The 121,896-nt window shown below is 47.3% G+C and overlaps 1 protein-coding gene across 1 annotated transcript; it reads left to right on the top strand.

Annotated features, from left to right (window-relative positions):
* Positions 1-27,776: 27,776 nt before the first annotated feature.
* Positions 27,777-120,182, top strand: MTM1 (myotubularin 1). Its single transcript, XM_080794704.1, has 15 exons — positions 27,777-27,830; positions 51,329-51,401; positions 53,653-53,725; positions 55,462-55,556; positions 67,214-67,324; positions 71,258-71,359; positions 91,433-91,516; positions 93,675-93,824; positions 97,583-97,771; positions 101,603-101,788; positions 106,532-106,738; positions 107,841-107,933; positions 108,448-108,561; positions 112,127-112,303; positions 118,471-120,182. The coding sequence occupies exons 2-15, from the start codon at positions 51,339-51,341 to the stop codon at positions 118,636-118,638; spliced, it is 1,812 nt and encodes a 603-aa protein (XP_080650830.1). The 5' UTR covers positions 27,777-27,830; positions 51,329-51,338; the 3' UTR covers positions 118,639-120,182.
* The last annotated feature ends 1,714 nt before the right edge of the window (positions 120,183-121,896 follow it).

Genomic DNA, 121,896 nt, shown 5'->3' on the forward strand with positions numbered 1-121,896 from the left:
CAAGGGCAGGGGCAGTGAATCAGCACTCGTTATACAAGCTAGAGCCCTCCCGGGCCCTCAAGCCCCTGTCCCCTCTCCTCCCCAAAGCCCCAAAGGCCCCTGTCTTCTCTTGTAGTTAGCGGGAAGATGGCAGAAATTGTGGGGCTCGGTCTCCCAGCCCAGCAGCGCCTGACCGAGCAGGCCCAACACAGGCTCGGGGGAAGGGGTCTGAGCAGGGTCTGCTTCCCCACCTTAGTCTCCGGTCCTCATGCCAGTCTCTAAGGCAGGTATCATCATCCCCAAGTATCAGAAGTGCCTGCCCAAGGTCCCAGCGATCTTATCAACAGGGAGGTCAAGCTATGGAGGGAAGTGGGATGGGAATTCACGTCCATGTAATGCCTAAGGTCACCGCTTTCCCCACCCTCAACATGCTGGGTTTCTTGAGTTTTCCCACTGGGTCTTCCTGACAACCGAAGAGGATGAGATGCAGGCCCCGAGGGTGCTCTGGGGACACCGCTCAAAGTCGCCCTTTTGGTACCTTATGTTATAGCTATCAAAAATCCATAGGAATCTTGCATTCAAGGGCATACTACATCCATGTTTGTTCGAATATGACAAGATGATATTTACATTACTTACCAGTTCAAAGAACTATTTGCCCCAGTTTGAGAGTAAAACGGACCCTCCAGGAAAAGGTCACGGGCTGGAGGGATCCCAGCTTGCCTTTCGAACCCACTATGCCGTTCACACTCTCCCCTTCCCCAGGGAGCAGGAGCTGTCTCCTCGCACACAGCACTCGGGATACAGGTCAGGAGGGTCACAGCTCCCCCCAAACCTCCCCGCCTTGCTCACCCCCTATCCCAGAGCTGGTACCTATTCCTCCAGCCAGCCTCCTGCTGCCCCTGGCCGGCCCTGTGTATGCTCTCGGCCCCTGGAAGGGCTCAAGACCTTGCATACCTCAGCCACCAAGAGCCCAGCCTCCTCCGTGTCCCCAGTGCCCGGTGACGAGCTCTATCTGCCAGCACTGGACATGCTGGGGTTGAGCCGAGGGGATCAGAGGCATTTGGTGGAATTTACATGGTTCGTCTCTCCTGCCCTTGAAGATATTCTTGATAGAAGATGGCTGGTTCATTCATCCTCTGGAGCTGGGGTGTAAGTGACAACAGGTTACGGTCACAGGGCCATGAGGGGAAAGGGCGTGTGGGTACACGATGGTAAGGACCTTGGCTAAGGGAAGCTCAGGGGAGAGGGAAACCACAAGGGAGGAGGCCAAGCCTGGCCGGGGCAGGGTGCAGTGGGAGGCATCACTCCTGGAGGAAGCGAGGCCTATGACGAGGCATGAGAGGCCCTCCCAGGAGTCTGGGGAAGGAGGAGCGTCCCAGGCGAAGCCAACAGCAGGTACCCCTGCCAGGGTGCGGACCTTCTGACAATCAGAGAACCCACTATCCCTTTGAGCTCAGGATCTCCAGGCACCTCCAGGAGTACCTGGTGCCCCCAAGGCTGCCTGGCCTGGCGTCCCGGGACTAGCACCTGTGAGCCCAGCAGCCCGGCTCCTGCACCCGTCCGGCTGCCCAGCTCATCACAGCAGGGCCCCGCAGGGCCCGGCGGAGGGCTCTGTGTGGAGAAGAGAGGGTGTGCGGTTGTCCCACCGGAAGGGCATTCCCCCCAACTCCCCACACCCGTGCTCACGGGCAGGGGCAGGTGGCTGCTCTCGGCTGAATGGTCCGTCCTCCCAAATGGTAGGAGGAATCGAGGCCTTTGGGAAGTGATTAGGATCAGGGGAGGTCCGGAGGGTGGAGGCTCGGAATGGGATGCGAGCCCTGATGAGAGTCCTAGAGAGCCTGCCTCCCCCTACCTGCCCTCCTCCGCATAAGGATGCAGCGTCCGGGCTGGAACTCGGCCGCGCTGGCGCCCTGATCCCGGGCCTCCAGCTTCCAGAGCTGCAAGAAGCAAGCTTCTGGGGCTTATAAGCCGCCCACTCTGTGGAACTTGTTACAGGAGCCCGAACGGACTGAGCCAGGGACAAACCTGGACGGCGCAGAAAGTCCCTCGAGGCCGCAGGATGTGGGGTTTTCGTAGATCACGTGCTCTCTTCCCCTCAGCCGTCATGACTGATTATAAGGGATTTTAGGTTCGCACTGGAGGGAGGGCTTCTGCGGTGCCTGAACTGAGCCCTGAAGGGTTTACCCAGAGTGGCCCCAAGAGGGCCTCCCCGGCTTGGGACTGTCAAGCACAAGCGTCCACTCCGTGGCCACATTGGCCACATTGCTGAGGGCACCGGCCTGGCAGAGGGGGGCAGGAGACGGGCCCCGTTTGCCCTTTTGCAGCAGTATCAGGAGGCTCCCCTGCAGAAAGCCCGGGGACTGTAGGGCTGGGCCCCGTCCTCTGTCGCACAGGAGTCCGGGGAGATGGGAATGCACGTGTCCCGTGGCACTCGGGCACGGAGCGTCCCTAACCCAGCTCTCCTGACTCTGATCGCAACCACTCCGTGAGGGCGGCCTTCAGTGCCCAGCTTAGTGCCCGGTACACAATAGACGCCAGCAGATACCTGTCACGGGAATACACGGCGGCATGGGTGGTGGAGGCTGGAGCCCCCCAGGCAGAGGACGAAGCCCTCACTGGCTGCCAGCCGGGTGCTAATCTCTTCGGGCGTCTGGGGTCATTCACCTCGCAGCAGACCGCACAGTGCTCCCAACCATCCTTGGAGGTGAGGACTCTCCGTGCTCTCCCCCTCCTCGCTACAGGAAAGACACTGGAGGCTTGGAGAGGCCACTCGCTCAGGGCACCAGGCTTGTGAGGGGCAGAGCTGAGATTTGAACCCAAGCTGTCTTGGAGTCCACGGAGCACGAGACAGGGAGCCACAGAGGCCGGGCTCCCGTCCCCACTGCCCAGCGGTTCCATCATGACCCATCTTTCTGCAGGGGCGCACCCCCCCAGGGGGTTCCCTGGAGAGAGGCAGCTACGGCTTTGGCCCCACACTGCACACTGACGCTGGCTCAACCGAGGTTCTTTGTCTCCCGGCAAGCCTTCAGCCACATCCCAAACCCGCAGCCCCCCGGGGATCGGGGTGAGGATTCCTAGGTCACCGCGTGGCTCGCTGGAGATCCAGTGCCTGGTGCAGCCCCTTGTGCAGGGCACGGGCACGGTGAGCATGCCCCTGGAGTAGTGGTAGCAAGCAGACAGAGGGCACCAGTATGTGTGGCGTCAGATCCAGAGGGTGAGACAAGGACAGGCAGGAGAAAGAGGGATGAAGTCAGTGGCCAGGAAAGGCCAGGGTGGGGGAGGAAGGATGCGCCAGACCTGGTGTTGGCCCAGCTGCTTAAAGGAGCCACAGCCGGCCAGGCTCTGCTCAGCCGGGGCTCGCTGCGGCGGGAGGAGGGCCTCACCCATGGGCACAGCCTGCTTTGACTCTGGCGGGCGGCCTTCCCGCTCCCCGCTCCAAGCCTCCCTGTCCCACCCCCCACCCCCCCACTCAGACACCACCCCCACTCACTCGCTCTCCCTCGCCTTCCCTCAACAGATGAGGCAACGCAGGCCCTGGGGCCACCCGTCCTCTCGGAGTTGACAGTAAAGGCACATCAGTGACCACACAGTGGCAGCAGTGCTGTCTGTGACAACGGAGGCACAGGGGCTGGGGTAGCCCTGGGGCCCTGGGATTGGGCCGGGGGGCGGGGGGGAGCTGGTGACACACGCTGCTCCACAGTTCCTGGTGACAACAGAGAACCTAGGTTTAAGCCAAAACGCACAGGACGTTTCCTGCTGGGACAGTCACGGATCCAGGGGCCGGCCTGTGAACTAAGTGGGCCCGTCCAGACCTCTCCTGGCTCTCTCACCCGGTGGATGCAAACGAGGAATCCCACAGGCCAGAGCTGCTACTGGCAGCCGTGTTAGGGACCCAAGGGGAACCGACCTCTGGAGGAGTGCTGTGGGTGACAGTGGAGAGAGGCAGAAAAAAATCTGAGGGCTTGACTGTATCATGGGGCCTGTCTCACCTTTGGACTTCCTGTTATGAGTTAATAACTTTCCTTATTGTTTCAAATTTTTAAAGTGGGCGTAAGGACGTTGCAAGCTGAGGTGATGGACGAAGGCCAGGAAGCTGAGGTCCGGAAGGTTCCGCGGGGCTGAGTTGCTAGCAGTGTGACAGGACCTTGGGTGGCAAGTTTAAGATGCTACAAAATAGAAGCCAGGAGGCCTCTTCCCAGGCCACCGAGGGCAGCTCAAGGCAGAGCTGGAGCACACCGGCTCTGGCTTCAGGGACCCAGCCCGTTGTCCTGAGCTCCAGACTATGTTTCCGGGTGACTGGCAGCCTCTTCCAGAAGCCTCGTGCCTGCCCGGCCCCTCTGGACTCCAGCACCTGGCTCACTGAAGCCCCCTCCCTGCACCTTCCGCCCCAGATGTGTAAGCTGTGGCTGGAACGTCATCAAGCTCGAGTCTGGAAAAGAGGAGCGGGGGAAGAGTGTCCGGCAAGTGACAGGGAAAGAGGCTGGAGCCCAGATGAACCTAGGATCTACAGACGTTCTGAAATGCAGGCTACGGATCTTCCATTTGATCTAGAAGGCAATGGGAAGGCCTAGGAGAGTTTGAAGCGAGAGCCAGACTGTGCAGATCTGTACTTTACAAAGATCTCTCCGGCATCAGGAGGTACGGTTGAAGGCTGTTAGTCAGCGTGCAGACCAGTCCCTATGTGCTTCCAAACTGGATCTGTAGCAGTGTTCCAGATTCAGAGCAGACCTGGGCTGAGAGGGGCTGAGCAGGTGGACAGCAGCAGGCCAGCCTTGGGACCTCCCAGCTCGAGGCCGATCGGAGGTCTGCAGCGACCTGTACACCCTGGGACCTGCCCTGGGAAGGGAAGGTGGCCCCTGAAAGCCTAATTGTTCTTTCTGAGGCTTTTCACAGACTCCCTGAGCTTCAGAGAGCATTAGGGAGAAGCAGGACCCAGCACAGCACCAGTGCTCATCTGAATATTTGCCCGCTAGTCAAGACCTTACTTCTGGATGATTCCACATGCTGCGGGCCCGGAGCAGAGATTGTTCTCGAAGTGACTATGTTCATCCCGCAGCAAAGGCTGCCTTTTGCTATTCTCGTCTGCCAAACTGAGCATGAGCCTTCCTACACTTTGTGTGCCAGCCCCAGAAATCCCTGGGGCGGGGGGTTACCCAGGTGTGAAAAGCCATAGAGGTCCCTAACCTCATATTTTCTGGATCCTGGCCCACAAGGGGTACAAATAGTACACGTTGATTTGGTGACCCCTCTCAAGAGTGAGAACAGCAAGGGGAAGTTGCAGGAGGACAACCGTGGGCTCACGTGGGAACCAAGTGAGCCTTCACCTGAAACGGAACCTGAGGAGGACTTGCAGTCCTGGGACCTAAAGGGACATTAGGCAGAGAAGGCAGCTTTTTGTTTTGAAAAGAGAGGCGGAGTTTGCATGACGTCAAATTAACCATTTGAAGTGAACGACTCAGTGACATGGGACACATACACAGTGCTGTAAGACTACCGTCTCTACCTATTTCCAGAACATTTCCGCCACTCCAAGAGGAAAACCTCTGCCCGTCAAGCCATTAGTGCCCCAGCCCCTGGCAGCCTGTACTCTGCTTTCTGTCTCTGGGGATTTGCCTACACTTCGTATTTCATATAAATGGAGTTGTACAATCCATGGCTTTTGGATCTCATTCCTTTCACTTAGCATAATGCTTTCAAGGTCCATCGGCACCGTAGTACGTATTCGTACTTCATTCTTTTTTCTTATTTAGATACAACCGACATAGAGCTTCCTATTAGTTTCAGTGTACAACACAATGATTTGATATTTCCTTCCTTTTTACAGTCGAATAATAGCCCATTGTACGACAATGCCACATTCTAAGCATCTAACCACTGATGGACATTTGGGTTGTTTCCCACTTTGGGCTCCCATGAGAAATGGTGCTGTGAGCATTCGAACATCTCTTTTTCCTTCTCTGGGGTATAGAGCCAGGAGCAGAATTGCTGGGTCATGTGGTAACTCTACGCACTCAGCTTCTGGAGAAACTGCCGGTGTTTCGCAGGGACTGCCTTTGGAAAAGCCCATTGCGTGTCTAGGCCTGTTGCTGTGCCTTGGGGGCAGAGACACTACACCTGTGGGTGGTGTGGGGCCAAGCGCCCCAGGATGGACAGGCTCCATCCGTGCCCCATCCTGGAGCGTGGGAGAGCCAGGCCCCAGCCCCGCCAGCTCCTTCTAAGCCATTGCCCTCCCCCGCCAGGTAGTACGAGGAATGCCCCCCCACCGCGGTGGCAACTGAAGGACAGTTACCAGGAGCTGCATCTGAAGAGGTTCTGTTCCCCTGGCAATAAGCCCAGAGCCTGGTCTCCAAAGGGGCAGCATGAAGTGGGGAGGCCAGACTGGAAGGAACTTCCCAAGAGTCTGTGGCAGGAGGAATTACGAAGGGGGAGCGCAGCCGAGCTGCTGGTCGGTGATTCCGTGCACTTGGCACGCGCCTTGGCCTTGCTTGCTTACCTCCCTCTAAATTCTCACCCGAAGCAGGTGTCCTTGTCGTGAGCTGAACCCCTATTGTGTTACTCCAGATCCTATGAAGGCAGGACTGCTGCTCTGAGCCCCAACCCAGGTAGCGAGGGGCCTTCCCTTTGCATGGTCCTGAGGGTCTCTTGCCCTAGGGGCCAGGCCACAGCCCAGGGCCACTGGGTCAGGACATATAACCCGCAGGCACTGCAGGTCTTCTCCATGCCAGGCCCTGGGCAAGGATACAGCAAGGACAAATTCACTCAGGCACTGACTCGACCTTCACAACTTGAGAACCTACCATGTGCTAAGAATGGGCCAGACATGGTCTCCTGGCCTCCTGGAGCCTCCTAGAACCCACATTCAGGAAGAAGGACAAGAAGAAATAAAAGCAAATACCACAAAGAGATGCCACTTCACACCCTCGAGGATGGCTACGATCAAGATGTGGAAAATAACCGTACGCATTGCTGGTGGGAGCGTGGAAGGGCATGGCCGCTGTAGAAAATGGTCTGCCGTTTTTCAAAAAGGTTACCATACAGTCACTGTTTGATCCAGCAATTGCCCTCTAAGGTATATAACCAAGAGAAATGAAAACATAAGTTCACACAAAAACTTGAACACATGTTTACAGCAGCACTCTTCACAATAGCCGAAAAGTGAGAACCCAACCGGCCATCACCTGACGAATGAACATATAAAATGTGGTCTAGCCACACAATGGAATATCATTCAGCCACAGAAAAGGATGAAACACTGACACCGTGTCACAGCATCAGTGAACCTTGACAACAACGGCAAATCCAGAGAGACAGAAAGCGGACTAGTGGGTGCCAAGGGCCCAGGGGGGTGATTGCTGATGGCCATGGGGTTTCTTCTTGGAGTGATGACCATATTTTGGAACCAGAGAGAGATGAAGGTTGTACCACATTGTGAATGTACTAAGTGCCACTGCATTGTACACTTTAAAATGGTTATGTCATGTTAGGTGAATTTCATCTCAGTGAAAAAGACATGATTTGATTTCTGCGGTCATTAGTGCCATGTAGACATCGAAAGAGAATAACCCGGTGCAGGTGGGTGTTAGCCAGGGAGGTCAATAAAGGCCTCTCTGAGGAGGTAACGTTTAAGCTGAGACTTGAAAGTAATGAGTCTGTCACCCAACAGCTGGGAGAAGACCACTCCACGGGGACTAGATGAAAAGGACTCGGACTCCATCTTCACAGCCCAGTGGGGGAGACAGAGGCCGAGAGAGTGTCAAGCCCCGGGTGTCGTGGGACTCACGGGAGGGCACTGACCCTCTGTGTGAGCCGCCAATGACAGGGGAAGAGAAGGGGGAAGTTATAAACACGGAAACGATGATACCATCCCCAGTCGGAAAGAGCAGCACCTCCGGGTCCTCAGCCCTGGTCCCAGCCAGCTCTGGTCAGGACACAGCTGAGTTGCTGCTGAGCAGGTTCTCGGCGGCATCTATGGGGAGTCTTGGCCACTTGCTGGGTCTCTGTAGGTCTGGGAGGGGAAAGCAGAGCTAGCCTTTCCCTCTGTTCTCCTGCGGTCTGTGGGAGTGTCGGGTCCGGATGCAGAGGCTGGGCCTGCATTTCATAATTCACAAGTATGTCCCATGTATTTTTGGCATGTAGCTAATCCTAACGCCCCGTTCCTACCCAGGCCTGGAGACCAGGACCTCCATGCAGTAGCCCTTGGCCTGCACAGAAAGTGCTGTAAGCCACCAGGCCAATGCCATGGGGAACAGGCAGCCCACGTGTTTTGCTGGCCAAGCTTTGCGATTTGAATTTTGGTCAGCCTTTTGCTTTGAGCCAAAGAATATCCTGAGAATTCTCTTTGCTGGTGACAAGAGCATGCGTGAAAATGGTGAGTGAATTCACCCTTTCGGCAAGCTCTATCAAAAGAGAATCATTGAGGGGTACCTGGCTGGCTGAACATGAGTTTGAGCCCGATATTGGGAGTAGAATTTACTTAACTTCAAAAAAGAGAATCACTGGGAGAGATCTCCAGGATCACCTTGTCTATCTCCTTCCCCCCCCCCCCATTTAATGAATGGGGAAACTGAGGCCTGGAGCAGGGATTGAGCAAGCTGGTGGACACAAGGGTCACGTGCCAGGATAAAAAGGAAGAGTTAAGGCACTGGATTCAGAGAGAACAGTCTGAACCCCAGTGTCAGCACGCACCTGCTGTATGACCCCACACGTACCGTTTTGTCTGTCTGGGCCTCAGGTTAGCCATCTGTAAAGGGGGAATAACACGGCCTCTCAGAGTTGTGAGGATTCAAGATTGTGCCACGTAAAGGGCCCAAGGCTTCAGAGGTGTTTGGGAAATTGACCAACCCTTCCTTTTTTATATGTGTTCCTTCGTCTATGGCTCAGGCCACTCAATTAAGTGGCCTTTGTGCTTGGAGCATCAAAAAAGCCTAGCCAAACAGGGACCTCTGGAGAGGCAAATGGCCACTGCACACCCCATCCCGGGTATATGCCAAACGGGCCACAGGGAAGTGGGCACCAACCCCTGGAAGGAGCGTTGCAGAAACAAATGAAAGGGCCACTTGTCTACCAGTCAATATCCCTTTCAGAGTCCAGGCATGTTCCGGGTCAACATCAATAGAGCAAGGCAGAGAGCTGAAATTCACCGTTCTGTTTTCTTTTGAGTGACATGGAATGCTCTTTTTCTATGCAAAGAAAAACAGAACAACCCATGCCATTGTTCTGACATCAATTCAAAGTGCCTTCGGTGGGAGCTGTCCCCTCCCACTCTACCCCGCAAGGCCGAGGCCCTTCCAATCCCCAGCGGCTGGATAAGCTCCAGCTAGGTTTGCCAGGGAAAATGCAGGAGTCCAGTTACATGGGATGTTCAGATAAACAAGAAATAATTTCGTAGTGTAAGTATGTCCTAAAGATTGTGCGGAACATACTTATACTACTACAAAACTCTTCGTTGTTTATCTGACATTTAAATTTAATGGGGCATCCTGTATTTTTATTTGCTAAAACTGGAAACCCTAGCGCCAGCCAAACCAGGCAGGAGTTTAGACCGGCGCCTGGCCACAAATCTAGGTCACTAGGCAAACTGCAGCAGGGGATAAAGCCTGCCCGAGCTCCAGCCCCAGCTGCCCAGACCTCCAGAAGCAACCATCTTGTGGGACGGCACTGAACTAGGGACACAGCCAAACATGTTTGCTCCCGTCTGTGCTGCCCTACTGACGCAGCTGAAGGGTGTTCAGCTCCCAGGAAGTGAGGTCTCCACACCCAGTTCAAAAAGCACTCAGTCTCAGTGGTGGGTCCTTTTGGAGCCACTATGCCAGACTGGTCAGCCTCCCTCTCCCAGCCCCAGCAGTAGCCTGCAAACTTGGCCCTGCCCAGTTTGGGAACCAGTCCTGGTCAGGGAAGGCAGTGTGACAACAGATTTTCCTGGAGTGCCTACTCGCACCAAGCTTTCTGGGAGGCTTCAGAGCTAGAGAGAGTGGGGAGCAAGGAGGATACAGTCCATACCCTCCAGGAGCCTGAGGACTACCATATTCAGAGGACCACTTCTGTGCTAGACACTTTCATAGGAGACATTGCGTTCGGGCCTCGGAATAATCCTGGTGCCATTATGGTCATCCATCTTATAGATACAGACAAAGAGGCTCAAAGACAAGCTAGGAAGTGGGGGTGCCAGGATTTCAGCCCAGGGTTTTCAGATTCCAGGATACAGGACTGTGCCCAGAGGGTGGAACCACTGCACCAGTGTTCAGGGGACATCCTGGGGAGGGAGGGGTCTGTGGCCCTCCGTAGAAGGAGGCAAGGGGTTTCTAAATAAGGAGGCCTTTGATGCTGGCCTGTAGAACTGAGGACCTTTGCCCATGTGGTAGTCCATGGAAGTAGGGGTCCAAGCTACACTCCCAGAGCAGAGAGTGCCAGTGGGAGGACAGTGATGCCGGAAACAGTGGACGCTGAGATTTGTTTTATCAAATCGCTCAGGCTTACAGTGTCCTCTTAAAGTGGACACTGTAGTTATTTGGCCCAAGCTCACCCCTCCTTAGCAGGAGAGAACTTGCAGCTTCCCCTGCCACCGCCCTGTTTTAAAAGCCGCACTGCAATGCACTGCAATCGTAATGGAGAGCTCACAGACCCCACGGTGGGGAGGCAGCCAGAGCCGCCAATCCTCAGCCTCAGCTACAACTGCCAGGCTTCCTTGCTTCCTCCATTCCTCCTTTGTTTCTTCAGCAACAAACCCCGCCGAAGCACCTAGTAGAAGTGACGTGTTAGGTGTGCGGTGAGAGATCCAGCCTTGACCATGAACCACGGCGGCGCTCCCTCTCTAAACTCATCTAGGGTTCCGGCCCCTCTCCCTCCGTCGGGCGCTCTCTCGGGGCCGGGCTAGGTGAGGCAGTTGCCCCCTGGCGCTCCCCCGACGGGGAGGCAGGCGTAGGGGGGTGGGGGGTGGGGTCCCTGGCGGGCGGCAGCGTGAGGGTAGCAGGCCTGCCCCGCTGAGTCCCCAGGCAGGCAGGCGTCTGAGGGGCCGCCTCCCGCTGCGACAGCCCAGGGAGTCAGGGAGCTTCCCGTTCCCTCCGGCCTTGGCTCGAGGGGGGAGTCCTCGCCGGCTTCCCGGCAGTGGCCACGGTGCCCGACCCACCCGCGCAGCGGCCCTCCGGGGCTGGGGCTCGTGCCAGCCGGGCAGCCCCCCGGGCGCGCGGCCGGGGCCCCCCACGCCCCTTCCCCGCCCCGCCCCGCCCCGAAGGCCCCCCGGCTCCGCGGCCGCGCGCCTCGGCACCACCCCGGGCCCTTGACCGCGGCCCCCGCGGCCTCGCTATTGGCCGGGCGGGTCACGTGTTCGGCCGCCGGCCTGCGGGCCGCCGAGCGCCCGGAGCACCACCCCGACCCCGCTCCCCCTTCACGCCCTGGCCCGCTCGGGGACGGGATGGGACGGGGACCGGGAACGGGGAAGCTTCCCCAGCGCCCGGCCTTTCCCCCGGCACACGGCCCGGATCGCTCCCCTGAGCTCAGCCACCGCTCGCTTCCCTCCCGAGGGGCCGCTCCTTCCCCGCGCCCGGCGCCCACAGCCCCCCGCGCTCCCTGCCCTGCGGACTCCTCTCCCTCCAGCCCGTGGTGGCGGTCGCCGGCACCCCAGCTCACTCATCCCGTGGGAGCCGGGGCCGGGCATCTGGGAGACGTGGGCCTCGGTCACCGGGAACACAACTGCGGAGTCGGCAACACGGGTTTAGGGTGTCAAGCCCCCGCGCCAGGCCCTGAGCACAGAGTAGGGAGGGAAGCAGGTAGGCTCTTGCCCATTCTAGTGGATAAAGCCAGACACGCCAGGCCTCTCCTGTCACAAGTTACCCCCGATGTGAGCAGAGGCGTTTGTCCTGGCAGATGTTCCACTCTTAGGGCGTCCCTGAGCTCACCCTGCCCTGAGCCCCGAATGCGGCGGGGCACCCTACCGAAAGGGAGAGGGTGGAGGAGCCGGAGCAGGATGAACCAGTCCACAAGAAGCTCCAAGCCCAGGCGAGAACACCGCGTGAAAACCCGTAATTACCCTGGAAGCCAGTCAATGCTGCTGGGGGAGGCGTGACTGTGCGCTCCAAGGAGGCCGCGGGAGCAGAACCAGCCTTGCGCGGAGAGCGGGAGCAGAGCCGTTGGCTGAAAAGGGTGGCAAAGCTCCTACTTGCTCGCCAACACCCGGGTCATCTCTTCCCCGGAGCCGGCCAGAGCCTGATTCGCTGCCCTGGGGGTGTGGGTCAGGGGGTTGCGGAATGGGGTGGGGGGATGGGAGTTTCAATAGGAAGTCTGGTCACAGTGGAATTATGAATAAGCAAACAAAAGGGTAAAATAATAATGATTCAACTGTGAGCAGACTACGGCCAGTCGATTAGAGTCCCCAGGATGGTGCTCCCCTCAGTCCAGCGTCTCCCCAGCGTCTTGGGGCGGCAGAGCAAGTGCTGACCACGGGTGTCCAGCCTGTGGTTTGCTCCACTCAGCATGATAAAGGAGGGGCAGCCTCCAGCAGGGGAAGGAAGGAACGGAGGAAGTAAGATGAGTCCCACCCAAGGAATAGCGGCCTGAGGGCTAGATGCTTTCAGGAGGATTTCTAGAACGGGCTCCAGAGCCCCACAGCAGGCACAGTGCCCTGAGAACTCCAGGTATGGAATCGGTTATTCTCACTGGCCACCTGTCGGCTTCCCCCCATCAGGGTGCCGGATGAAAAAGGGAGGGAGCCCAAGGCTGGCACTAGAGGGGACAGGCTCTGGGTCCAGGAGGGGAGAGGAGTGTGAACTGGTTCTGCCCCAACAAGGACTCAGGGCTTCTGGGGTGCCAGTGTGGCCCCAGGAACCACAGCAGCGCCCAAGGCAGCTGTCCCTCTTGACACCCTAAGCCCCTGCCCTTGAGCCATACTCTTGATTCTTGTGCCTCCTCTAGTCCCCTCTCCAAGGTTACCTTCGGCAGACCTGGCATGCTTGTCCTGCGAGCTCTCCCCTTGCCGGTTGCAGTGCAAATGGAACCTCTAAGACAGTTGCCAGGACTTTTTCCCATACTGGGCCTCCTTGACTGAGGCTCTACGAACTATACTTGATGACCCTAACCCAGCCCAGCAGCTATCTAAACGCGGAGAATCGTGGGAAGCGGAGAAAGGGGATCCGGGGTCTGTGGACACCAATGTTCTCTGGACGCGGGTTATACAAGGCCCTACACACAAATGTACATAGTCCACATAATCTGGCCTAAAATAAAAATGCTAGCCACCGTGTGCAGGAAGAAATGACAAACTAGCAGGGATTTTGTTTGCTTTTTCACAAATTCAAAGCATTCAGGTGGGAAATTATTCCAGATCTCTCTGGAAGCAGGCACACCCCCAAAGATGACTGAGGCAATCAGTGCCTTCTTTTTAGGTCCCATAAATTCACTACAGAAGTTGGAGGCCTTGAGAAGCAGCCCATCAGTCTTAAAGGTGAACGTTGAAAAGACCAAGACCAGGGGCGTTCTGACTCCTGATTTCGCATCAGGTCATGATTTCAGGGCTTTGGGAAGGAGCCCTGGGTAGGTCTCCCTGCTCAGCAGAGAGTCTGCCTGTCAAATTGCATGTGACGTTAGGAAGGTTCCCCCCCCCCCAAGCCTCTGTGAACTTCCGTTTCCTCATCTCTAAAATGGGTTAATAGTCATCCTAAACTTGCAGGGCAGTGATGAAAATTTAGTAAGATGATAAATGGGAAGATAGGTTCAGGGCTCAATAAATGGACACCCTTGTCAGAAACAGAGCTAATAAATGACCCTCAGCCTGGAAGCAGTGGGAGTTAGGCTAGAGGCGTTTTGCTCACATACTGACCGCTCTTCACCCTTCACATGTCACTGAGGCAGAGTTCTCATACGGGGTTTCCCAACAGTGGCTCCCCAGTTAGAACTGCCCGGACCCACCTGGCATGGGCTTGACCATGCCCCACTTCCCATTGCCCTCTTGGCCGCCTGGAGGTAGAGAGTGCAGCATGGACGGTGTGTTGAGGGAAGATGGGAAAGGGGCTGCTTTGGCTCATGTTCATCCACCAAGGTCATGCTGGCCAGCCTAGGGTGGTTAGGCTGGGGTACACAGAAGGGCCGGAGCTGCTGCTGAAACCACTGTGTGTGATACCTTTTTGCCTTAAGAAAGGAGGGGGGGAGGCGCCTGGGTAGCTCAGTGGGTTAAAGCCTCTGCCTTCGGCTCAGGTCATGGTCTCAAGGTCCTGGGATCGAGCCCTGCATCGGGCTCTCTGCTCAGCGGGGAGCCTGCTTTTTCCCCTCTCTCTGCCTGCCTCTCTGCCTACTTGTGATCTCTGTCTGTCAAATAAATAAATAAAATCTTAAAAAAAAAAAAGAAAGAAAAGAAAGGAGGGGAGGGAAGCGGAAACATCCCGACTTGTTGCCCTGCTCTTGTCGAGACTTCTCCCGGTGGCGTTCTAGAGCTGCGGGACTCCAGCACTCGTGGCCAGCCCTTGCTGAGAAGCCAAGAAAAGGCACGAGGGACAAGGACGTGAGAAAGCAGCCAGTTTCTCTGGGGCGGCAGGTCCGGTGCTAGAGTTCGTCCTGAGGTGTGGGGGAAGTACTGTGTGGTCTATACCTCCTCTCCTGAGAGAAGGTTAAATAGAGGGTCTGGAAAGCCTTGATGGAAAGCCTTTCTAGAGCTGCCAGAACAAGGTACACAAACCGGGCGGCTCAAAACAACAGAAACGTCATGTCTTGGTTCTAGAGGCTCTAGAGGCTCTAGAGGTTCTAGAAGTCCAAAATCAAAGTGACGGCAGGGTCATGGTGTCTCTGAAGGTTCCAGAGGTGGATCCTTCCTCACCTCTTCTAGCTTCTGGTGGCCTCGGGCACTCCCGGGTTTGTGACCCCATCACTCCGATCTCTACCTCAATCTTCACATGGTCTTCTCTGTGTGTCTCTGGGTCCTCTCAGCTTCTTCTAAGAACACTAGTCATTGCAGGTAGGGCGCACCCTAAATCCAGGTGGATTTCATCTCAAGATCCTTAACTAATTACATCTGCCCAAACTCCATTTCCAAATAAGGTCACATTCTGAGGTTCTGGGTGAACATGAATTTTGGGGAGACGTTATTCAACCCACTACACATTCCTAATGGAATTTTGCACCAATGTAGACATTTTGGAAATGAACTTTATTAGGTATTATTTAGGAGGATGTTGTTGATTGAGCAAAATGTGCTTCAAGGTAGCTTCCAAGGGACGCTTGGGTGGCTCAGTCATTAAGCATCTGCCTTCAGCTCAGGTCATGATCTCCAGGCCCTGGAATCAAGCCCCGCATCAGGCTCCCTACAAAGTGGGGAGTCTGCTTCTCCCTCTGCCTCTCCCCCTGCTAATTCTCTCTCTCTCAAATGAATAAATAAAATCTTTTTTTTTAAAGTAGCTTTTGTTCTCACCAAACTTCTCTCTGAAGGGATAACCACAAAAACAGCCTGCTCACTGTTCTATGCCAGTCCCCAGAAAAGTACCAGGTACGAAGTAGGCACTGAATAAATGTTTGTTGGACGAATGAATATAATGAAATTCATTTAGTGCCCAAATGGACTTGCCCTTTGGCTGAGAGAAGCTGGCAGTGGGCACAAAGTCCTAGGTTTTCCCAGCTTCTTACAGAAAGTATTTTTTAGACACATCCAACAAATAGAAAAACAGTCCGAGTTAAGCCTCTCTGGTCTGCCCCACCCATCCTCCTCCAGTCCCCAGGGTACATCTGAGGGCACCAGGAGCCATGTGGAAACCAGTATTGTAGGTCGGAATCAGAGGCAAATGAAATTTTTAAGCGCTGGTGATACCTTGCACATAGCACCATTGACAACCACCCCTAAAGTTCACTCTGGAAAATTAAACAGCTTTTTATTCCACCCCACAAGCATTTACTGAGAGTCAGCCCCCACTGCGTGTTCTAATAGAGAGTGCAATTGTTGTCTTGCAAGCCGGGTGGTGAAAATGGTTTGAGAGTGAGGAAATACCCATTCTATTAAAGGGACCCCATTGTTTTGGGGATGCATATTTTGTTTTCTTTGATTTCCAGAGGGGAAGTGTAATACTAAAAAGGTATTTTTGAAACTGCAAGGAGAGGGGGAGAAAAGCCAAAAAAGCATTGTCCATGTCTAATTGGACTAAATTGAGGGTCTGGGCTGCTAGGGTTACTGTTTTGAAAGAGATCGTGCTGTGCGCCAGCTTGCCAAGTGGTAGTAATTCCCCATGACCTTCAGGATAGTCTGGGCCTCTAGCATGGCATTCTTTGGCAGCTGTCACCATTTTCTGCCTTGCTCTTAAAGGCTGAATTGTGTCCTTCCAAAAGATGCTGAGGTCCTAAACCCCAGTACCTGTGAATGGAACCTTATTTGGAAATAGGATCTTTTCAGATGATAGAGTTAAGATGAGGTCATTAGGGTGGACCCTAACCCCATATGACTGGGTGTCCTTATTAACAAAGGGACATTTGAACACAGAGACAGGCACACAGGGAGAACAGCATGTGAAGATCCCAGTTCTGCTGTCATGAGCAAAGCAACTACCAGAAGCTTGCCGGGAGGCCCAGAGCAGCTCCTTCCCTAGGACCTTGCGCAGGAGCAGGGCTCTGCCAACGACCTTCCATCCCGATCCCTTCCTCCATCCCCCATTCCACCCTCCCACTGCTCTGTTCCCTAAATACTCTCTGCACACTGGGCATCATGTGCTTTGGCTGGGGGCGGGGGTGGGAATCCTGCCTCTGGGGTTACCAGGGACAGTCCCAACCTCTACTTGCTGTCCCAGCATAATAGTGAATAGTGCCCCTTTTCACAAGTATCCTGGTGTGGACCGTGTGTTCCATGTTTGGTCAAAGCCCAAACATCCGTGCCTCTGGGAAGCATACCCTACCTCCACCAAGATGTCATCCATTCACCCTCTGGGTTCCCAAGGGAGTTACTACGTCACGGCAGCTCAGACGTGATCTTCTCAGTGATGCCTCCCCAACACCCTAACTGACCCAGTGCCCTGGTCACTGCTTTTGGTGTCCTGGACCCTCCTTCCTGCATGGCTTGTAGTCCAGACTGTGATGAGCTATCTGGGGGAGTTCATGTCCATTACAGTAACCTATTACTCGCCCCTAACCTGTGGTGCTGGGGACCATGTCTGTGTCCTGGTGCACAATGTGAATGAAAAAGCACGTTCCTTTAAGTGTTTGTCGTCCCCTGTGAGGCTGTCAGTTCTTGCCTGTCTCGGCTGTATCCTCATCTTCTCTGTGCCGCCCCTTAGCGCCTCATACTGTGTTTAGAACATCAGAGGTTCTCAATGCCTGCTTATTGAGAGAGTGTTTAATTTAATTTAGGAATGTAACTCAGTGGCTGTACAATACTTGAAAACTATTTTCTTCCCTCCTTAAAGGGAAACCACATGATATTGGGGTCTTTCTGGACAACAAACACGACTGGGACGACGATCCCTCCCAGAGTTACTGTTCCACTGAGAAGGAGAGATGATGTTGCTATAGTAGTCTCCTGCCCAGTATAGCTGCAATGTGAGAGAAGATGTGGGAAATGGCCCATTTCAACCTCTGATCCGGATGATTTCAGGGAAGAGCTGTTGTAGAAACGCATGACGAGTAACTACTCACGTGTATTCAGTCACTGAGAATTTATGAAAGGTTTTTTAATTTATCTGAGCTACATTAACACCTTTATGAACTAGCTAGGGCAGGAAAAGAAGGGTTGGAAGCTGCCTTTATTTATAAAGGTCAAATAGCATGTCTTCCAAGTCATGCTGGTGGCTGTCCAGGAGGGAGCTTTGTAGCTAGAAACTGAGGTTGTGTGCTCCGCTCTGCCGTCTACCAACGCAGTGACCTTGAGCTCCCTGCAGCCTCTCTGAACCTTGGTGTCCTCATCTGTAAATGAGGGAGGATCACTTTATTCTTTGTCTTCAAAAGTTGTTAGGTAGACCAGGTAACAAGAGGGGTTGAGAGTGGTTGGGGGACTTGAAAGCACCGGATATACTAGGGGCCTTCCGAGATGGTCTTCCCGACAAACCCAGACAGTTTAAAAAAGAAAGAAGGAAGCATGGTACTGGCATTAAGATAGACGTGTGAATCAGTGGACTAGAATCGAGAGCCCAGAAATAAATACACACACGTATTGTCACCGACTTTCAGCAAGGGTGCCAAGACTACTCGGTGGGAAAAGAACAGTCCCTTCAACAAATAATACCGCAACAACTGGTATGCAGCCGGACCCCTATCTCACACCGTGCATGAAAGGTACCTCAAAGTAGACCACAGACCTCCATGTGAGAGCTGAAACTATAAAACTCTTAGAAGAAAACAGTGGTAAACCTTCATGGTCTTGGATTTGACAACAGTTTCTTCAATATGGCACCAAGAGCACAAGTAACAAAAGAAAAAAATAGATAAATTAGACTTCATTGAAGTGAAAAGCATTTGTGTTTCAAAAGAAACCATCCACAAAGTGGAAATACAATCCAAAGGATGGGAGAAAACTTTTACAAATCATGTCTCTATAGTGGGGTCGAATCCAAAATATGTATTCTTACAACTCCTCAACACAAAGACACATAACTCAGTTTTCAACAAGGAGCAAAAGATCCAAATAGACACTGCTCCAAAGATAATAGGCAAATGGCCAGCGAGCTAATGAAAATATGGTCACCATCATTAGTCATCAGGAAGTACAGATCCAAGCCGTCACAATGAGGTACCACTTCACACCCACTAGGATGGGGAGAATCAAAAGGACGGTTAACAGTTGTTGGTGAGGATGTGGAGCCATTGGAAACCTCACACACTGCAGGTGGGAATGAAAAATGGTGCAGCCACTTTGGGAAACGGTCTGGCAGTTCTTCCAAAAGCCAAGCGTAAGGTTACCGTATGGGTCAGCAATTCAACCAGTGTGTCGCCAAGACAAATGAAAACATGGGTCCACACAAAAACTTGCACATGAGTGTTCTTGAGGTATTATTCACCAAAAGGTAGAAACAACCCAAATGAGCACTGAAGGATGAATGGATAAACAAAGCACGGTGTGTGTATATATAAACAATGACATACTGATTCATGTTATAACATGGGTGAACCTTGAAAACGTGACGCTAGGTGGAAGAAACCAGACCCAGAATGCCCCATATTGTAGGATTACACTTTGATGAAATGTCCAGAACAGGCAAATCTATAGAGAAAGAAAGTAGATTGGTAGTCGCCCCGGGATAGTCAGGAGGTAGAAATGGGGAATGGCTGCTCATGGGTATGGGGTTTCTCTGGGGATTGGTGAAATGTTCTGGATTTAGATAGTAGGGGTGGTTGTACAGCTCTGTGAATACGCTAAAAAAAATTGACTTGTACACTTCACATGGGTGAATTTTATTGTGTACGCACTATCTCAATAAAGCTGTTAAAAGGGCACCTGGATGGCTCAGTGGGTTGGGACTCTGCCTTTGGCTCAGGTCGTGATCTCAGGGTCCTGGGATCGAGGCCCGCATCAGGCTCTCTGCTCAGCAGGGAGCCTGCTTCCTCCTCTCTCTCTCTCTCTTCTTGCCTCTCTGCCTACTTATGATCTCTGTCTCTCAAAGAAATAAATTAAATCTTTAAAAAAATAAAATAAAGCTGTTAAAAGAGAGAGAGAGCACAGGCAATGTTCTGTATTGGGGGGCAGGGGTGAAGGGGATGAAGGTCCAGGACTGGGGAGGGAGAGCTTAGCCTAAGCGGGCTTCCATATACAGCACAGAGACCAGGGCTTTCCTGGAGCTCCATTCGCTGCCTGAAAAGTTGCCAACTTTTTTTTTTCCCCCCCAGGCACTTCAGCTTTGTTTGCATGAGCCCCATGGCTGAGGAAAGGCACATAAGTGGTCTGCAGGTGTCCCTAGAAACACTGCCACTAGGAACATTAAGTATTTTACTCCCTCAGGGCCCCGACTGAGGCGGGGGTTAGGAGTTGGAGAAGTGGCTGAGGCTCCATCTGGAAGGTTTTTTCCAAAAGCTTATTTATTTATTTATTTATTTGAGAGAGAAAGCATGAATAGAGGGGAGGAGCAGAGGGGGAGGGAGAAGCAGACTCCCTGCTGAGCAGGGATCCTGATGTTGGGCTCACTCCCAGGACCCCAAGATCATGACCTGAGCCCAAGGCAGATGTCTAACCGACTGAGCCACCCAGGAGCCCCTAGGAGGCAGTTTCAAGGGCAATTCCATTGCATGCTGCTCCCCTCCATACCCCAGCCTTTTCCCTGATGTTTTCTTCTGAGTGGAGAGGAATGGTTTAGGAAGTCACTCTGGGAAAGGACCCACCCCAACAACGCCCATGAGTTTTTGGCAGTGACACAAAGAAGAGGTGGTAGTGTTTATCTTGGAAAGGACCCATGTTCTTCCTTCCCTCATCTTTCTGGGACTTGGACAATTGCTTACCTCTAGCTCCCTGGGGGAAGCTTTGTTTCTAAAGTGGGACACAAGACCTTCTGTCCTAGGTGGAAGCTGACCCCTTGCAGGGTACAATCACATCTGAGATGAGCTACGGCGTCTAGGTTCTTGGTCCTCTTAGTTCAGACTATTGTGGAGGCTTAATTAATCTTTTTAAACAACTGTGATAAAACACATATAACCAAATTTACCATCTTAGCCAGTTTCAAGTCTATAGGTCACTAGTGTTAAGTACACTCACATTGTTGTATGACCGATCTCCAGAATTCTTTTCATCTTGAAAAACTGAAGCTCTAGCCCCCATTAAACAAGTTCCCATCCCATTCCCTTCGGCCCCTGGCAACCGGCATTCTTCTGTCTCCATGAATTTGACTACTTAGGGGCCTCATATAAGTGGAATCATGTAATAGTTGTCCTTTCGTGGCTGGTTTCTTTCACTGAGCATCATGTCCTCCAGATTCATCCATGTTGTAGCGTGTCTCAAAATTTCCTTCCTTTCTAAGGCTGAATAACTTTCCATTGTATGGATAGACCACACTTTGTGAGGCATTCATCCATTGTTGGACACTTGGGTGGCTTCCATCTTCTGGCTATTGTGAACAATGCTGCTGTGAACATGGAAATACAAATACCTCTTTGCAACTCTGCTTTCAATTCCTTTGGGTATATACCCAGAAGTGGATTTGCTGGACCATATAGTCATTCTATGTTTAATTTTTTGAGGAGCCACCATACTGTTTTCTACAGTGGCTGCACACTTCACATTCCCACCAAGGGTGCACAAGGGTTCCCATTCTTCCACAGCCTCACCAACACTTGTGATTTTCTGTTTTTTGGGTTTGTTTGTTTGATAGTAGCCATCCTAATGGGTGTGAGGTGGTATCACATTGTAGTTTTGATTTGCATTTCCCTAATGATGAGTGGCGGTGATCCCCTTTTCATGTGATTATCGGTCCTTTGTATATCTTCTTTGGAGAAATGTCAATTTCTGTTCTTTGCTGAGTTTTTAAAAAAGATTTATTTATTTATTTTTGAAAGAGAGAGAGAATGACTGGGAGGGGCAGAGGAAGAGGGAGAGAATCTCCACCCGACTCCACGCTGAGCCCAGAGCCTTACGCAGGGCTCAATGTGGGGCTCAATATGGTACTTGATGTGGGGCTCGATCTCACAACCCTGAGATCACAACCTGAGTGGAAACCAGGAGTCCAGCACTTAATGGACTGTGCCACCCAGGCACTCTCTTTGGTGTTTTTTCAAATTGGGTTATTTGATTTTGTTGTTGTTGTTGTTATTGAGTTGTAGGAGTTCTTTATACATTCTGTATATTCATCCTTCACCTGATATGTGATTTTCAAATATTCTCTCCCATTCCATAGGTTGCCTTTTCACTCTGTTGGTTGTGTCCTTTGATGCACAGAAGTTTTTTTAATTTTGATGTAGTCTAATCTCTTTTTACATTTGTTATGTAAGCTTTTGGTGTCATAGTCCATAAATCATTGCTAAATCTGATATCAAGAAGCTCTTCCCCAGTGTTTTCCTAAGAGTTTTACAGTTTTACCTCTTACATTTGGGTCTTTACTCCATTTTGAGTTAACTGTTTGTATATGGTGTCAGGTAAGCACCCAACTTTATCCTTTTGTACGTGGATATCCAGTTTTCCCAACACAATTTATTGAAAAGATTATCTTTTCTCTCTTGAATTGTTTTAGTGCCCTTATCAAAAATCATTTGACCATATATGTAAGGGTTTATTCCTGGCTTCTCTATTTTGTAGCATTGGTCTATATGTTCTCTTTATACTAGTGCCACACTGTTTTTGTTTACTATAGCTATGTAATATATTTTTAAATCAGAAAGTGTGACACCTGCAACATTTTTCTTTTTTTCAAGATTGTTTTAGCTGTTTGGGGTCCCTAGACATGCCACATACATTTTAGGATGCATTTTTCTATTTCTGCAAAACAAACACCATTGGGATTTTGATAGAGATTGTATCAAATCTTTGGATCACTTTGGTTGGTATTGGTATTTTAACAATATTAAATCTTTGAATCAATGAACATGGGATGTCTTTCGATTTCTTTGTGTCTTCAACTGTTTTCAGCAATGTTTTATAGTTTTCAGTGTACAAATCTTTCACCTCCTTGGTTACGTTTATTCCTAAGTATTTTATTCTTTTTGATAGATTAATCTAAATAACAAAATGTCATTCATGCTCAACAATTATTTGCTGACATTTGGGTTTTTTCCTCTTTCATTTCTCCCTTTCTCATATATTCTGTTTCAGGCTTAATGTTGGGTCTCCAACTCTTCCAGAGTTTGCGAAGTAGCATACTATTCACTTCAATGTGAATCAGGCAGCCCCCTCAAAGTCAAAGATAAAGCTCTTTTTAAAAATCTGTTTTGAGTAAAATACACTTGAATGTATCGTGAAACAGTTCCTCATAGGGCTTCCTTCCTCTAAGAATTTTTTAGTGTAAGACTGAGATTTAAAAAAAAACAAACTCGTAATTGGCGAGAGAGGGTGGGCATCTTGTGAGCTGGTCTTTCTTCTGAGTTGCTTTGATTTGATTTGTGATATGACTCGAACCTGGGGCAATTTTTTCACCAGGCTGCTTGTAGACTAGACCTCAAAATCATCCCTAAACACCCTACGTTTATCTAGTGATGAGGGATACAAACAAGGCTGGCCCTTGGAAACCCTGTGATGTCATAACAATAATCTCTGCATGTCTGGCCTCTGTGTCCAAGAGGCCCTGGGACCAAAAAAGAAAAAAAAAATCTGTGTTTCTCTTTTATGTGTTTTCATGTTCCACTACTTGGCTAGAACTTCTACCCAGCACCTGGGAAAATAGACCCTGCTGACCAGCAGGACCTCTCCAAGGAGGCCCCAAACTCAACACTGAGCTTTATGAGAAAGTAGAAGGCAAACACCAGCAAGAAGCAAGAGCGCTCTCATCTGCTGTGAACAGAGTCCAGCTTGACTGTTCGGTGTTCTGGAGCCCCTCCTTGTGTGTGCTCATAGGTCACTGGAAGTTTCCAGAAGGAAGATGGGGGAAACTTCTGGTTTCTAGAGTCTACAAGTGTCATGCTCCCTCTGTCCAGACTCACCTCCCAGGTAAGTACTTCCCTTTTCACACCCATGGGGCTTGGCCACCATCTTCTTCCGGTGGGGCTTTTCCCTGGCCCCAACCAATCTCTTGCCTTGTAGCACACCCTCGGTATGTGTAGGGCAAGCCTCACCACCTTCTCCCTTTCAAAAACAAGGGCCTCTTAAAAACAACCAAGCAACCAACCAAACACAAACAGACTGACAATTCTGGGCCGTCTCCGGAAACTTACCAGAGGCTACTCACCCTCCTGCCCACACCCCTCTAAACTTCAGCTTTATAGAAGTATAGCCTATCCACAATGAAATGTACTCATTTCATGTTTAGAGTTTAATGAGTTTGGGCAGCTGTATACCATCATGTAATCACCATCACAAAGTATATAACATCCCCCCTCACCCCTAGAACTTCGCTCTTGCTCCTTTGCAGTCAATTCCCTTCCCACATCTCTGGTTCCAGACAACCACAAATCTGCTTTCTATCGCTATAGTTTTGCCTTTTTCCAAATGTAATATAAATGGAAGCATACGGTGTGTAATATTTTGTGTATTATTTATGCCATTCAACATCAGGTTATGGGGCTCATTCATGTGGGATGTATCAATGGTCCTTCCTTTGTATTGCTCAGTAGTATTCCATTATCTGTGCATATCACTGTTTCGCCATTCATCAGCTGATGGGAATTTGAATTGTTTATCTTTTTGACTACTATTTTAAAAGGCTGCTCTGCATATTTGTATAAACATCTTTTCGTGAGCATACACTGCCATGTCTCTTGGATAAATAGCTAAGAGTGGTATTTCTGGGTCCTGTGTACTTTTAACTTTATAAATCACTGTCAAACTGTTTTCCAAAGTGGTTGTATTGTTCTGCTCAGGCTACTTTTTAAATAAAGAGTGGGGAGGAAAGAAAGAAAGGAAGGAAGAAAGAAAGAAAGAGAGGGAGGGAGGGTGGGCATGAGGAGGAGGGGGGTGGAACCACTTACAATAAGCTTATAAAATTAGGTACTAATATCCCCATTTCCCGGAGGAGGAAACTGGGGTTTAGAGAGACGTACTTCCCCAAAGCCACACACCTAACAAACATGGAAGAGCTGGGATGCTCAGGGGCTTTCTCCCACCTTCTCCCACCTCTCTTCCCACTGGCCAGCCTGGCAGCTTAGGAACACTGCGGCCTTGACGTTCTAGACCACCTTCACCTAGATCCTTACTATGCTAGGACACAGCGACCATGAGAAGTGGCATTTGACTCCTTGTTTCAGAGACAGTAGCTAATGATTAGAAGTGACTTTCCCAAGGCCAACAGTTTGCTCCTCCTGACAAGGATGGCCCTTCCCTTCCTCCACCCTGGGCGCAGTGTAATGAACCCGGTAGAACCAGCGGTGGCAGTCCCCAGCCTGCAACAGGGGTGGGGACTGGTAGGGGAGAGCGTCAGCACTGGGCCGCATGTGAGGATGCTGAAGGAGAGAAGCAGGAAACAAAACTTTGCCTTTCTCGGGCCTGTTTCTCACCCAGGAGGCTGGGAGTGGGGGGCGCGGGTATGCCTGGCCGGGCCATGGATGTAGATTCCTCCTGGTCCTGCCTGCTGCACTTGCCCAGACTTGGGAGAACAGGCTGAAGCCCCAGGGACAGGAGGCATCTTTAGCCTGGGTCTTAGCCAAAGCTGGGGGATCTTGGGGAAGGGGGAAATGGGTGCAGGCTGTCCCACCCAGGAAGGTTACTGAAGAAGCAGCATTATGTCCGGTCTCGTGTCTTATGTCCCCTTCCTATTGTCCTGGAACCAGCCACCCCCCCCACAGACCCCCATGCTTTTGGTGTATGCGCATGTGCCCGTGTGTGTGTGTGTGTGTGTGTGTGTGTGTGTAAAATGCAGGGAAGCCTGGAGAACCCACAAACAGATACTCACACTCATACTTTGAACTCAGGCACTGGAGTGGTGGAGTCCGTTAAGTGACTGACTCTTGATTTCAGCTCAGGTCCTGATGATCTCAGGGTCCTAGGATCCATCTTCGTGTCGGGCTGTGCCCTTGGTGTAGAGTCTGCTGGAGATTCCCTCTCCCTCTGCCCTCCTGCTTGTGCGCGCTCTCTCTCTCTCTCAAATACATAACTCAATATTTTTTCAAAAGGTTGGGGGCTTGGGGCACCTGGGTGGCTCAGCGGGTTAGGGCCTGTGCCTTCGGCTCAGGTCATGATCCCAGGGTCCTGGGATCGAGCCCCGCATCGGGCTCTCTGCTCAGCGGGGGGCCTGCTTCCTCCTCTCTCTCTGCCTGCCTCTCTGCCTACTTGTGATTTCTGTCTGTCAAATAAATAAATAAAATCTTTTAAAAAATGTTTAAAAAAAAAAAAAGGTTGGGGGCTAAGCGCCTAGGTGGCTCAGTTGGTGAAGCGTCCAAATCTTGATTTTAGCCCAGGTCCTGGCTCTGACGTGTGCTCCCTCTCTCTCAATAAATAAATAAATAAATAAAATCTTAAAAAAAAACAAACCACAATACCGCAACCTCCTCCGTGGCAAGGTGGTCAAAGAGCTTTCCCCTCTTCCTTCAGCTGATCGTTACACCCACACCGCAAGGCAGGGGTCACTGTCTGCGTTCCACAGGCCAGATACTGGCCTTCGTACTGGACTTTTCTGCCTGAGCTGTGTCCTTCAGAGCTGGAGCTGGGGTAACCTCCTTAGGATGAGGAATGTCTCTGCTCTGAGGTCCCCATTCCCTGGTTGAGCAGAGGGCTTCAGCCTCATCTTTGAGTACAGTGCCTACCGTACGCAAGCTCTACCTGCTCCAGCGGCTGCCCCCTGTCCCTGTCCCTCAGTTCCAGGACTCACAGATCAGTCAGGAGCCCAGCAGGGAGCTGCTCTCGCATGCAATTCATACAATCAAGGAGCAAGTACTGAGTACTTTTTGTAATCCCGTACAGAAGTGAATGTGATTCAAAGGAGTTCACAGTCTGGGGAGGGGAGTTCGCAAGGCCACATGTAAGCAAATGATCACATCAGTGCGATGAGAAGGGCTCTGGGAGGACTAATTCTTCCTGGCCCAGGAACAAGTGCTCTTCTGCCGCCCTTCCAGGAGCCTGGCCAACCCAGGAGAAAGAAACGGCAAAAGTGAAGGGGGCTGGAAGGAGGAAAGAACATGGTGCATCCAGAGAACAGAAAGAAGGTTTCTGTGATTAGACCAGAATTTGGAGCAAGGAGAGAGAAGAGGCACATTGGGAGAGTAGGAGGGTTGGACTCTGAAGGGCCTTGTTACTCACCTAAGTCTGGACTTTGCAGTAAGTTTAGTGTGTGTGTGTGTGTGTGTGTGTGTACACATATAGTGATATATGATTGTATATAAATATGAATACACACACTGGTATCAGGTAAAACACTTGTTTTTAGATGCTGGGGTACTAACTAATGTAAGAGCAAAAAGATGTTAAAGTGCTCTTATTAACCATCGTTTACTTGAACTGTTTGTGTGTGTGTGTGTGTGTATAAAATTATTGTGCGGCACAAGGAATATCACACCTATTCTTCTCTGTGTCACGTTAAGTTTGTTTTATTTGATTACACATGGAATTCTCTTCCTGAAGTTGTCTTCCTTCTGGGTTTTTTTTTTTTTTCCCCTTTTCCTTTCTTTTTACCGTGTTAATGGTCGCCTGCTCCCAAACCTCAAAAAAGCAGAAGGGACTTCGTCCTGAAATGTTTCCTTTCACTAAGTCTCAAGAGAGTCCTTGGAAAGATGCTGGCGCAGCATGAAATACACCTCAGTGGCTCGTTGGGTTCGTGAGCTGTAGATTCCGCGCCGAGTCAGTGACATCTCTTCTTTTTTCCCCTTATAGTATCTCAGCTTCACGCAGCCCACCATTCGCACCCGGTAACAGCTCCACTTAGTGACATCTGCTGAAGTTTCATCTAGAGAGGTTTTCCCCCTGGATTTCCCCTTTACTGAAGGAAAACAAGGGGACACCGAGGAGTCCTGGGACTACGCTTCTAGCGGCCTCCGTCGGGCTCCTACTCCAACTTCCCTCACAGGGGCGGCTCCTTAGCGTCTGGGCCCTGCCCACTGGCATCGCATTTAGAACTACAACTTCCAGATGCCTCCACGCGCCGGACCTTTCAAAGAGGGCTTCCCAGCAGCCTCCCGGGTGAAGAGCCCCGCCCCTCGGGGCGCCCGCAGAGGCTTTCCCGGCGCCTTCCGCCCGTCTCACCCATGTCACGTGGCGCACCCCCGCCAACCGGCGCGCGGAGGAGGGCGGCGGGCGGCGGCCAGAGGCGGGGAGGCCGCAGGGGGCGGGCCCTGAAGGGGGCGGAGCGGGGCCCGGGAGCCGAGCAGCCTGGCAACGGCGGTGGCGCCGGGAGCCCTAGGTGGGTGCGCGCTCGCGGCGGCCCTGGCTCAGAGCCGGGCGCTGCGGGGACCTGCGGTGGGGGGCCGGGAGGAGGAAGTTGGGACTCCCTGGGCCGACGGGGGCGGCGGGTCCTCGCCGCACCCGCGGGTGTAGATGGCGGGGGGGGTTCGCCCGAGCGCCTCGCTGTCCCTGCCGGCCAGGGCTGAGTGAGGCCGGGGAGCCGCAGGCAGGTGTCTCCGGCTTCCTCCTGTTCCCCCCGCTCAGGGTCCCGGGCCGGCGACGGGCGAAGGTCGGGGCGGGGATCGGGCCCGAGGGGGGAACTCTGGGGGCGTCGCGGCCGCTCCCCGGACTTTGCTTCCCCGTCCTGGGGCGGGAGCGGGCTGGGCGGCCGTCCTGCCTCCCCGGCGACGCGCCGGGGCTGGTCAGTGCCTTGGCCCTCCGCCTGGGGTGGGTGCCCGTCGCATCCCCGTGGGTCCTGCGGAGCGGCCGCAGCCTGCCGCTGGCCGGGAAGCCCTATGGGGTCTCTCTAACAGAGTTTCGGTGTCACGCACGGGAGGTTTATCTGTTTTTGCAACAGTTGAGAGGCGATCTGAGAGGGAACGGTTAGTTCCCTGATACGCAGTCGGAAGTGTGCACAGGCACGAGCAAGCGCCCTTTGCCGGGTTGCCTCCCTTAACTGTCTTTTGCCGTGCTCAGGAAGTGAAAACTAATTTTAGTTTTTGCCTAAGCAAATATGAAATGAATCTGCTGTAAAGATTATATTATGGGCTTTATAGACGCATACTAAGTATGAGGTGGAGTGAATTGTGACTGGTTTTTAAATAGACATAATAGACCTTCACAAGAATGAAATCATGGCATATTAGAATTGACTTGGACCTTGAAGTTCATAGTAGTTCGTTTCCAGGATGGGGAAACTGAGGCCCAGAGAGTGTAACCCTGTATGATATTATAATAATAGGACCCAGGATTTGGGCAACCTAATGGCAAAGCTTATATCACAAGTCAGGTCTCTGGGGAGTATCTTGGCTTCTGTGGAACCCAGGCACTTTTTAATTTTTTTAATTTATTTTATCACAGCTTAGTTCTGTTCCTTGTGAAGTCTCCACCTTAGAGCCTTGAGATTGAGCCAGTGATTTTGCTGTAGTTCAAACCATTTTGCATTTCCTTCAAAACCAGTTTACCAGCCAAGTAAGACAATCAGGCTTGTTAATTTATAGACACATTTTGCTTTCATCTGACATGTATTTTGGGCACAATCACTTATTACCAGATTTGACTCAATGACTTTTGGCTGTTTCACAAAATCAAATGTATCCTTGAGAGATTCCACACCATGGAGTAGATTCCAACCCCTGAAAGTAGAGAAGATTCGTTGGGTCTTTTAGATTCTAGTTATTAAATGCTATTAAACAATTAAATGCTATTAAACAATTGGGTCTCCTTACCTTAAAGTTCTAACTTATATTGACCAAGTTGTCAGCGTCTTCATTTACCCTTTAAACCCAGGATGCCCATAGCGTGCCTGTGGCATCCCAAGTACCGTGAAGACAGCAGATAGCACCACTGAGTCCCTGCCTTACAGAACTTATGTGTGGGGAAGCAGACAACAATTACAACAATAAAAAAGCGATGATATGTTTTCCAGCAGACATGAGCACTATGCAGAAAAATAGAGCACTGAAATGTCAATAAAACAGGCTGGCGTGTTTGAGATTGACTTAGGAATTACACTGAATTGTTAGTTTTGGAGTGTCAGCTGCTGCTCCATTAAAGCAAATAATGAAATCCAAAAGTAAATCTGTCTAAATCAAAGAGGTTCTATGGAGTCATCGCTTCTCCAGCGATTGCCTCTTGGATCATAAATTCACCCCAGCCTCATTTTTGCATTTTTTCTTTTACATGCAAACAGTAAGTGCTTTCAAACACCTAGGGAGGTGACCTACTGGTCACTCCCTGTCTCAGTAGTCCCTTACTCTTGCTACAGAAGGTTCTGCTGAGGTTTGTATTCCTTGTTGATTTCATGCCAATGTCTGCCTGCCTCAGGCTACCTTACGCAGGGATTTTTCTTCCTGCACTCTGGTGTGTACTGAGAACCTACCACCTGAAACCGTGGTCATTCTTTGGGTTGTGCGCTTTGTAAAGAGACAAGTTTATTTGATGTTAGCTGTAGCGTAAAGAAGCATTCAACTTCTGGGGCGCCTGGGTGGCTCAGTGGGTTAAAGCCTCTGCCTTCGGCTCAGGTCATGATCCCGAGGTCCTGGGATCGAGCCCCACATCGGGCTTTCTGCTCCGTGGAGAGCCTGCTTCCTCCTCTCTCTCTCCCTGCCTGCCTCTCTTGCCTACTTGTAATCTGTCTGTCAAATAAATAAATAAAAAATCTAAAAAAAAAAAGAAGAAGCATTCAACTTCTTAAAAACTAAAGCGCTAGTCAAATGGCATGCATGATGTCTTACTGTGGAAGTTCGTCTGTTCGGTTCTCTTATATGCTGTATGTTCCATGACTTCAAAGCAAATTTTTTACATTTTTACAGGTTCTGAAAAATGACTAACGTTATTAAAAAATACTCAAATATTCTTTGTTCCAAAATGAAAGGAGGACGAACAAAATGTAGTTACTTTAAAAACCACTGAAAGAACAAGTGGTTCTTGCTCTTATTGAGCGCTCCAAAATCAAGAGAAAAGGAGAGACTCTTCAAGGCTTAGTAGGCGACATTCTGAACTGGTGGCCAAAGGATTTCAAAGGCCAGAGTTTTCTTGTTATTTCTACACTTTTTTTTCATTTTATAGAAGAATAAGAGGTTACTTTCATTATTCTTTAGTAATTTCCCTTCCCTGCATCTGACCTCTTTGAAGTTCTGCTTTCTTTATTTTCTAGTTTCTCAGTTCATTATTCTTTTTTGGCAGATGGGGGAGGGAGAGGGGCTGCCATTTGCATGTAAGGTATTGAGTCAGGATTTGAGTCCTGGCTCTAATATTACCTGTGTGACTTTGGGTGAGTTACTTACCCCTGTGCCTCAGTGTCCTTACCTGTAACATGAGAATAATAACACAAACAGCACCTGCCTCAAAGCGTTGTTGGCCAGACTGAATGATAATCTATGCTGAGTGCTTAGAATAGTGTCTTGCACATAGTAGGCACTCAAGAAAAGTTAACTGTTACTGACTAGAACTGCATGGAACTCCCTTGTTTGCTTTTAAAGATTGATTGATTGATTGATTTGAGAGAGAGAAAGAGAAAGGAAATGGGGGGGAGGGGCAGAGGGACGGAGAGAGAGAGAATCCTGGGCAGACTCCCTGCTGAGCGTGGAGCCTGGCATCGGGCTCCATCCCAGGACTCTGAGATCACCTGAGCCAAAATCAGGAGTCCAATGCTTCACCGACTGAGTCACCCAGGGACCCCCTCCCCTTGTTTGCTTTTAAAGAAAAAGAAATGATTCTATACATGTCCTAATGCACTTTTGGATGTCCAGTAAGTGTGATTTTTTTTTTTTTCTAGCCATTTCTCTGCATTTCATGGTTGACTCGAGCTTTTAGTTTCAGGTGACATTGGCAGCAGTGCCCACAGTTCCCGCAGTGTTAAATTCCCTTTGCTGTTTGGACTCAGAAATTACTTGAGGCCATATTTTGTTTGTTTCTACAAACATGACTAGAGCAAGAAAGGCCTTCTTCTAGTTCCTCTGCTTTGAAAGCAGGAGGGTACCAGGAGACCCAGCCGAGAGTTGGTCAGGTGAGACCCAGTTGCCCCCCTGTAGTTGGAGGACAGTTTTCTATGTTAAATGTTTACAGTGTATTCTTCCACTTGAGCGCCTGGACAATCTCATTCTTTTCTTTTTAAGAATGCACCCGGCACCTCTTTAGAATATTGGCACCATGGACTAGCACTTTCTTTCTGTTTCTGTCTGAGGAGCAAGGAATCGTCAAGGAGCCCTTGGTTGGTGTGAGGTGGCCAAAAGCTTCCCGAGTTTCGATTCCGGATGCCAGGTTCGAGTCCCATTTCTGCCCCTTCTTAACTCTGTGACATTGGATACGTCATTTCACTTCACTCCCGCTGCCTCTCCCAGTTGTAAGACAGAGCAGTGAGCCCTGCCAAGCTCCCAGAACTTTCCAGAGAATCGAATATGCATCAGTGCCCCTTCGTAGGCTGTGCAGCGTTATTATTATTGCATTCGTGTATTAGGTAGGCCATCGCTGTTGGGAGAACTGGTGTAAGAGAGCAGAGTCCTTCCTGTTCGGGGTCCTCCTCCCCCACAGTTGTAGGTGCGGCCTCTCTGCCTCGCTTTCCCTCTTCTGCCGGCGTTTGGTCGCCCCTCCCAGATGGGCCTGGAGCCGTTGGTTCGTACGAGCTTCCGTTTTATTGATTCTTAAAGCATAGTACTGCATAACCAGCAGTCACAGGGCGGTAGCAAGGCAATCTCTGTACCAGGGAATATTGCCTGCCTTTTTCTGAACTGTTTCAGAATGAAAATCTTTCCTTTTTCGAATCAGCACCTTACATTAGCTCCTTAATGCAGCCTGAGGCCCTGCCAATCTCTTCCATCCATATTAGACCGGATACTCTCCCTCCGGGGCTTAGGATGGGAAGACACGCAAGGCCTTGATTGCTCTCCAGGTCCCTGCTGCCTTTCACATTCCAACAGAACCGAGGCAGAGTGCTCTTTTCTTGTTATTTGGAGTTGTTTATTCATCCAGTATTGCCCTGCGTCCCCTCTTTGTCTTGATACGTTATACCTGCAGATTTCAGTCTTGCTTGTTTCATCTTCCAAGCTTGTGCAGAAGGGGGCCGAGGTTGGAGACGTTTTTTCCTGGGCAGGTAAAGCCTAACATGGCCCTCCCTCCACAGCAGACATTGAGTAAATGCTCTTTGACTTGAGCTGGACAGGAGGGGATATAGTTCAGAGTTGGTTGGACGTGTTCATTTCAACGAATTGGGTTGTACGTACAGAGACCATATCCCCTGACTGCAAGATGAAACGTAGCTCACACTCAGCATTGTTGTGGTCAGTTAGCAAATGAGTAAGAAAGTTCTTGGAGTCCAGTGATGGGAGAGGTCTCACACGTTGCCTTCCCAACCTCTGGGTTTTTGGACTATTGTCATGAGCACTTTTAGAATAGGTTCATTTTTGCTTTGCTTGTTGGTGTGTTTGGGGGGTGGGAAGGAGTGAGGGAAGTTGAAGGGTAATAATTGGAAGTAAATAAAAGTAAAAGTAAATTTAAAAAAGTAAAGAAAAAGTAAATTAAAAAAGTAAATAATAAAAAATAAAAATAAAAAATAAAAAATAAAAAAGTAAATAATAATAATTAAAAAAGTAAATAAAAGTAACTTGTTTGTAACTCATTCTGTCCTTATTCCCTTGCCTACAGACCTTGACAATGCAGTGATGTTCTTTCTTTAGCTTGTGATAATTGTTACATATTGATATCATGTCCTTGGGCTTTCCGTGAGAAGGAAGCATTGTTGCCAGAGCCTCTTAAAACAGAACAAGCTGCTACGTCCTAGGAAGGAATGGGCTGCTACGTCCTGGCGCTATGCTTTCCCCTTCAGGGGAGCTCTTGAGGCAGAGGTGGCCATGAAGGGGATTCGTGGCATTAGATGGTGGCACCCAAAATGCCCTCATCTAACCCTTAAGTTCCTCCATAGCCCTGAGATGACTTCGGTGGGGAATCAGGAGAACAGGGACTGTGCTGTCAGAGTTCATCCCAGCAGTCTGGGAACCAGCCCAAGCTGTTTTGCAAAAAGAAGAAATGCACCTGCAGGGGAGCGACCCCCAGCCTTGGCTTGTCAGTAGTGCTGGTGGGTCACAGTGACAGGCAAGATCCACACTTAGTTTCAGGGAGACCCAAGGAGGACGCTACCATTGACACTAGTTGGGTGGCGGGCAGGATATGTGAAACTTCAGTGGACACTCCGTTTTGAGCTTTCTGGTCCTGACGTGTTCCATGCCCACACGGATGCTTCCGTATCTGAGAGAGAAAGAGAGTCCCTCGATGGAGGGCAAGTGGAGCTGGCCCTCACCTCTTTGGAGTTTGTGCTGGGAGCAGAACAGCTGAGTTTTTAAAGTTGAGGCCAAGTAAACCCTGCTGGCCATTTCCTTTCTTTGCTGTTATCAGCTCTGACATGGTATGGTCATGTCTCCAGAGGTCCCCATCACTTGTACGCCACAAAACAGTTTTTCATTGGTGCTGATTTTCCTGATGCTCCTGGCTTTCCGCGGCTCCTGGGACCTTAGGGAGAAGTGCAGAATCTGAGGCCGCTCAGATCTGCCCAGCCAAGAATCGGCGTTTTAATGACATCCTTAAGTGATCTGTACGTAAATTAAAGTTTGAGAAGGCTGGCTTAAGTAGTAGTTTACATCCTGGCTTCCCCATGATCCTTTGAGACCTTGTGGTCCCTTCGAAAGATAATTCGAGCCACATGTGTAATCCATGTTCCTAGTAGTCTCAGAGAAACAGATGAAGTCAATTTTTATAATACATTTAACCTAGTATATCCAAAATATTGTCATCTCAACATGCGTATCAGTGTAATGATTAATGAGAGGTCTCCCCCCGCCTTTTTGTGCAAAGTTGTCAACATCTGTCACGAACTTTACATTGACAGCACCCCTCAGGTTGGACTAGCTGTAGTTCAAGTGTTCAGGGGCCATGTGGACTAGCGGCCCCCGTGTTGGACAGTGCAGCTTTGAAAGATACATCCTGGTCTCGATTTGCTGATGATGTCATCAGATTTGCTGTCAGTGCTTGGAGAGCAGTGAGAGCCGGGGTTGCCTCAGTAGAACTTGCGTTAACCACCCACGTAGCCTGTGGCAGACCCTTTGCCCGTTGGGATTATGTGCAACATTTATTTGAATTCAATAATTCAATAATTATTTGAATCCGCACAACATCCACACCTCATTGAAGACCGTGGCTTCCCCTGTTCCAGTTTGAAGAATGAAGAACTCGCCAGCAGCATGTGTGTGCAAGGCAGGCTTTTTTTTCTTGGTGTATCTTCAGAGAACTCGAGGATTGCAGCCTTCTTCTCTGGCTCACCCCAGGAGGTTGCGGAGTCCCTAAATAGAAGTTTCCATGTGCTGGAATACTGCAGGTCAGCGGCTGGCCACACCGGCCGCTGGTCAGAATCACCGGGGAGCCTTAAAGACCTGCTGCCCGGGCCCCACCCACTGACGCTCAGATGCACTTGATCTTGGGGGAGAGCAAACGTGTGCATTTCGCTTAAGTCGGAGAGCAGCTGCTGTAGGAGCGAGTCTCCAACCTGGGTGGGCCGAGAACCACCCACACTCTGGGTCCAAACGCGGATTCTGACTCAGTGGGTCTCCCGGGCGCTCCAGCCGGCATCAGCTGCCGAGAGCTGCCAGGTGACGCCCGGTGCCGCACCTCCCAGGCTCCGTAGCTGGCGCTTTGACTTCGGTAACCAGCTGCCCCGGGAGCACCTGTGGGCGTTTCCCACATGGCAGGTTCCCTGGCGGCAAGCCTGGAGTTTCTGATTCAGGGGGTGTGGGGTGGGGCGCAGGGGCCGCACTTGAGAACGCACCGTGTTTTCCGTATTACGCCACAAGGTAATTAGGTTTACTTCAGGTTTTGTGTAGGTACACCTCTAGTGCATATTTGTTTGGGCCTGCGTGGGTGTTGAATGATATCAAACCCCTTTTCTGCCTTTACGGAGCTCTGTTTTGTTCCCTCTTGGCACCTGTTAAGCTGATAGGGTATTTTAAGGGATTTTCTAATACTACATTGTAGCATTAACCCAGTTTGCCGGCCGGGCTGGCGTGACACCAGGGTGTTTCCTACTGCCGGGCTTGATCGGTAGTATTTTCTTCCTGATTTTTACATCTGTGTGTTTGAGAGTGAGATTTGGCTTTCCTGTACTGTCCTTGCCTAGTATTGGTTTGCTAGCCTTGCAAAGCGAGTGAGAGCATTCCCTTTTTCTGGTCTCTGGAAGTTCCTGTAAGATTGAAACGACCTGATTTTTTGAATTATCGGTAGGACTTGCCCCTAGAGCCACCTGGACCTGGTGGATTCAGTGTGGGAAGATGTTAAATACCTGTTAATATCTGCCATTTCTGCGGCTATGTCTGTCTTTTCATTCTTTTTATTTTTTAAAGATTTGTTTATTTATTTGAGAGAGAGAGAGACAGAAGGAGTGGGAGGGCGGAGAGAGAGAGATTCCCAGGCAGCCTCTGCCCTGAGCCAGACACAGGGCTCAATTCCACGACTCCGAGGTCAGGACCCCAAGGTCAGGACCTGAGCCGAAACCAACAGTTAGACGCTTAACTGACTGTGCCACCCAGGCACCCCCTCTTTTCATTCTTAAATCTTAATATTGTTTATGCCTTCTTTCTGTTGTTTTCTTAGTCTTACCAGAGGTTTGTCAGTTGTGGTTATGCAGCATGGTGTTTGTCAGTATGTGGAAACGAATGAACATAATTATATTCTCTAGTTTCTTCTTAATTTTTAATGAGTAAAAACTTTATATCATTTTAAAGTCAAGTTTACATCAGCGTGTATTCCGAAAAGCCTTACTTCTATCCCTGCCTCTTGCCAGGCATTCTGTTTCCCCCATGCCATCCCAGGTAATCGACATTATTAGGTTTTAGTTTATTCTTCTGTTTCTTCTTTTTTTATATGGAACGCTTCACAAATTCATGTGTCATCCTTGTGCAGGGGCCATGCTAATCTTCTCTGTACCATTCCAATTTTAGTATATGTGTTGCCAAAGCGAGCAGTCTTCTGTTTCTTCTGTATGCTTGCTGTTGTGCGTGCGCACACACACACATTTGCATTTCCCCCCCTTACGCCAAAAAAGCATATTACATACACTATTCAGCCTCTTTTCTTTTCTATTTTTCACTTAAAATATGTCCTGGAAATCACTCATTTTCTCCTCTCTTTGGACTTATTTTGTGGTTTGGATGTTTCAAAACATTAGAATTATTATTCTTTAGTTTTAGTATAGTCTCATTTCTGCTGTGATTATTTCATTCACCTTTGGGTTCAGGAATAGATTTTTAAATTTGCAAATATATTTTCTAGGTATTTTTAGAACTGATTTCTAATTTCACTGCGTTATGGTTAGAGGCTGTGGTCTGAAGACCAGTAGTTTTTTTGAGACGTGTTGAGGGTAGGTTTATATAGTGTTTTGTGGTTGGCTTCTTTCACTCAGCAAAATGCTTTGCAGATTCATCCATGTTGTCGCACAGACCCACAGCTGGTGACTTTCTGTTGTTGAGTAGTGTTCCACAGCGGTTTGTTTATTCACTAGTTGATGAACATTGGAGTTGGCTGAGTTTTGGGCCATGGTGAATAAAGCTGCGATGAACATTTGCTTACAAGTCTTTGTGTGGACTTGTGTTTTCATTTGTGTAAATACTTAGGCGTGGTATTGGTGGGCAGTGTGCTTAGTGTATGTTTACCTTTACAAGAAACCTTCAAACTCTTTCCCAAAGTGCTTGTGCCAATTTGTGTTCCCACTGGCAAAGTAAAGTATGAGAGTTCTGCTTGGGTCCTAGCCTCATCAACTCTTGTTATTGTCTGTCTGGTTAAATTATAGCCATTCTAGTGTGTGTGTGATGGCAGCTCACCGTGAACTTAATTTGCATGTTCCTAATGACTAAAGACGGTCAATGAGTATGTCTTCATGGGCTTATTGGCCATTTGTATATCTTCTTTGGTGACGTGTCTACTCAAATCTTTTGCCTGTTTCTTATTGGGTTGCCTGTCTTACTAAATTATAAAGTTATTTATATGTTTTGATTATAAGACCTTTATGAGATCTGTGATTGGCAAGTACTTTCTCTCAGACTTCAGCTTACCCTTTCATTTTCTTAATTGTGCCTTTGAAAGATCAAAGTTGTTCATTTTGATGAAGTCAGGTTTATCATTGTCTTTCCTCTGAAGGTTTATGCTTTCTGTGTTCTAAGAAATCTTTGCCTGATCTAAGTTTCACAGATTTTCCCATGTCTCCCTCTAGGACTTTCATAGTTTTAGCACTTCTGTTTAGATGTCTTGTGTCCTCCCCACTCCCCCAGGTTCATTCCCTGTATAATCCCCTTCCCTTGAGTTTACAGCCTTGTGAGACCTTGAGGAGAGAATCCAGCTACACTGCCAGCTCCTGACCCACGACCCATGGAAACTGTACGATAATTAATGTGTGTTGTTTACAGCCACTAAGTTTGTTATGCAGCAATATAAAACTAATACTTTTTTTTAAAGACTGATTTATTTATTTGAGAGAGAGCCAGCAAGCGCATGCAAGCAGGGGAGGGGGAGGAGCAGAGGGAGATGGAGGGAGAGAATCCCAAGTAGACTGCACGCTGAGTGCGGAGTCCGACATGGGGCTCGATGATCTCACAACCCTGAGATCACGACCTGAGCCGAAATCAAGAGTCAGATGCTTAACCGACTGAGCCACCCAGGTGCCCCTAAAACTGGTGCTTCGAGGCTTCATTTTAACTTGATTTTGTATGTTTTGTGAAGTAAGGGTCAGTATTCACTTATTTTTCTGTATGGTTATCAAAATGTTCCACCATCATTGGTGGAAAAGACTATCCTTTTCCCACTGAATTACCTTGGTACATTTGTTGGAAATCAATCGACTGTTGCTAGGACCTCCAAAAGATGGGTCTAATCCTGCAGCCGGTCTTTGGCAATTCCTTGGGACATTTTTCTAACTATTATGGCAAACTGCCTGTTGGGGCAGGCTAACTATTCCTGCCAGTATCACACTGTCTTGATTACTGAGGCATTTTTAGTTAGCCTGGAAATTGGATAATGGAGGTAACTCCAACTTTTTTTGCCCCCTTCAAGGTTGTTTTGGCCATTCTTGGTCCTTCGCCTTTCCATATAAATTTTGGAATCGTCCTGTCAGTTTCTGCAACAAAGCCCATTGGGATTTGATAGATCTGGCATTGGATCTCTAGATCAGTACTACCATCATAACAATATTGAGTCTTCTGATCCTTGAGCAGGATGTATATTTTCATGTATTTAGGTTTTCTTTAATTTCTCTCAGCAGTGTTTTATAGTTTTCCATGCATGATTCTTGTACACATTTTGTTAAATGTATCCCTAAAGATTTCATTTTTTTATATTATGCAAATGATTTTTTAAAAAGATTTTATTTATTTATTTGACAGACAGAAATCACAAGTAGGCAGAGAGGCAGGCAGAGACAGAGAGGAGGAAGCAGGCTCCCCACCGAGCAGAGAGCCCGATGCGGGGCTCGATCCCAGGACCCTGGGATTGTGACCTGAGCCGAAGGCAGAGGCTTTAACCCACTGAGCCACCCAGGCGCCCCTATGCAAATGATTTTTTAACACTTTCATGTCCATTTGTTCGTTGCTGGCAGTACAAATATCATTTATTTTAATGTTGACCTGCATATCCTATAACCTTCCTAAATTTACTTACCAGTTCTAATAATTCTTCTGTAGTATTCTTGGGATTTTTTGCATACGTGCCCATGTTGTCTGCAAATACGACTTTACTTCTTCCAATATGTTATGACTTTTATTTCTTATCTTATTAGACTTGCTAGAATTAGACTTGTTACCTTATTAAAAACTTGCTAGGATCTCTAAGAGCAATAAAAGCATCCGCCCTTGCCTTGTTCCCACACTTGGGATGGAAAGCATTCCATCTTTCATCATTAAGTGTGATGTTAGCTGTAGGTTTTTGTTTATTTTTTTAAGGTTTTTTTTTTTTTTTTTTTTTTTTTTTTTTTGGTCAGAGAGAGAGAGCGAGCGAGCAGAGGCAGAGGGAGAAGCAGGCTCCCTGTCGAGCAAGGGGCCCAATGTGGGACTCGATCCCAGGACACTGGGATCATGACCTGAGCCGCTTAACCATCTGAGCGACCCAGGTGTCCCAGCTGTAGGTTTTTCATAGGTGCTCTTGACTATTCTTAGTTTGCTGAGGGTTTTTTTTTTTTTTTTTTGAAATCATGATTAGATGTTGCTTTATGTTTGTGGAAACCATGTCTCGGATATAATCTTTAGGAAGGTAGTGTACATCATGAATAGCCTTGTCGACTCGACATCATCACCAGATTACTCTCCATTACCAACCACCACTATCTAGCTTTTCCTCCTGGTGTTGATAACAGAATTTCCTTCTGGAGCACGGGAACTTTTTTAAATTCGTCTACGGAGCAGCATATATTACTCCTTCAGAAGCCATGGAAATTCTCCGTCAGATGCATATATGTCATTGTTCTAGTACTGGTGTTTCTTCATCCTCTCTTTGCTACCCTTCTCACACGCATTTTGGCTTCTCTTTATCTCCTTGCCTTTTTTATTTCTGCCTTTTTCCTTAGATTATTTTCTCGCATCTGTGAAAACCTGCCCCCTGCTAATAGTGCCCCGTTTCAGAAGTGTATGTGTGTTCTTGCCTTCGGGCCTTCACCTCCTTGTGCAGCGTGGGTGAATGACCACCGTATTTATGACTGATTGCCCTACTCGGGGTCACTGCTTGTCATTCTCTTTCTGAGTCTCTGAGGCATCTAATGAAGCCAGTCTTTGGAGATCCCTTTGGACACTCCTCTTAACTATTATGGCAAATTGCGTATTTGGCAGGCTAGCTAGTCCTGCTGCTGATCTCTGCTAACCTTCAAGGTCAACCTGCTCTTATAAATTAGGACTAATAAAGATGCATCATGCATAGCATTTGCAACAGTTGGCCACATTGAAAAACCTCACTTGTGCTTTTTCCTTCTGGCCCATGTAGAGAAGGGACAGGAAACTCCAAACTATCCAGCCCATTTCTGGAACTCTTTGGAATTGCCTTCTGGCACCTTTTAAAAGATATCCTCAGTGGTGTCAAATCTTTGAGTGAGGACTGGGCACTTGGCTTCAGGCCAAAATAAAATTGAGGCTCATCTGTTCAATAGAGCAGGCACCCATGCTGTGGGTGCCTGCTCTATTCAGTTTTCATTGAAGAACCGAGACATGGTAAAATTCATGAGACGATGTCTTATGTCGCTCTAAACTCTAAAAGCAGCTTCAAGAGAAGAACTGGAAGGAGACCGTGAATGGTGCTGGGGCGCCTGCGCGGCTCAGTCGGTGAAGCGTCTCTGCCTTCGTTTCAGGTTACGATCTCGGGACCCCGGGATCAAATCCTGCGTCGAGTTCTGCACCAGGCTCCCTGCTCAGCAGGCAGTCTGCTTCTCCCTCTGCCCCCCAGCCCACTCATGCTCTCTCGCATGTGCTCTCTCAAATAAATAAATAAAATCTTGTAAAAAAAAAAAAAAACTTTGAATAGTGGCAGTGTTACTGGAATAAGGGCATACCAGCGAAAGGGACTGCTTTGAAGAACTCCAGCTACATGTGCCCTCATAGGCATTTTTAACGAAGGCGTCCTTACATCACAGTTGTACTTCATGGGGTCTTTATTTGATTTTTGTCTGCTAATAATGAAGTTTTTCCGTCTTTCTGATATACTCCGAAAACACTGTTCCATGATACAAAGTGCTATCGAAGTGGGCAGACAAGAAGGAAGGTATTGGTTCAGGGCCTCCCAAACATGTGCGTGGGGGAGGAGGCACTGTTTCTTTGCTCTTCTGTAAAATGGAGGCTAGAGTTCCTATTTGTGACCATCCGATTTTCTCACATAGAGATGGAATTCCAAGAAAACCCTTGTATCCAGCTGTGAAAGCATGAGGCATTCCTCACTTGACCGTCCACTAGAGAACCAGAGCCACCAATATCTGTTAGTGGGCAAGAGGGCCACACTGACTGGGTTTGAATTCTAACTTTGACAGTTCTTAGTGGACACGTTCTTTAACCTTCCTGTTCCCTGGGGTCGGGGGTTTTGATATGAAAATAGTAATAGTAGGGTTGTAAGGTTGTTGGAGGGGATTGAATGAGGTCATCTGTGCTTAGAACAGTGCCTGGCACAGAGTAGGAGGTCAGTAAATGGAAGCCATGATCATTATCCACGAGCGGATGTTCTACCTTGCTTTTTAACTGTGGAGTGCCACCTGTATGATTGGCTTTATTACTCTTTAGTTTCTATATATTCATTGTCTTTATTGCTATTTTACTTATATTTAATCATCTCCCCAACTCATTTGCTAGCTCCTTGCAGATCTATCTTTGTTTCTTCTCAGAACTTCCTGCTGTGCCCCTGAGTAGTTGCCCAGTATGTAATTATCAACCGATTTTGGACCTCTTTGGAAGTAATGACATACACAGAGCAAGGAGTATCTCAGAAATAGTGGGCTTGGTGTCATTTCATTATTTCTTCTCAGAAGCTGTATTAATATTTTAGTGCTGGTTAATTTAATGGGTATTTAGTGAGTCCTTATAGATGGCCTGACAGACTAACTTGTTCTGAATGTAACCATATGTTTATGTGACTGTATTGTAGATTGTTAATTTCTCTAGTTAATTTCTTGCCTGTTAGAGGTTGGATTGCATCCCCCCAAAAGATATGTTGCTAGACCTAGCCCCCAGTACCTTGTAATGGGATTTATTTTGAAATAAGGTCTTTGTAGGTATAACTAGTTGAGATCATACTGGAGTTGGGTGGGCCCTTCATCCAATATGACTGAGGTCCTTATAAGAAAGAAGGAGACCATGTGAAGACCCAGACATATGGGGACAGCTCTGTGTGACAGAGATCGGAGTGATGTAGCTACAGGCCAAGGAATGCCAAGGACTGCCCACCACCAGCAGAAGCTAGGAAGAAGCGAGGAAGGGTTCAGAACCTCCCCTAGTGCCTTCAGAGGAGCGTAGCCCTGCACATACCTTCATTTCAGACTCAGCCTCCAAAACTCGAGAAAAGAAATTTCTCTTATAAGCCGTCTGGTTTGTGGTTCTTTGTTAGAGTAGCCCCAGGAAACTCAGACACTTTCCCCCCCCTTGCTGCTTGAATCAGAGCATTGATAACCCTAAGATTTCATCTCAAATGGTCGGTTTGCCTATATTTTCATCCATTATTCATCTTCTCTGTATAATTAAAAAATAGATTTACAGCAAATCAGACAAAGGTATTGGGAAATCTGATATAAAAATACCATTGCAGTTCTCCTACAACTGTGCCGGAAGTGGGAGACATAAAATTTATAAGATGTTTGTAGCAGAACGGTTTGTAATAGGGAAACCTGGAACCGGTTCGGAAGACACAGTGTGGAGCAACGGACGTGTATGCAGCGGTGAAAATATGGGGCGCACAGCTCCATACGGCTGCGTGATGTGGCTCTCCCGACCGTGCCGTGCAAGCAAAGCAACGGGCAGAAGAATGTGGAATGATTCCATTTATGCGTAAAAGGCCAAAAACAACATCATTTAGGGATATTTACATTGATGAGAAGGGACACAGATATGCAAAGGAGTTATAAACACACACATTGGCCCTAGGGAGGGAGGTCGGCGTACCTTTAATAGCTGAAGACTCACGTCTCCAAAGTCACGAAAGTTTGTGGAGGTGATTGATACTGCCTTCATGGATTCATAGACTGAGTGCCCAGGCTGCCGCATGCTGGCGCCACAAGGGGAAACAGCCCTCGCTCTGGGGAAGCGCAGATCGAACAGTACAAGTCGTCAGTGGATAAGTACAGTATAGCGTGAGAAGTGAAATATTAGAAATCTGGACGGTGTACAGAGAAGCAAGGTGTGTGTGTGTACGTGCCCGCGGGGAAGTCCGGGAAATCTTCCTGTGTCTTGAAGCTGGTAGGTACATAAGGACCTAGTACCAGCAAAGCCGCTGCTCCTCCTCCGGTCAAAAGTGCCTGGAGGCATTGTTCTGAGTGGTAGGTTGGCATCTCCGGCCTTTCATCCTCTCCTGTTTTTTCTAGAAGCTGCACATCTCCTCTTTAGTTCCTTTCTCCTCCTCCCCCTTCACCACTGATCCCAGCTGGAGGAATCTTTGTCAGGAGTGCCAGTCCGAGAAGGTCCTTGGAGAGTAGGGAGATGTGCTGGACCGGCACCTTCGCGACTACTGTGGTTGGGACTGTTTCCATACGTTTACTCTTGACTTTCAACTACGGTCTTAATGTTTGCTTGAGAAGGGACTTTTCACTCACTAATTGAAAGTGGACCTTTCTGCAGTAGTTTCTCACAGGGAAGAATAGTTCAGCACAATGAAGTTGTATCGTGCAGCACATTAGCTGGGCTCATGAGTTCTGAAATTGGCAGGTGGACGGGGAACTTGATCTTGTTCCTATTTTAAAACTTTGTTTACTGGTGGGTATTTGACAGTTACAAAATCCATTGGTGGATTTAATGATTTGTTTAGATGTATGTGATATCACTAGGCAGCCTTTTTACATTAAAAAACTTAACCTGCTGGTAGTCGACTTTTCTAAGAGTTTATGTAGCGTACCGATTTCAATTCAGGAAGCGTTTTGAAAGTTACCTTGTTCCATGGCCACAGCTCATGCTGCTGAAGCCAGCCAGCTGTCTTGAAGATGTGCCATCTGTCATGAGGGGAACCAAGGAACAGGCGAGTGGATCAGTTCAAATCCATCACTAACCACTGGAAAAAATGATTCAGAAAGCATTCTACACTGGATCTGAATTGTATTGCTTTTAGCCAGAGGTCTTTGCAACATTTAAAGAAGTGATCTTTAAAGTGAATAGCAGGAGTGCCTGGGTGGCTCAGTCGGTTAAGAGTCTGACTCTTGATTGCGGCTCAGGTCGAGATCACAGGGTGGTGAGATCGAGCCCTGAGGTGAGTCCCCTTTCGGGCTCAGTGCAGAGTCTGTCTATCCTTCTTCCTGCCTCTCTGCCCCTCTCCCTGCTCATGCTCTATTGCTCTGTCTGTCTCTCAAATTTTTTTTAAATAAAATGAATAGTAAATATCAAACTGGTACAAAGGGTGAGTTTCTAAATGAAAAACTATTTAACATTTTATAATTTCCAAAGAAGAATCCTCAAAATGAAGGCTCTTTAGCCCTGAGATTTGCTGTGGCTGAGACTGAGGAGCTGTGATGTAAGCGGGTAGCATGTGTCTGTTTGAACAATAACCCACCTGGCGTGGCGGGCGGGTACTGTTCTGGGATAAACAGAGATTTACTCTGAGAAACCTCTAGCATGTTTCTAGATCCTTGAGCCAAAATAGAATGTAATGAGGTGAGGTCCTCGTGTTAGGGATCCTGTGGAAAGTTTCCCTGAGCTAGGAGTCGAGTGTTCTGCTTTTCTATATTTTTAATGGAAATCAGCATGCTTTGAGGATGAACTGATTAAAAGCTATTCAGAGTCTTGCCAAGATCAGGTGGATCATTTTAGAAAGTTGTATGGAGAATGGTTAGGCAGTGTTAGACATCATATATTTTATGGAAAATGCAGCCAAGTATATTAGCACCAGTTTGAGGAATCACTTCGAGTTCATCAGACATCTCTTGGAGGATGAGGACACTTGGTATCTGAGTGCCTCCGTGTCGCTGTCTGCTGTGGTGGTATCATGCCCATTTCACAGACCAGGAACTGTCGTTTGTCCAACGGTGCATAACTGTTATTGATCAAGGGACAGTGTTGGGATTTGAAACACAAACTGGTCTGAATACAGAATCCTTTTCTTTTTTCTACCATATTACACAGTTTGGTAGCTGGTCATAGTCACTTTTATAACGTATAAGCTACGGGTGGGGGGGTGGCTAACAGCTTATATTTTAGTTTAAAAAGACACGATTGTTACTTACTTTGGGCAGAGAAAGCTCATTTGGAAATCATGTATTTTAATAGTTTAAGGCAGAGGGTGACAGCCTGTGTTTGTAAATAAAATCTTACTGGAATACAAGCACACCCCTTCATTTCTGTTTTGCCTTTTACTGTTTGATTTATTTACTTTCTTAGTAAGCTCAACGCCCAACATGGGGCTTCAATTCATGCCCCTGAGATCAAGAGCCGCATGCACTACTGACTGAGCCAGCGAGGTGACCCTGCCGTTTGCTGTTTTAATGCTATGACACAGAGTTTAGGAGCCGTAACAGAGTCCATATGGCCCACAAAGCCTAAAATGGTTATTATCTGTCCCTTCACAGAAAAAGTTTGCCAACCCCTGTGCAAAGGAAGATGTATAAAAGTGAAATAAACTCCTCATTTTACAGGGCATTGTTTGTTTTCATGTGGGTTGAGCATATACGGAACTTGAATTGATCATGTACGGGGTCTCAAAATTGCTGGGATATGAACGTTCCCCTTTCATGCAGAGTGGTTTCTCAAGGCATCCTTTTCATTTTCTTGCCTCCTACGTGGTGTGTAGTCAAAGCAACTGTAGTGCAAAAATCAGAATAAGTCAATTTAGTAAATTCTGTATGTATGGGCACTCTGAGTACCTAACGAACTCTCGAGTACTTCTCATTGGGGGTGACACTCCCCCTAGAGGCCAAATTGGAAATGGGGGTGCTTTTATTTTTAATGTAATGTATTGAAAAAACACATTATTTAAAAAAAATTTTAGGGGTGCCTGGGTGGCTCAGTTGGTTGAGCTTCCGACTCTTGGTTTCAGCTCAGGTCATGATCTCAGGGTCTTGGGATCGAGCCCCGAGTCTGCTTGTCTCCCTCTCTCTGCCCTTCCCCTGCTCACACACACACCCACTCTCTCTCTCTCCCTCTCAAAGAGATAAATCGATCTTTAAAAAATAAATACATTTTTGAAAAGGAAAATGCATTATTTTATTATAAATCACTGTCTTTTTGTTTCTCCTTCATACTGGAATTTAGGCACTATATTGATGATTTTTTGAAATTGTGCTTAGGTTGATAATATCTATGACTTTTGTTTCAGGCTAGCAAAGGGGGTTTACGGGACTTTGCTTTAATAATGAAGGGGGCATTGGGTCTCGTGGTATTGAGCGGCACTGTCCTAAGTTTGTGGCTTTTTTTTCCCCCCAAAAGCAGACTTCCAAGTAAAGAGGGTGCCTTCAGAGAGATTTGTAACTCTGGACTCAGAGGCTGCTGAGCACCGCCTGTGCTCACTGGCAGGTTTCAGAAGTGGGTTTTCAGACTGGGTAGCTTTCCACAGCTTTCAAGGGAGCCTCTAGAGAAAGACTATCTTTAAACTTCATTTACATGTCAACACAGAGTAAGAAAGCACGCTGAGTCAAATCCAAACAGAAGTGCTGCTTTTGTCACTGTTTATACCTGGAAAGTTGGCAAAGACCACTAATTGAGGGCCCTTGGTCTCCAGTGAGGTGACCACGCGAACTCGAGCTTCCCCTGGACTTTAGATTTTGTTTACAAAGGCCCTAGGAGGTGGAGGTCAAAACTTTGTTTGTTTGTAGAAAACTGTTTTCTAATTCTACTCTTTCTGGATTTCGGTAATAAGAGTAAATGTGGCCCACATTTGTTTGAAAGTGTCTGTAGTTATGTTTGCTGCGGGTGTTTTCTAGAATTCCATTTCTTATATGCAACAGAGAGGGGACTAGGTTCTTAGTCTGGAAGCCGGGTGTGGTGGAAGAGGTTTCTGTACTTGAGTTTGGAAGGTCTGTTTCCCGGGAAAAGTCTGTAATGGGGGCCAGTAGCACTCCAGTAGTTTGTGGTGCAAATTGCTGCAAAGCAACTCAGTTAACGGGGCCGCCCTGCTGCCCAGAGCCACCCTGCCCCGAGCGTCTTGATTAGCTAAGGATTAGTTCTCCCATTTTCTTAGGCTTGCATGAATTTCTGGCTCACGTGAAATATTGGGTGAACAATGGTTTGGTTCTTTGGCCAACTCTTTATTGCCCAGTCCATTTATTCATTGAGCCCCTCCTTACTGAGTACCTGCTGGGTGCCAGGCTCTGCCCCGGGCGCTGTAACTGCAGCCGCACGGACAACCAACCGGAATCCCCACCTGCTGGGGGCGGGCAGGCAGTAGGAGCGCATTATCTGCAAGGTGGTCAGCACTAGGGAGAAGAGACGGACAGCGGACTGCGAGAGGCAGAGAAAGAAGGGTGGGGGTTGGGAGACAGATGGAGTGGGGAAGAGAGCTGAGGACAGCGTAGGAGGGGCAAAGAGAGTGACACCAGGAGACCTTTGAGTTCAGCTGTATCCAATGTGAAGAGAGATCCAATTAAGGCTCTGTCATGACTTTCACATTTGATTTATTCAATCGTGCCACCTTTATGTAGCTTTATTTGAAGGAGTTTGGGGCCCCCAATGATTGTTTGCCTAGATGAGTTGAGTTTTCTTAACTACTCCTTAGTCTAAAACTCCTTTTCTGCTGGGATTGGCACCAGTCACATCCAGCGTGCTTTCTTCAAAGTAGAGACACTTGGAAGCACTTTTCCCTAGGTGGAAAGGACACTCCACTGTTAGTACAGAGGCCTCGGCTAGAGCTGACCCTGCCGTTGACTGGCACCGGGCCTTTTCATACATCCTCTGGGCTCATCTGGTCATCTTCTCTGTCACAGAGAGAGGATTGGGCTGTAAGCATGACAGAAGTTTTATTCAGGATCAAAAATGAGAGATGTCTACCTTCGGTTAGATTCCTGCAACGTGTGTGTGTGTGTGTGTGTGTGTGTGTGTGTAGATAGAGATAATAGGAATTAAGTTTCAATTTCATTTTAAAGCCAGGGTAGCCTCAATTCAATGTTTTTTAAATAAGAAGGATGAAAACTCGATCTTTAGGGATGCTGAGCAAAATATAATCAAAAAGGATATTTTCATGTACTTTTTAAAGAGAAGCTTTATAACTAGGTCACCACCGGCCACGTACTATCCCTGTGCTAGTTAACTTTCTACCTAGTATTTATAGGGTCAGGACTAATTTGTAGAATAATTTGTTACGATGTCAGCATTCCATAAATATCCTTCCATAATTGAGAAAATGTGAAGTTTTTTAATGTATGTACCATAGCAACCCTGTTGTGAGCCCATCCTCTGTATTAGTTTATACATTTCGCCCATCTGTGCTGCGAAAACACGGAGACAGTAGTAGCCAAAGGCCTGAACAGTGGGAGAGTGGGTCATCCCCCTAAGGCCGAGTAGTGAGTCGCAGAGCGAGGATTTGAACGGAGTTGACCCTGACATCCGCGCTCTCCATCATCACACCGTCCCAGCTTCTGTGCCTCTCAGGGATCAGTTGGAATGATTTGACAGAGAGGTTCACCTATAACATTTTAAAGGGAGCCTCATGGAACCGACCCATGTTTCTTGGACCCTTGGATTTCTCAGATTTGTGTTGATTCATCTTTTAATAGTAGCAGTTTCTGGTGTAACTCTAAAAAATCAGGACTTTAGACCTATTACAGTTGAGCCTTGAACAACACGAGGGTTGGGGCATCAGCCCCCATGTAGCTGAAAATGCACATGTAAGCGTGTTAACATTTGACTAGCACATATCTTGTCTGTTGTCTATGTTCTGTACTCTTACAATAAAAGTGAGCTAGAGAAAATGCTACTAAGGGGGTCATAAGAGAAAAATACACTTGCAGTACTCTACTATAAAAAAAATCTATTTGTAAGTGGGCCCACGCAGTTCAAGCCGGTGTTGTTTAAGGGTGAACTGTATATGATTCCTTATATAAATGTCCGGAATGGGCAAATCTATAGAGATAGAAGGCAGATTTGTGGTCACTTAGGGGCGGGGAGAACGGGGAGGGCTCCGTGACTAATGGGTACGGAGTTTGTCTCTGGGATGCTGAGAATTTTCTACAGCTGAGAGTGGTGATGGCCACACAACGCTGGGTATACTGAACACCATTAAAGTGTCCCTTGAAAAGGGTGACTTGTGTAGCCAGTTGTTGTATCTTGTTCGGTAGTTAGAAATAAGGGGGATGTGAGGACTTTCCTCTGTTGTATTTAGTTCATTTTAAATTGAAGTCTTTATTTTCTTTTAAAGATTTTATTTATTTATGTGAGAATGAGAGACTTCTAAACATGAACAGGAAAGTGAAGACTGGATTGACTGTATAACCCAGCATTTTAAATTTCTTATATTGACTCGACAGTAGTAATTTAATGTTATTTGAAGGCATTGACTTATTATTATTAAAACGTTTTAAATACTATGGTGTCTGATTATTAAAAAGTAATTTCATATCTGTTACTGAAGAAAATCCCCCAAGTGTATAATCTTGTTTAGTGCATAGGCTAATTTCAGGGCAGAAACATCTGACTTGCTCTCACTAGTCTGTCTCATCCATTCTGCTGTCTCTGAGAATAATGAGTTATTTCGCTTGGATGTGAACTTGAAGGTCTTTCAAAGGTTTTTTTTTTCTGAGCTTTGATCTGAATTTCACTAATTCTCAAATTATTCATTAATCTTTCTAAGAGGTTATTTCTAATTTTAGGTTGTGCTATCTCTTAATAGTTGCAGGTTTGAGTTTATAAAGAAACATTTTATTTTGCCATAATTTTAAATTTTAAGCCTCAGGGTAGCACCCTAGGTCCATTGTTTTAGGATTTGGTGAACCAGTGTACAAGCTTACCCCATTATGATGTTTCACAATATCGTGTGTCTTGTGTATAATCATTCGTTGACCAAATAGTTACGAGTGCCAGCTGTGTGCCAGGATGCAGCCATGACCCAGATGGAGGCCCAGCCTTGTCCTTGGTGAGCTGAACTCTGCTGGGGGATGCCTGGCGGTCTTAATCTTGTAAGATTGTCCTTACATTGCCATTCTTGCCTCATTATCCTGCTGGTCACCCTTACCTGCATCTTTGTCACCTCTCTTAGGCCTTACTTCTGGACAGTGACCGGCACTGTGCAGCTTTCAGATCACTAGGTTTTGTGCAAACGTGTGTTAATATTCATCATGCCAGATTTTGCGTGGTTGCTTTTTTAATGAGCCTGGCGAAAAGATCCAATAAATGTCCATAGTCACCTAGTTGCTGCGGTTCACCTCCCAGTGACTTCATATGGGTCTCTTTGTGTCATTAACTTTGAAAAATAAAATAACTAAAGCATCAGTTAGTTTTCTGTTGTTGCAATAGTCTTCACACGTCTAAATCCCTGTATTAAAATATCGTGTATGTTCTGAATACGATGCTTTCATTTATGCCTGAATTGTGATGAATATGCATTATTTAAATGAAGGATAAACTTTCCCTGGAAAATACTGATCAAATCAAATCTTGCTAATTTGATTTCCATCAAGTCCATGCCGCTTTAAATTGCCTCAATTTGGAGAAGACTGAATTCTTAGAGGCGAAAAGAGTGTGAGTTCAATTGTCTACCCTTTTTACCAATCTGCTTGGCTGCTTCTAAATTATCTTTAAAAATTAAGAAGTGGGGAAATTTGAGGCCTGGTGCACAATTACTAAGCAGTACATTTTTGGAGGTGACAGTTTGAACTCTACAGATAACCATTCTGGGAGTGTGCATAGTGTCTCCCACTGAGCTCCCCCAAGTACACTTAGCTGCCATTTCCTGTTCTCGCCTGGTTCCCAGTACCTTTGCTGGAACTCTTTCATGTGACCTGTGCTGTGTGCTGTGGTTAGGCCCTTGTGTGTCTCGTTCCCACTGGAGACTCCTGTGGAAATGGGGCCTGTCGAGCGGAGTACTGTTTGTTCTGAGTTGCAATATTTAAACCTCAGATGCCGCTTTGTTGGAAATTGCATACAAATTCCACTGATATTGAATGTTGTCTTTTTTTGCTAGAGTTTCCAATATGGCTTCTGCACCAACTTCTAAATATAATTCACACTCCTTGGAGAATGAGTCTATTAAGAGGGTAAGTTTTTGGATTTAATTTGCACCCCTTCCTCTGCATTTCTCTTCTCATAGTTGCCTATTAGGTGGTCGTTTCGGGCTTATTGAATTATTAATTTCATTATTTACATAATGTACATTCTTCAGTATATGTGGTTTCCTTTATTATCCTACCTTGTTCCAGAAAAGACAAAATGCCGTGTATGTGTTACGTAAGTTTTACATTTGTAAATCCTTTCATGTAACTTCATTTTTGAGAACCTCTGTTTTGTGGACTGCTGCCAGACGTTATATTTAAGATGCCAGGCAATCTCTGGGCCTTGAAAGCTTTCTGAAGGAGATATTGGAAGGCCAAGGCCCACTGAGCAGGTCTCACACCTTCCCAAATATTGGCCTTATGTTCTAATTATGGTGATAAAATAGTTGTGTGAGGGAAATGAGTACAGCGTTAAGAAAAAATTGCTCAAGGTATGGAGGAGAGAATTGTGTAATTAGAGGACGATTTTGAAACATATATTGAAAGGAAGGGGTGAATTTAAAATAAGCTTTATTCATGGCCCTTTGAAGCCTTGCATACATTTACCAATTATCTACCAGGAAGGTTCATTTACACTCCCACCAGCAGTGTACAGGGATGCCTAAACAATCAGAAGGGAGCCAGCTAGTGTCTTTTAATTTGTAGCTCCCTGAGTACTAATGAGGGTGGCCTTTTTTTTAAAATAGTGTTTATTGTCCATTTGTATTTCTTTTTTGAAGTGGCTGTTCATGTCCTTTGCCTGTTTGCTTTTTGGGGTGTTTGAGAGGATACTTTTCTATTGATTCATAAGTGTTCCTTACATATTATGATAATCAACTCTTTATAGTAGGCATTACAGGTCTTTTTCCTAGCTTATCATTGGCCTTTTAATTATATTTGTGGCATTTTGATTTTGAAACACAGAGGTTTAACTTTTTTATGTGATCACATCTATCAGTGTTTCATATTTCATGTTTTCGGCTTTGGGTGTTATGTTTACAACAACCTTTTTCATCCCCAAGATTTTCTAAGTTTTTATTGTAATAGTATTGTTATGGTCAAGGATCAGTTCTAAACACAAGAGTTACTTCGTGAAGCTAATTGAAAGTCCTTGTGGAATGTGACTCTAATATAAAGTATATCCTGTGTTAATCCCATGTTATCCTGTGTTAATCAAACACCTGTTTCCCCAATTTTGTGGTTGAATTGTACCTAATTCTCCGGACCCTGAACTGTGGTCCTTAAAAGGTATAGTGAGTATTACATTTGCTCGTTATACTTTTTAGTTAGTGAGAGGCAGTGTTAAAGGATGCTGATGATTTCTGTCCAGTCTTCTCATGCATGTAAGTTGTGTGGTTTCAGTGCCCATCAGGGAAGGCATTCCTGGCTGGCAACAATCGGTCTTGCCCTCCTAGTTAAAATGCTTAGCTTGCAAGCCCCAAAACATTGAAAATTGGCTAGGAATTTTGATTTTGCACCTGAATAAACATGATAAAACAATTAAAAATCCAGTAGAGCACCCAACTTTGACAGCTTATATCTTAGTTAAATACATAGTCACAGTTCTCTTATTGCATAGTACTTTACGTTTGTGTAGCCCATGATAATTCCCAAAAGTGTACTTGTGCATTTTGTTTCACTTAATATTCACAAAAACCCTCAGAGGGGAGTATCTACTAATTTTGCACATGAAGTGATTGCCCTCCTAGTAAAAATGCTCGGCTGCTCTTTCCTCTTATATAGTGACCTATGTGAGGAAGGAGCTCAGTAAAATAAGAAACCTGATGTGTAAGAAATAATTTTCTGACATTATAGGAAGACTCTGTAATTACTGTTATTCAGTTAAGGTCCCCTTGAAATGAAGTTTTCATTTCTGCTTTTAACATAAGATGACTAAATATTTAATATGAAAAACAGCTGCCGAAGTATGCGTGTTTCTCTAGAATATGCTTAATATTGACTTTTTATCATTTTCCTGAACACTGTTCACTGTAAAGCGCCTGGAAGGGGTATTTAAAAATTAATACTGAAAAGTGTGCTCATGTTATTTACAGACTAAAATGTAACACAGCTAATGAATATTGATGCTAAGTTGTATTTTTTGGTGGTTTTTTTCTGTGCCACTTTTCTGTAATGATAAATACCACTCTAATTTTTTTATTTACAAAGGATATTTCTAATTGCTTGTGTTCCACATTGCTTAAAAATCTGGGCAAATGTAATGTCATTCCTTCTGATGTCCCTGTTTCGTTTCCAGACTTCTAGGGATGGAGTTAATCGGGACCTCAGTGAGGCTGTTCCTCGACTTCCAGGAGAAACTCGCATCACTGGTAAGGGTCCTGTGAAGTTAGGATTTGCATAACTCGATGAGAGTCCCAGCAGGAACAGGTGGCTTCAATCCCTCTTTCTCTTTAGAACTCAAATTTAGGCACACAGGCGAGCTTTGTTTGAAAGTGGTAACAGAAGGAGAACTCTCTGCATTAGTTTCTTGAGCAGAGTTCTTTGAAGAGTTTCACGCTGTCCAGGGTACTGATACTTTTCCCTCTGTACCCAAGACTGAGAATTACTTGCAGGGGGAATGGATTCTGTCTCGAATGTCCATCATTGGAGGTCTAAGCTCTCATGGTTTGAGGTTATAAGAACAAAATAACATTAAGGTTTTCCAGCCTAGGATGTGTGCCTTAAAATGATCAACATGAAGACTTAACATCTAAGTAGTCTTTTCTTTGTAATGTAGGAGACCACATTGGCTTAAATAGCTTTCATTTGTCCGATAACTGGAGTTAGTAATATTGATGCAGTATTTCAATTTTTGGCTAATTTTTTCATGATAAATTCACCGTAAGTGGAAGGGATCTACTTTGGAAGGACCAGATCATTCTGACTTCAGGATGCTGAAGGATCTGGCAACTTCTAAGCCAAATGCTGATGTTGTGGGCATTCACATTTTATATTAGGGTCAACACCCTTGCCTCAGATTACCACGTATTGGGTGGTGATACAGTTACCATCGTTTCAGGGGGCCTTTTGGTTTGTTCACTGAAGTCTGGATCGTTTAGCTTCAGTGGCTAAAACATGGGGTAAGACATGGTGCCTTTGTGAGTTAATTAGCCACGCACCATGAGACACTCTTCCATGTTCACAGACTTGCACACGATGCTAGTCTTGAAAACCAGTGGCATGCATCCATCCTGATTTCTGGATAAGAGCAAAGAGGATGGCTTTGGGTGGCCTTCATATATGAAATTTTGGTGCTCTGCCTCAGTGTCAGAAGCTTAACTGAGGTGGTCCTGTATTGAATTTGAATTTGCATGAAGTCGCCTTACTGGGTATTTTTCATTTCACACCCAAGGAGAATGGGATTTCAAAATTGTTAAGAAGAATTAAAAGCTGTTAACACATTCAAGGACATCCTTGAAAGATAACAGAAAGATCTTTTTATGATAATAAATTAAGTCTCCTGATTTAGTCTCTCCTTATGTTTGAGTCTACTAAAGATGTACTATGCTCTTGGCCATCTGTTTTCTATCCCTTAAATGATCGAAATGAATCCAGCTAAAAACTCTTCTCTGGACTATTAGAAAGAATAGACTGTAGGAATATTTCTACCACTGACATTCGTTTATTTAAAACATCGTGATGTTTGTGCGATTAGAGGTTGGCCATCCTCAAACCCTATCTGGCGGTTAGTCCACAATACTGTCCTGCCCGAACAGCTGTCCTCTGGTTGAATAGCTCCTTAGTTACCTGTACAAGCGCCAGGGGTAGCGTCAGCAGCCCCCGCCTTCAGTTCTGCTCTCCAGCTGCTACCACCTTGCCCCCAGTGGTGCCAGTGTTTTGGTCAAGCTCAGGGAAGCAGTGCCGGTACCTGGAGGTGACCTGTGGCCCCACCTGACCTGGCACAGTAACGTAGAAACATGGCCAGTGCCCGCTTTCTGACCTTTCCAGGGATCTTTTTTTTATTGTAGTTATTCTTAGCCACATAGTTGATATTAAATGAGTGCCATTTGTTGTGTATCTTGGTATATATTTCCATTATTTTAGGGTACTTTTTTTATCTTAATAGACAAAGAAGTTATTTACATATGTCCTTTCAATGGCCCCATTAAGGGAAGAGTTTACATCACAAATTATCGTCTTTATTTAAGAAGTTTGGAAACGGTAAGTAGAATCTAAGACCATAAAGATGACCCTAACTGTTAAAGATAATGCTAAACTGTGTCTCTTCTCCCTGGCAGCATTGCCTGTGGATCAGATTAACATGGGGGATGTATTCGCTTCTTGGCTCTTAATTTTTGGCTTATGCAGAGCTCATTCATCACTAACACCTGCATACATAGGAATAGTGTGAATTTAAAAAGTAACAAGTTTTCGTCCTCAGAACACTGGGGAGGGGTTGGTAACTGGACCTATTCACTAGTTGGGAGGAGTTAGTAGAGAATAGTGGTTCTTTATCAGAAGCTTAACAGATACTACAGCTGCCCTAGGTGTTCCATGTCACAGCGTCCAGGCCCGTAGTCCAGGTACAGTTGTAAGTTTTAAGACTTCACAGAGGAGGATGCTGATGCGAATCCCTCGTTAAGGCCCATTGCTCCAGAACTTTCCAAGAGGTCACATAGTACTAGATAGAGGGTTAGCACGCGGATGCCTATGGGATGACTTAGTGCCATTTCTACCTCTTCATTCCATGGCCATGAAGTGTGTGCCTTGGCATTTCAAGGAACGTGCCCCTGGTGGAACAATGAGAGATGGAGACAAGGTGCTCCAGAAGGGAAGGGACGAGGGAAAAGCTGCCGTGGCTGTTGCTGAAGGACCTATGGTAGATACAGTGGGTCGCCATTGTCCGGGCCAGCCTGAGGCGGTAGCTCTACTTGGGGGATGGGCCAAGGAGGAATGGATAGGTCTAGGGTCTGTGGAAGAGTAGCCCAACAGCAGTTTATACACAGGCGATATAGAGACTGTTGGGGGACTCCAGCTTGTGTGTCTTTGCTTTTACCCCGTAATTTCTTTATGACTATGTTATTAACACCTTGTCTTGATTAAATCAAGGCATATGACTAAGAAACATGGGCCGAACGGTGGTGGTACATCTAGATGGAGTTATGGACTGTGCTAGACTGCAGGGTTGGGATTTGAAACTGTCTTAATGGACTAGGGTATCGGAGTGAACCTAATTGATACAACATCTCGTGTAGCTAACATTTACTTTATACAAACCTGAGCCCTATTTGATCCAGGAATTGGGCATGATCGATGACAAAGCTAATATCCCTATAGACTCAGCTAACAAAAGTGTAATGTAATGGCCAGCAGAATGAGACTGTAGTCCTGTCTCAAGTGTTGTGTGCAAATCCAGGTGCCATGTTTTAAGAGGGACGTTGGCAAATCAGCGAGGGTTCAGACAGAGCGAACCAGGCTTGCGAAGGGGCTGCAGTATGAGCACTGATCAAAATAAGTGTTGATGTTTCATCTGAAGAAAAGAAGACGGAAGGGAGGCACGGCAGAGCTGCCTTGGAATGTATGGCTCCCAAGAGTCAAATTGGGACAGATTGAGAGATTTTATGCTAATATATGCAAGAGTCATCCAAAATGAGAATTAAAGCAAGTGTTAGAGTGCCTTTCCCCTATGAGACTCTTGTTTTGTTGGCCGGCCACGCGTGCCCAGTACCATTTGATGCTGTCACTGATGATGAGCTGGGGAAATTTTTAAAACCATGGTGCCATGACAAGATTGTACGATCTCAACTATGTAACCCAGGCAAAACCGGTCTGTAGAAAAGAGGCCGGAAGGAAAGAGCAGCATGTGTGTCAGTACTTGGGACATCTGGAGAGTGGACTCAGGCATGCTCTGTTCTCTCCCCTCCACTTGGAATGAGCACGTGGGACTTCGGTAATTAATTGGGGAAGCACATAGCAAGCTTTAGCTGGTTTTCATACGGCACTGTAGAAGGTGGGGATTAGCACCGAATGGGTACGTAAAAGGCCCATTAGACACCGACTACTAATTTGTTTCTTCTTCTACTGTTTCACATAAACATTTTGACCAATCGGCTATAACATTTAGTCCAAGTATAAGAGCAAGAAGCTAATGGCAGAAAACATCCTATAAAGAAAGCCACGTAAGTGGTCATGCAAAAACCTTAAAACGTAGTCAACATAGTGTTTGTTAAAGTCCTAAATAAGAACATCAGTTGTGGATTCTGCTGCAAACTGTGTGTTTGACAAAGAGCTGTCCTCTCACTGGCATTTTGAAGCAGACACCTGTTCGTTTCAGGTAGGTAAACACTGCAGTGGGAGCGCGGTCTGACTGGGGAGTCCGCTGTCCCATTTGTCGGGGTGTCAAGGGCAAGGTTTCCTGCCTGCCCCGTTCCCCAGGACAGTAGAAGCACAGTGGTTGTTTCCTTGGATTGTCAGTGTGGCCCTCCTTCATGGCCATCTCCCCCTCCACTCTGCCCTGCATGCTGCCTCCAACTTCTCCAGTCTAAAACTCCATTGGCTCCCCATGGCCCAGAGAATGAAATCCACTGTCCCTCACGTGGCGTAAAAAGCCTCGTGACTTCTCTTGCTTCGATTCCCGCTGCTGCCGGTGCTGTTGTAAGACCACGACCTTCCCTTCTCCCAACACGCGAGGCCCCTCCTTGCCTCTGTATTGGTGCATCGCCCCTGCTGTTCTCACCGTACCTGGAAGCCGCTGTTTGTCCTTCGGAACCCACCTGAAGGGCCACACCCTCTTCGGAGCCTCCTCCAGCTTCCCGGGAAGGAGCCCTTCCCTCTCCGGGTCCGCATAGCCTCTCCCCACACGTCTCTGGTAGTGCTCAGTGCCCGAGAGCTGCCCCCTGCCCCGCTTTCCTTTCCATGCTCGTTTGTTTCTCCTGAGCACTTGTCTCCACCTCCAATTTTACATCTTGCACTGCTTCCTCTTGTTCCGTGGCTGTCTGGGGCCAGGGATGCTTGTCTGTCTGTGTTTGGTCTTTACTAATGCTGAGTCCTTTTGGTCCTCTGTGCCCGGCTGGCACAGAGCCCAGCAGACAGTAGGCGCTCAGTAAAAACGTATTCTGTGAGCGAACTCGGGAGGGACCAGGCTTTCATCGCTGCAGCTCGATTGCCATGCGGACCTCACTAAATCGTGGCATCTCAGATACCGCCATTGCTTCTGGAATTTGGAAGTCTCATCACCCCCCTTTGACCTTGAGGGGGCTCAGGAATTTGGCTTGGGGTCGATCTCCTGACCACAGTGGGGGCACTTTAGGCATGTAATACTCTGTAATCTGTAGACTACCAGGGGGAAGACGGCTTCAGCTTCCTTTCTAGGAAACACCTTGGGCTCAGCTGCTATAGTGGGTGAGAAAGGCAAAGTAACCTTCTGTGCGTTCAGATGCTTATAACTTTATTCCAGAACCTATAGCACGCGGCGCGGTGAACGAACGCCGAGCTCGGTGAACGAACGACACAGAGGCGAGTAATTGGGGTGTGATATGACAAAGCCTTTAGTGGTTGCATAACACTGTGAGGCTGTGAGGGAGACTGTGACTCACCGAGTGATGAGTCATAGCATGCTTTGTAGAGCAGGTGATATTTGAAGCAAGTCTTGAAGAATGGGAACAGGTTCCTGGATAGGAGGGGAGAGAGGGAGGAGCGTGTCAGGTAGGGCGTTTCCCTCTCACTTGTGTGACAATGCGGAGACGACCACGTACGGTGGCAATGGTTGCGTGGTCTGTTGGAGCTGGGGCACAGGGTGGAGGGGGCGTGGGATGGCAGGAGCTGAAGCCTGAACAAGAGTCGGCCCCAAGAGTCTCACAAGTCACAGGTCAGCAGCACCGAGCTTACGGGCAGAACCACGTGATGGGTGTGTGGCTTTCTGGAAGTGACACCAGTTGCAGTGTGTCTGATGGATTAGGGAGGGAGACTGGAGGCCGGGAGAGCAACGGAAAAGCTAGTTGCCCAGGTGGGCAGCCAGGGCCTCGCACAGTTGTCATCGCACCAGGAGGAGAGAAGAGCGCAGATGGTTCGGGAGCATGGGGTGGCCATTTGGAGGCGGGACTTGGAGGATGGACTCGAGTCTAGAATGATGCCTGTGATCCTTTGCCTTTGAAATGGACCTCACGGGAGAAGGAACACATCGGAGATGAGCCCCCGAAGATTCTTGGAAAATGTGGCCTTAATAGCTGTACAGCCACTGAGAAGAGATGTCTCCGAAGCATTTGGAAACGTGACTCCGAAGCTGGTGAAGTTGTTAGCACGTCCGTGTTGGTGAAAGCTGCATACATCCACACAATTACCTGAGAAGATGATGTGACAACGAGATGCGCACTGAGGGGCACGAACATTCTCCCGGGGCGGGGCCGGGGTGGGGGAGCAGGAGAAAATCTGAGCAAAGGCTTTGGTGGGTGTCGGTAGAAGAGAAGAGACTCGGAAAAGAAGGGGGCGGACCACGGACGGATAAAGAATGAGCAGAGGCCACAGAGGGTGGTCAGGAGGTCGCTGGGAGCCCGGGTGGGAACCTGTTCTGTGGATGCGTCAGTCTGATCCGTCTCTCTCTCTCTCCTTCCACCTTCCAGGCGGCTGCGCGCTTCTCTCTAGTCCTGCTCCTCCCCAAGGCTTCCTCGGCCCCCGGGGCGGTATCTTCTGTCAGGACAATGCTGCCTGCTGGCCGCCCTCCTTCCCACGTGCCCTCCCCCATCTGGCCACACTGACAGGCAGAGCCCTCCCCTTGTCGCTCCTGGGCTTTCTTGGGTTTCGAGGGCTGCCTTCCTTCTGGCCCCTTTCTGATCTTTTTTTTTTTTTTTTTTTAAAGATTTACTTATTTTTGAGAGAGCAAGAGTGAGAGCCAGGGGTGGGGGTAGGAGGGAGAGAGGGCACAGAGGGAGAGAATCCCCAAACAGACGCTGCACAGAGCAGGAGCCCAAGCAGACGCAGGACTCGATCCCACGACCCACGAGATGAGGACCTGAGCTGAAACCGAGAGTCTGACGCTCAACCCACTGAGCTACCCAGGCGCCTCCCCGCTTTCTCATTTCTTACTGCCTGCTCAAGAGCCCTGGGCTTTTCGCCTCCCACCCCAGATGCATGGGCCAAGACGGGAGTCTGGCTCTTTCTCCCTCCCCAGTCCATTCTTCTGGTGTTCTAGCTTCTTGGGCTGGTGCTGCTTGTCCCCCAGTGGCCCTGGGATCCCTGCCCCTGTCCTCCTTTCTCCACAGTCTTCACATGTGCCCCACCCCCAGTCCAAGATCTTGTCCGGGCCATCACAGGGGCCACACATTGGCCTCCCTGCCCGCTGCTTCTCCCCACTCCCTTCTTTCTGGCTCCTGAACTCGTCTTTATAGTTGTGCCATCCCCGTGCTCAGAAGCCGTCCGTGGCTCCTTTCCTCCCTCGGCTCCTAGGCCTTAGCTGGGGAGTAGGAGGCCCGGCACTTTCCCACCTCTCTCCTGTGTGCCCACCCCACGCTCTGGCTCAGGTGCTCTACTCAGTGACTGCTACTGAAGCCCGATGCTTTCTCCTCCGGACTTTCCTTCAGGCCATTTTTTTTTCCACCTAGAGCACACAGCCATCCCCACCCCATTTGAAAGATTATTTTGAAATATTTAAGATAGGAATTTTATAAAGAAACCCTATTGCCCCTTTGCCCCAGAGACGATCCCATCTGAAAGTGGGTATTTCTTGCGGTCACTCCACACAGCCTGAAACTAGAACGGGCTGTGGCAGACGTGTGGTAGCTAGCAGAGTGGAGGCTTTTAGGCCTCCCGACTGAGTAATGCTGATGAGATGACAAACGTCAAATGATTTACCGTCATTTTCTGACAGTAAGTCTGAAACAGTGTGTTCTTCCTGGATTCAATTCAAGGAGAGATGTCTCTAAAAGCTAGGAACATAATGACTGCATTTTTCAGGCAAAGTATCACCCAAAGATTCTTTAGTACCATTTAAGACCCTCTGTCAAGATGGCACACACATTCCTCTGTAGTTGGTAAGGTATTTCTTCGAGGGACTAGAAAAATGAGGTCTGTTTACTTAGCCTTCCGACGGCTTAGCAGTGTGCAGACAGGGCTTGGACAGGTGAGATGGATGGGTGGCTGTGTGTCAGTCAGACTCTGTCTCTCACATACTCGGTTCTGAAACGAGCTGGGAGCAGGTGCTAGGTGTCCGCCGCCTCTAGCTGGGCGTCTCACAGGTGGGGCGGCGCTTAGCTTCCGTGGTCGCTCTCACTGCCTGCGGCTCTGGGCCTTGAACGCCGCCCTCTCCTGTGCGGACCTCAGACGCAGATCTGTATTCTTTCCCAGGGGGAAGGCGCATCCAGTTCATAACAGGGATGACCGACAGGGTTCCTGGAGGGTTTTTCTTTTCATGAAAACACCATGGAGATTTGTGAGATTTTGTCCTTCTTTAAGTTCTTCAGACTGGTAGATTTTGCACCTCTTTTCCTTTCAGGGGGGCTGAAATAACGCTAAAAAGACTGTAATAAAACATCCTCGTGTGTGTGTAAGTAGGACTTCAGTGGGAACATAGGGTTGGACTGTAGGTATTGTGTTAAGCTTCAGTCTCGAGCCCTCTCCTTGCACTGCTGCTGTAGAATGCGCGCTGTTTGCAGGGGGAAGCAGTGCCCGCGGGCCCCTTGGGTTCCCTTGCCCCTTGTTGCCGTGTGTCCTTCCCAATCCGCTGCCCCTAAACTTGAGAGGCTGTGGGTGACTGGGCCCTGCTGTGCAAGTCACGTGGACTTAATGCGTTAGTTCCCTCACAAGTGCAGGCTTTCAGGCCTCAGCGCCTCCCCCTCCTTGGGCAGTTCTTTTTCATCTCAGGTTGACTTCTCCTTCCTTCCCCGACTGCCTCGCTGACCAGCCCTCCGTGTGCTGCAGCCGACCTCCTGTCTTGTTCTGCGGAGCAGTTCAAAGCCCTCGTCCCTGAGCTCCCGGAAAACCGCCCGCCTCGCTACCTGCCTCTGTTTTCACCCGTGTCCTCCTCCTCCTCTCATGTGAGAGGAGGGGACTAGTTGCCTTTTTTCCAAAACCAAATTCCCCTCCTTGAGCCTTTTCTCCTCTCGTCTTTTACTCTTGGAGCCTTCGGTCATTCCACATCTTCCATTTGTGGTTTCAGCTAGTGGTGTGCACGGCAGACGCAGGCTGTCCCCCGTGAAGCTTTCGTGCTGATGGGACCGACAGTGACCGGATGATCACACCGGGTATAACAACAAGTTGTGCCGAGCGCGAGGAGCCCAGGACCGAGTAGTACAGGAATGCAGCTGTTCGAGGAGCCTGGGAAATGGTCCTGAGAAAATGGTGTTTGACCTCTGGTCTGAAGAATGAATAGGAATTACCTAAATGGTTGCCAGGGGGTGGGTGGGGAGGACCAGCTGAGGGAATGGCTAGAGGCGCTGAGACCAAGGGGAACATGAACAGGTGAGCCTCGGGCTGGGTTGGGGGCAGGGGGCGCAGCAAGGAATGGGCAGGAGGGGCGGGTGGGGCCAGATGACCAAGGGCCTGTAGACCCTGTTAAGGATGGAAGTGTTTGGAGTTGAGCAGCAAGAAACTTTGGACATGATTTAAGCAAAGGCATGATAGCATCGGGTTGACTTCTGTCATCGATCACCTGTGCCGCCGTGTGGAGGGCAGACTCCAAGGGGAGGACCAGTCCGTGCAAAGAGACCACTGTGCCTGGTCCAGTGGTCCGGGGAAGTCGGAGAGGGGGTGATAGGTTCAAGATGGATTTAAGAGGTAAATGGGGGAGACTGGATGAGGGATCGCAGAGAAGGAGATGTCAAGGATGACTCTGAGGTTTCCAGCCTTTGTAATGGGACGGATGGAGCAGCGGCCACTGAGACGGGAAGACGTAATTTGGGGAGAGAAACATCGTGTGGTTAGTTCTGGACATTTTGAGTTTGAGGGGCCTTTGGAATCTTTCCCAGTTCTGTAATTCCAGCTGCCTCCTGGTTATCTGTACTTGACTAATTTCTCCTAACCTTCAAGCCAGTGTGTCTCGAAGTGACAGTGTTCATCTTTCTCCAAAACCCCTTTCTGTGTTTTTCCCATCTCTTGCTGGGATCACATCTCCTGCCTAGGCCTAAATCTGAGTCCTTGCCGATGCTTCCCCAGTGGCTCATGTCTCCTTGTTTTGCTTCCCTCTTAGGTCACTCCACAGTCAGGTTCTCCTGTCTTCTCAACTTGCCTTAAATCAGTAGCTTCCAGGGTTCCCAGGACTGCTACTGCACAGCGCTCGGTACTGCTGAAGGGATCTGCAGAAAGCACCGGTCTGTCCTTGTGCTCCTCTTCTCGAAACACGTTCCAGGCATCCCAGTCACCCTGATCCAAGCCCTGGGGTGCTCCCGAGGAATTCCCCTGCCACCCTGTCATAAGCCTGACCAGCTGTTTTGTTGTATTGTGTTTTATTTTTTATAAACTTCCCATACTTTCCCACATGTGCGGCTGATGTCACTGTCACTTGCTATTATTCCATCCTGTAAGGCTCGTCTGTAACATTGCCGTTGCCACAGAACCTTCAGGAGAGCCAATCGATAGGAAGTTGTTCTGCCCTCCTCTGACATCTCATCCTGTTAGTCTGGATGTGCGCTGTGTTTTGTTTTGTTCTGATGGCTCTTGGTACTTGCAACCTGGCATCGCGGCTCTTCAAGTACCCGTGTTCCATCTCCCATCCGCATGGCGCTTGTATATTATTTATCTCTGTGTTTCCTAGTATCCACGATGGTTTCTGCTACTCAGTAGACACTTGAGAGAGATGGTAAATGAAGTCATCTTTTTTAGATTGTTCTGTTTACTTCTCAACTATTTCAGATCCTTAGAGGTGCAGAATTTTGAGTTCAAGGGACCTTTGAGAGTTCTTCAATATTTGATGATACTTAGATAGTAACAACTCAGGTTTCTACAGAGGTTAAAATTAGCTAATTTTCCTCTTTCTGGATCTTCCAGTTTGGCCTGCTGCGTTGTCTGATCTCGAACCTGTCATTCGGGGAGAACATGGCAAGGAGCCTCATTAAACTGTGGGCGCCTGTGGTCAGGAACTGGCCAGCTGTCCTCAGTTGTCCCATTTTCTGGGTTGTGTTGGGTCAGGGTTATCAGAGCTATAGAATTTCCTCTATTCAAGGACAAAGAGCGGTAAGGTCTCATCTTTTTTGTTTACATTCTTGCTTCCATGTTGATCTTAGGGTATCGGACTTTTATTTAGTGTCTAATCTGTGTGTTCTAGGTCTAAGTTTTACATGTAGGAATACACTTGGGCACTTGTAAATCTCAACCCAAACAGAACAGATTTCCTGGTGGTATGTTTTTAATAACTAGATTGTATTGAGAAGTAAACATGTTAAAACACACAGCTGTATGTGTACACAGTTACTGAGCTGTGTCTTTTTTTTTTCTCTAGGCATTTGGATTTTAGTCACACAGTGAGGTGTCTCACCCCCAGCCACAACTAAAAAATGCCTCCTTGGGGGTACAAAGGGAAAGACCCGTAGCTGCTTGCGAGAATGCACGGATCTGCTGCATTTGCAGAGCACAGTTATGTCTTCCAAACACGAAGATATTCTTTGTGATAATAATAATGAATTCCATTGTTTTCTAGCTACCATGTGGCAGGTTTAACTCCATGATCTATAATCATCCCACTTTACAGACAAAAGTGGCTTGCAAAGGTTATCCAGCTAATAAATGTCAAAACTCTGCTTGAACCAATTTTGTTCAGTGTAAGAGCTTGCGCTCTTTTCCCTATACCACGGTGACTGCGCTCTTGCGCTTTCTTTAACTTTCTATTTTGAAATAGTTATGAATGCTCGAGAACTTGGAAAACTAGTGCATTACCTAGCTTCTCCAGTCACTATATTGCTTGATCAAAACCAGGAAATTAATGGTACCATACGGTTAACTGAGACTCTGACCGCACTTGAACTTTACCACTGTTTCATGCACTCATTTTTCCGTGGGTTTCTGCATTTAATTCTGTGCCATTTGATCTCATGTATAAAATCATGGAGTCACGGACTGACAATCGAGATCTGCGACTGTTGCTGCCCCTGTATAATCACGCCCTCCTCCCCACACGCCCTGGCAACCATTTCTCTGTTCTCCATCTCTATAATTTTATCACTTCAAAAATGTCATAAACAGACTCCTACAGTACATGATCTTGTGAAATTGGCCTTATCTGCTACTCGGCATGGTGCCTTTAAGAGCCCTCTGTGGCGTCATGCGCATCCGTAGTTCCTTGTGTTTTTGTAGCTGAGTAGTAGGGCCACGGCATGGACGCACCCGATTCTTAGACTTTTTGAATTTCTAGAATACCCATGAGCTATATTTCTACTCTGTAAAGAAATGCTTAGTTTTTGTACTGTTCAAAGGAGAAGGATTTCAAGTAGAACCCAAACTTTATTTGTATCCCCCCAAAGGAACATCTTCTAAAGAACAAAACTTCAAGAAGCACCTTGAAACTATTCTCTTTATTATCAAAGTCATCACAGCACTCAGGAAAACATGGGACTTAACCAATTTCTGTAGGCCTCCTTATCTTTGTCCATGTGGATATCTATCTTACATTACTGGAGCCAGTGTATTTTGTGTGCTGCTTTTTTCCACGTAAGCTTATTTTTTTCGCGCACTGTGATTATTTTCGGCGCTGCGGGCTTCGTCCTTCAGCTGACTACCGGTCGTTTTCTCCACGCCGGCGGCCCCTCTGGCTCCGCTGAGCATCTCCACTCATGTAACTGTTCTTCCTCTTGTGCAGTAGCTGTAAGATAAGCTCTTCCAGAATGCAGTTACAGAGTCAAGAAGCTGGGACCATTTGTCTGGCTCTTTTGATGTGTGTTCCCGGGCCTTGGCTCAAATCTCAACCCTTCCCCCTATTTACCAAGCAAGTTACTGAAGCTTTCTAAAGCCTCGATTGCCACGTCGGGAAATGGGAATACTACACCAACATCCGGAATGGCCGGGAGGATAAAATCCGAATGATGAGGCATGCGGAGCCCCCGTCGCAGCACCTGGCACAGGCGACTCACTCCATGCGTGGCAGCTGCTGGCAGCTCGTGATGACCGTGGTGTGACATCATGAATGTGATTCTGGCTCGCCAGCGCCTGTACGGACCCCTCGCGCCCAGCATTGGGATGAGGAATGATGGAGAGGCATCGCTGTGCATCCAGGCCCTTCTCGGGTGGGAGATGCACCCAGGCCTCAGCTAGGCGCTACTTCCAGATGCTTGGTTCCAGGCGTGGGGAGAACACGGACCTGTGCATTTCCGGCAGATATGGGAAAGCACGTGGCGCAGCCACAGTCTGAACCAAGCCTTGTAGAACTTCGGAGGTGGGAGTGGTCGGTTGTGTTCTGTCTACTCAGGAAGCAGAACTTTGTTAGAGGCGGTGTTTGCTGGACCAGGGCTTAAGCCATGGGGAGACATCTGGTAGTTGGGAAAACCTAGATCACCCTGGGCAAAGAGAACACCGTGCACGGAAGCGCAGAGGCCTGACTGTAGACTGTGCTTGAGGAGTAGTGAAGGCTGTCACATAGTTGGGAGTGTGCACCGGCGTGGGAGAAAAGCCTGCGGAGGCCAGCTGGAAGTGACAGCACGGGGCCCTTGAACTGTGTCCCTAGGAGTTTGGTCTTGATTCTGTAGGCGCCGTGGATGTTCGGGGGTGCGTCTTAGTTGCATAACTGGCTGTTCTCATGCTTGCTCTTTCATGTGTGATCTGTACCCTATTTTTGTTCATAGAAAGTGGTAAAAGGGGGCCAAGGTAAAAGTGCCCTAAAACGTATGGTTTTTTTGAAAGTGGTTTTGGTGTTTTAATGATACTGACAGAAATATTGACTTTTGCATTTTTGTCCATTACAGGATTCTGCTCTAATACTTGATGTTCCTCTGGGTGTGATCTCCAGAATTGAAAAAATGGGAGGCGCGACAAGTAGAGGCGAAAATTCCTATGGTCTAGATATTACTTGTAAAGTAAGAGATTCAGTACTTTCTTATGTGAAAAAAGACGCATTAGTGTTGAATGATGAGTAACAGTTAATGGGGGTTTACAAAAGAAAAAAAATCAAAGACCCTGGTTCATCTAAGGCCCGAGAATGGTCCTTCCCTCATGATCAGGCTTCTAAAACCTCCTGGGGAAGTAGTTCCTATTAAAGAGACCTGCGAGGACTCAGACCTGTCCTTCTGTCAGCTTGACTGGATGGGAAGAAGACTTTATGGATAGAATTTTCTCACTTTCTAGTTTTTGCCCGAGTCTGCTCCCAGTGTCCCGTTATGTGACGTGTTACCAGCTGGACACCTTCACACCATGAAAGGAAAGAAAATTGCAAGAGATTTTACCCTCTGTGAATAGGATATGCCTCTAACAACCTTTTTAACTTTTGCTGAGTTTTCAGAGGTAATGTTTTGCCTGCCATTTTGCATTGGCACAGTGGGTAGCAGAGATTTAATGATGATACCATTTACTCAGCTGTAATAGTAATAGTTCATTGAGCATCTGTGTCGGTGCAGACACGTGCTAGGTGGCATCTCCATTTTGTCCTTATGAAGCCTTGAGCCTAAGAAGAGTTTGGTCACTGAGCTGAGATTACCCGACAGATGTCAAGGTTGGGATCCAAATACATTTTGCAGACAACAGGGTAAACCTTCTGGCAAGAATACGTCCTTTCCAGGTATTACGTGTCAGATGGTTACAATCCGAATAGAATAATAATAGAATAGAATAATGTCCAATCCCAGAAGGAGCTGGAAGGGGTGTGGAGGTCATCCGTTCCAGTGGTTCTCACAACTAGATCTGGGAGATGTGACCTTGGCTCAGGCACTGTGATTTCTTAAAACTCATCTCCTATAGTTTTGTTTTGATAATGAATATGGTATGTTCGTTTTATTGTCTCCGGTTTATAAAAGTTGAAGACGGACTAGTACACTCTATCACAAAGCAAAGGATTCTGTGGTCATTAAGCCTGAACTGAAATTCTCTATCACTACACTACCCACTTTGGCTTCTTTCGGTTTTTGTTTTAATCCAGGCTACCTTAAATGCCTTATTTATGATCCCAGCTACTGTCTTCACTTTGGGGCCTAGAAATACAGGGATTTACTTTGAAGGAAGTAAAGTTTTGCAATTTGCATAAAGGGATCCATGGGAGTAGAGCGTTATGTTATAGTACTCAAAGGAAAATGGGGTTGCTAATATTGACGACCTTGAAAGTGACTTTCATTCTAATAGAATTTTTTTTCAAAGTGCTGTTTGTTGCCTTGTCAATAGAAAGAATTTGTATTTAAATATCAGTGTGCCCAAAGTTTAAGATAAAGCACATTCTTACCCTTTGACTGTTTATTATAAAGACAAGGGGCTTCGGGACAGCTCGCCAGGCATGACTTGCAGATGTTACACATACCTGTAGTTTTTGGAATTAGCGCTGAGCCCAAAGATGACGGCCTAGAACAGTGTTGGAGCTCAGCCTCTTCATTCTGTTATCTCCCTGGGAGAGGCAAGTCCCATGTCCTCAGAAGCAGACCTGAAGGTGATAGAAAAGGAACCTGCTGTGGTGGGGCCATCTCACAGAGGTCAGCCCCAGCTGGGGTCTAGAGCCCTAAGACTGCTGTTGCTCTAGGGAGACAGGTTGTTCTAAACCCTACAGATCTGGTCCTACTAGCTCTGGGCGCAGGGATTTCTGCTCACCGGCAGTGCCTTTCAGCTGGGGGTTGTGAGTCCCAGTGGATGTCGTCTAGCAGCAGAGGACGAGATAGCTCTGAATATGTGAATGTTTACCCCCAGGCACCACACCAGCCCCTGCTGACAACTTGGAGCCTTAAGGGGAGGGGAGATGAAGCCAAACCTTAACCACCAACAAACCTCCTGTCGTCTTCCATGCCTCGCCCCTGTTTACTCGCTTTAAAGGCTGTGGTATTTTGAGGTCAGCAGTGATGGGTGGTGTTTCTCCAGAGATGCGTTATAGGAATGATGTCTCCATAAAGCAGCCCTTCTGTATGGTTGCGTGGCGGGGGAGGGGGGGGTGTCTACTTGGACTCGTTTCTTACAGCAAGGCTTGGTGCATCGCCACGTGACCCACTTGTCAGACAGGGCCGAGGTGAGGCTGTGAGGCTCTTTGGCCGCAAGGCTCTTTCTCAGGGGCCCTCCCCTGACGAGTCAGCCTTAAGGAGACCAGGTGGAACTTAGCAGTTAGGATATGCTCATATTTCTGTCGTAGATTTGGTGAGCTGCCGCCCATGACTCATTTGCCTTTTCCATTTCAATTTTCTTGTTGGCAAGATGAGGTAGTAATTCTTTCTGTCCTTTAATTACATCTGAATCAGATGGCAACCAGAAGTTGCTTGAATCACTTGTGCTTTGGCACACAGAAAGCAGTTGTTGGAATCACGGATGGCTCAGAATAAATGGTTATCTAGAAATGGTCTAAATTCCGGCCAAGTGGTTAAGAACAGTGATGGTACGGAGTTATCAGCTGGCCCCAGGCTGTGAGGAGGAAGTTGCACACAGGTCTTTGAGCCCCATGGAGCCTTGGCTGCCCAGCGCTGTGCTGGTGTCTCGGTTGTAAAATCCTCTGGAGGCATGTCATCCCACTGAAATGATTATTCCCTTTCATTTGACTACTGCTTTGCATCACGAGCCAACAGCTAATATCGCGGTTTCCTTGGAATATGTTGTGAATTGTTTTTTGGATTTTATTTAGTTCTGTGCTTCTAGAAATGAAAGCACAGAATCCTAGAGGTGGCAAGACCCAGTAGATGCCATCTGTATAGAGAGTGAGCAGTCTTGGGTCACTCGGTCAAGGTCTTCGGGTCTAGTTCCTCATACCACCTCTGCTGCCAGTGGCATTCTGGAATGCCCCGTATGTAGCAAGGCCTTTGCTAGTCCTTTGTGCCAAAGGTTTAGGAAGCTTTATCTGTGCTCCCGAGATGCTACATGAAAAAAACGCTTTGGAAAAATGTAAAGATTGTGACATCCAAAAGGACAGGGACCAACCCAGCCGCCTCCTTCCTGAAGTCCCCCAGGGTCCAGGATGGAGCTCATTTTTCCGAATTGAATTGGTGTTTTGAGTGTTCAGCCACTCGGTCACAGCACCGTGATTGATCCAGGAGACAACCTGAACAACTCTGGCTTTAAAAGGAAGACAGACAGAATGTTATATATTTGACAGGTGATGCAACTTGATAGTTAAGGGAGCTTTTGTTGTTGTTTTTGGTTTGGTTTCAGTGTATGAGAACTTTTTCTTGCTTAGCAAAGAGATGTGTATGGAAAGCCCCTTTTAGAATCCAGTTTTGAGTGTTAGTGTTTAGTTCTTGAAAGCAGAAGGGTACTCATCTGTGGTCTGTGTAGAACACTGTGCAAGACAGCTTGTTGGGAAGAACAATGTTCCATCACCTGGATGAGAGCGCAGTGCCAATCATTTCCTGATTTGTTAGACTGAGACTTGAGAGGAGCATGAGGGAGAGGGAGAGAGCTTCTGTATTTTTGTGACATGTTTGACAATTTTGAGCTCACATGTGATAGCAGGTACACATTTGAAAAGTTCTGTGAATAAAATACTCTTTTATAGTTAAAATACCACAGAAACCAGTTGAAGGAGACACCGTAGATGGTGTGCAAGGCCAGGTTTGATTTTTCTTGTTAGAAAATGATTTTAGCTCTGTCTTCTCTTTAACACTAGTTGCTTTGCCTTTACATTCATGACCGCGATGGGAGTATTTTGAGGTGTTCTTAAACTGGATATTTCCAAATGTCACACAAAAACAAAGTGAATTTCTTAGTAATCTAGATTAACTGCCCTTCCAGGTAAGTGAATCTTCCGCTCCTTTAGTTGAAGAGATTTTTTGCTAAGGATTGTCACTTTATCTGAAGACTGAACTGTCAAATTTCTCTGCTTTCCCCCCTCCCCCCAGGACATGAGAAACCTGAGGTTCGCGCTGAAACAGGAAGGCCACAGCAGAAGGGACATGTTTGAGATCCTCACAAGATACGCCTTTCCCTTGGCCCACAGTCTGGTAAATTCCAGGGTTCTCCGCAGCGCCGGGAGGTTCTCGGGTGTCTCCCCTTTCATTTACTCTCTGCGCCGCGCTCCCCGGCCTGCTGAGAGTGCCAGGGTGTTTATTAAAGGTGATCGAAGCATTCCCAGGAGGAGCAGGCGTCTCCTCTGCTAGTCTGTGTGGGATGGCCCGGCCCAGGTGACTGAAGCGTCACCCATGGCAGCCTGTGCTCTCCCTCCCCCAGTGCACCCCCAGCCCTGGCTCATCCTCTGCAAAGCCAGGAGGCCGTGAAGCGGACTGTGGGTGCCCTCCTTCGGCCACCAGGCCTTGCTCGCATCCTCTCTCCCCTCTCCTTGTCCCCTGCTTGGCTCTAAACAGACTTGGAGGCAACTGCCTGCTAAGGGAGGAGCAAGGAAATAATTCTTTAAAAAAAAATGCGTGTGAGTCTAGGGTAAGTATGCCATTGCATGGACTGAAGGGGATGAAGGAGATCATTTGTAACGCAGCTCTTCTCCCTGAGGCTGTCTTTTAGGTATTTTGGCGATAAGGGTCTGAGATTTTTTTTTTTTTTTTCCTGGTGAGACAAGGTTTCTCTCTTCCCAAATTTCATCAGGAGTTGTTCCGGGCAAAGGAACTTCATGGTTGATGGACGGGACAATTATACAAAGACTGGAGGTCTAGAAAGATTTATGAAGTACTCCTCATGAGTCATGTGTTGATTACAGATTCAAATGTAATGCTTAAAACAAATGAAATGATACGGAGTTGAACACATTTTCAGTCTTTTCTCAGTTTTTGATTAAATGTGTGATGTAAAACCTATTTCAGTACTTAACAATTTCTTTAACGATTAGGGCAAAAGAGTTTTATGAGAACACATCTTTGGAATATTTATGAAAGTGAGAATGTAAGTCTTATCCATGAAAATTCAGTTAGGGAACATGTTCTATCTTGAGCTTTGCGTATCTGGCCCCAAATTATCAGAAATTTGAAGAATGGCTCACACAGCAGGTTTGAAGAAGCAGAGGCCTCAGTCCGTCTCCTGTAAGATCCCCATTCTCTGACATCTTTTGTCTCTTTTAGGGTTTACTCCCCTAAAAAGTCAAGTATTAGACCCGCTTTCTCCTAAACTACTGGCCCATCTCTCGCCTCCAACTACACCTCTGGAAAGAACATTCTGGTCTGTTCTTGTCTCTGGTTTATTCATTCCTCCAACCCATTTCGGTATCCGGCTTCACTGTAGGCACCTTCCCGGAACAGAGGTCCTCTTAATGGCCAAATCTAGTGGCTCACTTCAGTCTTCGTTCTGTTTGCTCTTTCCCCGGCATTCAGTGGTTTGGAGCACCCCATTCCAGCAAGTCCTGGTTTCTGTGTTATTCTGTTCCCTTGACTGTCCTTCCCAGTCTCCACTGCTCTGTCTTTTCCTTCGTGGACCACCTCTACGGTGGTCCCCTTTCAGCTGCCCACTCACGTTACTTGCTTGCCTTGATGGTTTCGTTTCATCCCATCGCGTGAGCTGTCGTTGCTGTATGGGTGATTTCGAAATCCAGCCCCGACACTGGCCTCTGATGGGCGTCACTAGCCTAACTCTCTTTCCTCTGGAAGTCCTCGAGCCTCACAGGCTTGTTCTCCCCCAGCCCCCTCGCAGCTACATGCTGCAGCTCAGTGAGCAGGATCCCCAGTTGCTCAGGTTTGAGAACTTAAAGTCAAGTGCCTTCCTGTCCCCGTGCCTTGCCTGCCAGAGCCACATCTGTTCCAAATCCTGTAGGTTCTCCTTCCTATTTAAAGCGGCGCTTCCCGACTGGCTTCTCTTCTTTTAGTTTCTCTCCTTCCGATGTTGCGTTCACGGTGCTGCCAGTGGTTTTGTCACTGAACTGCAATCATGTCACGGTGCCCCACTCTCTGTAAAAACAAAAGCAAACTCGGCGACTTCCCACGGCTTATACCGTACGCTCCAAGCACACAGGACTGCCCTGTGCTCCTCCGATATACACAGAACTTTCTCAGAGCGGAGTCTGCTTTCTCTGTCCCCTGTACCGGCAGGCTCCTTGTCTCTTTAAAGCCCATCCTCCACCGCCTTGCTGAGCCCTAAGTCCTTTTATATACCTGTGGTGCCCCCCCCCCCGCAGGATTTGTCCCCCAGTCCGCCTTACGTAATAATTATGTAGGAATTGCCTGCCCCCTGCTATACTCTGGGCTTATCAAGGCGGGGAGCTGCCATTATTTCTCTCTCTCACCTCACCATAATGACTTCGGCATGGGGGTTGTATAATGATGGCTTTTTTTTTTTTTTTATTGAACTCAGGTTTAGTAGCTAGTGAAGGAAAAATCCATTTTAGGGAAACATACAGGACCCGTTTCTGGATGTTGTGGATTTAGCAACAGAGGCTGGGGGCGCAGGGCGCTGTCGCTGGAGCAGTCGGCACGGGGTCGCCTTCTCGTCTGCGCTTCCTGGTGTCAGTTTTGGTGCCTGCCCTAGAAACCCCTGCTTCTTCCTTGGAAAGTGACAAACTTGAGAAAAAAATGTCAGCCAGAGTGCTTATACAAAGTTGTGGAAAATTATATTCCCTAACTTTTAACCGCTCAGAGTCATCTCTTTAAAAAAAATAAACTAGTCACTGAAACAAGACAAGATACAGGTGGAAACAGATCAGCTATCGCCATGGCTTTTGGATTGTCTGTTCCTGCTTTTCAAGTCACCGTGTACAACTGTCTCGTCAGTCAACTTCATTTCGGGATACTGTGTTGGGTGGTGCCGGGGAGCAGGGAGAGCAGACGGGGAGGAAGAGGAGGGGATGAGGGAATAATACCTTACCTGTTCGGGGATATGACAGAAGTGCTAGGACACATGCGTCTGGCCCCCATATGGAAGAGTTACCTTCATGCTGTAAGAGAAATGCAGAGGAAGTCCACTGGGGAGTCCCAGGGAGAGGCGAACACGTCCAGCCTGCATGGTAAAGCCTGCATGAAGTTTGAGTCATTTGGGTTGAGCCTCGAAGGATGGTCATCCTTTCCGGTGGAGGAAGTGGAGTTGCAGGCGGAGGCGAGACCCTGACCCTTGGCACAGCGGAGGAAAGCGGGGCGCGCTGTGGGGTGTTCACGAGGGTGGCCGGGCGCTCTGTGGTCGGAGCGTGGGGAGGAGGAGCTCTGGGCTCGCGCGGTGGATGGTCTCAGCTCGGCTAGGGAAGGAGCTAATAACCGGAGACGTGGTGGAGACCTGCGGGGGGTTTTGGAGTGAGTGAGAACTGGACGCGAGGTCATGATGCCTAGGCCGGAGCAGAGAGCTCGTGGAGCCCGGAGGTGGGGGCGGTCCGAGGGCCAGGCGAGAGGTCCACAGTGCCTGACCTAGGACCCGGCGGTGCCGGTGGCCGGGGGGGGGGTGGGGGACGACAAGCTTGGGCAGCAGTTTGGTGAGACAGGACAGCGAGGGAAGCTGAATGAATCATCCTTCCCTCTGGGGTTTGCGGGTTGAGTGGTGAGGGGGATGGGGCGCTGTTGACAGAGCAGGAATGCCAGACAGGGATTTTGTTTGCAGAAACAGGTGGAAGACAGGGCGAGGACGGAGGGATGGGGAGTTCTGCTTTGTTCGTGTGGCCGTTAGTGGTGTGACTTTTTGACAGAATTGACAGCAGTGGTTTTGGGTCTGCCCCTCAGAAAAGGGTCTAGAGATGTAGATTTGAAATCGTGGTTCTTAGTCTGTTTGGAGCTATGGATTCCTTTGATAATATGACACAAGTTATAGTTTCTCATCCACTGAAGAATGCACTTATGTACAAGACTTTACATAGAATTTTAGGGTTCCAGCCCCTCTGAAGCTCATCTGTGAGTCCCAGGTTAGGTAAGTAACCCTGGTGTGTAACAGAGAAGTCCAAACCCGTGTTTCACTTGGAAGCTGAGGAAGGTGGACGAATGTTCTCCGTGCGGAGCCTTGCCTTTTCTCGAGGCAACAGAGAGGAGGGATCTTTCTGAAGCAGGATCCCAGGCAAGGCAGAGAGGGATGGGGTTAAGCCCCGTTTTGGCAAGGAGAAGGACAATTATTCCTCTGAGACAGGAGGGAAAGAAAAGTGTCCAAAGTGCCACTGTGGGGAGTGCGAGAGTGCACCAGAAAGGGGTTTCCTGGAAGCCTCATCTAAGCTGGATTGCCTCGAACAGGACAAACGTCACTTGGAAAACGTCACTTGGTTAATATTATTGAAAATGCTAAATCAGCTGCATATTATCTCAGTGATTTCTTTTCTAATGGTAAGCATTTGAGGTCAGAAGTAAGCTTGCTGTTGTACCTGTGAAATGGTGTCTGAAAGCCGGAAGAGCTGGGTTCCAAATCCAGCCGGAGGGTGAACGGTGTACGCGTGGGCTTTTTGCTCTCAGCCCATCCCTTTGGCTCTGTCTGGCCTCCTTCCCCATTAGCATTTTCACCGCTCAGTGTGTTCAAGTTGGGACTTAAACTTTGAGTTGAACTTGAGCAGGTTAGCCACACATAGTCCACCCTAGCCTATTAATTTGCTGGTTTCTGTATCCTGTCGGTCCAGTCAGACTTGGACATTGTTCCCGTAACATTTTCTACTTCAGCCCAAGTGTGTGTTTGCTTGCTTTATTTTTATCTTGTCTTACAAACACTAGAAATTGTACCAAGTTCGCAAACTACCTTGTGACTCAGCACTACTTCTAGGTAAATGATACCTTTTTATAAGAAATGTGACCACGTTGGGGTGCCTGCGTGACTGATCAGTGGCTTAAGGGCCTGACTCTTGGTTTTGGCTCAGATCCCGACGTCAGGGTCCTGGGATTGAACCCCGGACCCGGCTCTGCACTCATCAGGGAGTTTGCTTGAGATGCTCTCTCTCCTTTACCCTCTGCCCTGACCCCCGCCTCAAAAAATAAATCTTGAAAAAAAGAAATGTGCCAATGCTTCTGACGTAATTTTTCAAAGGAAAGAATGAAAACTGCAGGTCTGATTATAGCCTCACAGAGCTACCAAAGAGAGTAATTAGTTGTTGGGGTGGCGCATTCATTGATTTCCTTTATTGTTTGCTCATTTTCCACCCAGCTGGGATAACCAGAGAGAATACAAATTTCAGATGAGTGTTTAACTGTTAATCCCAACATATTACTGAGTCATGAAATCCATTTACTAGGTTGCAACCAGCATTTTTAAATGGACTAGAAGAAACAGTACTAAGAGCATAATACATACCACGGGTACATGTGGTTTTGTCAGACATTTGTTTCAGAGGTGTGTGGTGTGTGTGTGTGTGTGTGTGTGTGTGTGTGTGCGCGCGCAGGGAGGTGGTCATGGTGCAAAGTGTATGGCTTTATGTTAATCAAAATCTAGAAAGTTTGAAAAACAACCTTTTAGGTAATGCTCAAATACATAGAATAAAATGGGCTTTGAGTAAATTTAGGTTAGTAAAGGCACTTTCATCTGTCTTGACAGCTACAGGCATGCATGGACTTTTCTTGAATTTTGTTGAAATGAAGGGCTTGAGTTTTTTGGGTTTTTTAAAGATTTTATTTATTTATTTGACAGAGACCACAAGTAGGCAGAGAGGCAGGCAGAGAGAGAGAGAGGAGGAAGCAGGCTCCCTTCTGAGCAGAGATCCCGATGCGGGGCTCGATCCCAGGATCCTGGGATCATGACCTGAGCTGAAGGCAGAGGCTTTAACCCACTGAGCCACCCAGGTGCCCCAGGGCTTGAGTTTTGACAAAAACCATGGAGTGTCTCAGAGTTCACAGTCTCTCATTGTTTGTCTCCCCCTCCGATTTCCCCCAACTCACAACTGAGGGTTTTGGAGGGGGCAGTGGGGGGTGGGGTGAGCCTGGTGGTGGGTATTAAGGAGGGCACGTATTGCATGGAGCACAGGGTGTGATGCATAAACAAGGAATTTTGGAACACTGAAAAAAATAAAATTTGAAAAAAAAAATCATGGAGTGGGGAGCCTCACATAGGGAAGTGGAGAGCTGGAAGGAATGGAGCCTGTGACACGGTTGCCAGACTCATGGCAGCCACGGATGTGGGAGAGCCAGGGAGAGGACTTGTTTACAGAGTTTACCAGCAAGGTGTGTGCTCACAGCACATGCTAGGCAGTCCAGCGGCCCGTGTCTGAATCTGGCTCAGTCACTTACCTGCTTGACAACTTGGGAAGCCACGTAATATTTACGTGCTTCGGTGTTCTCATCTGTGATGGGGGATTATCATCTCTACCCCATAGAGTTTTTGTGAGAATTAAATGTAAACTGTGTACAAGTGCCTGGCACACAGTTAAGTGTCCTTTGAATGTCCACTATGCAGTCGTGCGCCATTTTCCCAGCAGGTGCAGAGAAGAAGGATGATTGCCCCAACATACTTTTTCCCCCCAGAATATTAATAAAGTAATTGTGATAATATGGGAGACACTTTAAGGCCCATAAAAGAAAGATGCCATGTGGATAAGGTTACTATCCTTATTAAGAAACCATTGGTTGTACTTGGATAAAGGATTGGTTGTAAGTCTTAAATTTCAGTGTGTTAAATGCAGAAAGCCTCTTAACTAGAAATGTGACATAGGGGCAGCAGTGATCATCTTTAGAAAAGGCCTCCCATTGTTTCTTCCGTCCACCTTTGGACCCTTCCAGGGTAGCACGGCGTATTTGGGCGTGTGTGTCCCCGCGCTCTGTACTTTCCTGTCCCGTTCTGGATTAAGCTCTTGGGCATCACAGTGTTTTCTGCTTCTTGTTACACTGTGAGCTCATTAGCACTCATGTGGTTGTAAAGGTTTTTGGTGTTTTGTTTGCTTTGGTAAACTTGACCTTTGGGTGGGTGGTAGGAGTAGGCCCAGGAGAGCAGAACGCCGGCTGTGCTCTTGCGAGTGAGAAACAGCTGGGCTTCGGAGCAGCCCTCCGCACACGGATGGCGTGTGCTTCCTACGGCGGGCAGCGCGGGGGCGGAGGGGGGGGCACGAGGTGCTCCGCCTTCCAGGAGAGGGCCCCGCTGTGCGTGCAGGCATTTGAGATTGCTGCCTCCGCTTCTCAGAATCTCAGCTGCTCGCTTCGTTTTGCCTAACTTTGGTGAACCATATCAAAACTTGTCCCCACCGCTTAAGCACTGTGTCATTTCTACTTTGCGTCCACTCTGGCTCCAGTCCAATTGTACTTAATTGTAAAAATGATTGCATGAAAATTACCGAAGCGGGTGATGGGGGCGCACATCTTTTCAATTGCCCAAATGAGAGGAGTAGAGGATCCTGTGAATAGGCAATTAAAGCAAGGGTGCTCTTCCCTGGCCCTTCAGAATTGGGGACATTTTTTAAATTGCTTTGAGATTTTAAAAATCTCAGACTGAAATTTAGTGGACTTTCTACGGTGGCCATGGAATAGATAAAAACAAACAGCTCATTTTCAGAAGGCAGCTGAAATGAGAAGCAGTACCGTGCGTGTACACACACGCACACACACACCACACCGACCTGCTTTTCAGCCTAGATGCGGCTTTGCCTAGGACTCTTTTTCTTGGATAAGCAGTAAGTGGCCGACTGAGGGTCTCACCATGCTTTCTGCCCCCTCCAGGCCCTGCCCCTTGGTCTCATTCGGTCTCTCTTTGGTCTCTCTTGGTCTCTTTCAGTCTCTTTCGGTCCCTCCCTTCTGCAGAGAAGCCTCTCCCCGTCCTGCAGGCAGCACGGTTCCCACGGGGCCCTCCGTGCTCAGGAGCCCAGCGTTCTCCACCTGCCCGCACGGGCTCGGCAGCCGCTGCCCGCAGAGCTCTTCTTCAGAGCTGTTCTTTTGAATGGGACTCAAGGCCCTGCAAGTACGCAAGCCACCTCTCCTCTCAAAGGTTTTTTGAGCTACTGAGTAGCCACAAGAGGATGTTTGTAACACATGAAGTGTGAGGTGGTCTGATACCTGGAGTGCCCTCTGGCTCCCGGGGTGTCATCTTGTGTCCTTGACTTTATCCGCTGCAGCGCTCTTCGGCCGGGCCTGCTCTGCCGAGTTCTTACCTGCTGGCTCACGGTGCCTTGTTTCCCGAGATGTCTTGTGCTTCTTGCTTCCGAACTCCTATTCCTCGGACCTTTGTGGGAATACTCGGAGGCCAGGACCAGCGGCGGTTTGACGTTTCCTTGTGCCGGGCGTCTTAGGGCACTCCGGGTGTGGGGCAGTTACAAATTAGATTCCCTGTTTGATGTGCTCTGGACCATCTAAGTTTTCTGCAGAGTGGCTTTGTGGGTACAAATTGCCAGTGGGGGACAGCAGTGGAGACTTTTTTTTTCTCCCTTGATCAACACCCATAATCTGGACACGTGACTTCCTTGGAGGCCCAGGCGCTTACTTCCTGCTCGTCCTTCCCGCGAGCTGGTACGCACTTGGGAGGCCAGCCTCTACTGAAGGCGCTTTCCGGGCTGATGCCCGTCTTGGCATCTTGGGTGGCCCTGGGCCTTCATGTCCTCTATCTCCTGTACCCCAGGAGGCCGTGAAGAATCTATTCTGTGAGCGCTCTGAGGTAAAGGCCTGCACTTTTTTTCCCCCCCATTTGTGGTTAGTATTTAGCTTCTGAGTATTTGTTCCTCGCTGGCTAGCTCAGTAGAGCATTTTTAAAAAGGTTCCTGTTTTATCCAGCATTGAAAGATGCTTCCAGCAGAAGGCTCGGGGCATCTATACCGGACGCCTTTCCCTGTAGCTTCTGAGACGGGGAGCGCCCGGCCCTCTACCTCTCTAGCTTCCTTGCAGGTTCCACTGCTTCCTTCTGCTGTCCAAGTGTGGGTCCTCCAGAAGTCGGTTCTACCCCCCCTTGCTCTGTACCATCCCCTCCTCAGTCGCTCTCCCTCTCCTGTCTTCCGGCATTGCCTGTCTGACCTGACTTCCAGATCCAGAGCTTCTGTTTCCCTTTAACTCTCTAGAACTTCAGCTGACACTGGAACGTTCCTTTAATATAATCTCTCCTCTTTCCCTTAAACCTGCCCTCTGTGCTCCCAGTTTCTCATGGTATCTTCTCTTCCTCCAAAATCAAGGCCACCACTGGAAGATTTCCCCTTTTTTTTTTTTTTAAGGTTTTATTTATTTATTTGACAGGCAGAGATCACAAGGAGGCAAAGAGGCAGGCAGAGAGACAGGAAGGGAAGCAGGCTCCCTGCTGCGCAGAGAGCCCGACGCGGGGCTCGATCCCAGGACTCTGGGATCATGACCTGAGCTGAAGGCAGAGGCTTTAACCCACTGAGCCACCCAGGCACCCCGAAGATTTCCCTTTTCCTGAATGTTTACTGAACCCAGGGTTTTTGTCTCCTCTTTTCTCAAGTGGTGGACTAGTACTTGGGCTGGTTTTCCTGCTTCCTGTCTGTGTCCTACCCAATCCCCCCTTGCACGTCCTCTCCCTGGGACTCGGCTCTCATTCCCCCACCTCCCGAGACATTGGCAGTTCCTTCCTCTCTGTTGGTGTAAATGCAGACTTCAGTCTTCCCCACTTTTGTGGCCTCACCTCTCAATTGTCCCCACTTTTTCCGACCCCCTCCTGCACTCTGGCCTCGTATTCGCTGAGTTTAGCTACCACTTACGCCTTTTTGTCATCATTGTTATTATCATGTCCAAGGTCATCTTACCCTTCCAGGCCCATCTCTCTAGAAATAAGCTAGGCATTCTCTCTGGAGCCCCAAATGCTTTATCTGTGCTCTTCCACTTTTCGTGACCAGTAGTTGTGCCCTCCTTGTCACTGTCCTTTGGAGAATTTCTGACCTGTTAAAGACAGTGCCTGTGTCTTACTCATCTTTTTCTCTACTTAATACCTTGTACTGAGGTAGGCCCTCAGTAAATGTTTGTTGGTAATATACTAAGGTTAGTAGAATGACTGAATTAAGAACCAGCAGCAACCAAGTCATCAGTAAGAATATTCTGTTTAGAAAGGGCGTTTATTCAACAAGCGCTACTTTATAATTTTAAAAATATCTAATATGTGTCCATAATTGAAAACTTGGGACCTGCAGAAGGTAGTGTTACGGACTCAATCTTTCTGTCCTCCCAGAATCCTGTGCCGAAGCCTGAGCACCCCCCAGTGTGATGGTATTTGGAGGTGGGGCTTTGAAGAGGTGATTAGGGTTAGATGAGGTTTTGAGGATGGAGCCCCAGGATGGGATCACTGACCTTACAGGTAAGGGAAGGGACGAGAGCTTGTGCTCTCCATCACGTGATGTACAACAAGAAGGCTGCCCTCTGTAAGCCAGGAAGTGGGTCTCACCAGAACCCAGCCATGGTGACTCCTGGACCTTAGACTTCGCAGCCTCCAGAACTGTGAGAAGTAAATGTTCATTGTTTTAAGCCAGCCAGTCTGTGGTAACTTGTCATACTGGCTGAACTAAGACAAGTATGTTGTGAGAATAGCCGGCTCCCAGCATCCTTCACCCATCCCACTCCCCTCCTCACAGATCACCCGTGTTTCCAATCTGTTACTGTCCACCCAGTGGTAGTTTAAGCCTGGTCATGTAACTTGTTCGTCTGGTCATGTAACTTGTTCGTCGGAGTGTCCCCCTCTGGCCCCAGTGGGAGTAAGCTGTATGTGTTCTTCCAAAACTTGCTTTTACATTTACCAAAAGCTACTGCCTGACGAGTGGGCCGCATCACCCTCTTTATGACCTCTATGGATGGATACCGAGATCGTCTCCCGGCATCTGCCGTTACATAAACTGTGGTGGATAACCTTGCACACACATCACTTTGTATGTGCTCGTGTATGTTGTAGGATAAGTCCTTAGAAGCAGAATTACTGCTGTTACCACATATCAGGAAAAGAAGATGTACTGGCTTTCCCCCCCAACATGCAGTGCGTCAGAGCGCCTGTTTCCAGACATCCCCTCCAACTCTGTTCGTTTCCTGCAGCTGCGAGGACACATGATCACAAACTTGGAGGCTTAGAAAAACACGAGTCTGTCATGTTACAGTTCTGGAGGTCAAAAGTCCAAAATGGGTCTCACTGGGCTAAAGTCAAGGGGTGTGGCGCCGCGTGTCTTCTGGGGATCTAGGGGAGAGTCCATTCCTTGTGTTTTCCAGCTTCTCGAGGGACCCACGTTCCTTCGCTCAGTCTCTCCCTCCGCTAGAGCCAAAGCAGTGGTCAAGTCTTTCGAATTACTCTGACTTTATTCCATCGTCATTCTCCTTCTCTGATTCCCACTCTTCGGCCTCCTTCCACATCTCAGGACCCTTACGATGACATTGGCACTCTTGGGATGTCCGGGGTATTCTTCCTTTCTTAAATGAGTCAGGAGAATAGAAATCTTAATTCCATTGGCAGCGTAATTCCTCTTTGCCGCGTATGGTAACGTAACATGGGTCACGGGGAGTAGGACTACATCTCTGGGGGACCGTTCTGCCAACTGCACCAATCCAGGTTACTTCCCGATTTTTTTGATCTTCACTAATCTAATAGGTGAAAATGTGGATTCATAGTTTTATTTTGTATTTATCCTATTTGGCTAGAATTAAATATTCTTTTTTTTTCTAGAGAGAGATCACAAATAGGCAGAGAGGCAGGCAGAGAAAGGGGGAAGCAGGCTCCCTGCTGAGCAAAGAGCCCGAGACGGGGCTCGATCCCAGGACCCTGAGATCACGACCTGAGCTGAAGGCAGAGGTTTAACCCACTGAGCCACCCAGGTGACCCAGAATTAAATATTTTTTTGGTTTGAGCTATTTGTATTTTCTATTGATTGTCTGTGGCTTCTGCCTGTATTTCCTTTGGGATTTTGGTCTTTTGCTTGTTAATTGTAGGAGTTCTTTATGTAATGGCCATACTCATATTACGAGTTGCAAATATTTTCCCCATATGTCTTCTGACTATGGTGGCTTTTGCTATGAGAATTTTAAAAAAATCTTTGTATTTATCAATTTTTTTCCGATGGGGGTCCCTAAGATCACCCCAAGTTCAATGATTCATTCAGAGAATTCAGAAGATTTAACATATAGTCATGTTCACAAGTGTGATTTATTATAGCAAAAAGGTATAGAGGAAAAGCAGCAAAGGGAAAAGGCACACGGGTAAAGTCTGGGGGGGAACCAGGCACAAACTTCCAGAGTTTTCTCCCAGTGGAGTCACACAGGAAACACCTATTCCTACAGCAACAACTTGAGACAACTCATGGGAAGTGTCACCAACCAGGAAGCGCAGCACCGTCTGCCTAGCAGGTACCCGAATCACCGCATCTCAGGAGGAAAGCAGAGGTCAAGCATAAAACACGCTTATACAGGGCGCCGGCGTGGCTCAGTTGGTTAGGCGACTGCCTTCAGCTCATGTCATGATCCCGGAGTCCCAGGATCAAGTCCCGCATCAGGCTCCCAGCTCCATGGGGAGTCCGCTTCTCCCTCTGACCTTCTCCCCTCTCATGCTCTCACTGTCTCTCTCTCTCAAATAAATTAATAAATAAATAAATAAATAAATAAAATAAAACGCTTTTATACAGTTGAGGCACCATAAACCCTTCTTATCAGTTAGGGAGCGATGGGAACTCTCCCAAGAACCCAGCTTCCTAGGGGCCAGCTGAGGGCCAACCTCATGAGCAGACCTGTCTCAGGAGAGCAGCCGGGCCTGCTAGGTTAAACTCTTGTCTGCGGAGTTTCCTTTCATAGCTTCTGGGTTTTACATCCCTGTTAGGGATGTCTTCCCTGCTCAGAGTTGTAGAAGAATTATCCCTAGGATATTCCTTTAAAACTTCAGTTTCTTTTTTAAAATGTAAATATTTCACTGATTTGGAATTTATTCAGGGCTCCCGTGTACGATACCACCTTTATCGCACACACTTCTTTGTGTTTGATTTTGGAGCATTTCTTTTCTTGCATCAGTCACCCTTCAGGTACCAGTAACGTTCTTTTAACCATTGAGGCTTTATAAAATGGAAGGTGTGCTAGGGCAGGCCCCTCCTCATCCCTCCTCTGTTTCATCCTTTCCTCTCTATTTTTGCTCTCCAGGCATTTACACAATGCCTGATGGCCTTATGGCTAGGTGCGGGGAGCTGGGGCTCATGCCCACTTATCCGGGAGGACAGAGAGATGCACGCAGTACAGATGCCTGTGCATGGGATATCAGGGGAGGGGGAAGTAAGGGGCTTGGTGTCAAGGACAGCTTCCTAGAGGAGGTGAATCCTGGAAGACAAGTAGGAGCATTGGCCAGGCAGAAACGGCCATGGCCAAGTGCAGGAATGGTATGTGCAAATGTGAGGAGCCTGGACACAGACTGGACCCACGTGAGTTGGTGTACCTGTGGGGGTATTGGTGATAGATGGTACTGGAGGGGAAGGCTGGGCCCTAAAGCTCGTGGAGCCTACCATGTCCCACCAAGAAGTTCCACTTTGTATCTAAACGGGAGGGGAGCCATTCAAGGGGTTGAAGCAGGAAAGTGACATTAGATTTTGATTTCAAAAAGATTGTTGGGGCTGCAGCATGCAGACTGGATGGAGCGGGGCGGGACTTTATTTCCAGGGATCTTTGTTACTCACCCAGGTGCATGAAAATGAGTCCTTGAAATGGGGCAGTGGAGAGGGCAGGAGAGAATGGATTTGAAGAGGACCTAGAAGATCAGTAGAATCCACTGACCATGTGAATGTAGTTACGATGGGGGATGGCATGATAGGGAAGAACTCAGCCTGGATAAGTGGGGTACAGTGTCACCAGTGGTCGAGATGGGGAGTATAGGAGGGAAGTGAAGAAGAGGCAGCGACTTCCATTTCAGATATGCAGAGTTGCTAATGTCTGTAGGACGACCAGACATATACGTCTGTGGCTGCACAGACCTGGAGCTCTGGCTTGGGGAGGGGTTTAGTTGGTGGGCCCAGACAGGATCATTGGCGTTTTCATTGACATGGCCAAAATTGCCAGGAGAGACCATTACAGTGAGAGGAGGTGCGGCACACGAACCCTGAGAAATGTCCCCTTAAATGATTATGATTTTGGACAAGTATGAAAGAAGGTACTTTTTCCAAATGGTTTCAGCTGACATTTCAGATGTGCATTTGGGGTCTTCTTCTCCTGAAGAAGTGAATATGTACATTTATATACGAAGGTGATGGCAACCCAGAAATATGAAGCCACTTTCCCCAGGGAAGGTGGTAGAGGACTAGGAGAATTATTTAAGCCAACGGAGATGTAAATGGTAATTTATGTGCTAGCCGCTTTTGACCTATGAGGCTTTTGTCACATTTTAGATGAAATTACTTTTGATGCAGTTACATGAAAAATGTTACTTTGAACTGAAAAATTTCCAAGTTTCAGTACCTCCTATAGTTCTATCTCAAAATTTTTGCCCCCCCCAACTTTAATGAAAGCATTCTTTTTCCTTATACAGAGAGGTCTTGTTTCTTAAGTGTAACCCGAAAGATGAAAATGAGGTGATTTTACATGGCCACATCCTGAAATGGTAGATGGAATCTTTTAAAAAGGCAGGTGTCTTCAATTTCAGAAATGAAATTTTAAAAATGGCCACTTAAGTTTCTGTTCAGACACTGCAGAATTCCATCAGGAAAGAAGTGAGTAAACAGCCCCCTAGATGTTTAGTGCTAGGTGTTCAGAGAGAGTTTGCTTGTTTCCTAAAAAGGGTCTGCTTTTCCTCAAACTTGTGTCTGTGCTTGGTGGCAGCATCATTTGAAAGCACCGTTAAATCTGCATAGCTTATCAGTTCATTCCCTTGGGTACTATGAAAATAGTTTTCTTCTGTAACTGCCTCCCTTTTGAATGGTATTTAATTTTTACACATCTGACTCTCCAACCTCCAGTTCTGAGACACAACATACCAAGTCTTTGGGGGAAGAGGCTGTCTGAGAGGGGCTTCATGAGATCTAGAAACTCTAATTCACGGACAGACAGCTCTCCCACCTTGAAGAAGAAAACTAAACGAGTTGCTCAATATTTATAGAGCCTATTAAATAGCAATAAATCCAGTCTAGGTGTTTTAAGTGAGTTGGTGCATCTTCACATAGGGGCTGTTTTAAATAATGGCTAATTAAATGAAGTCTAAAACCTGTTGTCCTTTCAGGTTTTTTATCCCCCCCACCACAGGACAACAACTGTGATAAATGTAGGAAAATTTAAATGACAAGTTACATTCTCTTTGTCAGAGCTGTTTTTATCCCTAGTGTGAAATCAGAGATTTTCATCTCAACTTTGTCCTTTAACATTTTTCAAATGTTACATTGTGCTATTTTTAATCCTGGAAAAAATGCACATGATTGCTTTTTTTTTTTTTTCCTTAAGTCTCCATGCATGGTATCTCTTGACTAGTAGGAATCTGAATTGGTGACTTGCCCAAATCCTAGTCTAGAGCCAAGTGAAGGCAGGCCTGCTCACTCGAAGCCAGGGTAGGCATGGAAGTGTCCTTTCATGGTTTGGATGCAGTGCTCTAGCTGTGCAAGTTGTTCCCGCTGGGTCAGGCTGAGTGAAGGGGGCATGGGACTTCCCTGTACATTTTTGTAACTTCTTGCGAATCTCTAAGTATTTCAAAATTACTTTCTTAAAAAAAAAAAACAAAACCGGAGCAGCCGCCCAGCTAGCCTGTGCACAGACAAGCCTTGGGCTGTAATCCTGAGCGTGCTCCTGTATCCTGTATGGCACATGGCCCTTCAGGATCAGGGCCCTGAACAGGGGTGACCACCCCCACATCCCCCCACCCCTGGAAATTCTGGCTCCGTGGGGAGGGAGGGCAAGGTGGGGCCCAGGCACCCACGGGCACCTGCCCCTGTCACCCCAGCCTGACTCTGAGGTAGGGCGTGGCCAGCCCCGTGCAGGGCCTGCCAAAGCCCCCATGGGGCACAACTGTTCTGGGCCCAGGGGCAGAGCTGTCCCCACCCCCCACCCCCGCCCCCACACACAGTGGCACTCCTGCTGCAGGGTCCCCAGGCCGTGAAGTCATGTCACTGCCAGGATGGATTCACTGTCACCCGGCTTTCGCGCCCGGCTCCCTGCTCCACCCTCAGAAAGGAAAGTTCTCTTCGTGGCACTTCCGGTTCCCAAAGAGAGGCTCCCAGGCGACCCAGGGATAGAGTTAGGAATCCCTGGAAATGGCAGCCCTCGGCTAAAGTCCGAAAAGACTCAAAGCCTTAAAGAAGAGAAAATAACCGACAGGTAAAAATCTCAAGGCATGTAACCCGTTAACTTTAGGTTTTAACCGCGTTCGGACAGGACCTTAAGACTTGTCACAAGTCACCACTTGTGGGGAATTTTGTACTTTGTAGTAATGAGGTACAGGTGAAGGGTGTCGTTGCTTTGCTTTAATACTTAGTAAGTAGTTTTGGTAATAATCCACATTTATGTTACCCTGTTGAGAGCTTGTGTTTTAAAACTCTTGTTTCATTGTCTTACCTGAATCTTTAAGAGGAAGAAAAATAGGTAAAAATGAAAATACCTGGGAAATAAGTCTGGGTACAGTGGAGCCAGATACTAACAACTTCATGTTCGCATTGTGTTTTTCTTTGAAAACTAACAAGTAATACTTTTTAAAAAATGTTTTTTCCTTGGGGCACCTGGGTGGTGCAGTCAGTTAAGTGTCCAACTCTTGGTTTCAGCTCAGGTCATGAATTCAGGGTTGTGAGATTGAGCCCTGTGTTGGGCTCTGTGCTAAGTGCAGAGTCTGGGTAAGACTCTCTCTTCCTCTCCCCTGCCCTGCTTGTTCTCTCCCTCTCCCTCTCTCTCAATAAATAAATAAAATATTAAAATGTATATATATATATTTTTCTTGTAATTGTAAGCTAATTTGTTTGGATGGTTAAAATACTGGTTTAAACACCTGGTCTTTTTGACCTTAAGCTCCAATTCAGTATTTGATATGCTCCTGCGTTTCATGACCAGGACTATCTGGCTGTTGGTTGATTCATACATTTTCCTGAAATATCTGAGCTCCAAGTCTGGCTCTTAGCTCTTAACCTGGGAGCTATTTCCATCACAGAGTTCTCAGAGGCATGTTTCAGAGGTAAAGGGTGCCCATTCATTGACTCATCCCGTGTATCTGGATGTCATTTAGAATGTGCAGTGTTATTCCAGAATGATTTCTTGAGAAAGGCCACCTGAGATGTTGCTACCACAAGGACACTGGACCCACTCTCCTATTAATGACAAGTTTTTATATTACTTGTATTCAGAGTTCCCTAAAAGCAAACCTATTAAAGAAATTATAGGGGCGCCTGGGTGGCTCAGTGGGTTAAAGCGTCTGCCTTTGGCTCAGGTCATGATCCCAGAGTCCTGGAATCGAGCCCCACATTGGGCTCTCTGCTCAGCAGGGAGCCTGCTTCCCTCTTTCTCTCTGCCTGCCTCTCTGCCTACTTGTGATTTCTGTTTGTCAAATAAATAAAATTTTTTTAAAAAAAGAAATTATAGAGATAATTTTGGTTTGGTCTACATAACTTTCATCTTCTGATAGTAATTTTATAAAGTTATATTCATCAGTAATTTTAATATAAGATACAAGAGAATATGTGAAGCAAGAAAGGAATTGCTTTATTATTTGTAACTGAGAAACAGTTACATTGAAAATGCTGCTGGCAAGCCAAAGGACACTGATGGCATTAACACACATGACGATTTTTCTGGAGAGAAAGCTTTATCTAGCCTTCGAGTTAGTCATTTTATTCTGTTTTTAAAAGGCCGCCATATTCACTTGAGCTCCATGGGAAACATGCAAATAACTAAAAACAAACAAACAAAATGAACCAAAAAAACAAAACGTGGAGGTCAGGAACTCATTTCAAGAAAGCAGCGTATAGGTCTCGTAAAGCGGGTGAGAGCCCTGCGTCTCAGACCACCTGCCGTCTACACGTATGTGAGCGGCGCAGTGGCGAGCGGAGTTGATCATACACTATCCAGTGCTCAGAGGTCGCCAGCAGAGCGCGTTGATGCGTGCTACAGATTGTTTCCATCAAACGTCCCTCCGCCTTTGTGTTAAACTTCAAGTAACAGGAATCACTCATATCCTGCAGTGGTAGGAATAATTAAGGACTGCCGGGGATTCCGTGTCTGTGTGGAGCCTCGGCGGATTGCTTAGCTAGCTCGCTATCATGTGGTTGGTGTCCTGCCCGCCCTAGACGACACAGCGCTTGGGCCTACCCCTGCCTGCCCTGAGAGCTGCTGGGGGGCCCCATGCTTCAGAGAGTTCAAGAAGACAGTCCGGAGAGCAGCCTCCTGGTCAGTTTTTACCTTAAACCTCTGGCTTTTTGAATACATAAAGCTGTTGTTGCCGAGCAAGGCTTTTCCAGAAATGCCGTGTAGTGGAGGGGAGGGGAGGCTGGCGTGCACAGTTGTAGGACGACAGCAGAGGAGAGTGGGTGGTGGGGAAGATAACCGAGAGGAAAAAGTGCCCAAACCTGGTGCTTCCTGAGAACGTGGTTGTACAGGGGCTGTATAGACTGGGCATTTTCTCTGGGCCAACGAGTATGTATTCTGCCTACTATGGACCAGATACCATTCCAGTTACGGAGGATACAGGATGTGACCCAAGCAGGTGTCTCTCTTTATGGTGCCCGTGGTCTAGGGCAGGGAAGAGTGGGAGTCCAACGGCTTGTAAACAAACAAGGAAACATGCAGTCTGTCCGATGGTCATAGGTAACGGGGGAATGAGATGGGCAGGAGGATAGGGTGCTGTTGTGGGAGGGGTAGCATGTAGTTTCTCTGCAGGGTGCCAGAATAAGTGTCACTGACTAAAGTTACATGTGGGCAGAGATGTGAAATAAAAGGGAAAGCCATGGGGGAAAAGGATTCCAGACAGCTGGACAGCAGGTGGAAAGGCCCTGACGTTGGCATGTGCTTGGTGCTTTGGGGGAACAGCGAAACTGGAGGTCGGCGGGGCTGGAGTGGGGTGGGCCACGGGAGAGCAGAGGCCTGGCAGGGGCTGTGGCCGGATGGTGGACAGCTCCGTGTAGGCCACTGGGCGGACTTCTGCCTTGACTCCCAGTGAGAGGGAAGGCACAGGAAGATTTGGGGCAGAGGAATGACTTGAGCTGACTTAGGTCGTGACGCTGTTGCTCTGACTTTAGAGGTTAAGAGGCAAAGTAGGGGACCAGTTAGGAGGTTGTAATGATGCAAGCAGAGATGGTTGAGGCTTAGACCAGGGCGGTGGCAGTGAGTTGATGAGGATGGCACCAAGGTGTTGGGCTCAACTAGAAGGATGGGCTGCCATCGACTGAAGTGGGGGAGGCTGTGAGAGGAGCAGGATGGGAGGCGGTCAAGGGTTCGGCTTTGGACGTGTTAACTTTGGAGGCTTCCAGATGCCTCTGGAGTCAGGCTGGAGTTGTGGAGCGGTCCCTTGGACAGCCAGGTGTGCAGATCCAAGTCGGGGCTGGAGAGCCAGAAATACTTAGGAATCACTGGAATACAGATGGCATTTGAAGCTGTGAAATTTGTCAATATCGCCTCCAGAGTGAGCACAGGGACACAGAGAGGGCCGCGTCCTGTCATTGCGTGGAGGTCAGGGCATCGATTCAGAATTCACCGAGAACAGTTAATTAAGAATTTTCCTAATGTCCTGTCCCTTTTAAAATAGATAAACATGCTATTGTTCCTTTGCGAGACAGTCATCTGTTTAGTGATTATTCCTGAATTTCTTTTTTTTTCTTTAAGTGGCTTTTACCTGATCAATTGCTAATGCTGTTCAAAATAGATAGGTATGTTTTGGTCTAGAAATCTGATTTTCGGGGCGCCTGGGTGGCTCAGTGGGTTAAAGCCTCCGCTTTCAGCTCAGGTCATGATCCCAGGGTCCTGGGATCGAGCCCCACATCGGGCTCTCTGCTCAGCAGGGAGCCTGCTTCCTCCTCTCTCTCTGCCTGTCTCTCTGCCTACTTGTGATCTCTGCCTGTCAAATAAATAAATAAAAATCTTTAAAAAAAAAAAAAACTATCCGAAATCTGATTTTCGTGAAACATCATTTTTAAAAAGAACAAATGAAAAGGTGTTTGTAGCCATAGAAAATTGAGGTCTCAGAAGTAATGCTTACTCAGGCTAGAAGGTAGCATTAAATCTGGTCTGCTTTTCCCACTCTTACTCCTTTTTTTGAAAGTCTCACTTTGGGTTGTGATTTCATGGTAGGCAAACCCAGAAGACATGGAATTAGTAGACTATCAGTTCCATCACGTGGAACTTGAAATTCTTTTTTTTTTCTTTTGCCTATTCTAGCCCATATTTGCATTTCTAAATGAAGAAAAGTTTAACGTGGATGGGTGGATGGTTTATAACCCAGTCGAAGAATACAGAAGGCAGGTAAGTCATGTGGCGAATCACAGACGTGCCGGGTGACAGTATTTTCTCTGTCATGCTCTTTGAGCATCAGTGAAATCTTTGCTAAGTCTAGCTTAAATGGCAGTTATAGCTTATTTTATCTATTACTCTGTAATTTATGAGCTCATTCCATAGCCAAAAGATATGTTGTTCATGAAATGAATCAAATATTTGGAATCTTAGAGGAGTCAAACTTCTATACATTACTCTTTAGGAATTCGTGTCAGTATATATTTACGTATCTGGGAGCTTAACTATCCCTGACAGCTAGATTCAAATTATATTTATTCTGGTTTGCAGATTGAAATGAATTATAATGGTTGCCCTGCAATTATGACATCTCCAAGAAAGCTTTGATGAACGGGTTTAAATTGCTTTTAAACTGCTCTCTTCTGTAAACCTCACCCACGTGCATGGTCGTTGTGCTGTAAGAAAGGCAAGAGGCTTGGTCGGTGTGGCTCTTCAGGGACAAAAGTCTCCTGTGGCACTTTTTTGAGGAAGAACCTATGTGTTTTATGTGCAAGAGCCACAATTTGACCTCTAATTTAACCAAATCTGTAGGCCAGCTTGGAGTTACGTGATGGAGTTTTTCATATTTCTCATCCTACACAGCTCTTAAAATAATTAGGAACTTTTGATGAGTGAGCTTTGAGAATCAGATCAAGCCTGATTGCCTTTTGTGAAAAGGCAGCTAAGGTGAAGTAAAATCTTAGAACCCTAGACTTGAGAAGAACCTTCTGGCCACCACCTCCACTACCAAGCACCTGTGTTGATTTTCTCTTCTCTTTTTTTTTTCTTTTTCTTTTCTTTTTTTTTTTAAGTCTTAACCAGTGGTGTGCATATTTGTAAGCAGATTCGATGCTCAGGAATGTGGGTGCAGGAGTTTAAATCCCGTGTATGAGGTAGTATGTCCTATGCTTCCAGAAGTCAGCTTTAGAGCATTGAGTTTCTGAAGGCTGTCTATACCTCTCATTTTTTAATGACCTCTGTTCTGGGTCAGTTATTGAGGCAGAAGAAAGACCATTAAAACATTTTGCATGTTTTGGAGACCTCTGTAGCATTATGTATTTAAATATCTGTACCTTAGTTTTGGAGTGTTACTGACATATTAAGACTTATTTTTTAGATCAGTGTTCCTAGCTTGACACAAGACAGTTCCTGTTTAAGATTGCATGCATTTATGAACTGTTGAAAGGTATCTTGTTTTAGACTGCCATTATATTTCATCTTTTCTTCCTATAACTTTCTCATGGGACTTATAACTCTCTAATTGGACTCAGCATCAGACTCACCTGTTTGGTCCGTGGTCTATAGGACCAGACCTAAGGAAAAGGTACAATGTCTGTCCCCAAAGCAAGCACCCACATAGCTCACCTTTGTTTGTGTATTTGTGTATTTGTGAGTATGGGGAGAGAATATTCCACCACCTCTGGATCTTGTCCATACTAGATACGGTTTTGTGGGTGGATGACAGGATGGGAAGTGTACTCCTTGTCTCCCTGTCGCATTAGCAGTGTGCTTAGAATGCAGATGACTGTATTTCTCACACAGCCTATAGAGCAATCACCAATCCCAAACCACTTGATTGAAAAAACTTTTAGGAGGTGGCGAAATGAGCCTCCCCGGAGGGGTTTTCCTCTATTTCCCCTCTGTGACTTTCTTCATAAATTTAGCTTCTTTCTATCTTGGAGCAGACTGAAGCATTCGCTCTGTTTTGAGTAGGGAGAGGAAGTTGCCCAATCTCTTTTCTATCCTCAGTTAGATACAGGTTGAAATTACATGATGCACTTTTCTTTGGGGTGGGGGTGGGGTACACAGGTGGGGGATGAACTTGGGTTTATCTTTATTGTACAAGTAGTAAGAGATAGCTTGACATGAAATAAAGGAAGATCTCAAATTCAAGAGAATCTGTATTCACCAATGATACTCTAGAATTATGGGAACCACCAGTGTTTTGTCTTGTGTTCTTATGTTGTCTGGATTATGGATTTGGCTCCCTTTAGTATAAATCGGTAGATGGTCACTACCCTGTGGTCAAAGAGGCATGTGCAGATTCTGCTAGAAAGAAGAAAGGAGACCCAAGGCCAAATCCAGATACGAAATCATGGAGTACTGACTTAGACTTCCTTTTTTCCTACAGGGCTTGCCCAATCACCACTGGAGAATAACTTTTATCAATAAGTGCTATGAACTCTGTGACACTTACCCAGCTCTCTTGGTGGTTCCATATCGTGCCTCAGATGACGATCTCAGGAGAGTTGCAACTTTTAGATCCAGAAATCGGATTCCAGTGAGTACTACAGTTAATGTTTTCCTCAGAGATTGCCTTTTATCCCATAAAAATAGTCAGGTCAGAGAAACACTCTTGGAATTGCAGTCCACGGTGTCATTTTTAAGTGCCTTCTGAGTGCAAAGTACTACGCCTGCTGGGAAAAGAACTAAGACAGCACCCATCTTCCAGAGCTCACAATCAAGGTCAGAGAATGAGCACAAACTAATTCTTATTTGAGAGAGGGTCTAAGTAATGCAAAAGTCAACCAAGTGCTAGCTGGAAGGAAAGAGGGAAAGACCGGGGTTTCTGGTTTTCACCTTTGTAATACTGAACATGACATGTGATGGGCTCTCCATGAGCGTCGGCTCAATCATACTGGAAACGACACATTGCCTGTCTTCTGTCATAGAGCACATGGCAGCTTTAGTAGGTCTAGCTTGTCCTCATCACATTTGCAAGCTCCCTGAATGCAGTTAGCAAACTGGAGCCAAGTGCAGATTATTCCAGACAGTATACTTACGGTATCATTGGACCTAGTTCACAAAGTTCTCTTTGGCTCTTAAATATTTATGTATGAGTCATACTGTCTACTTTGTGTGCATAAATTTTATTGACTAAAAATTTAGAGAATTTTTTCCCCTCCTAATTTTTAGGACATGTCATAATAAGTACATTGTTGTGTTTTGGTTTTCTAAATAACAGATTTTGGAAAAACAAGGATTGAAGAAATGAAGATTTAATGTCACCTTGCCTTTAACTCCAAGTCTAGACATTTTTTGTCCTTAAAAGGATATTCATGTGAAACTTTTGTAGAATGTCAACATAATAGGGATCACAACTTTTAAAATGCACTCGCTCCTCTGATTATGAGTGTCTGTTCATATGTTAATGATCCATATCGTACTTGAACATATGTTCTTTAGCTCGTTTTGCTAGAGTACAGTGACAACGAGGCTAGAGTTACAAGTTTACGTACTCCTCTTCTGCTCCGTTGTGACATGCTTTTCTGTGCCTGCTGTCTCACCCACAGGAGAACTAAGCTAGGGTAGTGTGGATGGATTTTGTTTTGCCTTCATTCGGTTGAACATGTACCATGTCAAGCGTGTGTGTGCGTGTGTGTGTGTGTGAGAAAGAGGGAAAGTGAGAGAGAGAATTTCATGGGATTTGGGGCAGGAGAAGAGATGAAACAACTGGGCCCAGTCTGCTGTGCTCAGCTACCATCTGGACCTACTAGTCTCTGCTACCTTGAGTGAGCGAGAGTCTACTGTGGAGCCAGTAGAATGCTTAACTTTTTACTTATTTAGCCATTTTATTGATCCTTCTTACTGCATAACGGCCACCAATCTACTTGTACTTTTCCTAATAAAATGAAGGCTAAGCTCTCCATCGTGTCTATATCTTTATAAATTACCATGCTTAAGAATATTTAATAATAGATGATGTCCTCTTTCTGATGCACCTTCTGACCACCTGACTTTCGACTGTACACCAGAAAATGTATTTGCTTTTAATGTGAAATCATTAATATTTGATATTCAGTTCTTTTTTAAAAGCCCATATAAAAACACAAAAAGGGTTGATGAGAAAGCACTCTTGTTATTGTGTGTATAAATAGGATAAGAACGATTATAAGACATCGTTGGATGACAAAATCATCCGCATGAATCAGTGTTTCCATGAATGCATACATCTGTTCTCATATGCATTCCTGTGTTCTCAAACAGGTTTGTCTTAAAGTTACAGAAGTCCTTGATATATAAGTAACATAATTATTTTAGACATTTTACAAAATGCCAATAAGCAAAAAGGAGTCTGCCACCTAGTGAGAACCACAGTTAACATTTTGCTCTACATCCTTCCGAACTTCCTTCCATGCAAACATATTTTTATTTGAAAAAAAAAAAAAGAAATTATTCTGTATGCCAGGGTGTAGGTGTACCATAATGTATTCTATCCATTTTCTGTTGTGAGACATCTGGGTTCCCTTTAATCTTTTATTATTATCCACAGTGCTGCGATCAACACCTTTTTGGTGGCGCAGTATGTGTGCACATCCTTAATTATCTTTGGCTTCTAGATACTAACCTCAATCGGAACAACCTAAGACAGTACCCTATACTTTAAAAGCAGTCACGGTAGTTGGTGTTGTGAAGTGACCATCCTTTATACCTCTGAGCCAAACAGCAAACATCCTTTTTAAGAAGGTTGTGGAGATCCCAAAAGAAAAGGAAAGAAAGAAGCAAAACAGCTTACAAAAGTATTGTAGTGACTGCAGCCTTAAATCTCCCAGGCAGGGACAAGAGGGGTGGAGGGGGGGAGGCCACTGGTGGCGGCACACGGCAGTTTCTTGCCTAGGGCCTAATTTAAATTCAGAAGTTGCTGCGGGTGTTTATGAAATTTAAAAAAAAAAAAGTGGTCTTGCACCACATCAGCGTGTTATACAGCTTAAACTTACACAGTGTTGTAGATCACTTAGATCTCAATAAACCTGAAAAATTAAAATACATTCATACTTGCCTAAAAAGATCTCCTATCTCTTATCTGTCTCAGAGCAAGAGCCATAGGAGGCAAGCTGGGCCAGTGCCACCTCCACGTTGCTGGTTAGAAAGTGGAGGTCCCGGAGAGCCAGTGCTTGTCCCGGAGCTTCCCAGTTCTGAGCCTTTGGACTCTCAGGGGCCACAGTGGTGTGTTTACTGGTCTCTGGCATGGCACAAAGATTCCTTCACACTGTGGCATAATCTTTTCTCACTAGCCTGTTGTCACTGTCATGCCTTCATGGAGGGGGTGACTTCAGAGATGACAGTGTGTTTGGCCTTGTAGTAACTGAGTTCTTTGGTTCTTGTGTCTGCTTTTCACAGTTTTCTGTGTCTGACTTCACAGGCCACCTGGCCTGCCCCTCGAACGTACTTTACATGTTTTCTTCCCTCATCCTCCCAGCAGGGCACGGAGTCATGTTCACCCCCACATCTGATGAAGCAGGAGAGGGGAGTGGCAGAGGCTGTGAGCTCTGTGCCCAGGTTACAGTGATGGCAGAGATGTGCCTCGCCCAGAGCCCACACTGTTGCTCACCACGCTCCCTCCTGGCTCCCTTTTCGTTTTTTTAACAGCTTTGAGATCTAATTCACCTACCAAATAATTCACCCACTTAAAGTGGACAGTTCTATAGCTTTTATTGTATTACTTGTTAGCTCCCTTCTACAGGTGTTGTTTCTTCTGCACCGCGAGCCTCGAAACCAGCTAACCCCTGTGCTAGGCTTATGTGCAAAGTGCGGCTCCCTAAGCTTCATTGTGGGAACTCTGGCAGCTCTGTGGTCATCCTGAAGGCTTTTTTTTTCTTTTCCTAGAATTGAGACTGCTGGGTAGATGGCCTGTAGAAGTGAGTTGGTATTATAGAAACATATTGTACCAGAGGTGATTTCCTTGCTTCTGTCCCAGAAATCCAGGGCAGGTTGCAGAACTGAAGTAGTATCAGAAGCTTTTTATTTCCTTGAGGTGATAGAACTTTTTTTTTTTTAGGTAAGCATTTAATCTCTGTGAGATGTGCTAATTAAGAAAAGGCTGGTTAAAGAAATTGATTATTCTAGTTGTCTCTGAATAGTCCTCATTAAGTGTGTGTTGCTAGGCACGCACCGTGAAATCACAGGTAAACAAGTTTCTGTTTTGGCCAAGTCGGACTCACATCATCATGATGATTAGTGCTTCTTTTTTTTTATACTTCTAATAGTTTTGACATTTGCTGTTTCCTTGATAGCTTAAAATTTCTGAACCCACCATAGGTGCTGTCATGGATTCATCCAGAAAACAAGACCGTCATCGTGCGTTGCAGTCAGCCCCTTGTTGGTATGAGTGGTAAACGGAATAAAGATGATGAGAAGTATCTCGATGTTATCAGGGAGACTAACAGACAAATTTCTAAACTCACCATCTATGATGCAAGACCCAATGTAAATGCAGTGGCCAACAAGGTGAGTATATTCGGTGACATGCTAGATGCGTATCTTACGGATATCATGCCATGCTTTACGTGACTGTGTGTGCACGGTGTGTCCACATGTGGGCTTACACGAATAGCGAAACTTAGCGGAAATGGGAAAACTGGTTTGCTGAGGTAGGAGGTCATTTTATTTATTTTTTTAAGATTTTATTTATTTATTTGACAGAGAGAGAGAGATCACAAGTAGGCAGAGAGACAGATAGAGAGAGGGAAGCAGACTCCCTGCTGAGCAGAGAGCCTGATGTGGGGCTCGATCCCAGGACCCTGAGATCATGACCTGAGCTGAAGTCAGACGCTCAACTCACCGAGCCACCCAGGCGCCCCAGGAGGTCGTTTTAATCACAAAATGTATCTTGAAAGTCGAATCCATTAAGATCAAATGAGAATAACCTTTAGGTAAACTAGGTGAGTATAGACTGTGATGAACTTCAGTTCTGGCAAAAGTTGGAGTTTCTTTGTGGCCCTTTTGGCTGTTCCTGCTCCCTCTTGATGGCTGCGGTGCTGCAACGTCTACAAGGAGTTGTGGGAAGCCGGAATTGTGAAAGCCCTCGGTCTGTAGCTTTAGCCGGAAGGTCTCTTCACTATCCTCATGGATGGGTCTTCTCCTTTATAGAAGATAATTCAAAAATGAGTCGATCTCTGTACGTAGATTTTATAGTTATGCGCACACGATGTTAGTGTTTTCAAAGACATCTCTCTCCGCCGTCTGGTTGGCCTTCTTACTCGAAGTACACCGAGTGCCCCTCGAGTTGATCGGGGTCGTCACTGTGAACATCAGTGACTAGGTCGTGTCACTTTCAGAAGCTTCCACAAAAGCTGCCGCAAGGTATAAGGCCATTTGTGCGCTGAATGTTCGACTTCACCTTTTTGTTTTGTTTTTTTCTTTCTCCCATGATTGCCAGCTGTCACATGCAGGTGCTCACAGTGGGTCTGCCCAGAGGTGTTTGCCACCCTTCCACCTTTCAGACTTCTTGTTTCTCATCAGCTGTAGGCTTAAATGTCATCATCAGGAATACTTACCCGAGGTCACTTTTCTGGCATCTTCAATTATTCATAGCGCTAGACAAGGACCTGAAAGCAAAATAAGTCGTCATGCAGCTTGGAGAGATGCTGCAGCTTCCTAAATGGCATGTGTGAGCGGCTCTGCTCACTGTTAGTTGCACATGGACCCTGCATCTTACCCCCTCACGTCTGCCGAGCTCCCTCTGCTCCCTGTGTACCCTTGGCCCAGCTCTCCGCTGATTGCAGTTGATTTTTGTTTCAGTAGCAGAAATGATTTTGAAATTGTAGGTAAAGCAATCAAAGTAAATTAGGAAGTAGAATTAAAACATTTAGGAAATTGAGTCTAAAGATGACTATCTCGCATTCTTTGTAATGTTACATGTTTCTGTCCCATCCCTTCTATATAATCCAGAGTTGGATATGTGTATAAAATGCAGTATTTCTATGTACACATTTAGGCTGAAATAGATATAAAGTAAAATTGTAATGAGGTATTTAGAAAGATTATGTTAAAACATGAAAATGTATAAAGTGATTACCTTCATCTATTAACTTTAAAGCTTATTGTCATAGCAGTAGACTCTATCCCCCCCACACCCCGCCCAGCTTCACAGCAGTAGAATTCTTGAATGCCTCTTAAACACTCAGGAAATATGCCTGTGTTACTAGTGCTCTTAGGAATGAAGGGAAGGAAAAAATGGAAAAAACCCAGGCTTTAAAGATCTCTGTGGCGATCTTTAAAAACCAAGCTCTTGTTCCCTCCTCCCTCCGCTTTCTCTCTCCCCTAGTCATCTATATCCATAGCAACAGGCCCTTGAACCTCTATGTCGCCGTACTAGATAATAGGGATGTTCCTTTTTGTTGAAGAAAAGAAAACTGAAAAGACTTCAAAACTAGCCAGAGATGGAGAATTTGAACTTTGGGAACTCAATCTATGCTTGGCTAAATCATTTTTACCCTTCTGACTTCTGCTGTCTTTGGACCTGATTGTACCTCCCTTGTGGATATTTAGAAATTTACAACCCCCCCCCCACATTACACCATTATAAAGTAAGCTAAACCCAGGCGTTGACAAGCGCCAGCACCAGGCTGCTTCAGTTTTGCAGCAGCTGACCGCGATGAGTTAAAGTAGAGCGGCAGTAACGTCTGTCTTCGCTTCGGCAAGGAGCGATCAGTACATTTTGCCTTTTATCTGTCTGCATATTATCTTCAGTTATTTACAAAAGAAACTCCAGCATTGAGAATCTCTTGAAAATCGCTATAACTCTTTAAAAACCACAAGGGTAGAGAAGCAGGTCATCCAGGGGAGGGTGACTTATCATTGCATTAGTGGCTCACAGCTCTGGCAAAACCCAGGCTCGCTCTTTGCTCCCAGACCGGGTGCCGGCAGTTTCCAGAAGTGACTGCTGGGTGTGTAGGAGCACCTTTGTGGGCCTCTGACCAGAGCCTCGAGGTGTTACGTGCCCTGAGGCACGGGTAGGAGAGGGAAATAGGGCTCATCTGTCTATGTATTCATTAGCTAATAACTTTTTAAAAAACAAGGTCGAATATGTGTTGTCTACTTATACTGATGCTGTTTGTGATAAGCTTTAAACACGCATTTCTAAATAAAACCTATTTTCTTACCTAGAGACCAGGAAGACCAATACCTCTGGCTTGTACGGAGGACTTTAGGTTTGAAATTCAAGTGGTTACCTTCCTTTCATTGCATAGGAAACTTAGTGACTAACCCTGGGAAAATTTACAAAAAAAACCACAAAACATGGGATGCATTGGCCCTTCTGTTCTGAGTTACGAGTTAGATATTCTTTGTATTGTTGTAAATAAAAAGAAAAGAGGCAAAATGTAGCAACGGCACATTTGTCCAATGCCTCCCCCTTCCATTTCAGCTTGGAGGACTTTGCTTTCTTGGCAAGTCTCTGAATTATTTAACTTTTCCTTAAAGGGCCAGAGGCCACATGTTCCATGGCATTTTAAAACGTGAAGCAGAGTGCAGCCAGGTTCCTCCCATTCCGTTTCTTTTGCTTTATATGGAGAATGGGTATCTCCGCCGTGCCGGAAAGGGGTGCAGCGCTCTGTCCCTGGTGTCCACGGGGCGGACAGATGGTCACGGCGCACTAGGAGAGGGGTGGGCCTTGAACTCAGACACGTGGAGTCCTACTGATTACCGTGTGACTTTGGGGATAGTTAAATAGCATCTCTCCTTGGTGACAAAATGGGGATAGTACTCTCTCTCCGGCGGCGTGGCCGTAAGCGGGGGGTGGGGGCTCACTGAATGGTGGCTGGGGTCAGCTGTGGTGGAGTGTGACTCCTTTTAAACCTGTTTAGCCTGCCGGGTCTCCGAGGCTCCAAGAGGGTAAGTGCCTCCCCTCGGTGTCGGAGCAAGTGGGGCTGAGCTGAGGGCTGTTAGAGTCAGCGCCGCGCCTGCCCTCTCCCGCTACCCGAAAGTACCGCTACAGAACCCATCAAGGAAAGGGACCCTTGACACCCGCTGTTGCCCAGAAGAGCTAGTAATTATGGAACATTTGAAGTGATTTTTTTTTCCTTGCAAATACAGATCCCCAGCAAACTGCCAGCCTGCTGGGTTGTTTTTCTGTTTTTTGTTTTTTTTTTTCCCCAAGCTCAGTGTGTGACTGATGTCGTTGAGGCTCGGTGTTGGATGGGAAGTCAGGTCCCGTCGACCGCCGCGTCCAAGCTGGAAGGTGGAGATTTGGAGAACCAATAACTTGAAATATTCATGTAAGTTCTCTAATGAACTAGAAAACCCAGCTGACTGTTTGTATATTTTACTGTTTCTCAGGCAACAGGAGGAGGATATGAAAGTGATGACGCGTACCATAACACCGAACTTTTCTTCTTAGACATCCATAACATTCATGTCATGCGGGAATCTTTAAAAAAAGTCAAAGACATTGTCTATCCTAATGTGGAAGAATCTCACTGGCTGTCCAGTTTGGAGTCTACTCATTGGTTAGAACACATCAAGGCAAGTATATTTTGAAGAAAAGATGTCCGTACCTAAATAAGAAAGTCGTTGTTCAGAGGAACAGGGATCTGTTTCAGTCCCTTCCGTTCTAAAAGTGAGCGGTGAGAGCTGAAATAGTTGTCGTATAGGGTTCTTACATTTGATAGTTTTGTACCTCTTCAGAGTATTCTTACCTTTAAGTTAAAGATCTCACAGCATCTCACTCCAGAACAGTTTCACAGTCTGTGGAGCGGTCACCGTCCGTCTTGCCAATAGTAAGTTCTGTCTTCCACGCAGATTTGTTTAGAAACAGCCAAATTATTATCCAACTGTTGCTGGGTACGACCCTCAAGGCCCTGGAGAGAGGGTTTTTTTAATTGAAACCAATCTCAAATTGACTGACTTTAAAGAATGAACTTTGTGCTTCGATTATACTCAATGGTCCATCTTGATAAAAGCAGCAACACCCCTCCAGTCTTTAAAAGTACTTGAAGCTATCTGAGGGAACTAACACCTTTAGAAGCTACCTTTTTGTTGTGGAAACAAACAGAAAGCCTACTTTAAATAGGTGCATTATTAATATAAATTGTTTTCTAGTCAAATTTTACTTTCAGACTTGATAGGAATCACATTTTCATTTGGCCTAACTCTCATTTTTTTCTTAATTTGTCGTTCTCAAAGATAAATTACAAAACCAATTAATTGTAACAGCTAAGGGAACGTGGGTCCTGAATGAGATCCTGGATTAGAGAAAGGACACTGGGTGAAAATTAAGGAGAGCTGGATAAAGTACGGACTCTATTAAAAATAAGTTAGTAGGTTTATTAATAATTTCATAACATGTTAATATTGGTTCGCAGGTTGTGGCAACTGTACTCGAGTGTATGCAAACTTTTTGCAGTATCTTTGTAACTTTTCTATACATCTAAAACTACTCTAAAATAAAACATTTATTTTTAGAAAGTATCGCACTCTTAAAGGCAAAGCAGCACGTTAGACCCCATGAATGGAAAAAGGTACGAGACATACTTCCTGCCTTCCAGGAGGTTCGTGCGGTTGAAGAGGTGACGGGCACGTGAACAGGAGAGCTAATGCTCCACCGTGCGGTGTGTTCCATTCTAGAAAGAGGCAGCCTGGCCAAAAGCCAGGGAACAGGCCTGGGCAGGGCCTAGTTGGGAAGAGTAAAGCCCTACTGTGAGCTGGACAGGAGAGAGACTGGTCAGAAGTTGGTCTTCTTCAGAGGCTCAGGTATCTGAGGAAATTAGGAGTCCAGGCCATCTTTATAAGATGTGGAATGGAAGTTAGGACCTACAGAATATGGAAAAGGCTATAAAAGGCCCCCGTCCATTTTTATAGGTCTGTCCAAAGAGAAGGAGATAGAAAAGAAATGAAAGAAACTGTCAGTGTTCTCTGAGGAGGCCAACTGTAACGGGGTGCCCAGATGGGCACCTTAATGACCTCTGACTCGGGGTTTCTCAGGCATAAGTCCCATCGTGCCAGAAGACGGGGGAGCAGAGATACGGGGAGCCTTGAGCTAGACCTTGAAGATCGGGTGGGAATCGGTGGTGGGGGGCACATTTGGGCTGTGCTCCTGGGAGCTCCAGGAGGAGCATCTGTCCTTGCCTCTTCTAGTTCCGGGTGGCTGCTGGCATTCCTTGGCTATGGCCAAATCACTTCATTCTCTGCTCCTGTGGTCCCATTTGCCTTCTCTCTGTGAAATCTCCCTCTGCTCCTTCTTATCAGGATACATGGGATGTAATTTAGGGCCCTCCCGCGTGATCCAGGATAATCTCTCCGTCTCAAAGTCATTATCTTGATAACATCTGCGAAGTCTCTGTTTCCATGCCAGGCAGTATTCACCGATTTCTGGGGGCCAGGACCGGGGCATCTTTGGCTGACGCACTATTCGGCCTCGCAGACTGTTTTGCAGCCCCAGAGCTGCTGCTGGACACATGGCATGGCCACCACGATCCTGCATTCAGGCGAAATGGCCCCACGACTCTGTGTGAAACAGGGCAAGCTTCACAGGCGAGGAGACCACCCCCATTCTAGTCCGTCAGCGGAGCCCCAGCAGGGTAGAATGTCTCTGTGGTTTCTGGAGCGGCCGGTTTCTTTCTGTCCTTTTCAACACTCTTGCCCTGTAGCCCTTCCCATTTGGAAGCGACCTGTCACTGTGTGTTTCTGAGAAGGCAGCTAGACGGCAGCCAGCGTTCGTGAACCCGTCCTCCGTGTCGTCACTTCGTGGGGATTCTTTCTTTCGGGCCAAGACAGGCTGTGCTGGGGGTACCATTCCTCCTCCCGCTTCAGAGAGAAAGGAACCACGGTTCTGTGACTGGCTCAGTGCGCGACATGTCAAAAGTGGCGGAAGGAGGTTTCAAACCCAGGCCTCGGGCCACTGAGCTAGCGCGCTACACACTGCCTCCCCGCCAGCCGCTAGGCCATCTGATTATGCAACAGTTGCCGGTGATGGTTTTGAAAATCTGATTTCACTTCATTAGATAACTAGCAGCCTTCCTGTCGAGAAGCAGTGGTGGGAATTCATACTTTTGGGGAAAACTTCTAATATTTTGAAAGATCACAGGCTGAGGCTTCCTCCCTTTCTCCTGGTGAGAGGAGTGTCTGAGGTGAAGCTGCCTTTAGTCGTATCCAACAGCCCTTTCGTCAGCAGTGCCTCAAATTAAATTTGTAAACAGGATTTTGAGGAGATGCTTAAAACACTTGAAGAACGAAAGCTGCTCTAGTCAGTTAAAAGCAATGACTTCTGTATGAATAATTGAGGTCCCCTCACCTGTCCTTCTAGGCACTACTCTGTCCACTTATCTGCAGTTACCATTTATATCAAAATAATGCAAGCGCGGATCTTCAGAGGCTCAGTGGGTGGAATATGGGACTGGTGATGGCAGGGTCGTGAGTTCAAGCCCCACACTGCGCATAGAGCTGACTTAAAAAAAAAAATAAGTAAACCCCGTTTAAAAAAATAACAGAAAGTATGCGTCTTGAAAGTTCTCTCTACCAGATCATTCACTTAGCCTGACTTTGCCTTGAGTCCATGAAAATGACCGTAATACATGACCGTTGCGGAGCTGTTGGGACTTGGGGAGCTCCAGAAGTGGCATCACGGACGTGACTGGCTGATGAGCCCATGAAAAGACGGAGCCCTCGTACACTGACGGTGGCAATGAGAGGTGGTCCGACCACTTTTGAAAACGGCTTAGCAGTTTCCTAAAAAGTTAAATAAACGTACATTTACTGTGTGATCCAACCATTTCAGTCTTCGGTATTTACCCAAGTAAAATGAAAACTTAAGTCCCTACAAGTCTGTGTGTGCAAGAGTTCGCAGCAACATCATTCGCAGTAACCCAATGCAAGAAACAACCAGGTGTCGATCAGCTAGGGAGTGAATAAATAAAACATGACCTGTCCATACAACAGCATACGCCTTGACCGTAAAAAGAAGGAAGTACTGACGCAGGCTACGACATGGATGGACCTTAAGAACATGACGCTAAGTGACAGAAGCCAGACATAAAAGCCCACCTATTACGTGATTCCATTTAGATGACGGTTGTGGTAAATGCAGAACTGTAGAGACAGTAAGCAAATCAGTGGCTGCCGGGGGCTGAGGGCGGGAGCAGGGCTTGACCTCAGGCGGCACACGAGACTTTCTGGGGGCGATGGAAGTGCTCTACAGCTGGTTGGCGATGATGGCTACGCAGCTGTGTACATGTGTGCGGTCTTACCACACTGCACACTCATGATGGGTGAACTCTGTGCTTCGTACAGGATAACTCCATAAATACCTAAGTCACCCAAAAATGACATCCTCGCAATAACTCCTGGTACACACAAATTTCGTGGTATTTCTGAGTCTCAAATGTTTACAAGAAGGCTGTCACTTTATCTTGATGTAAGTTTTCTACTTACAAGCCACAGAATAGTTCATATTTTGTCAATTTAAAGGCTATAAGGGGATTTCCATTGTATCAGGCCTTTAAGGTCTAGACTAGACCTGTTGGGCCGGTGATTTTTTTAAAAATGATCACTGCTATAGGTTGAACTGAAACCTCCCCCCTAAAAAATTCCATGTATTGAAACCCTGACTGCCCCCCTCCCCGGTACCTCAGAGTGTGACCTTTTTAGAACTAGGTTCCTTGGAGGGGCAATGAGTGCAGATGAGGTCCTACAGAATTTGGATGGGCCCCTGCTTCGGTAAGACTGGTGTCCTTATGCAGAGGGCAAATTTGGACACGGAGACACAGACACAGGGAGAACACCACGTGAGGACTGGAGTCTTACTGCCACGAGCCAAGGAAGTCTACCAGAAGCGATGAGAAGGTCTGGAACAGGTCTTTCCCTAGAGCCTTCAGAGGGAGCCCGGCCCTGCCCACACTTCCGCGTAGGCCTTCCAGCCAGACAGTACACTCCTGTGGTTTAAGCCCCAGGCTGTGGTCCTTGGCAACGACAGCCCTCATATGCTAATGTACTCACAGGCACAAAAATTAGTTTGAAATGCAGTTGAGATTTGTGTGCATCGAGTTTGTTGTTGTTGTTGTTTTTAATGACCTAGTCTCATGGGAACGCCATTGCCCCAGAGCCAGAGCAAGCGGCCCCAGAGCCCCTGCTATTCCATTTGCAGAAGTTTTTCTGTTCTAGACAATAGCAATTTTTGAAAACATGGCCTTTTCTGGGGTTAAAAACAATTATTTCAAGTTTTAGCCGTATCTTACAGCTGCCTACTAATCGCGTGTTCTTCTTCTTCGCCAGCTTGTCCTGACGGGAGCCATTCAGGTAGCGGACAAAGTTTCCTCGGGGAAGAGCTCCGTGCTCGTGCACTGCAGCGACGGGTGGGACAGGACCGCGCAGCTGACGTCCCTGGCCATGCTGATGCTGGACAGCTTCTATCGGAGCATCGAGGGCTTTGAAATACTGGTACAGAAAGAATGGATAAGTTTCGGACATAAATTTGCATCTGTAAGTGAACAGTTAAGCCGACGTGTTCCATGTCCATGTTTGAGATGGAGAGACTGGTTGTTAAGCCATATATTTGCTTTTGAAAAAGAAAATCTGAGGAGTCAGATGAAAAGTATGTGCGATTCCTTGGGGGTCGTGAAAGTTGTTTCAGGAGACCGCTTTCTCCGTCTGCCCTATTTACAGTCTGACTTGAAGATCAGACCAGGAGCCCGCGTAAAAGTGTTGAAATTGAGACTGTGTGACCATTCTTTCTCAGCTACAATTATAGCCATTAGAGCCAAATACCTTTTACAGAGCCGCTAGACTCTTTCAAGGCTTTATTATTGTTACTATCAGTATTATTCTCTGACGCATGATTTGAAAATTGAGAAAACCTATTAAAATTCATATTTCCAGGTCTGAAAAAGCCTTTAAGAAAAAAAAAGGAAAGAAGATTTATTTAGTTATTTATTTGAGAGTGAGAACACACACGCAAGCACGAGCAGGGCGAGGGGCAGAGGGGGAGAGAGGCCTCCAGCAGACTCCCCGCTGAGCGTGGAGCTCGGTGCAGGGCCTGATCTCACCACCCTGAGATCATACCCAGAGCCGAAGTCCAGAGTCAGACACGCTTAACTGACGGGGCTGCCCAGGTGCCCCTGAAGAAGCCTTTTTAACAAGCTCCCTCAGATGATCCTCATCCACGCTTCCGAAGGAATGTGAAGAACATTTTCAAGTAGGAAGAATCATTGTTAATAAAAATGAATGATGAGGCTTTTGTCTTGTTCTTAAGAGAGAAAGAACTTTACTTACTAATGACCACACCATCTGGATGTGGTCTTGAGGCTTCGGCCGTGAGGATTGGCCCCTCAGCACTGCTAACTTAACGGCAGGCTGAACTGATGGCATTGGGATATTATAGATGTTTATGCTTGACTTCCGGTATTTCTAAACCTTTGCACAGTTCTATATTGCCAAGGAAAAACACACACCATTTACTCTCTGAGAAACTTGGCATTTGGAAAGCAGATTGATGAGTTGTATTGTCACACTTTGTGGGTTATATATGCTTTCTCAGTTCTGTACCCATAACTGAAAACAAATCATCTCCATCCATTCATTTCAGAGAATAGGCCATGGTGATAAAAACCACGCCGACGCTGACCGGTCTCCTATTTTCCTCCAGTTTATTGACTGTGTATGGCAGATGTCGAAACAGGTAAGGGATGTGTATGGGATAAAATTACATTGGACTTCACGTTTAGGTATTTTGATCTAATGTCTGGGATTTGCCTCACAGTACACAGGGCAGAGATAGAGATGAAATGAGTCTGGCCCTACATGAGTCATTGTTGAAGCCGGGTAGTGGGTACGTGGGGTTTGCGGTTTTATTCTCGCTGCTATTTATGCCTGGGATTTTCCGTAATGTTTGAAAAATTCAATATTTGACTGCATCCTCTCTCTTAATGGAATCCCAGCTCGTCTTTTCCGTTGCCTCGGGACCAGCCTATGCACATAGGACACCATCAGTGCTGGAACTACCCAGTGTGCCTTGTACACTCAGGAGAACCCAGAACATCAGCTTGTTTTCCTCTGATCCCTTCCCTTGACCCTCCCTCGGACTCCTCAGTCCTGTGCCGATCACTGAGAAATGAGCTCTAGGGCGTATGCAGATGGCAGCCTCTGCTAGTCCCAAGTTTTCATGCTTTGTGGGCGTGTTTGTTTTTGTCTAGTTCCCTACAGCTTTTGAATTCAATGAACGATTTTTGATTACAATTCTGGATCATCTGTATAGTTGCCGGTTTGGGACTTTCTTATACAACTGTGAATCTGCGCGAGAAAAACAGGTGAGTGGAAATGCTCATCCTTTTAGTGAACTGTGTCTCGTCTTCCATGAAATAGAAAAAAAAATTTTTTTTCTTCGATAGTTTGGTTTGTGGGAAACGCAGAGGGTTTATTGAGTGTCTGGCATTTCCTGCGGGGGAGGGGGTTAGACTTTGACTTTGAGAGTAGGAATGACTTTAAAGGTATATAAGGTCCCCCTCCCAAAACACCGTAAAAACGTCAGGGAAGGGCATTGTTTTAAAGGCATAAACCTACAAGAACAGAGAAGATGAGAAAGGAGACACAGACACCAAATCTGGGGACTCTGACAGAGGTTTCTTCTAGAGAGAGCACGAGATTGGGCTGGGGACCTGAGTGTCATCAGGGGGTGAGGTGAATGGCAGCGAACCCCAGCTGGTAGTTCCTCAGAAGCTAAGCAGAGAGTTGTCCTGTGACCCAGCAAGTCCACTCCCAGGCACATACCCAAGGGCAATGAAAACAGGAGTTGAAAGGAAAGCACGCAGATGTTCAAAGAGCTAAAAGGTGGCAACAACCCCAGGTCCGTCCGTCCGCTGATGACAGGACGAACAGAACGCAACCTAGCCACACGCTGGACTAGCAAACGGAAGGAAGTTGTGCCCCAGGCTACAGTGTAGACAAACCTTGAAAACACGCTCATGAGGGGAGCCAGATGCCAAAGCTCACAGATGGCATGATTCCATTGCTAGGAAACGTCCAGAATAGCAAGGCCGTCGGGGCAGAAAGTAGATGAGTGTTTGGGGGGGGGGGTGCTCACGGGAGGGGAGAATGCGGAATGCGTGCTCAGTGGGTTTGAGTATTCCATTCGGGCTGCTGAAGAGCTCTCAGAACTGGAGAGGGGAGCGGTGACACAAGTGAATTGTAGACTTCAAAGTGGTGAATTTTACAGTACGTGAACCCTGCCTCGATTTAAGAAAAAAAAAAATCATCTCTGGGGAAACGGACTAGCCCAAGAGAGGAAGGACCGAAAGATACCAGTCGGCTCTTCATTGCTCCCCTCTTAAGTGATAGCGGATAGCCCGGAGGGAGAGAAGCCACTTGGACAGAATGGCTACCAGGTAGGGAGGGGAGAGATGTAGACAGGCAGCTAGCATCAGCTCTCCCCAGAAACATAAGTAAATGTTGGTACCGTGATGTAATAACAGGATATTGTTTGGAAAGACTATGTAGAGATCAGAAAACAACTTGAAATGAAAAGAGGTTAAAAATCCAGGAGAAGAGTTGAAAGGTGAGGTGGAAATCTAGAGACGGAGGTAGCAGGTGGAAAGAAGGTCAGCAAACTAGAAGCCCAGTCCGAGAGTCCGATAACCAGATAATAGGGCTTCCAGAAAGAGAAAATGGGGAGACCCGAGAGCAGGAGGTCACCGAAATAATTTGAGAATATTTCCCAGGATTGAAGTATGTAAGTTTCCACACTGAAAGGCCTGCCACGTGCCCAAGCATGGCGGACCAAAACAGGCCCGAGCTAAGGCCCGTCTTTGTGAGGTTTCAAAACACCAGGGACAAAGAAAAGATCCTTCAAGCTTCCAGACAGAAAAGGAATGGGTCATTTGCAAAGAAACAGATCAAGAAGGCAAAATCCTTCAATGGCGGTATCGGAAGCTGGAAGTCAGTAGAGCATTGCCTTCAGAATTTTAATGGAAGATGGTTTCAACCTAGAATTCTCTAGCCACTGAACTGTCAACCAGCTGTTTAGGCGGACCAAAGATATTCTCAGACATGTGTGGCACCAAGAGTTCCCTCCCGCACCAAACCATTTCTCTGGAAGCTCCTGGAGTGTTGGCTCCAAGCAAACAAGGAAGAAGACAGTGGAACTCAGGAAGCCGGAGCTGCAGCTCAGAGAGAGGCAACAGGGGATGCTTGGGGCAAAACAGAGAAGCCATCGTAGGTGTGTGGCTGGCTTTCCCCTGAGGAGGAAACGGGGAGCGCCTGAGGTGCTGAGTGTCTTGACAGAAGTTTGAGATGTTGGAGGAAGAGCTGGGGGTTAAATTCACAATAAATGCCAAGAACAGATAATAGGATACGCAGAATAGATGGTTACGTGGAGGGAAGACAACAAAATTCATGCAGGAGAAGTCACAGAAAGGGACTGCAGGGCCTGCCTGAGAGTAGTATTTGCTTCATCACAGGGATCTGGACACTAAATGTCAGCCTCCTGAAAGCTGTGCTTCCTGCTGGGAGTACAGGGCAGGACAGAGAGTGCAAGTGCCCAGAGCTGCACGGCCCCCCGGCTGGCAGGAAAGCATATTATTTAGAGGTATGGAGGTTAAGTTCCAGACAGTCAAAGCAATCAACTTAAAAATATCAAACACAGTTGCTTTTGGGGAGCTGAGAGATAGCTGAGGTTTTTTTTTTTTTTTTTTTTTTTTAATCCGTAACAAACCTGTGCAGGCTATGTGACTTTTTAAATTATGTGCACGCAGGGGTGCTTGGTGCCTCAGTTTTTAAGTGCCTGCTCAGGTCAGGATCCCAGGGTCCTTGGGCTCGAGCCCCGAGTTGGGCTCTCTGCTCTGCGGGAACCTGCTTTTCCCTCTCCTGCTCCCCCTGCTGTGTTTCCTCTCTCGTGTCTCCATCAAATAAATAAAATCTCTTAAAAATTATTAAACTCTGTGCATGTATAAAACTAAAAGCAAGCATGCAAATGAACACAACCCAGTATAGCTTGGGGCATCGGAAAGGTACCAGTGAATGAAGTTTGAGGTGGATTCCAAGGAAGACAAATTTATGCTGCCATATTTCTTGTTCACCATGATCAACATTAATGAAATATGTATGTTAAAGACTTTTCTTCAGTCACTTATTTCAAGCCGTTCTCTTTTAGCTCCCAGTATTAGCTCTTTGGTCCTTGCTTATTGAAGTCGTTACTGGGAAGAGTCTCAGAGTCTGCCTTTGGTCATTTTAACAATCATACCTTTTATTTCCCAAGCTTTGGGGGTTTTTTTCCTAGTTTATGCTCAAAATCGGTAAAGATCTCTAAAACACAGTGGAAACGTGGATCTCTGCATGAGATCATGGACACCAAGTGAGAAAGTAACGATTCCGTGAAGTCAGTTATCCAGGTGTTTTCACATATCCGCACGTTAGCGTGATAGCGAGCGAACATCTGGATGGTTGGTTAAAAACAACTTCCTATCTGGGTCCCCACTGTCAAGCAGGCACAGGTTAAGATTTTACAGTTCTAACACATGCAGAAATGAAGAAAGCCGACAGGATCGTATGATCGTTTTTCTTTCTGCTGAATTACAAAGAGCATCTGCCCATCTGTTCCCGGGCAGAGTCGCCTTAGCTCAGTGAATTACATTTAATGAGACAGCGTCCCGCACCTCTGTCTTCTGGCAGAAACAGTGGCTCTCCAGCTAGGCCATTATCTCTGCAAATATCAGTAAGCAGCTGCCGAACACTCACTGGCCCATGAGGCTTTTTGAGCTATTCTGGGGCTAACTTAATGTTTGATTCGAGTTGAGGCTTAACTGTAGTGCCACGGGCTGAAAGATGGTTTGTGTACTTGTGTGTTTTGACTTCAGCTTCCTGCTTTCTCTCTCTCCGTAGAAAGTTACAGAACGAACGGTGTCTTTGTGGTCGCTGATCAACAGTAATAAGGACAAGTATAAAAATCCCTTCTATACTAAAGAGATCAATCGAGTTTTATATCCAGTTGCCAGTATGCGTCACTTGGAGCTTTGGGTGAATTACTACATTAGATGGAACCCCAGAATCAAGCAACAAGTAAGTGAAGGGAGGTTGTTAAAAGGCAGTGCTATTAAGAGTCTGACTTTGGATTTAGATAATGTTACTCAATAGTGCTTTTGTTTTAATGTCATGAGAGGGGAAATGAACTAAAAAAAAAAAATCACACTTGCTTTCAAATGCAACTTTAATTAAAAATTGTTTTTAATTACTAAGCCACTTATTTTGATTGGTGTTAAACTTTGATTCTTATAATTTTTTTTTTTTTTTTTTTTTTTTTACTAAAATGTAAACTGGAAGCTCTGGAAAAGTTTTGGGTTTTGGTTGCCAAGGATTTGCTTCAATTAGTGGACACTGTTACACATAATAAGACAATTCTTTCCAGTGAGTGGACTTAGAGGAAACAAAGCAGTTTCTTCTGTCTGCTTCACGCGTCTGTACCGGGTCAGCTAACATCAGATCACTTCACTGAGGACCTTTGTTTCTGAAATAAAGATAATTGATCTGTCAGCAGGTAGTACATTCGGTTGGCCATTTAGCAACCAAAAAGGGAAATAATGATTTTTGCACCGAAAAAGTCCATACCTTGTTGAAGACACACTCGGACTTTCCACTCTCCCGCTTCCACTCCATCCGGAAGCGGACGAGAAGCACAGCCTGTGTGTGTAAGGGCTCAGAAGGGCCTCCCGTCTGTGACTTGTTTGAAGTGCTATAAATATTCCGTATTTGCAGCTGCTCCTTTGTGAAGGTTCGAACCTTCTCCTGTGGTTTGGATGGCGGGCTACCTGTTCGCGCAGGCCAGTCTTGCAAAAGCGCCGGCTTTAATCCCGCTAGAAATTGCGGGGTGACAGCCGGGCCCGGGCGCTGCGCTCTGTCTCTCAGACTGCTGATCGCACTCGGGCAGCTGGCCGCACGCCAGGCTGTGCCCTCTCCCCGCTGGGGACTGCCCGCTTCAAGCCGGCACTCTCGTTTCAAGGTCTCTGCTGCTCCCGTGAAAGGCTTCTGCCATTCAGGAATGGTGGAAATGTGTAATCTCTCGGAAAGTGACAGATTTCAGGGCTTGAGAACACTCACTTGTTTAGTTGGAGATTTGAGAAGCACAGTGAGGGAATTTATGTAGCAGTCATTCTAGCCTTTGGAATATCAAGTAAAGAGGAAACGGGCATTTTGCCAGGGTTCTAACTGCTGTTACAGGGGGCATGTTCCTTTTCTAATTAAAAAAATACATATATATTGGGGCGCCTGGGTGGCTCAGTGGGTTAAGCCTCTGCCTTCTGCTCGGGTCATGATCCCAGGATCCTGGGATCGAACCCCACATCGGGCTCTCTGCTCAGCAGGGAGCCTGCTTCCCTTCCTCTCTCTGTGCCTGCCTCTCTGCCTACTTGTGATCTCTGTCTGTCAAATAAATAAATAAAATCTTTTAAAAAATACATATATATTATATAGATGTACAGTGTCTCCTATAAATTGATTCTTTTCTTATATTTATTGTGACTTTTTTTTAAAACGTTAGTAATTAGAAAGTATCGCTAATTTCTGTATAGATTCTCTAATGTCCCCTCACCCTTTTTTTACTGGAGAAATTCTTAAAATTCAAGGAATTTAGAGCAATTCGCTTCTGAACATATAAAGGCAATAATTGTGTGACAAGTAGGAAAAAAATCATTAGAATAACTTACTACAGTGTATCTACCCCTTTATTTTTGTAGAGCTGAGCAAAATGGAACTGGGCCAGATAGGAACACACATTTCTTGATAGAGGTTTCTATTTTGAGATAGTAATTGGTCTGTATTATGATCTGTGAAATTTACTCAAAAAGGAAAGTAACTTATCCTTTCTATATAGATTTTCGGAATGTGGAGGGTACTACACGTATCTTTGTATTCTCAGGGCTATGGTGGGGTGGGAGGGTGGACACAGAGATTAAGAAGAGGTCATCTCTGGCCCCTGGAGCTCCCAGGCTGGCGGGGGTGCCTGGAACATGAGCCGATGATGATAGTGCTCAGGGAAAAATGTCATAATGGAAGTGTGAATTAAATGCATTACATTTCCTTAAAGATCTCCCATAGAACACTATTTCATACAGAAATAAATTTAAATCGGATCACGTAGGACTTTTTAAATTATAAAATGTAAACCTCAAGGAATATACTTAACCACTTAAAAGTTCAATTGTTCAGTTGTGTGGCCCAGTTGGTATACAGACAGTTACCGGGTACCTGTCGTATGTATACGAGCAGTACTGAAAGCGACAAAAGCAGATACAGCCCGTCCCTCTAATGAGCTCTGGTCTAGAAGAAGGAAGGGTTCGTGTGCGGTTTAAAAGCAAGAACCACCAACCGTTGCTGTGACATAAAAACTCAGTGGAGTTGACGGAAAGAGCAATGCTTACCTTTGAAGAGCTATCGGGAAGCCCATCTGGTGCATGTATTGAGACGAGGGAGTTGCTCATCCCGGAAGCGGACGTATCCCGTGAGTCCTGTTACGAGCCTGAATGAGGCCTGGGGCCGCCAGGGAGCCTGTCTCGGACTCCCGCGGCTGTTGAGCAGGCGCACGCTGCCGTGCTCCTATCTTTTTTTTTTTTTTTTAATATTTTATTTATTTATTTGAGAGAGAGACAGTGAAAGAGAGCATGAGCGAGGAGAAGGTCAGAGGGAGAAGTAGACTTCCCGTGCCGCGCCCCTATCTTTGCACTGCGATCGCCAAAGGACGAGAACAGGGACAGTCAGATGGAAACAGGCTGACCCGTGTGGCGCTTAAGTCATTTCTGAGGGGAGCGCCAAAAGGAATGTGACCCTAAAAACCACCCGAAGGCCAGGATGCTTCCTCCCATCGCTAGCTGGAGTGTGCTATGCGGAGCACGCGCCGGGCTCCCCGTTCGGTCCCCGGGGAGGGGCCGGGCTGTGCCTTTGCAGCCACTTGACTTTCAACTTCATTTCTTGTAATTTTGTGTTTTGGACTCTTTCCTCGTATCCTCTCAATGGTTTGTGTTTGTCTGTAGGCTAATGGCTTCTGGGTATTTTGTACCCATCAGCAGGCTGAATTCTCTTTATTTGGAATCATTCCTCAGTCTACTCTCTTGAGATTTCTAAGTATACAGCCTTGTCATGTACAAAAACGGTTTTTACCTCTGATTCCTTTTTCTTGTCTAATTGTCCTTGCTGGCATAGTAACAAACTGATTCTGGTAGTCATCCGAAAAAAGCGGAATTTTAACAATGGCCAGGACAGCTTTGGAGGAGAATACCAAGGAAGAACATGCCCTGCTCTTTGCAGGGGTCGAGCCTGGAAGCAGACGGCGCAGGCGGGGAGCCCCGGTACGTGATGCAGAGGGCAGAGGACGGACCATCCTTGCACAGCAGATCAAAGTGGATGTGTCTAAACTGGATCCCCTGGTCCCCAGAACCTATTCCCGCTGCCATCTTTCCCATTTCGGCTCTTGGCCACTCCATCCTAGTCGCTCTGGCCAGAAACCAGGGAGCCCTCCTCGACTCCCTTCCCTCTTGCACCCCCTTATGTGGTCTGTCAGCGGAGCCTGCTGGACTTGGCCTTCAAAGCCCATATGACCCCAGACCCTCTGTACCAGTCCTCCCGCTGCTGGCCTGGTGCGGGCCGTGCGGTGCTGCCTAGACTTCCAGCTGGACTCCCTAACCACACCCTTCCTTCCCTCCAGTCTGTTCTCAACATGGTAGCCAGAGCGGTCCTTGCAAGTAAAGCCCATCCCAGACCCCACCGCCCCTCCACTCAAAACTGTCCCGGGAGCTGCTCACCTCACCCGACACCGTAGCCCAGGTCCCTGCAGTGGTTTCCACGGCCTGATGCGGCGTCTCCCCAGCCCTGCCCCTCTTACCCGGCTCTGCTTCCTTTCCGGAGTGTTCCTCGCCCTTGAACAACCCCTGTCACTCAGACTTGTGGTATTCTTCATTTGTCTGTCTCCCTCTGCTGGAAGGAAAATGCCATAAAAATGGGGATTTGGGCCTCTTCGTTCACCAAGGGGTCCCAAGTGCCCAGAACAGTGGCTGCCCACAGCGGAATACACAGAGAAAAATGGACGAAAGACAGTAGCAGGTTGTGCACAGTACCTGCTGGGTGTCAACGCGCTCTACCAAGCACCCCTGCTCTTTTTTTAAAAAAAAAAGTTTATTTAAGAGCACGAGAGAGAGTGCACATGCAGGGAGAGCAGAGGGAGAAGCAGACTTCCCGCTGAGCAGGGAGCCCGATGCGATGTGGGGCGCCATCCCAGGACCCCAGGATCATGACCTGAGCCAAAGGCAGACACTTAAATGACTGAGCCACCCAGAAGCCCCCAAGCATTCCTGTTCTAATGCCACGTGTGCCTTTCTGAAAAACTTCACATTCTGCAGTCACAGTAAAGGAAGAATAGGGTTAGGAGCAAGGAGGAGACCTCGTCCAGCCTGTGGGCGTTTGTAACTAGAGCTCTAATGGACACACCGGCGCGGGCCCCTGGCTGGCGCAGTCGGTAAAGCATGCAGCTCTTAGTCTCAGGGTTGTGAGTTCAAGCCCTGCTCTGGATGTAGAGGTGACTTAAAAATAAAAGCTTTTAAAAAAGAAAAGAAAAAGAAACCCCACTACCACTAGAAATGCGTGGCATTTTTACCTGGCCTCCGTCGAGCACTCCTTGGCAGACGCTGGGGTGGGCTGATGTCCCCCCAAAAGACATGTCCACTCCGAAGCTGGGAATGTGACCTTATTTGGGAAAGGGGTCTTTAGAGGTGTTACTTAGTTAAAGATCTGAAGATGCCACCCTCCTGCATTTGGAGTGGGTCCTACATCGTGTGACCGGGGTCCTTATAAGAGAAAACAGAAGGGGATTTGAGCCACAGACACTTGTGGAGAGAAGGCCCTGTGAAGACAGGAGGCGGCAAGGATGCGGCCACGAGCCAAGGACACCCGGTGCCACCGGAAGCTGGAAGAGGCGAGGAAGGAGCATCCCCCGGAGCCCCCAGAGGCGGCACAGTGCCCTGTTGCGTCAAGCACTCCCGCTGTCCCCTGGGTTGTGCTCATTTGCTCTGGCAGCCCCGGGAAGCTCGACATCGTCTTAAGCCCCGGGGCTCCCGCGCCCTCCTCAAGGCCATGACCCGGCCCGCTGTCCTCCACACTACGGGCCCAGGCCAGGGCACGGCCTGCTTCAGCGCCCTTGTTGGGGCTCAGAGCCTAACGGGTAGGAAGCAGGATGGTCCCAGAAGCCGCTGGTGCCGAAGAAATGGACTTCTGTAGCCTCTTGGCCTTTCTCTTAACGTCTTCATAGACTGCTCAAGCTTTCTAGAAGCTTGCCTTTGATCACTCACAACACGCTGGTGAGAGAGCCTCCTGGGGGCTGTCGTGTCGTGGATCTTGGCCCGGGTGGGTGATGGCATCAGTGCACCTGTGTAAAGGCTCGCTGAGCTGACCACCTCGAGATTTGTTTGCATTCCCGGGGTAATGTATACATGAGTACAGGAGTTTAAAGAGTTGAATCACACTCTGTCCCCGCGTGACTTCTAACCTCTGGAGTGCCACGAGACCCCCACTGACCCGTGAGGGAGAGGGGCGGCACGGCGAAACCGACCGAGAGGGCTGACCTCGCTCTGCCGGCAGCCCCGTGAGGTCCGTGCCGGTCCCACTCCCATCTCCCTGGCAGGGAGGTGCAGGCTCTCGGGTTCAGTCCTCTGGCTGCTGAGAGGCAGACCCGAACCTCGCCCCCGAGGCTGACGGGCCTGGGAGCCCCGACTCTCCATCGCTGCGGGAGCGCGGAGCCGAGCTGTGCCTTATTCGCTCGGGGACGCAGCTGGGCTCAAGCGCGGAGACGCGGGTCAAGGCGCCAGTCGATACAGACAATACAGAAGAGCGCCGGTCACGCCGGCCTCGACACGAGACACGAGAACGGCGTATTTCGTCTCCCGATACTCACGTATAGGAAGAGTGTCATGAATCTACACGGGGAAGAAGGGAGGCGTGGCCTCCGGAAGCGAAAGAGCAGTGGGCTTGGGGCCGGGGCACGTAGGGGACCGGGGCCGTGTCTGGGTTGATAAACCTTAAAAAGATGGTGAGGCAAATGCGAGGCAATGTGTACATGAGCTTATGTCTTGGTGGCGAAGAGCTGGGGGTTTCACCCTTTGTACTTTTCTGTATTTTTGACCAACACTGAAGGTCAGTCCAGGGGTTTCCTGGGAAAAGCCCTAACGCCCGTCTATGCTTCTTTGCAGCAGCCCAACCCCGTGGAGCAGCGCTACGTGGAGCTCTTGGCCTTACGTGACGAATACATACAGCGGCTCGAGGAGCTGCAGCTCGCCAGCTCGGCCAAGCTCTCCGACCCCTCGACCTCGCCGTCCGCTCCTTCCCAGATGATGCCCCACGTGCACACCCACTTCTAGGAGGGAGCCCCGGTGCTGCGCCAGAGCTCCGAGTAAAGGAGAGACTTGACTGTCACTTGGGGGCCTCTGTACAAAGTAGATTAAAACGTTTGCCTCCGTGTAGAACTTGAACTAACATAATCTTAAACTCTTGAATATGTGCCTTCTAGAATACATATTACAAGAAAACTAGTGTCTACAGGGCAATCAGAAGAAAGGAGCCAAGATGGGGTTGTGGAAAATCCTGACACCCTTCAAGGACAGTTTTTGAAAGAGATAATTGAAATTGAGTTGACCTCTTTTGAAATCCTGTGTCTACAATATGTATTTTGTGGGCCTAATTGGAACGACATTATTTTAAACTGAAGTGAAAAAAAAATAGGTTTGTGAACCGGATTTTCCTTGGGCTGCTTCTCATAGTTGCTTTGGTGTAAAACGAGCCCAAATGTGAGAGATGTTGTTGCCAAAACCAAATCGAGCTCATCCTCTGAGGCGTCATCCAAAAGCAAGGTGTTGAAATAATTGCCAAACTTTATACCATCGTGAGTGGTGGCTTAAAGAGAACTAGCTGCGTAGATGAGTTTTTCGTTCTTTTGAAACTTTGGAATCTGAAGTGTTTTCCCGTAATTTTCAAGAGGAGCATATTTTTATATTACACTGATGGGGCCCAGTCGAATATGATTTGATTTTTTTTTTAACTTTTTGCCAGTTCTGTTTTCTAAGTTCTTCTATCAGCTTGCCTGAAATTCTGACCCATTTTCAGGTTGTGGAAAAGCCCTTAGCACTGTCGGAAGATGTCGGGGGCACTGTGCTGCTTAGGTGAATGTTTTTGCGAACGTCGCTCTAGTCCGACCAGCTTATCCGCCAAAGTGTAGGGCTGGCCCTCTAGGATGCATGAAATCAAAGCCGCAGATGTACATTTGTCGAGCGTGCGTGGTGTTGGATGCCCCTCCCCCCAAGTGTGCATTAAACTGGTTCTACACATTTTTACTTGAAATGTACTCGGCAGTTTGTGTTTTCAGGTTTTTGGGGAGTTTTGTTTTGTTTTTGTTTTTGTTTTTGTTTTTGTTTTTTGTTTTTGTTTTTGTTTTGTAGTCGTAGTGCTAGTGGTAAATGAAGTTTCAAATACAGTTCTATTTGATATCTGAACTAATTCATTTAGTTACGTATATTTGTAAAAGTTAAGGCTAGAGTTAAAACAATTAATGTTTTCCAGTGATTTGTAAAAGACTATTTATAGCTAATATGGTTTTGTTTTCAGTGAATTAAGAGAGATTAAATATATCTTTGTAAATTATTTTATGTCACAGCTTAATTGGTCTACCAAATAAGACATCTCAAATACAGTAGTATCATGTATAAATTTTGTATGTATAAGAAATTTTATTAGACATTCTCTTGCTTTTTGTAAACGCTGTAAATATTTCATAAATTAACAAAGTGTCACTCCATAAAAAGAAAAAAGCAAGTACTAATAGCTTAAAGGATTTTGTGAAATGTCATGAAAATCATCATGACAATAATGACTAAAGACCTGCTGTAATAAATGTATTAACTGAAATAGCACTCTGTTTTCGGGGGTGTAACCGTGTGTGTGTTGTAGGGGGAGGTAATGGGTGTCTTGTCATTTCCTGCCTCTACGTCACATGCTCTTGGTCTTACTAGCAACTTGCAGGGCTCTCCCCAACTGCAGCAGTACGGTACACTTGACTGTATTAACAGTGCCAGTTTTAAGCCGTAGCTGTCTTAAAGTCCGGGGAGCGTCCACAAAAGAGCCAGGGTACGTGCACGCGAGACATTAGACTCCGGATGCAGAACACAGCGGCCGCCATTAAGGGACGGTGAGACCTTGACGGAAGTAAGCCGTAGTCGGTGTCTCTTGCGCTTAAGAATTCAAAATTGTTTTCAAATAGTACAGCCGGTTGGAAATTATGTGCATTCTAAGAATGCTAAATAGTTCAAGCAGTAAACGAAAATTAACTTTTTTTTTTTGAAATCTGAGTAGGACTCTTTAAAGATTAAGTGTAGCTTTGCAGAGCGTCGTTGCCCCAAAGTCCCACAGCATCGAAACGAACGTGCGCAGGCATCACACTGAAGTCCAAGTCTCTCGAGTTCCCAGTGCACAGCCTTATAGCTCTGCCGTCGGGAACGAAACAGAGTAATCTCTCTTCCTGGGACAGCCCTTCAAATAAGTTGCAGTCATAGAGATTTTTGATAATGCGACGGTTTTCCTGAACTATGGTCCTAGCCCTTCCTGATATACTTCGGTAACACACTGAAGCTTATCCGTCTGCTTTTTTGGTAGGAATAATACTCAGAACTCTCCAAGTAGTTCATCGCCTGCAGCCCCGTGTACAGAACGCAGATTTGTGGGTCGCTCATTTGGACAACTCTTGTGGCATTTGGGGCATTAGACAAAAGCAGAACCCTATAAAGGGAATGGTCTTAAGCGGGAGACTTTGTCACACAGTACTTACACCTGTGACTGGAGGACGCGGCTGGAAGCAGAAGCAGAAGCAAGGGGACCCCCAGAGCAAATAAGAAACGTATGCAAGGTGCGTCCCAGAAATGAGGATTAGCACATCTGCAGGAAAATACTATGGTTGAAATCGATTGCGGTCCAATTGTTGGAGGTTCACAGAATCACTCACTGGAAGTGAGTCTAATCCGCCGACATCCGTTGGTGGGTGTACAACCGCATTAAGGAATGATTAGCAAAGTCTTCTGTATCAAATGTGTGTGGAAGATGAAAGATCAGCAAACCGAAGCATGTTCATTTCCTCGGGAGGCTTAGATTCAGACACGGGTCAGTCCTTATTTGCGAAGGCGATAATGTGTTTAACTGCCTAGGTAGGGTAGCTACACATTTGCACATGACTGTTAGGTCCTAATGGTTTATTTTCCAGTAGCTCTGGACAACATGACTTACTCATTTGCCGCTGGTAATACTTACGTGCTTCTGAAAGTGACTGTATTTCCCAGTGCATTCCACATAAATCACAAAAGAAAGTTGTTCACCTCGTTTCAGGGGCCTGATCACACAAACGTGTCTTAGCCGGGATGCATGGAGACCTGGGCTCCTGCCTGAGCTCTGGAACCGCTGCTGGGGCAGTTGGAAGGTCTGAGGCCTTCCCAGCTCCCGGAAGTGATGGATCTGGAGGCCTCGGTGTCCATCTGTTCAGCTAGGGTATGGGCTTCACGTTCTCGAAGGTTCCTTCCAGTTCAAACAGCCCTTCCTAGAAAACGCATTTTAATCACTCGTGCACATACAAGATTTAT

Source organism: Martes martes, assembly GCF_963455335.1.
Source record: "Martes martes genome assembly, chromosome: X".
NCBI lineage: Eukaryota > Metazoa > Chordata > Mammalia > Carnivora > Mustelidae > Martes > Martes martes.

What these genes read in the sequence shown, in the direction of transcription:
- MTM1 (XM_080794704.1), top strand. Translation starts at nt 51,339, where the DNA reads ATGGCTTCTGCACCAACTTCTAAATATAATTCACACTCCTTGGAGAAT. An exon ending in TTCCCTTGGCCCACAGTCTG is followed by an intron (nt 71,360 to 91,432) that starts GTAAATTCCAGG and finishes TGCCTATTCTAG; the next exon opens with CCCATATTTGCATTTCTAAA. An exon ending in GATCCAGAAATCGGATTCCA is followed by an intron (nt 93,825 to 97,582) that starts GTGAGTACTACA and finishes AACCCACCATAG; the next exon opens with GTGCTGTCATGGATTCATCC.